Raw genomic sequence first — 144179 nt, 5'->3', positions numbered from 1 at the left:
GCATGGATGACTGTCAATGTGAAACCACCTTGAGTGGCAACCTGTTGAACACAGACAGCAGTCATTTGAACACGACCATGATTTCACATTTACAAATCATTAACACCGCATCGATGTTTACATATGGGAGCCACCATATCCTGTATGCTGTTATTCTCTAATGGCATATTAAAAATCATGGCCAGGTTTAAAATTGTTGGGTTTGCTGTACTTTGGCCAATCCGCTATACACATGGACATGAGTCAGTTACACGCGTGCGGCTTATTCTCTCCATACCCGGAGTTGGTGGAATTAATCCTTGGGATTATGCATGACCTCCAAAGGATTTTGTGAGATGATCATGCCCAATACAGGAAGCAGTTTTTATCTTCGTGGCAATGTTAAATAGAAACTATTTAACATCAGTACTGAGTCCAAAAGCTCGATCCGGTAGTTGAAATTTGGTGTGAGCCACTGATGTGCCATAGCTTGTAAGATGAAAATAACAGAAATAACAGCCAGCAACCACTACAAAGTCACGGATGATCGCAATCCAGAGGAACTCTCCACCGCATGCACGTGAGTTCACCTCCGAAGGTAGCAAGGCAACATCCAGGTGAGAGAAAAGCTTGTGTCATGATTATACCTTCCAAACTATATGAATAATTGATCTTGAATCGCAAAAAAAAAAAGTTGAGAGAGAGAGAGAGAGAGAGAGAGAGAGAGAGAGAGAGAGAGAGAGAGAGAGAGAGAGAGAGAGAGAGAGAGAGAGAGAGAGAGAAAATAAATAAGTAAATAAATAAATAAATTACATGGTGGCAGGTGGACAAGATGGATACAGAAGGGACAAAATAGAGATTTGGAAGGAGGAGGGGTTGGGATGATGGGAGGGCGGGGGGGGGGTGTTGTATGGTGGGAGAGGGGTGTTATAGAGGGTACAGAAGATCATGGTTTTTGATTTGGGACCATCTGACATGGTGATGACACAGCTGTCTTGAATATCTGGGGAGAATAATGGGATTGAGGAGAATATGGAAGTTGTCTTCTCAGATGGGAGAAAAGAGGAGCCAATGAGTGGAGGTGAGCAGTGATCCTGGATTTGGTAGTTTCATCAGAAACGGTTTCACCATGTACGCCCTGCAGAAACCTGGAGGATTGCTTTGTTGAAAATTACGCAATTCCCAATGAAATATCTTGCTTTTCATGCAACATTTATTTTCGTTTTTAATTTTCTCCCCAAAATTGATGAAAAGATATCCCTTTAATCCCTTATAAGCAGGTTCTTTTTAAAAAGAAAGATTATTGTAACCGATATTTGTTTGGTGTATTTATGAACCAGAATAGAGATAGCAATTGTCAGTCTTAAAAATTTCATTTTTCTTTTCCTTTAAAGCAACAGGTATTCACTATACTAGTCATCCTATCACTCTCGATCCATCCTACAAATGAAGAAATTGGAACCAAACCCGGAATTCATTTTTCCTTTTCGGAATATTTGTTCGATCAATCCTGTTTAATATTATTGCAATGACTTGTATGTTTCATCACAGATCCACTGGCCTACCCTTGCACCTCTTCCTGCTTTTCAGTGCTCACGCACATGTGGCGGGGGTACCCAGGAGCGTGAGGTACGCTGCCTCGATGATGCGGCACAGCCCAGTGATGGTTGTACAGTTCAAAGACAACCTGAAAAACAACAGCCATGCAACACACAAGCCTGTGCTTTGCGCATTGGTATGATTATTGTCTTTACAAAAGCCTGCACGAAGGATCGAACAATTGCCATTTGACTTCTGACCTCTCTTTCTTTGTTATGTACCTTAACCTCGATCACGGGAGGTAGTCAAATACATGTATAATTATTTGACTGCAGTATTGTGTTTATGTGTAGATTTTTCAACAATTTGTACAAAGGAAAAAAACAATTATGGGCAATTGCTAACGACTGAGTTGCAATGATGGGAGAAGCATGTTGCTTTTAATCTGGTTGGCTTGCTCTATGTGATTAGAAAGACTAAGAATTTTAATTGGTCATACATTTATTTATTTGTTTAATTAAGAGTCTCGTGACCAAAAAGATAGATGAAAAGTAAAGCAGGATATTAACTGAAAGCAAAATCAATAGTGGGGTATAGGTAAAATTGCAAGGCTGTGTTTGGATTGACGGAGTTTAATGTAAATTTTACAGGTTTCGTAGAGAAAGCTGCTTATGGAAGAGCATTTATAATTATACTGAGAAGAAATCATCTGACTATTGACATATTAGAGGTGCATAAACATGATTGGAGTGGAACAATCATAACAATAAGATTGAAGAGATCGGCGGCAGAAACTAAAAATTTCAATGTTTGGACTGAAGATCATTTTAAAGTGGGATCTATCTACCACTTAAAGGAGAAGTGTGTGTGTGTGTGTGTGTGTGTGTGTGTGTGTGTGTGTGTGTGTGTGTGTGTGTGTGTGTGTGTGTGTCGTTGATTGGTCTCTCCATATGTGGGTTTCAAAAAGTGAAATGGAGCCCTCCCAGGTCTCAAAGTATTTGTGTGTGTGTGTGTGTGTGTGTGTGTGTGTGTGTGTGTGTGTGTGTGTGTGTGTGCGTGAGCGCGTGCATGCGTGTGTACGTGCAAGTAACTGTTCCTGCTATCTCCACATGTGGGTGGGTTTCAGGAGCTGAAATCAAGACCTGCCAGGTGTGTGTGTGTGTGTGTGTGTGGGTGTGTGTGTGTGTGTGTGTGTGTGTGTGTGTGTGTGTCGTTGATTGGTATCTCCATATGTGGGTTTCAAAAAGTGAAATGGAGCCCTCCCAGGTCTCAAAGTATTTGTGTGTTTGTGTGTGTGTGCGTGCGTGAGTGCGTACATGCGTGTGTACGTGCAAGTAACTGTTCCTGCTATCTCCACATGTGGGTGGGTTTCAGGAGCTGAAATCAAGACCTACCAGGTGTGTGTGTGTGTGTGTGTGTGTGTGTGTGTGTGTGTGTGTGTGTGTGTGTGTGTGTGTGTATCGTTGATTGGTATCTTCATATGCGAGTTTCAGAATGTGGAATGGAGTTCTCCCATGGTGGGCTCAAAGTATCCACCTTCATTTCGGTAAGGGGTCACGATTCATGGACCAAGCTGTGAAGTTTTCTGTTCTCAAAGTTGTGTGCCGAGGGCTTTCTTCAGGATCGTTACTGAACCCCAGACAGCTTCCAACTGTAGTTTGTTTGTAATAATATTCCCAGGGATGGTTTTTATATCTCTGTGAGGTTCTTTGTCATCATTCACATCGCTCAAACTATCACTGATACATCTTTGGCATTCTTCAGTTTCCAGAATCTTTTCACTTCATTCTTGAGGTCTTGGTATTTGGGAATTTTCTTGATTTCTGCATCGTTTAATCCAAAATCACTGGTATTAACACCTCAATTAGCAATGCCTTCTTCTCTCTTTTTTGTACCTCAGTATGATATCTGCTGGCAACGCTTTGTTTTCGATGTTCACACTCGATGGGAACATTAAGTCGTACGTGAGCGGTAAATCCATGTTTTCAGTCCATACTTTTGGTTAATGTTCCCACAAATTTTCTAGAACTAGAATAGCAAAGTTTTTGCAGATTTGCCTGTGGTTAACATTACAAACTCTGTTGTGTCGTTGTGTGTACAGCTATTCTGACATGAGATTTTGTTTTTTTTATTTGTGTTCGGTCATTAAGCATCACATATCATTCTCTTTGCCAATGCCACCTCCACCTCTCACCTCTCTTTTTTTTTCCTCCTCCCTCCCCCCCTCCCACTCTCACTGTCTGTCCCCTCCTCACCCCCTCCCCCTTCGAATAAAATGCAGCACTCTCCTCCCACACCTCTGTCTCTGTCTCTGTCTGTCTGTCTGTCTGTCTGTCTCTCTCTCTCTCTCTCTCTCTCTCTCTCTCTCTCTGTCTCTCTCTCTCTCTCTTTCTCTCTCTCTCTCTCTCTCTCTCTCTCTCACCCTCCCTCCCGCAGTGTATAGCAACATTTCATGAGGCGTTGCTCTCCCCATCTCCACCCCCTTCCTTGCTCTTCTCCCTTCCGAGCTTCCCCTTCTTCACCCACTCCTCGCTTCCCCTCCCTCCTCTCCCCACACTCCCTCTTCTCCCCACCCCTCCCTTTCCTCCGTCCTCTCTGGCCCCCCCCCCCCCCTCCCATTCACACCACCGTCAGCAAAGCAACGGGTTGTATTTGCATATATATATATATATATATATATATATATATATATATATATATATATATATATATATATATATATATATGTATGTATATACAGTGCCTGTAGAAACCAAGATATTCTATTTTTTTATTTTTAATTAATTTTCTGGAATTCGTAGAATTTGTTTTTCACTTGGAACTTGTATGTTACGATCTATAAATAAAGGTGGAAGAAGTTTGATTTAATGCAATTTAATTCCAGGTTATAAGACAACAAAAGGTGAAAAATTTTGAAAGGGGGTTTAGACTTTCTACAGGCACTGTACGTATGTATAATTCTCAAAGCAATATCAAAATATATGGCCGTGCATGGAAGGAGCACACAAATAACAACACAGCCATAATGTCAGCAGCAGCAGCAACAACAACAACAACAACTACGTGTTCAAAAATATCCTTTTTTCACATTTCACTTCATTTTACATCCTCATTCAGACTTACAAATAGACATAGAATTTGTTTATGAAGCGCAACATGCTGTCTCTTAAATCTGTCAGCTAAGCGATGGGTCGGCACTTGTACTGTATAGAAAAGGACAGAGCACAGAGATAACGTTCTCGCTAAAGTTTGCAGGCAAAAACAAATTTAGAGAAGTTGAGGATAATAGTGCCTGCAATTTTTGTTACATTTCACTGACATGATCACCAAGTGAAGACCCTGCTCGGCCATTCATCAAGGCAATGTCCAATTAGATGTTGTTAATTATATCTTTTTCTAGACCCAATATTTGTTTTTGTTTTGCATTTTTTCTTAAAATTTTTTTAAATCATGTTAGTCAACGTTCTCACCGAAATTTTTGTCCCCTGTGAGTGCACAGGTCCTGATTGTGTGGACAAATTCCCCAACTGTCCTACGGTGGCACGGGCACAGCTCTGCCTTTACCCATACTACCGCTCGGCTTGCTGTGCATCGTGCAGTCTGCCACCACGCCCCCTTCACCTGATCCACCGGCATCGCAACCGGCACCATCTATCATAAACCCTCTCGACCTCATTGTTATCTCTCTCTCTTTTTACTCATTGTTTTTTAATCCCTTAAAGTAGTTTTTCCAAATGTGTATATAAAAACATTTTTCCTGTGCTTTTAAAATTTTCATTACACTTATTACCTCCGCCACCGAAGATGTTATATTTTCACCTGTCTGTTTACGTCTGTCTGTCTGTCTGTTTGTCTGACTGTGAGCAGGATATCTCAAAACGTTATGGACAGATTTGGAAGAAATTTGATGGACAGCTTAGTTGTGTGACAAGGACAAATTGTTTAGATTTTGATGCAGATCCGGATCCAGATCCTCAAATTTTTCAAATGACTCTTCACCATTGAGTGATAGGGCCAAAAACGATATATTGCACGATGTCTGAAAATATTGTGGACAGATTATGACAAACTTGGTGGATGAGTTGGTTAAGTGACAAGAACAAGCCGATTCGATTTTAATTAAGGTCCGGATCCAGATCCGGCCTCTCAGTGGGATACAGAAAGGAAACTGTTCAGCATGACGGAGGTATGCACTGAACCGAGTGACGTTCTGGTTTACATGTGTGTTGGTACATAATTTTTTTAATTACGCTCGGTTTGTATATCTGTTTTTTACGTTCATCGTGTCTCTTCTGTTCTTATTTCCTCCTTCAACCCATATTTCTTCTCCCCCATCCATTGCTGACCTCAAATGCCATCCTTCCTTTTTGCCATTGTTTGACAGTTTGCTTTTTATTCCCTATCTCTACCTCGAGCAAAGAGCTTGATGGACCAGAGCACAGACATTGTTCCTAATGCTTCCTTGTACAAGGAAGTGATGTATGGTTTAGGAAGTGATGGCGAGGAGGTAAATTTAACATTGGGGGGCTTTCAACAGCATCTGTTCAAAGCAATGTAAAATGGATATGTGGAACTTTTCATGAAAAACACCAGTGGACGAAAATAAGATATTTGAAGAAGAAACTTTTCATTTCCGGGTCATCCCGGGCCTGTGAATCTACACTTGAACTTTGACTTTTTACTGGATATATACCAAGACCATCTCACATTTTGTGAATTTTGTGTCATTCTCAGCATTTTGCCACCATTTATGACTTGGAAGTTTTATGCATTTACCTATTTATTTCCCTGCCCTATGAAATGGTGGAACATTAAGAATTTACCATGCATTAACCTTACACAAACTTATACAAATCATTTATGATTTATCTGAAATCTACACATTACTTTTCACTCAGCAATATTATTCTCAAGCCACATTATCATCAGTGGAGCATTAAAAGTGTATAATTTTAAAGGCTGGGCTTTCTAGTCGGTAAAGCTGACGTTTCGGGGAGAAACCACTCACCTTAATCACAGCAGATGTTAAAGTGAAGAAGGAGCTTGAGCATCGCCACATGACCTCGGCCGTTGGTAAAGTGAGTTGGTCTGTCGACCAATCCGGGAATCATGTGATGATTGCAGATGGCATGGATGAGATGTAACGGCTTTGTCCCACATACGTGACGGAGTGGCTTTTTGAGATGTTCTGCTCTGTCAACTTTAACATCTGCCGTGATGGTGTGTGGTTCTTGCCGAAACATCAGCGTTACCAACTAGTAAGTCCAGCTTTTAAAATTATAGACCTTTACTGTTTTAATTTGACTGGATGAATAATAACAATCTCTATCGATTTATAGGTGTAGCATTGTTTACTATGCAGTTTCCCAAACAGGAGTTTGAGAATGCGCAAGTTTATGGCCATGCGAAACTGGGTCAAAGGCGATGCTTCGAGCATCACCATGATGCTCCGATAAAGGGTAATGCCTGAAACTTCAGCTTCATCTTGTTTCTCATGGCATTGAACTTCCCCTCTTCTCCAACGACCCAGCTCGTTACTCAGTCTTACCAAGACTAACTTATTACCATTGTGTACTACTGCGCTACATAATAAAAATGTACTGTATAGTTTTATTTTACACCAGTCATACCACACATCATGTTTGTCACATTGAAACTGGATTTGGCATATGGCACAATCAAGGGGCATTTTTGTCACTTTCATCAAAGCATTGATGGAATATTTATGCAGACAATATCAAACGGGTAATAAGAACATAGGTATTACATGTGTGAGCATTCAGAGTTGCATTGAGAGTAGTAAGGCAGACGACAGCCTAAAAAATGATCGACCACCACCTTTTTGTGTCTGAATATCGAACCTTTTTAACGTTTGCCTGTATGAGCCTAAACACTTCACTAAGGTAATTGCTGCCTTGCAGGACAGGTGGTCAGTTGAAGATGTGGGAACTTCTTTTATTAAATTTATTATTATTATTATTATTATTATTATTATTATTATTGCATCACAAATGGTGCTGTTGTGTAAAGATGTTATTAACGAAGTCTGAATCAGTTGTTTGAACAAAACACTTTAGACTTGACCGATCCTCGGGCAAAACCGGATGTAGAATTGTCCTTGCTACGCATGGTTATCTCGTATAAACAAGCTGTTTGATCCATTTTTATATTCGACTTCAGGTCACTCCTTTACCCATAAACATTATTGCCTGACAACATTGTTACATGATTATGCACCACTCTCTTGAGAAGAATTTCTGCCAATTGTAAAATTGGGGGTTCAAGTCGGAGAGGCGGTCAATCAAAGCAACAGTTTGTTTTTATCAATCCAAGAATCCACGTTTGAATTTTCTGACAAAATCGATTGACTTTTGCAGTATAAAAGTACTATTTTATAAACGGTCATGAAATGCAACATTAAATATTAGATTTGTAGCAATATAACACTGAGTGAATTTATGAATATGCATAGTATTAGGAGCCATATTTGCCGTGAATATATCATGAATCGATAGAATTTGCCATAGCAAAAACAAATAGCAAGAAGAAGATTTAAAATCACTTGCTTTCCTCCCCACCTACAGGAAAGAAAAGAAAATACAACATTTGCATCATGTAACAATACCTGCTGCAAAGCTTTCATTCTCAATGAGATTTTACAAACGACGTATTAAACTCTGCAAACTTATCACCTTGTCAGAAACTTTCTGCATGAGTCTATTTTATACAAGTCATAAAAAAAGACATTTTAAAAACCGTAAAAGGTTGTAAGGATGGTATGCAAAAAGTATGTAAACAAGGTATCTGCTATTTTGTTCTTGTTCCGTATCAACCGCTTTGCAAGTCTCTCGCCTTGCCGCTCGACAAATTGAGCAAGCAAAAACTATACGCCAACCAATGAAAGGTTCAGAATACTCCTGTTATGTATACTCATACCCATAGGGTGTGTTCAGTTACTAAGCTTGTAGAACACTCACCAAGTTGCTTAAGCACTTCATTCAAAACCGTTGATAAAGAACGGCTGGCTTTGCAAGCGCAAGCTAACTGGTAATTGAACACACCCCAGGCTTTACCAGCCAATTTCATTCAAATTAATACCTGGCTCATTCATTTAAAAGTGAAAATGAATGCACCTTTATATTGTTGCGGGCCAGGTATCGGCTGCGAGCACGACCGCTTGGTGGAGCAGTAGGGTCGACTCTACCGAACACCCGGAATCTAGATCGTACCTTTCGGAAAACTCTGACAGGTACGGGTCCGTTACAGGACCGTGAATCGTCAATAAATCAACCACGTCGGACAGGGTAATTTGCCAAACCTTCAAAATACCACGTGGTGAGCTACTGAGTATTCATACCCTCGACGGGACGAGTCGTTTCCGTGTTCGACCCGAGCGGGTGGTTACCGAGGTCCCGTCAGTCCAAATTCACACTTTGCCGCTTCCAAAATTTCCCAACATGCACTGCGTTAAACCAATAAAAGAAAAACAAAAACGAGCTGATACATTTAACAGGGGATTTATTTATAATGGGGGGGGGGGAGGGAACACACAAAGAGCAGAGTTAAACTGACTATAAAGAATGCAAGTATGTACAGCAAAGAGCACTTAAACAATTCCTACTTATAGACGCGCCCACAGACAGACATACACAAAAAGAAAATAGACCCGATGGGTCTTCAGTCGGTAGAACCGGCCGGGGTACCTGCCCCACCTCGTGCAGTTTGGCCGAGGCAAGCGAACCAGACCAGCGTCGAGATGCGACCAGACGACCCAGGTGCCAGAGAGATGTGAGCAGACGAACCAGGCGCCGGCGAGATGCGAGCAGACAGGGCGCGAATTCTTCCTCCCCATGCTCGAACAGATCTGCCGCAATTATTTTCTCTCTCTTTCCTTCGTCGTTCAGCGAGGGGCTTCTCTTCCCAACGACTTGCCTCCCGATTGGACGAGGGGTCCTCACACAACTCGTGGTGGCCTCCCAATTGGACAAGGGTGCGCGTGTGGTGCTCGCATTCCGCTCATTGGCTGGAGCTTCGAGCCGAAGCGATGGAGGCTCCGCCGACGTCCTCACCTCTGGCCACTTGCCTAATGGCGATCATGCTGAGTCGGAAACGGGGTGGGTGAGACGCCCGCTCCTTGCCGATTGGCTAAGGAGGGAAGCCATGCTTATGTTAGGCTCCACCCACGCGCTCGCTTGCTGGCGAGCGTGCGAAGGATGCCGCGAGTAGGGCGTTGTCGTGTGAATGTGAAGATGGCGTTGTTGTCGTTGTTATACGTGTAAAAATCCTATCTATAAAAATAACTCAGCGCATGTACATTTAATTACCCATTAAACAAGGGAAAGGGAGCTATCTATCCACATTTATTTATCGAAATAACTGAGCTATGGGGACCTGAATGTCTGTGTGCACAAGGCTTCCAAATTTGTAACAATATAATCATACAATTCATAAAACAGTTCATTCAATTTCATTGATTGCGCATTCTTTGACTTTTGACCTCATATGGCTACAAAATAGGTACAATCTAATAGAAGTTGTCAGTAAGTTCATTCAATTTCGCCACAACTAGTGGAAAGAGTTTCTTCAAGAATTCAACTTCATCAATGACCATGCATTTGTCACATTTTTGCATTCAATTTTCTGCATTCTGATGCGTTTTCAAATGAAAATTATGATTGGCCTATAACAGATATGACTGTTCCAAAGATACTTCATTTTTAGACTCGTTCTTGGTCAAGGTCCACGTCTCTCTCAAACCAATTTTTAAAAATAAAGATGGCTGCCCATGGCCATGACAGAGAGTATCTAACATCGTTAGGGAGAGGCTAATTGAAGCTTTTGAAAACAACAACACTGACTATCTAGAATTGGCCTATACTCCAGGGCCGAGGCATCAAGCGATCCACTGTAAAGTAAATTGTGGCAACATACACTTATGAGCCAAAACATTATGACCACTGACAGGTGAAGTGAATAACATTGATAATCTTGTTACAATGGCACCTGTCAAGGGGTGGGATATACAGTATTAGGCAGCAAGGGAACAGTCAGTTCTTGAACTTGATGTGTTGGATGCAGGAGTAAAAACCTGAGCTACTTTGACATGGGCCAAATTGTTATGGCCAGACGACTGGGTCAGAACATCTCTGAAACGGAAAGGCTTGTGGGGTGTTCCCAGTCAGCAGTGGTGAGTACCTACCGACAGTGGGCCGAGGAGGGACAAACCACAAACCGGCGACAGGATGTTGGGCACCCAAGGCTCATCGATGTGCGAGGGCAACGAAGGCTGTCCCATCTGGTCCGAACCGACAGAAGGTCTACTGTGGCACAAGTCACAGAAAATTTTAATTGTGGTCATGGGTGGAATATGTCACAATCCACAGTGCATCGCACCCTGCTGCGTTTGGGGCTGTGTAGCCGCAGACCGGTCAGAGTGCCCATGATGACCCTTGTCCACCGTCAAAAGCACCTACAATGGGCACACAAGCATCGGAACTGGACCTTGGAGCAGTGGAAGAAGGTTGCTTGGTCTGATGAGTCCTGTTTTCTTTTAGATCACGTGGATGGCCGTGTACGAGTGTGCCGTTTACTTGGGGAAATGATGGCACCAAGACGCACTGTGGGAAGACAACAAGCCGGTGGAGGGAGTGTGATGCTCTGGGAAATGTTCTGCTGGGAAACCCTGAGTCCGGTCATTCATGAGGACGTCAATTTGACATGTGTCACCAACCTAAACATCGTTGCAGACCAGGTACACCCCTTCATGGGAATGGTATTCCCTGATGGCAGTGGCCTCTTTCAGCAGGATAATGCACCATGCCACACTGCACAGATTGTTTGGGAATGGTTTGAGGAACATGATGAAGTGTTCACGGTGTTTCCCTGGCCTCTAAATTCTCCAGATCTCAATCCGATTGAGCATCTGTGAGATGTGCTGGACTGACAAGTCCAATCCATGGCAGCTCCACCTTGCAACTTACAGGACTTGAAGGATCTGCTGCTAATGTTTTGGTGCCAGATACTCCAGGCCACCTTCAGGGGTCTTGTGGAGTCCATGCCTCGGCGGTTCAACACTGTTTTGGCGGCACACCGAGGACCAACAGCATATTAGGCAAGTGGTCATAATGTTTTGGATCACCGGCGTATTTGCACACCGGTCATCATGAAAAGTTAACGACAGGAGGAGCACAAAACACCAAAGTTGATCAAGAGATGCAAGATGAGCTACAGCGAACACTGGATTATCAACCCTCTGCTGACTCTTAAAAAGATGAATATGACCTTCAAGATGCCCTGCCAGACAAACAAAATGTGTCTCCCAGCACCATTGCTGGAACCCTGAATGGCATGCTGATGATAATTAAACTGGCAGAGGATGTGCCTGATTGCTGAAACTCTCCTCATGTACTGGGCATGCACATGAGGTATGCTCAGTTTGTCTTAGAGCCTGAAACTGGTGCCCACTGCATCTACATTGATGAAGCAGGCTATAACATTTGGATGAGGCTTTCCTTTGGGAGCACTCCTTGCAAATGTCCCAGTGAGACGTGTTGTACATGGGCAACGCTGACGTAACTGCAATGTAACCTTTGCTGTGTCTGGGGAGATTGTGCTCGTACATCACCGCTTAGCTTTTGAGACCATTGCGAGAGAGAGATTTTGAGGCGTTTCCTACGTTTCCTTTGAGTGTAAAAATATGTTCCCTGCAGATGCAAGACCCCACATGCCCACCCACTTTCCACCAGGTAGCAATCAGCAGATCCAAATGAAGTTGCTACTACCCTCAGTACTCACCCTTCCTTAACCCAACAGAAATGGGCCATTTTGTCTTCAAGGCTGACAGGAAGAGAGACCTGGCCCTCCAAGAACGGCAGCTCCAAGTGGGGAAGCAGCACGTGACGTAGGCATGAATCTTCAACAGTGGAGGAGTGATCACCTGCAAGAGTTACCCTCTTCCTTTTACTCTGAAGCTGCTGCTAATGCAATAAATTCGTTTGCGGAAGTTATCACAAGAGGATTATTAGAGTAAGACTGAAAACGATGGCCTGGACAGCATTTGTTTGAGTACCACTATAGTAATGTTTACATCGAGACCACCATGGTGTTAAGCAGTGCTGCGAGCTCCTTTCCATTGCAGTGCTTGCTTAAGTGCTTTGAATCTTGCTCATGGGACACACCACTGCAAAAAGGTATATATATATATATATATATATATATATATATATATATATATATAATAAAAGCTAATACCTTCACATCAAATGTCTCCATGGAAATGTGTGTGCCATGCATACGAGGTTGCTTGGACTCACATTATTGACTGCCCTCGTAACAAATATCCCGTAACAAAGAAACGTCCAGCGGAGCTTCTGCAGGAAAACGGAAAGAAAGGGAATCGACAATGCTGACACACGGCGAGAAGTTTCATGCTTTTCGACATTGACATACACTGCAGACGTGATGAGGAAATCCAACTTCATTGGGTCGTGATGTCGTAAGAAAAGTCAGTCGGGTGGGATTTCCATCAGGTGGTTAGTACCATATCGGTATTGCAAAAGGTTGATGAAAGGGCAGATGAGCTGCTTGTGAGCCAACGGCCATCGATATCTGGTGCCCAACTGTATCTGCAGATGTCCTCCTGCAGTTGGGTTACCATTTTCGAAGAGGTTGGTGGCAAGATTTGTACTCCGGTCATCATAAAACACTTCATTCTACAAAACAAAAAAAAAGCAAAGAAAATTGAAAACCCACTCCGTGGGAGGACCTCCTGTGCAGCAGCACTTTACAGGGCAGCTCCCGGATAATGGGATTGGGGCAAAGACTTCGGGCCCCAGATTCTTTGATGACAGGAGGAAAATCACAAGGTAACCTTCCTGGGTCGGATTGCAGTGGTGTTGAGGTGTTGTCCACCAGAGAGCAGTCTCCTCGGGTTAACCTGAGCTGTCGTGCTATAAATGTGTTATAAATACAATGGGCCGGTGTGCTATAAATGCAACCCTTCACGTGGTTGCCTCGAATTTCCTATCCCGAAGAGAGGACGATCACCTCTCTCTGCTATTAACTGAGCTCGAGCATTTGAACATCGGTATTTCAGCACGCTCTGAGGTTCAGAGACCAGATAGTGGCGAGGTCATGGTGGCTGGTTACACCTATTATTGATCTGGTCGCTCTGATGGTTACCGTACCCGAGGAGTTGAAGTAGCTGTGTCCAACAAGCTGATTCCCATGATAATTGAGGTAATACTGGTCAAACAGCATATTATGAGACTGAGAATTCATCACTCTTGGGTGTCATTTCCCTGGGCTCTGTGTAGATGCTCCAACTGAGGCGAGTGATCTCACTGTGAAAGAGAAATTCTATGCTGTGCTCGGGTCTGTGGTTGATCAATGCCCCAGGCGAGATACTTTTCTAGTCATGGAGGATTTCATTGCATCGACTGATAATGACAGTGAAGGTTATGAGACATGTGTTGGTCCACATGGGTCTGGAACTGTGAACCAGAATAGCACTAAGTTCCTTCACTTTGCAAGAATTTGTGGACTTACGATAGCTGGTTCATGGTTTCAGCACCCACAGGCTCATCGCTCGATTTGGTATTCCAATGCTGATGGTGTCGCAAAGGAGATTAGCCATGTGCTCGTTGATGGGTGCTGGACGATAACTCAGAACTGCAGGGTCTGCTGGAGAGCTCAGTTCATCAATACCGACCACAGGCTTGTTGAAGCAACTCTGAAGTTACAGCGTAAATCCAGGAGAATGGTACCATCCAAGCCAAGGTTGGATATTGGCATACTCAAAGATGAGGGGGTAGCCGAGGAGTTTACGAATATGATGAGTGGGGATTTGGGGGGCCCTGGTGTTTTGAGGAATCCTGAAGAGTTGTGGAGTGTCTTCAAGACTACCATCCTTGATATTGTCATTGGATGTCTTGGGACCCATCATCAGGCGAAGAAGAAAAATGTCTCCTAAGGGACACTGGATACCATTGACCAGAGTTGAGGGCCAGGCTTAATGGGAAAGCTGAGCTGTTCAGGGAGTTGAGGCGTAAAACTGTACATGTGCTGATGGCGGACAAGGAGGCCTCAGTGTGAGGAATCTGCGAAGGGGTAGAGTATTACCTGTAGTCACGTGATTCTCGTCCTGCTTACCGGGGAATTCGTGCATTGCGTTCCTCCAAACCCATCTCTCAGTGTACTGTAGTTAAAGCAGAGGGTGGTGGGCTATTGACAGAGGAGTCCAAAGTGAAGACCCGCTGGGCTGGTCACTTTGAGTGGCTGTACCTGGCTGACCCACCAGCCGTCGAGTTGGACATCAGGAGTGTAACTATCCCTATTGTTGACTCTCCAATCAATTGTGAACCACCTTCGTTTGTGGAAACACAGGCTATGGTGAACCAGTTGAAAGGAGATGAAGCTCCTGGGATTTGTGGCATCCATGATGAACATCTCAAGGCTGGTGGAAATGCTGTACTCATGTCATTACATGCAGTTCTGTGCTCTGCCTGGAACAGAGGCATCATCCCAACTGACTGGAAGAGGGGCCTTGTTGGCCCTCTCGGGAAATGGAAGGGTGATCGCCAGGGTGCTGGAATAAGATTTATTGATTAATCAATTCCTAACGCTTTATTTATTTGGCATGAGTGGGGGGGGGGAGGGGGTGGGGGGGGTGTACTTTGAATGTTCTGCAGATTGTTGCACACCGCTCCTTCCCAATTCCATATCCAGGTGATGCATGACTTAACCTGGTGTTGGCTTATCAGTTAGGGTGGTGGCTTGGGATCCTAGGGTCCTGAGTTCAAGCCCTGTTGTCCGCTGAATTAACACTCCTCACCAGGAGTTCTTCCTCAACCAAACCAACCATAGGCTTTTCACCAAAGAGGTCAACGATTGACCGTATCCTTACTCTTCTGGTCCTCACCGAACACAAATGAGAGTTTCGGCAGGGGCTGCTTGCAGCCGATGTTGATTTCCTTAAAGCATTTGATTCAGTGAATCTGGATGCCCTCTGGGGATTCTCGATCTTCGTGGGGTGTCACCAAAACTGATCGATCTGATTTCTTAACTCTACTCTGATACTGAGAGTGCTGTGAGATGTGGTGATACCATCTCCGACTTATTTCCACTTGCTACTGGAGTTCTGCAGGGGTGTGTACTGGCCCCCACACTTTTCAGCACTTGTGTCATGTCTTGCATTTATTTATTTGGCACGAGGGGGGGGGATACTTTGAATGTACTGCAGCTTGTTGTACACCGCTCCTTCCCAATTCCATATCCAGGCGATGCATGACTTAACCTGGTGTTGGCTTATCAGTTAGGGTGGTGGCTTGGGATCCTAAGGTCCTGAGTTCAAGCCCTGTTGTGTCGCTGAATTAACACCAGGGGGTTGACTCAGCCTGTCATCCTTCTGAGGTCGGCAAATTGAGTACCAGTGTAGCAGCCAAAAGGCTGCACATGAAGGGAAGGGGTATTAACAGATTTATGAAATCTGGTATTGGTGTGGCGTAGGCACGAATGGCTGAATGGCCTCATCCTGTGCCATGAATCCTTTCTTGTTTGTTTGTCCGGGCGATATCTCAGCCATCCTTTGATCTCGGAAGCTGAAATTTGGGGACAAAAGTGAAGATGTGCTTCAATTTTTTTTTGTTTTTTTGATTAATCAATTAATTGATTGATTACTTTATTATCGATTTCTTATTTCCTTATTTATTTTCTCATCCTGGCACTATTTCAAGCATATTTTGAGCTCGGAAGCCGATATTTGGACGTGACAGTGCCCAAGTGATTTGGCTATAAAGGGTATTTTTGATTTATTGATAAATCAATCGATTAACTATTCGTTTTTCGATTACTTACTTAATTTTCAAAAAGCTACAGATTCGGATGAAACAGTGATGGTTTAGGTATGCTATTTGGCAATTGATTAAGAAATTAATTATTTTACGATTGTTATTTATTTATTTTAATTATGCAATTAGTCAATCAATCAATTATTGTACACCGCTCCCTCCCAATGCCGACTCCATGTGCTGCAAGGCGGCATCATCGGGTGCCGAAGGCACCCCAGTGAAGTCGTGCGCTGGAGGATTTGTTATTTATTTATTTGGCACGGGGGCGGTGTACTTTGAATGTACTGGTACTTGTTGATTTATTGATTAATCAATGAATTATTCATTTTTCGATGAATTACTTAATTTTCAAAAAGTTACAGATTCGGATGAAACAGTGGTGGTGTAGGTATGCCAAGAGCCAATCGATTAAGAAATTAATTATTTTACGATTATTATTTATTTATTTTAATTATGCAATTATCAATTAATCATTGTACACCGCTCCCTCCCAATTCCGACTCCACGTGCTGCGTGGTGGCATCGCTGGGCGCCGAAGGCACCCCGGCAATGTCGTGCGCTGGAGGATTTGTTATTTATTTATTTGGCATGAGGGCGGTGTAGTTTGTATGTACCTCTACTTGTTACTGAAATGAGAGCGAGAGATGAACCTTCAGAGTTTAGGCTTTATTCCATTTGATTGGAGCCGCTTCTGTGGGCACACCGGGGAATACAGGTTCAGCTAGGAGTACATAAGCAGTAACGTATACATGTGCAGTTAACCATTGCAGACAATCCGCGTAAGCACGGAGTTCGATATAATCTCCATTCTCACCAGTCAATGAGCACCTTCAGTTAACGAGCATCAAGTGGACAGCCGATGTCAATAGCAATGCCCCGGGGACAATCACTCGTGCCGCAGAGACCTCCCCTTATACGCGAGACGCACAACATGTGATCCCGCGTCATGTCCCTCAATTCACGTTAATTCACCACATTCTCCCCACCTTTAAAATGTAACTAGGGGCCCATCTTACACACCATGATTGCTTTAGCACTATAGGAGTATACATTTCAAGCAACGCGGACTAATAGATCTACAGAAGCATACATGCCAAGCAGTGATTATTTTGAGTTGTAGGAGCATGGAAATGAGCATCGATATATGATATAATGGGCATATAGGAGCATGAGCAGCGAGAATGCCGATAATCCCCTTTACAGATTGAGTCGTCGAGGGGGCCTTATTCGTCGACCTCTCCGGGAGTAAACGGCAGTTTCACTTGAGGGAGACTCCCGATCCTCTTGGTGAGCCTCGACTTGTGCCGGGATGACTCCTCGATCGCTCTCGGGTGGAACGCGGCAGCCCCGTCGCCTGGCGGAGTTCCTGGGGGAAATGTCAGAAGGAGGAGTGCCAGAAGGTGGTGTACCGGCGGGAGGAGTACCTGAGGGAGCCAGATGGCGAACCGACACAGTGGTCTCCCTGCCATCCGGGAGCCTGACATGAGCATACTCTGGATTAGTGTCAATGAGTTCGACCCCCTCCACCAGCGGTTCATACTTGCTTTGTCGTACCGGGCGTTTCATGAACACTGTACCGGGGTGGGTCAGCCAGTTGGGCACCGTTTGACCGTCAACATAACGTCGTTGGTGAGTAAACATACGTTCGTGAGGAGTGGCATTTGTGGACGTGCAGAGCAAAGAGCGTATGGAATTCAGAGCGTCAGGAAGAGTAACCTCCCATCGCTCGGGGCCCAGTCCTCTCGATTTCAGCGCCAGAGTTACGGCTTTCCAAATTACTCCATTATACCGTTCCACCTGCCCGTTTCCCTGTGGGTTGTAACCCGTCGTTCGACTAGTTGCTATGCCGTGCTCTAATAGGAATTGTTTTAGCCCGGCCGACATGAAACACGGCCCTCTGTCTGAATGTATGTACGAAGGTCTCCCAAACATAGCGAAGAGGTCAGAGAGACATTTTACGACAGTGCCCGAGGTCATATCCGAGCACGGAAACGCGAAAGGGAACCTTGAATATTCATCAACAACGGTGAATATGTATCTGTTGTCTGTTTCGGTCGGTAGGGGCCCTTTGAAGTCGATGTTTAGTCTCTCGAAGGGGGAAGTAGCCTTGATCAGTCTGCCAGATGCCGCGCCATAGAATCTGGGTTTTAGTTCAGCACAAACAGGGCATGAAGCATTCATTTGTTTAATATCTTCAACAGAATAGGGAAGATTTTGTCTGCGTACGAAATGTGCCATCCTGGTTACCCCTGGGTGGCACAGAGACACATGGAGGTCTTGCAAAGCCTGACTGATTGTTGCCGAACTGTAGACCCGGGAGAAGGTATCTGCAGCAGGGTTTTCTTTCCCGGGCCGGTAAACAATGTCGTATCTGTAGCAAGCTAGGTCTATCCGCCATCTCATAATTTTTTCATTCTTAATTTTCCCGTTATTTTTCCCATCAAACATGAAAGCCACGGATCGTTGGTCCGTAACGAGCGTGAAGTGGTTTCCCAGTAAATAATGTCTCCATTTCCGCAGCGCTTCAACGATGGCGTACGCTTCCTTCTCTATCGCTGAGTGTCTCTGCTCGCTTCTAGAGAGAGTTCTCGAGAAGAACGCGACCGGCCGCCCAGACTGATTAAGTGTAGCAGCTATGGCGTGATTTGAAGCGTCGGTCTCCACCACGAAGGGCACCGAGCTGTCGATCGATAAAACCACGGACTTACTGATATCATCCTTGAGATTGTGGAAAGCTCTTACGACAGCGGCATCTGGTGGAAAGTTTTTGCAATGCACTAGGGGATGTATTTTCTCGGAGTATTGCGAAATCCATCTTGCATAGTAAGCGAACATCCCGATCACCCGGCGCATTGTTTGCAAGTCCTGAGGTGGTGGAAGCTCACGGAGCGGGCGCAATCGCTCAGGATCAGGCTTAATTGTGCCGTCGGCTATTGTGTAGCCGAGAAGGTCAATTGACCTTGCCGAGAATACGCATTTCTCGTAGTTGAGAGTCAGATTATATTTTCTAGCAATGCTCAAGAATCTGTCCAGATTCCTATCATGTTCCCTCTGATCCCTACCGCACACTGTGACATTATCCACGTAAACAAAAGTGTCTTCGAGGTTTTCATCTGAGATGATGTCGTCCATAACCCGTTGGAAGCAAGCTACTCCATTCGTGACACCGAATGGTATCCTTCTGAACTGGTAGAGGCGCCGCCCTGCCTGGAATGCAGTGTAAGGTTTGTCTTCCTCTCGGATGGGAATTTGATGATAGGCGCTTCGCAAGTCGATGGTACTGAATACCTTATAATTGGCCACGCGTTCGACCATCTCATCTATGCGCGGCAGGGGGTAGGCGTCGAGTTGGGTGAAGCGATTGACCGTTTGGGAATAATCGACAACCATCCGTTTCTTATGGTTCTGACTGCTGGTTACTAACACCTGTGCGCGCCATGGCGAATCGCTCGGTTCTATAATTCCCTCCTCCAGTAATCGCTTGGTTTCCGAAGTGATGAAATTCATGTCAGCAGTGGTATATCGCCGCGATTTGATCGCTATCGGTTTGCAGACCGGCGACAAGTTAGCGAACAGCTGTGGGGACGTCACCTCCGCGGTGGTCAACGCATTTAAAATTAGACGAGGCTTGCTTCCTCCAAAGGGTATTTCGACGCTCGTGTGCTGCTTGAGGACATTATGACCCAGAATTACGTCTGCGCACAAATCACGAAGCACCAGCACCTTTACATCCCGATGCGTGTACCCTTTTACGTCCAATTCAACATTGCAGTACCCTCGTACGCGGGATTGTAGTGAGGTGGCGGCCATGCATACCGTATTGTCAGTCGGGTGGATTACCCATTTCCTGCCCTTCACTAGCGAGCTGTTGACGAAACTTTCAGAGCTACCAGTATCAATCAGTGCCTCAGCCATATGCCCGTTAATTCGTACGTTGATGATAGCCTTGGATAGATTCCCCGGGGAGGCTGCAGTCAATTTATTTTGCGAGTAGAGAGCCGCAGAAGTGGGTTTATTTCTCCTTAGAGTAGATTTACATACCCTGGCATAATGCCCTTTCTTGTCGCAATTCATGCATGTGGCATCTCTGGCGGGACATTTTTGACGAGGATGCCTTTTGTACCCACAAAAGAAGCATTTACCAACCGGAGCAGTTGCTGAGGAGTTTGACGAGGCCTGGGTATCCGGCTCCTCGGGTGTTTCTCCATCCCCTATGTCTGGCTGTGTCTGTGCCAGTGGGGTTCCTTGGGTTCCCATCGTAGCAGCGTTCATGAGCAGCATCGGTGTCCCAAATGACTCAGATTGCTGCTGAGCCGTATCCATCGCTCGAGCCTGATCGACTACCTTGTCAAGAGTGGGTTGCGCTTTCTCTAGTAAGCGTTGCCGTATGTGGGCTGATCTGAGTCCTTGGATGAATGCCTCCCGGGTCGCTTCCTTTCGGTGTTCCTCGGCGCTTACCGCCCGGAAGCTGCCGTCTTTTCCCAGCTGATTCAGAGCTTGCAGGAACTGATCGATTGTCTCCCCGGCTGCTTGCTTGCGTGTGTTGAGAAGATGTCGTATGTATACCTCGTTCTTGGGCTTCACGTAGAGCGCCTGCAGCACCTCGATCGCTGCTTCGTAAGTGTCGCACCCCGAGAAGAGCCTGTACACGCTGGGCGAGACATGATTCACGAGAGCGGCAAATTTGTCAGCTCCCTCCGCGATGATGGTCAGATAGTGTGAGAAGGAACAGAACCAATGTGACCATTTCATTTCTGCGTCAGTCGCGTTCGGGTCTGCGTCGAACCTCTCTGGTTTGTAGATCTTGTCCATCTTTGGTTGAGAGAGCCGAGAAAATTAAATGGAATAAATTGAAATGAGAGCGAGAGATGAACCTTCAGAGTTTAGGCTTTATTCCATTTGATTGGAGCCGCTTCTGTGGGCACACCGGGGAATACAGGTTCAGCTAGGAGTACATAAGCAGTAACGTATACATGTGCAGTTAACCATTGCAGACAATCCGCGTAAGCACGGAGTTCGATATAATCTCCATTCTCACCAGTCAATGAGCACCTTCAGTTAACGAGCATCAAGTGGACAGCCGATGTCAATAGCAATGCCCCGGGGACAATCACTCGTGCCGCAGAGACCTCCCCTTATACGCGAGACGCACAACATGTGATCCCGCGTCATGTCCCTCAATTCACGTTAATTCACCACAGTTACCTTTCCACAATAGATATATTGCCTGGAAATGTGGAAATATCACAGCTTGAGCATCTTTCCACCTTATTGTGGCATTTCTCCAAGGCCACTTCAAATGACAAAAATAATAACAAGAATAATGATAAAGTGGTCCTACCACCAAAATTTCATCAAAATCGGACAACTGCAAGGGGTCAAAAACCCTTGACAAACACACACACACGGACAGACCGACACCACGACCAACAAATAAGGGTAGATAAAAAAAAACATTTTTTTTCGACTCGATCGACTACCCAATAATTGATAATAGCATATTCATAATAATATTAACATTACAGGATTGCAAAATAATAATATTGATGATAACTAACAATAATAGTACAATCATTGGCAGTCAAAACAAAGAATAACGTCATCCCCTGTGGCTGCTCCCACAAATAAATTTCTAATTATTTTATGCGATTATAATAATGGTAACCCCTTAAAGTCAACGCCAACCATAAACACAAACTCACGCAAAAATCTGATCCAGGGGTGTGTTCCATTACCAATCAGCTTGCTATCACTTCCGAGCTAGCAGGGCTGTGTTCAGTTTCCACGTTCCTTGTAGAGCACTTGCCAATTGGCTCAACGCACTCAAGCAAGCACTCCATTCAAAACCGTTGATAAGGAATAGCTGTTTGGTAACTGAACACACCCCACATGCCACGCAGTGTTCAAGTATAATACTTCGATATTAATAAAATAATGATTTTAAAGATAGTTTTTAAAAATCCGAAAGTTTAGCACTACTGAGGCAGTCTTACATACTTCACCCTTAAGGGCGTCGATTGGTGGGGGACGTGGGGGACGTGGGGGACGTGGGGGACGTGGGGGACGTGGGGGACGTGGGGGGGACAACAACCACTGGTCTCTATAATTCTAGCAATCTCTGTGTGCATGTTTGTCTGTGTGCATGTTTGTCTGTGTGCATGTTTGTCTGTGGGCATGTTTGTCTGTGTGCATGTTTGTCTGTGTGCATGTTTGTCTGTGGGCATGTTTGTCTGTGTGCATGTTTGTCTGTGGGCATGTTTGTCTGCGACCGCTGTTTCTCGACAACCACCGGTCCGATCTACTTGAAACTTGCCAGTATATTGCTGGGGACCCGAGGATGTGCCTTTTCAAGGTTTGAAATTAATCGGACAAGTGGTTCCCAAGTTATGGTCTCCGTACTCGGAAGCCGTTCGCGTCGACTTTGTCTTTGGGAGTTGGACCAAACCATTTCACGTAAATAGAGGGGGGGTTGCCCAATACAGAGCCGCTCTGGATCTTTTTGCCAAAAGAAAAAGAACCGTTAGTTTTATTGGTCTATTATAGTTCTATTAAAGATCATAGGTTAACAATTCAACATTGAGAATCCGTGCTTCCCAAGCCATGGTCTCCCACCGGCCAAGCGTCCATAGCGACGTCGCTTTTTGATCTTTCGATGTCGGCTCTTCCAATCATTGCGAAGCAGAATTTGCCAAGCGTTGGATTGTTCACCCACGAACAGGGAACGTGACCTGGACATTTTGAGGTATGTTGGGACGTTTTCGGATTTTGCATCGTCATTTTATGAGTGTTTAAATTAATCGGGGCTTCATGGCCCGGAGCGCTACGCCTCGGATAGCGTTAGGCCGCAACGGCTCGGGGCCCCTTTAGTGACCAAAATAGTTTATTTCACCTTTCTAACTTGTATCGCCGGATGCCTGATGTTATGACCTGCACGATGATGTGTGTGTTTAATTTTCGTGACTTTGCACCGTCGAGTTAAAGCCAATAAAACATTTCGCAGCCTGGTATGCTGATTGAGATGGTGGAGCGTCTGCAGGATGACGCGGTTTCAATCTCCCGGCTCGCACGAACCAACGGAAAGATATTTTGTTATTCTGTTTTCATATTTCGCAGTCGATAACAGTGGCCTAAATCCCAACGTTGAAAACCGGGTGAAAATCGAAGGAAAGTGGGTATTTTGGCGACTAAATTAGCTTTGAATACTTGGGAAACATAAAATAAAATGCGCTGATTCACTCGCTTTTGCGGCGGTTAATGTTAATAATTTTTTTCATTGGTACTTGGACTTAGGGGAGGTATAGACCTACAAAATGAGAGGTATCATTCGGTCGTCGGACTTATGAGGATTAAATTAGATTTTAAAAGGTAGCTGTTGAAAAATATGCAAAATTCACCTATTAAAGCGGTTCGGACAAACGAACGGAAAATTATTTTTGAATTTTGTTCTCGGATTATACAGTATCTATAGGGTAGTAATGAGATTACCTCGATAATCCGATTAAAAAAGGCTTAGGCTTTGTAGCTTAGCCGCGACTTGCAATTTTTACTCAGAAAAATAACGTTCCGGAAGGAATTTCTCTTCCGCCATCATCCGAATAATTTCCCGTTTTCACGAGGACGAAGACGAAGGATAGACCGACAGAATAAGGTGTCTCATTAAACTGTGTGATTTAGAATGATTAAATTAGAGATTTTAAATGTAGCGTTGAAAATAAAATAAAGAGGATTGTCAGCTTCTTCTTCACCATGTCGATCCCGCAACGGTCCTGGGCTCCTTCAGCGACCAAAATGGTTAATTTCACCTTTCTAACTTATATCGTACTATACTTAAACAAAACGTACGGGCACGCACTATACTTAAACAAAACGTACGGGCACGCACGATACTTAAACAAAACGTACGGGCACGCACGATACTTAAACAAAACGTACGGGCACGCACGATACTTAAACAAAACGTACGGGCACGCACTGTACTTAAACAAAACGTACGGGCACGCACGATACTTAAACAAAACGTACGGGCACGCACGATACTTAAACAAAACGTACGGGCACGCACGATACTTAAACAAAACGTACGGGCACGCACGATACTTAAACAAAACGTACGGGCACGCACTGTACTTAAACAAAACGTACGGGCACGCACGATACTTAAACAAAACGTACGGGCATGCACGGAACTTAAACAAAACGTATGGGCACGCACTGTACTTAAACAAAACGTACGGGCACGCACTATACTTAAACAAAACGTACGGGCACGCACGATACTTAAAACGTACGGACACGCACGATACTTAAAACGTACGGGCACGCACGATACTTAAACAAAACGTACGGGCACGCACTATACTTAAACAAAACGTACGGGCACGCACGATACTTAAACAAAACGTACGGGCACGCACGATACTTAAACAATACGTACGGGCACGCACGATACTTAAACAAAATGTACGGGCACGCACGATACTTAAACAAAACGTACGGGCACGCACGATACTTAAACAAAACGTACGGGCACGCACGATACTTAAACAAAACGTACGGGCACGCACGATACTTAAACAAAACGTACGGGCACGCACGATACTTAAACAAAACGTACGGGCACGCACGATACTTAAACAAAACGTACGGGCACGCACTGTACTTAAACAAAACGTACGGGCATGCACGGAACTTAAACAAAACGTATGGGCACGCACTGTACTTAAACAAAACGTACGGGCACGCACTATACTTAAACAAAACGTACGGGCACGCACGATACTTAAAACGTACGGACACGCACGATACTTAAAACGTACGCGCACGCACGATACTTAAACAAAACGTACGGGCACGCACTATACTTAAACAAAACGTACGGGCACGCACGATACTTAAACAAAACGTACGGGCACGCACGATACTTAAACAATACGTACGGGCACGCACGATACTTAAACAAAATGTACGGGCACGCACGATACTTAAACAAAACGTACGGGCACGCACGATACTTAAACAAAACGTACGGGCACGCACGATACTTAAACAAAACGTACGGGCACGCACGATACTTAAACAAAACGTACGGGCACGCACGATACTTAAACAAAACGTACGGGCACGCACGATACTTAAACAAAACGTACGGGCACGCACTGTACTTAAACAAAACGTACGGGCACGCACTATACTTAAACAAAACGTACGGGCACGCACGATACTTAAAACGTACGGACACGCACGATACTTAAAACGTACGGACACGCACGATACTTAAAACGTACGGGCATGCACGATACTTAAACAAAACGTACGGGCACGCACGATACTTAAACAAAACGTACGGGCACGCACGATACTTAAACAAAACGTACGGGCACGCACGATACTTAAACAAAACGTACGGGCACGCACTGTACTTAAACAAAACGTACGGGCACGCACTATACTTAAACAAAACGTACGGGCACGCACGATACTTAAAACGTACGGACACGCACGATACTTAAAACGTACGGACACGCACGATACTTAAAACGTACGGGCACGCACGATACTTAAACAAAACGTACGGGCACGCACTATACTTAAACAAAACGTGCGGGCACGCACTATACTTAAACAAAACGTAGGGGCACGCACTATACTTAAACAAAACGTGCGGGCACGCACTATACTTAAACAAAACGTACGAGCACGCACTATACTTAAACAAAGGCACGCGGTTTCAAAGTTTTTTTTTTTTTTTTTGCATGTACGGGCTCGCACGTACGGGCACGCACTAGTGGAAATGATGAACGTATTTACAAATCAACAAACTATGTACAATAATTGGAAAGAAGAGAGTGCACATCCGGATGGCAACAGATCTTAATCCCTCGTCTCCTGGTCTCGTGGTTTGTGAGAGGTAAAGAATTACATAAATGTTCACATTACAACTGATTTTAGCTCATTCCTTTGGTGAACCCTTTTGATGGCATGCAAATCAAGAACACAATCTTGTATGACGATGCCAACTATGAACCAATAATATCATAATCATCTCACTCAACTTTAGCTCATTGGTTAATTAAATAAAATGATGAATATTAATAATCCCAGCTAATAAAATACCAGGGTATTTGACCCTAACCAAAAGTAATAAAAGTAATAAGTGCGTAGCCGGGAACTAAGCGAGTAATGGAATGCTAAATTGGGAGCTCAGATGATTAATTAAGAACTGAACTCGTATCAGCGCTCTTTTAGTAATACATGTGCTACGCAAAGCTTATCACATGTCAACATTGTGCCTGGAGGTATAGTGACCTAGCCAAAAGTATGTTGACCTTAAAAATGCCCTGTTACGCAAAAATAACCCTTATAATTCAAATGTCAAAATTTATTCAACTGAAATGTAATTGCCTTCTCGTTTCATAGAGAATATGGATATCAGAAAGTTTTTCGCGACAGCATCAAGTAGCACATCCCTGACCACTCTCCTGGAGCAATCAAGTTCCCAGCTAAAGAGGTGGACGATTCAAAGGAGAAGATAGCAGAAAAGGGTGCATGTGCGAGTACTCGGCCTAATTTCCCAGATCAGCCTTTTCAACCTCATGATGTCAGTTGTATCCCAGTCCAAATACTGCCAAACCAAAAGTTGAAGTTTCAACAACAGTGGTTCAAAGATTTTCCGTGGCTTCATTTTGATCAGAGCATCGGCGGTATACTCTGTCACACCTGTACGGACGCTTCTCGTGAAAAACTTACCGAACTTGCCCGCTGTGCAGAAGACGCATTTATCTCAAAGGGCTTTCGGAACTGGAAAAAGGCTACAGGAAAATTCAGACAACACGAACGATCAAACACACAAAGGCTTGCCTCTGAAAATCTGAAATGTCACAGAAGTCAACCTGGTGTCCATGTGCAGCTGAGCAGCAAACTGCTAGAAGAGCAAAGATCTGCACGGTCAGCACTTCTGAAGATTATCACCTCACTGCAATATTTAGCCCGACAAGGTTTTGCAATTCGTGGAAAGGATGCCTCTGAAGGGAATTTCAAAATGCTCTTACAGTTGCGGGCCGAGGATGATGTAAACCTCAAGACGTGGCTGTCAAGGAAGACGACGTTCACAAGTGGAGAAATTCAGAATGAAATTCTACAGTTGATGAGTCATGCCATCCTCAGAAATATCTGCAGTCATGTGAATGAAATGTCCACTCAGTTCGGACTCATAACTGATGGAACGCAAGATATTCAGGGTAATGAGCAGGAGTCGGTGTGTGTGTGCGCTATGTGACGGATTCCTTTGATGTTCAAGAAGATCTCATCAGCCTCTACCAAGTATCGTCAACAACAGGAGTATCACTTTGTAAGATGCTTCAGGATGTCCTAATTCGGTGTCAACTCCCTATTGAACATCTTAGAGCGCAGACTTACAATGGGGCAAGCAACATGTCCGGACAGTACAAGGGCTGTAGAGCACAGCTAAAAAAAACTCCAACCGCTGGCCAATTATGTTCACTGTGGCGCTCATGTCACCCAACTCATTACATCCAAAGCCCTACAAACTGCACCGTTCATATGAGACGCCCTTGATTATGTCCAGGTACTCGGCAACATCGACAACAACTCTGGAAAATTCAAGCATCTGTACTTGAATATCCACGCTGACGATGCTGACACTCCTTGCCCTACACGCCTGAGGCCAATTCACCCGACGCGTTGGTTAACTCGTTCTCCTGCCGTGAAATCGATATTGGATAACTATGAAGCGGTACTGGATGCCCTTCAACAAGGAAGTGATGACTTTGGTACGAACACGGCATCGCGAGCCAACGGTATTCGAAGCTGTCTTTCATCAGGAAAGTGTGTTCTCTGTCTGTTTGCATCATTGCCCGTTCTCCAATCCCTTGAATACCTCAATAAGGCACTTCAGGGTTCACAAGTTACTGTCTCTGGTATGCTTACTGCTGCAAAGGTAACCACACAGAATCTCCAATCTCTCCTTACCGACCAGACGTTTAAGGAGGTTTTCGAAGCAGCACAACAGAAGCTCCAGCAGTGCCAACTCGATCCAGTGACCCTCCCTTGTAAGCGCAAGCTTCCGAAGAGACTTGATGGAGGCACGCAGGAATACACTGCCAATTCTGCAAAGGAGGTATACAGAGTTGAATTTTTCAAAATCATCGACAGCGCATCCGAGAACTTGAACGAATACTTCACATCAACCGAACTCATGGCGTATAGGGACTTGGGTGAAATGCTCCTGTCTGGGTCATTCAAACCACAAATAGTCTGCAAATATCCCGAACTGTCGGATTCCCGAGAGCAAGAACTTGGCTTCTTTCGTAACCAGTTCAGTGGTTCATCTGTTGAGGATTACCATAAAATATTTGTAGACATGGTGCCGGAAGTCCGTCGAATGTTCCCACAGGTAGAACGTTTGCTTAGGCTTCTATTGGTTTCCCCAGCGAGTTCATGTGAAGCTGAATGGTCATTCAGCGCACTCAGACATATGAAGACTTGGTTACGTTCCACAATGACCCAACAACGCCTCAACCATCTCATGATCTGTCATGTTCACCGAGATCGTCTGACTGCACTTGACCCCTAAGACATTGCTACAAAGTTTTTAACTGGATCGGCAGACAAGATGGCTCATATTTTTGCCAAGTTTTATGGTAAGTTGACCGTACTCGTGTAATATCAATTTGTATGTCGGTCTCGTTTTCAGTTTATGTTTAGTGAATCAGTTCAAGGGTCGTGAGAAGCAGGCTTGATAAACAATTCTTTATATATGTATTTATTTGATGACACTTGAAACTTTGAAATGTGTATGATTAATGTTTAATTAATTTCGCTCCGTCTGCTTACATTTGATAAAAAGATGGTCGATAGATGGTCAGATTAATTTAAGGGATTTGTGTGATCAGAAGGCAGCATGTCAACGAGCATATAAAATCAAGAATTTGCAAGGGGAGACTTGCTGTGTCCACGCCGGCACGAAGTGGGCTTCGTGGTCTGGACATGCAATGTCCCCCCCCACTTTTCAAAAGCAATCGACGTCCATGCTCACCCTTATTCGGAACACTGTAATAACACGACGTTGAGTCGTAGTTTATGGGATGAAGGTTTTATTGATCACTGTTGATCGAACACAGCGTCAACTAGAGGGGGAGCATTCGGTAGAGTGCAAAACCTCCGCCGCCAATACTGCAAGGTCACTCAAGTGAACCTGATATCCTATTCATTCAATTTGACGTCAACAGTGCTCACAGAGTTATAGTTTGCAACTTTCCCTTTTACTTTTAACTTTTACATACTCTCCATTCCATTCATTCGTCATAACTAGATTCTTTGAGACAGAAATTGATTTTACGTGGGTATATCCACCTGAAGTTCCAAAATCAGCCGCAATTATAATTTTGGCATGTTTTTTGTTGGAAATCACTTATAACATGTAGAAATGCAAAAAAAAAAATTCAAATATTTTTTTCAAATTGGCCGCCATAGCGGCCATATTGGACTTTGGACCAAGTCCAAAATCTAATGGCATGATCCTTGGACCATACCTAATCCCCCCACCAAGTTTCGTCGAAATCCATCAAGGAGTTTTTCCGTTATTCTGTTCACAAACAAACAAACAAACAAACAAACAGACGGGTGAAAACAGTAACCTCCGTCGATCTTCGATGGCGGAGGTTAACTAGAATGGCACTCAGTGGAGCACATACCTTGGCCACGCTGAACAGTTTAAGTTTTGTATCCCACTGATAGGTAATCGGCTGGATATGGATCCGGACCTGAACCAAAATCTAGTCGGCTTGTTCTTGTCACCGACCCGACTGTTCCACCAAGTTTTATGATAACTCATCCACAGAATTTTGAAATATCATGCTCTCTATCGTTTTTTGCCCCATTTTTCAATGGTGAAGAATCACTTTAAATTTTTTTTTTAATTCTAGTAGTCGGATCCGGATCCAGACCTTCACCAAAATCGAATCAGTTCGTCCTTCTCACACCCCCAACCTGTCCTGTCCACTAAATTTCATCCGAATTCGTCCACAACTTTTTGAGATATCCTGCTCACAGGCAAACAGACAAAAACAAACGGACTGACGGATGAAAACATAACCACGGTGGTGGAGGTAATCGGCATATTTCCACCTCGACCCTCTCATGCTATATATTGATATGTAGCAAGGTTTTGGATGTATTATGAAGGCGATTTGTGTTCTACAGTCTTCGAGTGTATAAATCAATTTGGATATTTTTTTTTTGTATACCTTGTCGAGGCTTGTGTGAGAGCGAACACACAGCACAGAAAGGGGGGGCATGAGACAAGAGGGGAGGGAGTGGGAAGGACAAAACAGTGGGGAACAGACACATTAGGAGATCTGTGGAAGGGAGAGGGATGGGGTGGGGAACATGGGGAATACAAGAAAGACATTACAAGGACTTTCAGGAAGGAAAGCAGGGAATTTGAAGGAGATGGGCTTGGGTGGATTATCGGGGTAGAAAAGGTCGAGGATTTGGATGGGGGATGATAAGAGGTGGTGGTGAACAGCTGTTTTGAAGGCCTGGAGGGAAGAATGGGATTGAAGAGAGTGAGGGAGTTTATTCCAAAGGCGGGAAAAAAGAGGAATGAAAGAGTGAAGGTGAGCAGTGATTCGTGATTTTGGTAGTTTTACCAGGTGGGGGTTGTTGGGGGACCTTGAGCGCCCTGCGGAAATGTGGTGGGGACAATTCGCAGAGAGAGCGGGGGGGGGAGGTGAGGCTGGAGAGGGGATTGTAGAAGACAGAAAGACCACCGACCAGCTTGCGGTGAGAAAATGAGAGGCCCAAAGACTCAGCCTCATTGCGGGAGATGCCAATGATCCCAAATACCTTGGTTTCCACAGCGTGAAGCCGAGAAAGGTGGGAGGCAGGAGCACCAACCCAGAGGGGAGAGCAGTTCTCCATCAGGCTGCGGACGAAAGTTTTGTAAGTGCTCAGGTGGGCTGAGGAAGGACATTGCACGACGGAGGATTCCCAGTCGGTGACTGGCTTTGGAGGTGAGGTTTGAAATGTGGCTTTCCCAGGAAAGGTCACGGCAGATAGTGAGACCTAGAAGCTTGAAAGAAAGGAGGTTTTAAGGTTTAAAGGTGTGTAAATAAATTAATTCCCCCCTGTGTCTATAACAATACCCTATCTAACACGTTACATTAGTTCTTCGTGCCTGTTGTTTGTGTCCCTTAGGTTGTTCCTAAAAACAGTAAGTTTCCTGTTTGGAATGATTTTCAATTTTGTTTGACTGCCAGACAGAGTAAAGAGATTATCTCGCTCCTCTCTGCGCATGCGCGATCCCGATGAATTCAAAACCAAAGTACCGTGCGTTAAAACGGCAAACTTCCGATTCATGTTCCGATTCGTGTTCACATTATAACATTCGATTTAAATAATCTGTTCCTCGATTATAAACTGATATTGGACGGACATGAACCAATTGCTGAACCACACTTTTCGGTTTGCGTGTGTGGGGGTAATAAATTTGAAGTGCAAAGCGGGCGTCCATATTCCAAAATGGCTGCCGGAAAGGGATATTTTTTCTTATTTTTGTCTGTATTTAGTTCTGTGCTATGTTAAAATGACCCCACGTATGTTTTCACGGCTGGCGAATGTTTACATTCATCGACCATGCCCTATAGAATAATCCCGAACTTTATATCAATGGCAACCATATTTATTTCACGAAGCTTTGCCAGAAGTTTAGTGTCATGGATCAAAGCTGCACTCATCTGTCCAGCTGAAATCTTGATGCTTCAGCTCTTCCTGCATCAGCTCTTCCATCATTGGCAAGTCAGTAATTTGTGATCTGAGTGGTCTCTGATTGGCTCCCTCCAGCTTTACCGAGTTAAACTGGCTTTGGATGTTGAGGATAGTTGTAAAGTGTCACTTCCACCTTTGATGTTTTGCTGCTTTTTTTGTGCATAAGTTACCATCTTCGTCCTTAACTTTGGTTGTCCGTGTAGGAACCAGCCCACTTCGTCCTCTCGCAAGTCCAATTAATTGCCAGTCCTTCCCTCCGAACCAAACCTTCTGCACCTCCTCCTCTGCCTTGCCCTTAAGCCAGGCATCCTTTGCAGCCCTTATTGCTTGCTGGGTGAGTGTATGTGCCTTGGCAACTCTCTTCTTTGCGTCCCATACTCAACCACCTGGAATAAAGTTGGTTTATTCAGTGAAATAGAGGTTCAAGGGATTCAGAGCTCTCTTTGAACCAGAATGGATGGTTTTGTCATTCTATGCCAAGTTCAGAATCGGTTATCTCAGTCAGTGCTGACCACAACACAGACCACTTCTCCTATATAGAGCTGCTATCCCAGGGAATCTAGGCTTCAGTGGCTTTTGCTATCATTGTCGCCTGAAAGAGAGTGTTGGATATGTCGTCATCACTGTTGCATCCACTATTCTCATAGGGCTTCGTCACATCATATTTTGCAAATCTCTTCTTTCTAACCCCAAACCATTTTCTGTCCATCTTCATTTTGATTTGGAGTAGTTGGTGATCTGTCAGACATTCAGCGCCTCGCTTCATTACAACATCAGTGCATCGCCTCCTGTCCTATTGCATTACTGCAATGTCAATGAGGTGCCCTTTTATGGATTTCAGATTGTTGCTATGTCTGTTTGTGAATACTCTTCTTGCAAAAGCAGGTGTTGCAGATGGTTGCTTCGTTCAATGATAGAAAGTTCATGAACTCTTTTCCAGCATGATTTACTGCACCAAGAACATGTGGACTGCTCACTTTTTCCCAGGCATTATCTTCCTCAGAGGAAGATCCAACATGAGCATTAAAGTCTCCCAACATTACGTATGGGCCTTAGGATGGTATCTCATCAATTCACCTTCTCCTTTCTGCTTGTTTTTCTGTGCTTGTTTGGGAGGTGGGGGGGGGGCAGTGAGAGTGGGTCATCCAGCCATTACTACCACACTCTTGCCCACACGGTATATGGGATTTCAAAACCATTTTTGTTTCTTGGAGGGCATCAACTGAGAAGTTATACCTTTCCAGTTCTCTAACCACTGGGTATATTCACCGAAGAGCGAGCTGATGGTATTCTCTATTCGACGGTCTTCAGCGAGTTGATGGCATTCTGGTCGTTGTAGTGCAGTCTCGACTTGCCCTTCATTGTCTAGCAGAGACTTAACATTTCATGTGCCAAAATGCCATGAATGACCGGTATGGGTCTTGCTCCTCTCTGTGCAATAGATACCACCTGGGAGTTTCACAAATTATTTGCAGTGTGACCCCCAATGTGTGAACAAAGTGGCACCAACAATCAATGTCCTGTGCTTTGGTACACACACACACACACACACACACACACACACACACACACACACACACACACACACACACACACACACACACACACACACACACACACACACACACACACACACACACACACACACACACACACACACACACACACTCTTTTCATATTCAGCTTCTTCACTCGCCTCTTTACAGATGTAATATCCCTCCTACAATCACGCATTGTTCCAATTTTCCCATTTTACACCTTCGCATTTAAAAATTTCTCACCATACTTCGGGTGCGCTGCTTACAATGCCTTTCCTCGTGGGTGACGACGATAAACGTCATAATACAACAGATTATTACGCATAAGGTAGGAAGGAGGAAGAGTTTGCGAAAAGGAATGTGCCGAATAAATGGAAGGATGGGGGAGTCGGGTGATGATCGATGGATGTGGGGATGGGAGGGGACGGTAGCGATGAAAGCAGAGAGGAGGAGGAGGGGAGGAGAGGGACGGGACGGGACGTGCTGTGCGGATGGAGACACCGTGTTGTGACTGAATGACAATCCTCCGCTCGTGGTTTATGTCCCGGCCTCGTGCCACTCCATGGCTCGCTGGCTCAAGGAACATCTTGGGGGTTTGGGGCTCGGACCCCGGCGCGGGAACCCCCCACAACCTCCGCAGCCTGACTACTCGGCCAGGTGGGTTTAAAATAATGAACATGGAGAAGGTGAACGGATGGTGGAGCTTGACGATGGAGCTATCGGGTAATTTTCCCCATTGGTTATTGACCAAATCTCCAGATAATTGCTCATCAGGCCTTTAAGACAGTAGCAGGTTCATAGCTCCAGCTCAGTGGGTTTTACACCAACGGAGCTCCCATTCGGTGTAGATCTATATTCATGGATTGGTTACATATGTATTATATGCAAGCATCAAGCATGCCCCACTGGTATATATAGTTATTAGTGTGTGTGTGTGTGTGTGTGTGTGTGTGTGTGTGTGTGTGTGTGTGTGTGTGTGTGTGTGTGTGTGTGTGTGTGTGTGTGTGTGTGTGTGTGTGTGTATGTATGTATATATATTGTGTGTGTGTGTGATCAGGGGTGTTTTGCAACGCATTCTACTCGCACCGTCCAGTGCAGGGTGCTCCTTGGGGAATGACATCATGACTTTTTTGTATTTCGCTCTGCAGCAACAACGGAAACAAAATGATGATTGTACAAATGATCCAAGTACAGTACAGGTGTTGATATAAATCTGAACCATATGAGTCGTCCGTCTGTCTGTCGGTCTGTGTCACCTTTTTTCTCAGAAATGGCCAAAGGGATCTTCGTCAAACTTTCAGAGGTTCATCAGTGAGAGCTGCGGAGTGTTTGAGCCCCCCCCCAAAAACTTTAAAAATAAAAGTTGCATTTTTTTTTTTACTCTCTCTAGTGTCTTTGGCTTTGTAGCTCCGTAAAAGGTAACATTAATTGAAAGGAATTAAATGATTCCCGACCCCATTGCTTAGTTGCTTAGTGGGTGTAGGGAAGTGTTTTAGCCCCCCTCCAACCCCTCCCAAATTGATTTCTTCAAAATGCCAACAGGATTATAACATCACTGGACAACGCCGAGTACCTGTTCAGACGCACAATGTACGGTCCAGTTCGTGGTGACCGACTCGTCGCTGCGTGCCATGCACGTGAAACAAACAGCACGAATTGCAGCAACTCCTGATAGAAGTTGAATCGTTTTGCCTCAACAACTGTTGCAAAATGATCACAAAGTGTGACTTAAATTGTCTGCTCTCTAAACCGCCGCCATCCTTGCGTTCTAATCAATGGAGAGCACAATGAATTGCTACAGAGGGTTCAAGAGGCCAACTCAAAGCGAGTGCAGCCTCAGTATTCGTCTTTGGGACTGACAGGAGAGTTCAAGGTTGGCGAACTGGCTTGTGTGTTGCCTCATCTGATTTTGAACGGGTTGGAATAGGTTCAAAAAAACCAAAAAAAACCAAAAAAACTCTACCCAATGTATTTTCTGCCCAAGGAAGCTGTTTTAAATCAGCCTTTATCGTTGCCTATAAATGTGATGTATGTATGTATGTTTGTATGTATACGTATATTTTCACGTGTATTCTTACGAAAATGACAAGGGGTAATGATGGGTTAATTATTCAGAAGTTATTAAGGCAATGTACTGCTCGTAACAAGGGCTGGATGGACAGCTTTGTTTTAATTTATCCTTGATCATCAAGGCATCTCAGTCTTCAAAGACCTAAGTGCACACAGAAGCGGTCCCGGCTTGGAGGTGATGTGTTGGAATAATTAACGTGTATGACGTCAGTGTCACACGTCTTGGGTCAGTGTGCTCCTTTCGTTTAATTTACTTTTCCTGACTGTCTCTGCTCTGCTGATCACCAGTTAGGTTTGCAATGTGTTTGTGTCGCACACGAGACATTTGTTCCCACCAGGCCATGCAGCAAGTGCTGTGATGGTAAACGAGCTGTGCCCTGCTGCCTCGTCAAGTTAAGGGGCTATATATGTATATGTATGTATATTATAAAGCAGAAGTGTCTGTCTTTCTTTCTGTCTCTGTCTGTCTGTCTCTGTCTGTCTGTCTGTCTGTGTCTGTCCCTGTCCGTCCGTCCCCGAACTACTACCTCAGTTTTGGGACTAACCCCTCCAAACCTTTTGTGGAACGTTTTAGGGTCTGAGCCGGTGTCCTAAGGTGGGTGGGACGTTTTATAAATTCCGAAATACAATTATGATTTTGAGTTTTGATCTGTATGAAACTGCTCCCAATCTGGATATAACGTCAGAATGGCGTTTATCTTCGTTTACCCCATGAATGTTTTAAATATTGTATTTTGTTATATTAATGGTACTAGAAGAACCCGCTCCCTTACGGGAGCCATCAAGGGGGTCATGTTATTATGTTTTATGCCTATTTTACTCCAAGGGGTCCCAGGATTACACACCCAAAAAATGGTTGCGATCGGTTCAGCCGTTTTTGCAGTACCTGGGAACAGACAGACGGACGGATGATGAATTAATATTACAGATGGTGAATAGTAAGATAATATTAATTGCCCTCGCTGGAGGAGAGGGTATTGTATTTGGGTCCGTTTGTTTGTTTGTTTGTTTGTCCGTTTGTTACTTGGCGAAATCTTCGATTTTGTCAAGTATGTTGGTCTGTTCCGTTTGTTGGTTTGTTTGTTTGTCCGGTCGTCTACAGCCCAAACCGTTGGACCAGTCGTTCTTAAATTTTTACACCTGATAGGCAATCCACCTGAGACGGTCCGCGTCCAAACCCCGTCTTAATCGGACTAAACGTCACGACGTGATGTCACACAACGTGAAAACACATTTTTGCACATAACTCGGTGACCGGAAGTCGTAGTGACTTCTGGTTGATGCCAAATTAAACTTCATTCAAATATCTAAATGATTATTAAATGCATCTTATTACACATAGTTTTCGCAAGCGTATGACGTCAAAGTTTGCCTATTGACGTCATTTTGAAAAAAATATTTACGCTCGTGTGCAGCCGAAACTACTGAAGCAATCGTTCTCAAATTTTAACACGTGATAGCCAATCTTGCTGAAATAGTCTGGGATCAAATCACGTCATAATCGCACTTAAAGTCACGACGTTACGTCAAAAAAAGGTGAAAACAAGCTTTTAAACATAACTCAGTAACCGGAAGTCCTAGTGACTTCCTGTTGATGCCAAAACAAACTTCATTAGAATATCTAAACGTTTTAAAATGCATGTTAGTACAAATTATGCACGGTTTTCGCAAGCGTACGACGTCAAAGTTTTGCCTCGTGATGTCATTTTAAAAAATATATTTACACTCGTGTGCAGCCGAAACTACTGAAGCAATCGTTCTCAAATTTTTAACACGTGATAGCCAACCTTGCTGAAATAGTCTGGGATCAAATCACGTCATAATCACACTTAACGTCATGACGTTACGTCAAAAAAAGGTGAAAACAAGCTTTTGAACATAACTCAGTAACTGGAAGTCGTAGCGACTTCCTGTTGATGCCGAAACAAACTTCAATGGAATATCTAAATGTTTTAAAATGTATGTTAGTACCAATTATGCACAGTTTTCGTAAGCGTAAGACGTCAAAGTTTTTAGCTATTGGCGCAATTTAAAAAAAATTCTATTCGTTCTGCAGGTCACAATTCTTAACCGATTTGGATGAAATTTTAACAGCTGAGAGAAATCCACAGTGCAAAAAGATATGTGACTTTTGGTGATGTGCAAGATCAGGATCTGGATTCTGCATCACTTTATATTATCACCCATTATAAACCAATGGGTAATTTTGTGAATTACACATGGCTATTTCTCAAACAGTTTTGCACTTATTATATTGAAACTTATACTGTCTATTTATGCATGTAATATTAACATGTGTACAAAGTTTGATCGAAATTGACCCAAGGTCAAGGTCAGGGTCACCCAAAGCATGAAAAACACATAAAAAAATACATATTTTTGTTTTCCAACATATTTCAAATCTGATAACGGGATCGTAAAGCTGGTTGAAAAGCAATGTTCCTAGCTATTTTCAAATATTTTCTATGATCAGAATGAAGGCAACAAGCACCGATGATAAGTTGTTGAATGTCACATGGTGGCTTTAAATGAGTTGTGAAAATTTTCAATCTGCTGCCGTTACCATGACAACGCGCGCTTGATAATTGTTATTTGTGACGTCACGTCATTTCATTAATGTACGAACAAATAAACAGCACACATTCCATGACATTACAGCTTGGACCACCACACGGAAAAGTCAACTAATTCGCCAAGTGTCGTGCTAAGCACGATTTTTCATTTGTTTGTTTGTTTGTCTGCACAGAACTTTAGTGTTTTACTGCTCTGTCGGATTGAGACAAAATTTTCACCATCGGAGCAACGACTCATGTAGAATGTTTTAATGATAATTATGACGACGTAGGCCACGTGCTGTGGCAGCCATGTTGGAAAAAAGGAAAAACTCTTGGACCTCTGTATTTCTGAAACCGCACCAAGGATGAAAATTGAAACTTGGCACATAGCAAGTAGTCCTCATGGGGAATATGGTTGATTTTTATTTTTATTTTTAATGTCATAAGTGTCTTTGCTATGACATCATTATTGCATATGTAGAATGCTACATCTGATCAGGATGAAAATTTTTGAGGGTCATCTAGGGATAAAATGGTCCACCGAAAAAAATTTGATGATGTCATCGGTTACGCGATTAGGCAGCCATATTATGATTATTTTTTTAAACCTGCAAAAATCTTCTTCTCTGAAGTAGATGAACAGATCGAGGTGAAAATTTACACATATGACCAACTACCCATGTGGAACAAATGGTTCACACATATGACATCATAGGTCACATGGTGTGGCAGCCATATTGGATTTACCCTAAAACCGACCAAAATTCGGTTCTCCAGAACGGCTGGACAAATCGAGGCGAAACTTCACACAAAAGTTCCCCAAGCCTTGGTTGTACAAATTAGTTAAGGATTGATTGATTGGTCACATGCTTTGGCAGCCATATTGGAATGAATAAAAACATTAAATAATGTTTTCTCTGGAACTGCTTAACCAATCAATGTGAAATTTCACAATTATGATCTAGTAGTGATGTAGAATACATGTTTTAAATTTCAACTTGATCGGACGCATGGTCTGGCAGCCAGAATTTTTTTTTTGATCTGGGCTCTTTTTTATTTATTTTTGAATATGGCTCACTTGGCTGTGCCTGAATGGGTTTGAGTGTAGAGGAGTCGCAGCTGAAATGTGAATCCTATCCAGGTTCCTCCTGATGACTTCATCTTTGGTTTTTGCTTGTTCAGGTTCCTTCTGATGACTCCAATGCAGGACTGTACCTATTTGGTCTTCCATTTGATTTGAATTAAATTAATTTTATATCCCATTCTAAATTCAATTGAATAAAGAATAATGCTTTTTTAAAACTTCATCAAAGTGGGATGCCTTGGTACCTGGTTCTCACTGCCAGCAGTTATAAAATGGCAGTACCAGTTATGTCTCTTATTTATCATGTAACACACCAGCACACAAATTCCACACAAAATATACCACACAAAAGAAGTCCTGGTGAGGGTCTGCAATCTCTGATCGCTCTTTTTCTTGTTTGTGATTGGAATGAAAATACAGAGAGATTGAGTTTAAAGGAGAATCACGAAATAATGTGAGGGTTTCCACCCGTGACATTCACAGATTCAGTATTTGCAGATTCGCCATGACGTCATTGAAATTCAGAACTTCGTTTACCCCACGAGTGTTTGTAATATTGTATTTTGTTAAACTAATGGTGTAGTATTAACTTGTGATCGGAATGATGCTGTTTGATGAAAATATAGAGAGGTTGAGTTTAAATCAGAATGAGGAAGTCATGTGAAATCATGTGAAATCGCCCATGACATGCGTGGATTCAGCATTTGTAGTTTTGTCATTTTTTTACCGAAGTCCTTCACGAACCAGCTGTCCAGTGGCTATCCAGCCCCTCCCATGTATAGCATGGGTACATCGCTTGTCTAATATATAAAGGTATTTCTAACTACTGACTGACTGATATAAATGTTCGGTACCTTCTGGGTGATGAAGAAAGCTGAAATTTCACATGCCGACGGAAATTGAAGTTGATACACCGAGAAAAATCACCGAACCATCAGAAAACATCTGTAAATGAAAATATAAATGAATGAAAATCTATAGTGTGTGTGTGTGTATCTCCTCCATAACTCCAAAACCATGAAACCCAGCAGCCTTAAACTTTGCGTGCACACAAAGAAAACTCCAAAGAAGTGCAAGAGAGAACATTGGGCATATGGGTTCATTTAAACACCCCTTTTGAAGATAATTAACGGCCTTATTAAATTATATCCTTTATCAGGCACATCCTCACTCACCACTCTGAATGGCACCTGAAGGCATATCCTAGGTAACCTCGCTGGGGTCTGAAGCCACCATGTTGTTTTTGACCTGCTCAACCATACCTTGACTTGGAACAGGCCACAATGATTTCTTCATGACACAGTTCTTTTTTCTTTGTTTGTTTTTTCCATTTTCCTCACTTATATTATCGAATGCCTGTTCATCATAGCTTCGAATCGCTAGGTATATTGCAATGCATATAAACACCAGGAGACACCAGCAATCATGGCTTTATTTCATTTCTGCACATGTGATAACCTCGAGTATCTCATACTAAGAATAATTTGAAAAATTAAGCTCCAGAATCGAACTTATGAGCAGTTATGATTCCAAGAAAAGCATTAATTTGTCCAATTCAGACATATTTGATATTTGAGGCATCTCCGGGCAGTATATGTTTATTATGACAGTTTGGTGATTGCTAATCACGTGCCAAGTGAGTCGCTTCTTTTAACCATTTTGTTGGGGTGCTTAAGCCTCTTGGTGAGCGCTCAACAATATTTGCACTGTCACTGAATATGTATATGCATCAACTTGAACAAAGTTCAGGGCGACTCACCTGTGTTGGCCACGTGTTGTTCTGTGGTGCAACAGGCAGGTGTGTGTGTGTGTGTGTGTGTGTGTGTGTGTGTGTGTGTGTGTGTGTGTGTGTGTGTGTGTGTGTGTGTGTCTGTTGTTGATTGGTATCTACATATTCGGGTTTCGGAATGCGAAATGGAGTCTTCACATGGCCGGCTCAAAGTATCTACCTTCATTTCAGTAAGGGTCACAATTCATGGACCAAGCTGTGAAGGTTCTTGTTCTCAAAGTTTTGTGCCAAGGGCTCTCTTCACGATCGTCACTGAGCCCCAGACAGCTTCCAAATATAGTTAGTTTGTAATAATATTCCCAGGGATGTTTTTAGCTCACCTTGGATGTAGTTCCGGGGAGCTTATGGGCTGGCATCTCATCAGTCCGTCTGCCCGTCCACAAATACTTGTAACTTCTTCTCTGAAACTACACATGATTTCAATAAAACTTGACCACAACCTTCATCACCCGTGATGTACCAAAGTTTGTTCACGGCATAAAAAATAATCCATAGGCATTTACTTTCTACTCTGTTACATATTTTGTGGGTCATTCATGCCTACCAGTGGTTCCCTGGTTATCTTATCCAGCCGCTACCAGGTAAGGGGTTATTGCCCCTATGTTTAATATCTCTTTGACGTTCTTCGTCGTCATTCCTGCAGCTCCAGCTATCACTAGTACAAATTTGGCATTCTTCAGCTTCCAGGATTTTTCACTTCATTCTTGAGGTCTTGGGGTTTGGTCATTTTCTTGATTTCTGCATCATTATTCCATAATCACTGGTATTAACACCTCAATCAGCAATGCCTTCGTCTCTTTTTTTTTTGGACCAAAGTATGGTATAACATGCAATTATATATAATATACCAAAGTATGGTATATAACAATACAAAGCATTGTAACCAGATGGATCTCATGATAACAAGCGAGTCAATCTGGTTACAATGCTTTGTTTTCGATGTTCACGTTCAATGGGACCATGAGGTCGTACATGAGAGGTACTTCCATGTTTTCAGTGATTGCATTTGATTTATGTACCCACAAATTTTCTGGAACTGGGATATCAAAGTTTTTGCAGATGTGCCAGCGGATTACTTTACAAACTCTGTTTTGTCATCGTGTGTACAGCTGTTCTGACATGAGTTTTGTGTGTGTGTGTGTGTGTGTGTGTGTGTGTGTGTGTGTGTGTGTGTGTGTGTGTGTGTGTGTGTGTGTGTGTGTGTGTGTGTGTGTGTTTGGTCATAAACCATAATGTCGTTTGGTTGACATCTTTATTCCTATATGTATATATATATATATATATATATATATATATATATATATATATATATATATATATATATATATATATATGTATATGTATATATTTCCTTTGATATTCCCTTACTTTTTCCATGATCCAACTCAGATTTGCGATTTGATTTGTCGTATCTCTTCCTCTTCTGAAATCTGCTTGTTGAACAGGCATTTCTCACTTGATGAAGTCAAGATCTATGCTGTGTGCAATGATCTTTAGTAATATCTTTCTAACATGTGAAATCGAGGCAATGGTCTTCATTATTTTAACATTCCCTCACAGCCCCTTTCTTTAACAATGACACCCAGACTGACTGCTTGCACCTTTTTTGGCCATACAATCCTTCTCCAGATCTGTGTACAAATAGCTGTTAAAATTTTTTGGATTGCCTCCTCCCCAGATACCTCAAGCTATTTCAAGGTTGCACTTACCTCGCATTCTATCACTATTGGTCCTTGCTCATTTTTCCCTCTTTCTTCGAAGGTTGTCATCATATTGCTATCTTGTTTGTATAGCCTTTTGATATAGTCCTTCTACCTTTAACTTCCACCATCGAAGATGGATGGAGGTTACTGTTTTCAGCCCTTTCTGTTTGTTTGTTTGTTTGTGAACAGTATGGCGGTCAATTTTAAAAAATATTTGAATTTTTTTTTTTTGCATTTCTATATGTTTTAAGTGATTTCCAACCCCCCCCCCCCAAAAAAAAAAATTTAGAGAAAAAAAAATTTAGCAAATTTTTTTTCAACAAAATTTCGTTTTTTTTTTTGCATTTCTACATGTTATAAGTGATTTCCAACAAAAACACATGCCAAAATTATAATTGCGGCTGATTTTGGAACTTCAGGTGGATATACCCACGTAAAATCAATTTCTGTCTCAAGGAATCTAGTTATGACGAAAGAATTGAGTATGTAAAAGTTAAAAGTAAAAGGGAAAGTTGCAAACTATAACTCTGTGAGCACTGTTGACGTCAAATTGAATGAATAGGATATCAGGTTCACTTGAGTGACCTAGCGGTATTGGCGGCGGAGGTTTTGCACTCTACCTAGTGCTCCCCCTCTAGTTCTTTCACTTGTCTTTATTCTGTCACATGTTTTTCTCTTCTTCTCTTAAGGACCCCAATACGAGACCTTAACGTTCCTGTGATCTCTCTGACCTTTTAAAAAATCTATCTTCCTTTGTTGTCCCTTTCTTTCAAAATGCACGTCTTTTTGAAATATTTATTTTTGTCCTTCCTAGTTTGTCGTTGGAAGTCGACATTTAACCGCTTGATGTTCTCTTTTGATGTGCCTTTGTTTTCCATCTCTCTTCTCTCTGCAATATTTGTTGCCTCTTCTGACATCCATTTAGCCAATGTCTTTCTGCTTACTTTTGAGATATTGTTTTTGGTCTGTTCTCTTATAATATCTTCAACCTTTTACGACAATTCGTCTGGCATTTTGTCAACCAAGTTCATCTCGGCAAAATCGTTTTCTCCCTTAATTGCATGTTGTTTGGATGCATTTTCAAGGTCATATCTAATCAGCGTTTTTGATTATTTTCACCTTTCTCAATTTGACTCATATTTTTGCCACAAGGAATTCATGATCTGTTCCATCCTAAGCAAAAACTCCTTCCTTTACAACAGTTAAAACTAGGCTTTTAACTCTAGTTTTAAGTAGTTATTCTCTGTAGAACTGTAATCATTTCAGTTACCGGCAATCCTCACTGCAGGACAGTACATAAACCACAATATCACAACCTATAGGAATTCGAAACTTATCCTAAACTGCTAGGAAGGATATGAGAGAACAATTTCAGTTCCAACTGTACCATTTTTTCCTGGGATAGTCTGCATCTGGCAGAATATTGGTAATTTTTAGCCATGATCAGCCATGATCTCTCTTGGGAAAACCCCATTTCAAAGTTGGCCTCCAAAGTCAGACACCGATCTGGCATCCTCTGACTGAGCATCCACAGCTTGATGGAGTACTGCCCTCACCTCTGGGATGGTCCCCTTCCTCACATCTTGCTCAGCTTGATGTCGTGGAAACTAAGGCTTTTCATCTCATTGGAATCTCTTGCGATGAAGCTGAGTCTCTGGGCCTATAACTTCACCATCGCTGACAGGTCTGTGGTCTCTCTGTCTTCTTCTGCCTTATTTCTTTCTGGTTTTCTACCCTTTATCCCCTCCGTGCATTGTCCCCCCTCCCCCCAAGTTATCTATAGGACGCACACAGTCTACCAGCATTCCCCTCTGAGTGAAACTGCCAAAATCCAGAACCACTGCTCATCTCCACTCATTTATTGCTCTTTTCCCGCCTGTAGAACCGCCTTCCACACTCTTCAATCTCATTCTTCCCTCCAGATATTCAAGACAGCTGTTCACCCCTATCCAAAACCATGATTTTTCTACACCTGTTAAACCACCCCCCACCCACCACTCCCAAAATTTTGCTTGTGTATCCATCTTGTCCACCCTTTGCACGCTCCCGTACTGCTCATCGTTACCTGCATCCCTTGTTTGTCCGGCTCCGTCTGCCTTTTCCCTCAGCCCTGCTGTTGGCGTTTCCACTTTTTCTTGCTGTTCTCTTTGTTATGTTGTGTCCTGTTCTGTTCTTTATCATCACTCTTCCATGAGCCTTGACCATGTATTGAATAAAAACAAACAATAAATTGTGCAGCACTTTTACATCTTCTATTGATTAGAATGTAGTCGATCTGAATTCTATGTTGCCCATTAGATAAAGTCCATGTGTACAGTCCATGCTTGGGTTGTTTGAACCATGTGTTTGTATTTAACTCATTCTCCACACAAAATTCCAGAATCTATACCCTTGGCTCATTTAGGATCCTAAGTCCATATGTTCTGCAATCCCCGGTGTGTGTGTGTGTGTGTGTGTGTGTGTGTGTGTGTGTGTGTGTGTGTGTGTGTGTGTGTGTGTGTGTGTGTGTGTGTGTGTGTGTGTGTGTGTGTGTGTGTGTGTGTGTGTGTGTGTGTGTGTGTGTGTGTGTATATATATATATATATATATATATATATATATATATATATATATATATATATATATATATATATATATATATATATATATATATATATATATATATATATATATATATATATATATATATCTGAAGGTATCTCTCAAGTAAGGAAGGGGTTAATTAAATTTACAACCCCTCGTTAGGCCAGGTCAGATTAGATCTGTCACTTGTGAGAGGTACCATGTAAACTTGCACGAACCTGTTCCATGGTTGGGTTGTCGGTGACGAACCCGTCTCCCCCACCAAGTTTCTTGGTGAGGAGGGTATATGGACACCCAGCAGGATGAAGAACAAAAACCTGTCAAAGGGCGGAGGAGCTCCTTGTGAGTCAACGGCCATCCATATCTACTGCCCAACTGTGTCTGCAGACGTCCTCCCACAGTTGGGTTAATTTTCATAAGGAGGTTAGTGGCAGGATTTGCACTCTGGCCACCATAAAACTATTCATTCCGCAAAACATTCCAAAATCATAAAAAAGCTAAAAACCCACTCTGTGGGAGTACGTTTTGGGCAGCTTCCCTTCGCAGGGCAGCTCACCGGATCGTGGGATTGGGGGCGAAGCCTTCGGGACCCCCATTCTTTGATGATGAAAGGGAAACCACAGGGTAACCTTCCCGGGTCAGATTGCGGTAGTGTGTTTCGGGGTGCTGCTGAGGTGTCATCCACCAGATGGCGGTCTCGTTGGGTTAACCTGAGGTGGTCCCTTCGGGTGGGTGCCTGGAATATCGTATCCCTAAGAAAGGATGATCACCTGTCTCTGTTATCATCTGAGCTCAAGGGTTTGGACATCGGCATTGCAGCTCTTTCTGAGGTTCGGAGACCGGATTGCCGCGAGATCATGGTGGGTGGTTACACCTACTATTGGTCTGGTTATCTGATGGTTACCATACCCAGGGAGTTGTTGTAGCTGTGTCCACTAAGCTGACCCCAATGACAATTGAGGTAACACCCGTTAACGAGCGTATTATGAGACGAAGGATTCATCACTCCTTGGGTGTCATTTCCCTGGACTCTGTTTATGCTCCGACTGAGGCGAGTGATCTTACCGTGAAGGACGCATTCTATGCGACACTCGATTCTGTGGTTGATCAGTGCCCTAGGCAGGCAAGGTATTCTTCGAGTCATGGGGGATTTCACTGCATTGACTGGAACTGATTGGGATGGTTATGAGACATGTGTTGATCCCCATGTGTATGGAACTGTGAACCAGAATAGCACGAAGTTTCTTGACTTTGCAAGAAGTCATGGACTTAGGGTGGCTGGTTCATGGTTTCAGCGCCCACAAGCTCATCATTGGACATGGTATTACAACGCTGGTGGTGTGGCAAAGGAGATTGAACATGTCCTCGTTGATGGTCAGTGGAGGATGATCCAGAACTGCAGGATCGACCGGAGTTCTCAGTTCCTCAACACTGACCACAGGCTTGTTGTCGTAACTCTGAAGTTGCAGCTTAGATCCAGGAGAATGGTACCATCCACGTCGAGGCTGGATGTTGGCAAGCTCAAGGATGAGAGGGTAGCTGAGGAGTTTTAGAACAGGTCAAGTGGAGATTTTGGGGGTCTAGGTGCTTTGGGGGATCCTGAAGAGTTGTGGAGTGCCTTCAAGACCACCGTCCATCATGTTTCCGGTGGATGTCTTGGAACTCACCTGAGGGCGAAGAAGAATTTTGTCTCCTAAGGGACACTGGAATCCATTGACGAGAGTCGCAGGGCCAGGCTGAATGGCAGAGCTGAGCTGTACAGGGAGCTGCTGAAGCATAAAACTGTACCTGCCTTCAGAGTGGACAAGGAGGCCCATGTGCGAGGAATCTGTGAGGGGGTAGAGCATCACCTGTGGTCAAATGATTCTCGTCCTGCTTACAGGGGAATTTGCGCATTGCATTCCTCCAAGCTTATCCCTCGATGGACTGTAGTTAGAGCAGAAGGTGGTGGGCTCTTGACAGAGAAGTCCGAAGTGAAGGACGCTGGGCCGGTTACTGAGCGGTTGTACCAGGCTGATTCACCAGATGTCGAGTTGGATGTCAGCGGTGTTACAATCCCTACTGCTGACCCTCCAATCAACTGTGGTCCACCTTCGTTTGTGGAAACGTAGGGTGTGGTGAACCGGTTGAAATGGGGTGAAGCTCCTGGGATCTGCAGCATCCATGCTGAACTTCTCAAGACTGGTGGAAATGCTGTACTTGTGTCATTGCATGCAGTTCTGCGCTCTGCCTGGAACACAGGCATCATCCCAACTGATTGGAAGAGGGGCCTTGTTTGTTGTCCCTCTCTGGAAAGGGAAGGGTGATCGCCAGGACTGCAACAACTACCGAGGGGTGACGCTGCTCTCAGTGTCGGGCAAGGTCTTTGCTCGGATAATTCTTGATGGGGTTCGCCACCATTTGCTTGAGCACCAGCATCCAGAGCAGTCAGGATTTACACCAAAGAGGTCAACGATTGACCGTATCCTTGCTCTTCGGGTCCTCACCGAACACAGGCGACTGTTTCGGCAGGGGCTGCTTGCAGCCTATGTTGATCTCTGTAAAACGTTTGGTTCAGTGAATCGGGATGCCCTCTGGAGGATTCTTGGTCTTCGTGAGGTGCCACCAATACTGATCAATCTGATGTCTGAACTATACTCTGGTACTGAGAGTGCTGCAAGATGTAGTGATACCATCTCTGACTTATTTCCAGTTATTACTGGAGTTCGTCAGGGGTCTGTACTGGCTCCCACACTTTTCAGCACTTGCATGGACTAGATTCTGGGGAGGATGTCAGAGAGATCAAGCTGCGTTGCATCATTTGGGAATGTCAAGATCTCTGACCTTGATTTCGCAGATGATGCAGTCATCTTTGCAAAGACTCTCGATATCCTTTTGGCGCCCTTCAGTTGCTGAATGAGGAGTTGGAGCCACTGGAATTTCAGGTTTCTTGGGTCAAAACTAGGATCCAGGTTTTCAATGACATCTTGGATGCTGCTATCCGATCTGTATCTGTTTGTTGTGAGGATGTTGAGGTCACGGAGAGATTCACTTACCTTGGCAGTGACATTCATGTCTCTGCTGGCCCTGAGCGAGAGGTCAACAGATGTCTGGGTCAGGCCTGCGGAGTCATGGATTGACTGGATCACAGGGTGTTGTGCTGTCGGTACCTGTGCGGGAGGACGAAAGTCCGAGTTTTCAAGTTCTTGGTGCTCCCAGTCTTGCTCTATGGATGTGAGACTTGGACTCTGACCAGGGATCTGAGACAAAGACAATTCCTTTGGTGCCAGGTCCCTTCGGAGAATCCTTGGCTCTCGCTGGTTGGACTTTCTGTCCAGCAAGCGGTTGCTGAGAGAGACTCGGATGAGATTTGTCACCTGCATAGTCCGTGAGCGTCAGTTGCGGCTGTATGGACATGTGGCTTCCTTTCCTGATGCTGATCCTGCTCACCAGATTCTCTCAGCGAGGGAGCCTCGTGAGTGGAGGAGGCCAATGGGCCGACCACGTGCCTCATGGTTGCAGCAGGTTGATCAGCATGTCAAGGAGATGGGGATGGGCCAGGCATCTGCCTGGGCGATGGCCAGATGGAGGCCCCTGGAGTAACGGCGGAAAGTGGACGCAGCGATTCGCTGTGCCGGCACACGCTCTCATACCTGACCTGACCTGTTAGCAAACCTTCATTTTGCGGCAACTTTTTTTCGATTATATATTATGGGCAAATTACACTTCGTTTCCCAACCGTTATGTTTTGGTCTCAATGCAAAGCCATATGTTTGGTATAATGATGGTTTAGTTGCAAGTGACATTATAATATTAATATTGTTGTAGTTCTCCGAACCGCATGCATACAACAGATAGGTGTTCCAAGACAGTTATTCTTTTATTATACGTGTAGATAGTCCTCTTCCTTTTGTCTAGCGGGATAACAAGGGAGTGCGTTGCGATGATCTAACAGCTCGGAGTTGTATAGTTATGGAGAAAACGCACTGACACCAGTGTGACCACTCCTTGGCTTTTTTTCACAAGATCTTGGCTATTCGTCGTTCACCTTGGCATCTTGGTTTTCTATAGGTTTTCTTGGCGTATAGGATTTCTATTATCATCGCTTTTCCGAAACCTTGTGAATTCTTGGCTTTTTTCATTGGCTCACCTTGGAATTTATGAAAATGAGTGGTCATACTGACTGATACACTGACATACCGACATACCGACGCACTGACACACTGACGCACCGACACACACATTGCCATTTATTAGTGCAGATTTTCTGCTTTTGACGTTTGCACGTGGTACATGCACGTTTGCACGTGGAGCCTCATTGGTATGCATTGCTGTCTGCGCAATCGCTGATGATTCGCCAATAAGTGATGAAACGGGTCTGGTAGCTGAGGGGGTGTGTGGCATTGGGATTCTCATGTGTGTACTATGTATAAACGTCTTTATAGTTGTGGAGGAACTCTGGGAAGGGTTTGAAACAGCAAAAGTGCTATCTTGTGTAGGCCTTCTTGGGTTGTTTTATGCAGCTTCTTCGGCTGGAGGAGTGTGGGAGGTGTCAAATATATATATATATATATATATATATATATATATATATATATATATATATATATATATATATATATATATATATATATATATATATATATATATATATATATATTTGACCGCCGGCGTGCGGATGGCCACGTAACTCGAATCGCGGCACGTCGCCCACCGGACGGACAATCCAGTCGTGACCCTCTCGGACTAACGCCGGGAACCGGTCACGGGTGGACCTTTCGGTCTCACCGCGATCGAGCCAATCGGCCCCCGCGTGGGATAGGGTTGCTCGCCAAATTCGACCTACCTAAGTACCCACACGGAGGGTAGACCGGGCGATCGCACCTCGCCGCAGGTCGACTTCGGACACGGGCCACTTAAGCGACCCGTTCCGTACTATCGGGATAACCGAGCGGTGTTATTCATCGGCCTCGACGGTTCGATTAATTATCGGGCGTCTTTGCCCACGACCAACCCTTTACGTGAAGCAAGATGGGGATTCAATGAAAGAAATGACGAAGCGAAGCGGGAAAACAGTTCAATAATAAGCACATTTATTTCGCGATGAACGGAAAGCACACATATACAATTCCACCAAAAGCACATGGAAAAGAAGAAGACAAAAAGCAAATGCAACAATGCAGATCTATCCGACTACCGGGCACTCGGCAACACTTATACAATTTTACTTCACAGACGGCGCCGACAACACACATTCCCAAAGCAAAAGAAAAGAGAACCACCCTCCAGGATGAGGGGGTAGGCGGGCCTGGGGCCGAGACCGTGTCGGGCCTACCCGTCTGATGATGAGACGCGGAGCGGCGGTGGTGCCTCAACTCCGCGGGCCTCGCGGACAGTGTCTGGTAGGGGGTGGGAAGGGGGCCCCCTTTCGTCGCACTATCTCAGCGCGGGGGGGAAACAGGAGGGGGTTGCTGATGCTCGGGGAAAGGAGGATTTCACAAAATCGCGGTTCCCGCGACGAGCGTCTCCACCACGACCTCGGTCGCGCTGCCGGCCTTTCTCTCCGCAGTTTCCCGAATCCGACGCGAGCACCCCCTCGTCCGCCTTCGCCGCCGCCGCCTCTCCACAGCTCCGTCCTCTTCACTCCGACTCCGCGAACTCCCAACTGCACTCAACTCTTCCTCCGCTTCCAACTCAACTCTTCCTCCTGCGAACTGAACTGCTTCGACTGACGAACGCGGCCCCTTATATCCCCCGTGGCCTCGCTCCTTCATCTTTGACCCTCTGCCTCCGACCTTTCACCTCTCTTGCTGGCTCCCCATTGGCCCGAGGAAAAGTGGGCGTGAATGCTTTTTGATCCATGAATTTGCATATAGCGACCGCCCTCCAACGCCCTGGAGGCGGGGCCAAATCGCCCCTCGCTCACCGATTGGACGGAACAAAAGTGGGCGTGAGTCGTTTTTGATCCGTTTTTCTGCGGAAAGTCCGCGATGCTTTTGAACACGCTGCTCGGTGCGCGCTCTACACGAGTCCAGCATCGGTGCCCACGAGTGGCGCGAGATGACGGTGATGCGATGGTGGCGAGTTGTGACGGTAAAGGTCGTGGCGGTTGTGGTGAAGCGGCGTTGTGGTTGGTGGTTGTTGTGATGGCTGTTGAGACGTGGTTGGTGGTGGTAATAATGGCGGTTGGTCCAAAATAAAGATAGTAAAAGAAAAACGGCTATCCTGAAGAGTCGCAGCCCTCATGAATGACATTTATACCCTCTAGACAACGGGTTTGGGCCTAACTACACATATAGTTACCGAGATATCTCACCTAAGGGACCTGAATGGTGGTTTGCGAATTTGGTCAACCACAACACAACCCCCTCCCCTTTTTACAGACTCGTCCCGAGTCGTCAAATTTTCGTGTGCCATCATGTGTAGTTTTCCCCTAGTACATTTTACCTACGGATCCCTGAGTGCGACATTCATGGTATTCGTGTCCCCAAAATAAATAACCTAAGGGCTGAGTAACTACCTAAACAAACTCACTCACACGGACGACTTAAATAAAATTGCCGGCGCTAAGACAGACATGCCGGGGGCGCACTCATATTTACAGTACATCTTAACCTTAACTTACAAATTTTACACTAAACCATGGCCCAGGATCAATGAACTCTGCAAAAGAAAAGCAGTTAGCAGGGAGCCAGGCTGCTCGCATGCAGTCTCTGGCTCAAAACAATGCAGGTGACAGGGAACGTGGCTGGCTGCTCACACGCAGTCCAAGGCCTTCCCTTTTGAACTGAACGCAGTGAACCACAACGGTGCATGGGCTGCACAACGCAGTCTCCGTGCCAGCTCAAGTGGCACACGCAATGAGCACAACGAATGGATGGATGAATGGTTTGAACTGAACGCAGTGAACCACAACGGTGCATGGGCTGCACAAATGCAGTCTCCGTGCCAGCTCAAGTGGCACACGCAATGAACACAACGAATGGATGGATGAACACAAACACGGTGCACGGGCCGCCACTGCAGGCCCGTGTTGTAGCTGCCAACAGGGCAGTTCTTGCAGCTGGCAAACTGTTGCTTTCTGATCCTGGCGCACATGGAAATGAACAGGGGGGGCAGAGCAAAATTGAACGGGGCTGGTGAACATGGGCAGTGGGCATGGCATGGTAAAGGCAGCAGGCAAACACAGCCCGCAGAAGAAGGCCGCTGCAGGCAAACACAGCCGGCAGACGAACTGGCCGGCACAGGCCTTGCAGCAAAACAGCCAGCAGATGAACTGGCCGGCACAGGCCTTGCAGCACAGCAGCTGCAGACGATCCAGCCGGCACAGGCCTTGCAGCACAGCAGCTGCAGACGATCCAGCCGGCACAGGCCTTGCAGCACAGCAGCTGCAGATGAAGTTGGCCAGCCTTTGCCGTTCCGTGGAGGTTGGTGGAGGGAGTGCGGTGGTGCTGGCCACTTGGAAGGCGGGCTCGGACCTACCTACCTGTCTCCCTCCCACCTATCGCCTTTGCCTGTCACTGTACATACCCACTCCCTTAATTTGTCAAACCCCAATATAGCCCCAACTTAATTTTTTTTTTTTAACTCCCCACTATAAATCGTCCCCTAACCCCCTTTATCGTCCTTGTTCGGCTAACCTATCCTGTCACCTAGCCTACTCCCAACCCCTACGTTCCCTTCCCGGAGGGGAATAAGGGAGAGCTAACGTCCTGTGTCGAGGCCCAACGAAGCCTCAGAATGGCCTCCCCAGAGTTCAGCGATCTATAACCAAAGTGGGTCCAGCGGCCCACAACGACAGCGAGGGGATGGATGGTGCGGAGGGGTACACTTCCTAATCTACCCTATCCATTTAACCGTTGAACTACCCCGGGGCTTTCAACAAGCGCCTCTCGCTTAAACTATTGGTTCTAACAACCCAGATTCCCGTCGCCTGTGTTGGTGTCCTCACAATTTCGGGCCTCGCCCCCCAATTTTCTTCCCGTGCCCTCACACGGTCTCATGGCTGGGACACGTGGCTCCCTTTGGCAGGCACGACCCTCTGCCGATTCTCCGACGATGGCACCCCTGGGCACTACACTGCCTCCGAGCCTACCAGCTCCCTAACACCGGGGAGTGCCCCCCATGGCACCTCCTCTGAAACGCACACGTGGCAGGCTGGCTTCCCAGGCCCCTTTCCGAGGGTCACCCGCGCCCACAACACTGCCCATGCGGTTAATGGCGCCCCGGGCCCCTGCACCAAGAAGGCGCACCCGTGCCCACTACGCTATCCCGGCCCCCCATGGGCCCTTGGCCTAACACGGCCGACTAGACTGGTGCCTGGGGTACCCACTCAGCGATACTCACTTTTCGCAGCCACGCTCCCAGCCCGTCAACAGGGCTCCTGCACCCCTCCAAACGGGTTTCGAGCCTACACTCCCACCAACAACAAAACAACCTCCATTTTTCAATTTGACTAACCCCCTAACTCACTCTACACTGACCCCGGGGTCCCTTGGGCGGGAGTCACTCCTCCCCCCAATCACTCATCGCACCATGCATTCCCCATTCGCTCCACTCACACAGACCCGCTGACCTCACTCACTCATCATGTACTCACCTCGCAACTCTTCAACACACACACCGCTGAACTCTGCCATCCTTCTAACTACATCCCCTAACTAACTCGTGCTCCCACGTCGTCCCTTAAACTATAGCACGTTCCTTTTAACACTACGTAGCTAAGCTACGTCCCCTCTACACATTCATTGTCTGTCACTGTCTCCAAAAAAATCATTTTATTTCCCAACCTAAAGCTCATCTAAATCCCTCTAACTAATCCATTCCACGGACTCCATGAGGACTTACCCCTGCCCCATGAAGTCGGTCTAGCTAAGCTAACCCTTCCCCCTAACTAGTTTCCATCCTGTGCCCAGGTCAAGGGGGTCTTCCACCCCTTGCCCAGGAATCCTGTGCACCCGAAAGTGAGGCTTGCTTCTTTTTTTTTTTTTTTTTTCATGCGCAGCACCAGCGCGGCAACTCGCGCACTTTGCACCTGCCCGTGACGTCATGCAGCTGCACGTGTACCTCGTCCCTCCTTGGACGGTACCATCCGGCAGGGATACCCCTCCTGCCGGATTCCAACCCCACGTGCAGCCATGACGTCACCGTGCGCATAAAAAAAAAAAACACAAGCCCCACGTCTCGAGGGGTTCCCCACGCGAACACATGTGCTTTGCCCGTTGGAGCTTAACACACACGATCGCGTGGAGAACCCGTCCGGTCCAAATCCGTAGTCCTGCCTAAACCTTGTCCGTCCGCGGGATCGGCAAATCCACCGCGTGCGTTTCCGGACCGGGACTTCACTCTCGCAAGCGAGCACGTGGGGGCCTCGTGCGTTGCACAGCACGGACCTCGTGCTCACTGCTGGGTGAACCCGGCACGGTCCCCAAAATAGCTACAGCCGCTACTCGGCTTTCTTTCCTCACATGTCGCCGTCGTCGCCATTCCACACACGCACACCTGCGTGTTACGACGCTCACACTCCATTCCATTACATTCACACCGGGAGACGCGACTGCGTGCTCCCGCATGCCAACCGACATCTCCCTCACATACCGCTCTCACACACACACACACGGTCTCCCTTACATTCGGCCGTTCACTCACGCGTGCCTCACTACTCACACAAACCATACTACTTACACACGCGGGGGCACTCACCCGCGGTGCCTCATCCACACTCCGTGCCTCACTCACACACGCGGGGGCACTCACCCGCGGTGCCTCACTCATACTGGCCGTTTCATCCACACACACGGCCTCTTCCACACACGGTGCCTCATCCACACACGGCGTGCTGGGAAGCACGTACTCCGGCACCATCGCCACCACACCACTCACACACGGGGTCGCTTCCACACACGGGGACGCACTCACACCTTGCACCACACACACAGGGACAACTACACTGGGGATTCGTGTCCCCACAAGGGTCTCCGGGGCCTCTATACCCCCCAAGCTCTCCGTGCACCCGTTCGCAGCACTCGTCCCCTCAACCTCGCAATGCACGACCGAACTCAGCTGGTCGTGACTCACCTCAAGGGGGCATACTCCCTCCCCTCGTTCCTGGAGGAGGCCATCCAGGTGCTCGCACTGGGTCCCCACACGCTCCGCGAGCTCACCCCCATTATCCTCCACTACCTCCGTGTGTGTGTGTGCGTCACTTACCCCGTCTTCATCGTGCAGTCTTCCCTCTATCGTTCCTATCTCCCGTGTCTCTGCCAACTCTTCACCCTTTACCTCCCTTGTCTCCACTATTATTTCCGTTGTCGTCACCTCGTGTCTCGTCTCGCACGTTTTGGTCTCCCCATTTAATTTTTCCCTTTCGGTCGTCGTCACGACCCTCGCCCAACACGCCCCCCCGAATTATTTTTTTACCCGTCTCCACCGCGGGCCTGTCAGCCGTTGCACCCCCTCCCAGCTCGTTCGTTCCTACACGTGGAATCGCCATTTTTATCTCCCTGCTAACGGCCTTCATGCCCGCCTGCAGGCATCGGCCCATGTTCTGCGTCTCACCCCGCAGCTTTTTCATTTCTTTTCTCATTTGCTTTGCGTTTGTATCCATCTTTTGTGTATTCGCATCCATCTTTTCGTTCATGTTCGCATTTATCTTCGCTGTCATTTCCGCATTCATTTGTTGCGCATCCGCATTCATCTTTGCCAGCATGGTGATTAGCTGGGCCATGTCGGGTGCGCTTGGGTGAGCCGTTTCGGCAGGGGTTGGGGAAGGGTTTTGGTGGAGAGGGGGAGGGGAGGTGTCATACACCGCGGCCGCTGCCACACCCATTTCGGGCTCTGGGTTCAGTTGGGCGAGTTCGTTTTCCAGTACAACCAACATTTCCTGCACGGGGATTTCATCCTGAGCCATGGATCCTACACATTCTACATCCATTTCTAATACCCCCGGCTCCCGCTCGCCTTGAGACGCCATCTTGCTTCTCTTAAAGGGTTAATTTAGCTTGCTCGTAATTTGGAGGGAATCGGGGGTCGCTCCTCTCACCCCTGGACCGATTCCCGTGAATTTAGCCGGAGACAGGAGAGCCCGTTTTCCCGTTCTCCGATACCAGTGCCGCGAGGAGGGCGATGAGTTTATATCGCACGACCTGACACCAATGTTGCGGATTCGCGCCCGCCGGCGTGCGGATGGCCACGTAACTCGAATCGCGGCACGTCGCCCACCGGACGGACAATCCAGTCGTGACCCTCTCGGACTAACGCCGGGAACCAGTCACGGGTGGACCTTTTGGTATCACCGCGATCGAGCCAATCGGCCCCCGCGTGGGATAGGGTTGCTCGCCAAATTCGACCTACCTAAGTACCCACACGGAGGGTAGACCGGGCGATCGCACCTCGCCGCAGGTCGACTTCGGACACGGGCCACTTAAGCGACCCGTTCCGTACTATCGGGATAACCGAGCGGTGTTATTCGTCGGCCTCAACGGTTCGATTAATTATCGGGCGTCTTTGCCCACAACCAACCCTTTACGTGAAGCAAGATGGGGATTCAATGAAAGAAATGACGAAGCGAAGCGGGAAAACAGTTCAACAATAAGCACATTTATTTCGCGATGAACGGAAAGCACACATATACAATTCCACCAAAAGCACATGGAAAAGAAGAAGACAAAAAGCAAATGCAACAATGCAGATCTATCCGACTCCCGGGCACTCGGCAACACTTATACAATTTTACTTCACAGACGGCGCCGACAACACACATTCCCAAAGCAAAAGAAAAGAGAACCACCCTCCAGGATGAGGGGGTAGGCGGGCCTGGGGCCGAGACCGTGTCGGGTCTACCCGTCTGATGATGAGACGCGGAGCGGCGGTGGTGCCTCAACTCCGCGGGCCTCGCGGACAGTGTCTGGTAGGGGGTGGGAAGGGGGCCCCCTTTCGTCGCACTATCTCAGCGCGGGGGGAAACAGGAGGGGGTTGCTGATGCTCGGGGAAAGGAGGATTTCACAAAATCGCGGTTCCCGCGACGAGCGTCTCCACCACGACCTCGGTCGCGCCGCCGGCCTTTCTCTCCGCAGTTCCCCGAATCCGACGCGAGCACCCCCTCGTCCGCCTTCGCCGCCGCCGCCTCTCCACAGCTCCGTCCTCTTCACTCCGACTCCGCGAACTCCCAACTGCATTCAACTCTTCCTCCGCTTCCAACTCAACTCTTCCTCCTGCGAACTGAACTGCCTCGACTGACGAACGCGGCCCCTTATATCCCCCGTGGCCTCGCTCCTTCATCTTTGACCCTCTGCCTCCGACCTTTCACCTCTCTTGCTGGCTCCCCATTGGCCCGAGGAAAAGTGGGCGTGAATGCTTTTTGATCCATGAATTTGCATATAGCGACCGCCCTCCAACGCCCTGGAGGCGGGGCCAAATCGCCCCTCGCTCACCGATTGGACGGAACAAAAGTGGGCGTGAGTCATTTTTGATCCGTTTTTCTGCGGAAAGTCCGCCATGCTTTTGAACACGCTGCTCGGTGCGCGCTCTACACGAGTCCAGCATCGGTGCCCACGAGTGGCGCGAGATGACGGTGATGCGATGGTGGCGAGTTGTGACGTTAAAGGTCGTGGCGGTTGTGGTGAAGCGGCGTTGTGGTTGGTGGTTGTTGTGATGGCTGTTGAGACGTGGTTGGTGGTGGTAATAATGGCGGTTGGTCCAAAATAAAGATAGTAAAAGAAAAACGGCTATCCTGAAGAGTCGCAGCCCTCATGAATGACATTTATTCCCTCTAGACAACGGGTTTGGGCCTAACTACACATATACTTACCGAGATATCTCACCTAAGGGACCTGAATGGTGGTTTGCGAATTTGGTCAACCACAACAATATATATATACACACATGTATAATTTTGTTTATTGGTGTGTGTGTGTGTGGGGGGGGGGAGGGTTAGAGCTGGTCTAGCTGCTCAAAGCCTGTCACAAATGGTTGTCTGCTTTATTGGGCTTGTGCATCGGTGTGTGGTCGAGAAGGAGGTGCACAAGTTGTTTTTTGTAATTTTTTTTGGTTAAATCCAAAGTGTTTCTGCTTAATTTTCTGCCACAAGTTTTTTCTTGAGACGGGTATAATATTCTCTTGTGATTGCAGTTTTGTGAGGCATATAGTCAGTCAGCAGAATTCCCGTGGCATCCCATAAAATCGAGGCCATGACCTTGACGGCTGAGAATTGGGTGTGAAATGTCTTGGGTGGCAGTGATTCCTTGTGCTTCCATTGCATGGATTCCAATTTTGTTTCAGGATCCCAGTGGTAAAGATGCATTCTGTCACCAGTTAATAGATGAGCAATAAAGTCAGCTGGATCCACAGTCAACGGTTTGAGAAGCTTGCACTATCTTGCCAGCCATTGCTGCTAGTTGTGAGCGCTGGAGTGTTGGAAACACGTCTTGCTAAAAACTTGGATATGCCCAAGTTTTATCATATGGTGGTTAACCCACTGTCTTGGGAGATTCCATTTTCCTATTGATATCTTGGCAACCTTAACACAACGATCCACCCTGATTAATGTCATAATATAGGTAATCATTTTTGTGTCTGTCGTACCTTCCTGCTGTGCTGACCTGGGTTCATCTTCAAGGGACTCATGTCTATGCTTAATGTTCAAGTGACCCACTCATTCAACTTTTGCAGAATACGAGGGCACACATTCTCCATCATGACATCCATGTGTTCATGGATTTCTTTGGATCTGACATCGTCTTTGCACATAAATTTGAACACACTTTTATATTCAGTATTAGTAAGAGCCACAATTGTATGATATCGCAAACTATTGCATTATACTCTGGAACAACAAACAATGTCAGTTGCATTAAAATTAGCCAATATTACAAGCATCCCTTGGATGTTTATAATGAGGCTAAAACAACCCATAATTGAGAGTGCCAATTAGTACTGATTCTAATAAAAAATTTTTTTAATAATACACTGTGTGTGTGTGTGTGTGTGTGTGTGTGTGTGTGTGTGTGTGTGTGTGTGTGTGTGTGTGTGTGTGTGTGTGTGTGTGTGTGTACATATATATATATATATATATATATATATATATATATATATATATATATATATATCTATATATATATTTTATTTTTTTATATATATATATATATATACATATACACACACATTTATATATATGTATATCTATATTTTTATCTTTATTTTTATTTATACATATATATATATATATATATATATATATATATATATATATATATATATATATATATATATATATTGGGTAGTCGATGATAGTCAAAATTTTTTTTTTTTATCTAACCTTATCACTTTTTCCGTCGATATGTTTGTCTGTATGTTGGGTAGTCGATCTAGTCGAAAAAAATTTTTTTTGAGATTTATTCTACCCTTATTATCAGTATTTAAAATGGCGATTTCAATTAATACAATGGCGATTTCGATGAAACTTGGTTGGTAGGTTCATTAGTTCATACCATGACCTAGTTGTGTGCAAATGAGAACCGTTGCTATGGACACCACCGTTGCCTAGAAACGGGACTTTGAAATTTTTGAAAAAACATAAAAAATTAAATTTTTAAAAAATCGGGCCACGAGTGACTGTGGGCAGTACATTCAGCCATATTGTCAAAAATGTCCAGCCGGATCCTATGAAAACTGTTGGACAAGATGGACTTTGAATGAACCCTGGTCAAAAACAATAAAAAAACGAAGTTCGTTATATCTCAGAGATTATGAGTTAGATATACATGAAACTGGTATGGTACGTTCATAGTATGTCCTAGTTATGTGTGAGAAAGAAACGTTGCTTCGTTGCCTAGCAACGGCCGAAAAACCTCTAAATGTGGGGGTATTTTAACGAAAAAACAATCTGCAGCATTAACCTTGAAGCTAGAATCATGAATTTTCTTGTGCTAAATTCTCAGGTCATTCCCCATCGAACGGGCCCATTGCGTCAGGTTCTATTGAGTAGGCGACTACCCATGTCCGCCTACCGGCTTGTATGTTTGTATGTCTGTCTGTTCGGTCCAATGCTCCGTTAATACAATGGCGATTTCGATGAAACTTGGTGGGTAGGTTCATACCATGACCTAGTTGTGTGCAAATGAGAACCGTTGCTATGGAGACCATTGTTGCCTAGCAATGGGACTGAAATTTTTGAAAAATCATAAAAAAATTATTTTTTAGAAAATCAAAAATCGGGCCATGAGCGACTGTGGGCAGTACATTCAGCCATATTGTCAAAAATTTCCAGCCGAATCCTATGAAAACTGTCGGAGAAGCTGGACTTTGAATGAACCCTGGTCGAAAACAATAAAAAAAAACGAAGTTCGTTATATCTCAGAGACTATGAGTCAGATATACATGAAACTGGTATGTTAGTTTCATGGTATGTCCTAGTTATGTGTGAAAAAGAACCGTTGCTATGGTCCCCTCCGTTGCCTAGCAACAGCCGACTACCCATGTCCGCCTACCGGCTTGTGTATATGTGTATGTATATGTGTATATATATATATATATATATATATATATATATATATATATATATATATATATATATATATATATATATATATATATATACAGGGGTTTCCTTAGAAGCCAGTTACCGGTGACCCGCAGCAGTCTGCTCAGAGAAAAAATGTCAAAGGTTGCTGCCTACTACAACGCCGATTTTTTGGCTTTTTGAAAAAAAATTTTTGTCACCACGAAATCTCTACACCCCCTGTTTTGAAATCCGGGACAAAAACACATTAGTATTTCGATAAAAGCGGGCTTACTTTTACTGTTAGTACTCTCGCCAAGTCTCGCACAACACTGACCTAAAAATAACACAAGCAGCTAAAACACGCCTCCTGCAATGGAAGTTCTCTGCTTTACCCTCGTTTTGGACTGTTGGCCTGATACCCTGAATGACGAAGTATACAGCAATGACCTCAAGAAAATAAACTTTGTAGGCCTTGCAGTTTCGGTGCCGAAACGATGGCATCGAAACGAAAATCCCTTTTGACTTTGGATTTTCGAAGAAGTCCAAAGACATGGGAGGTAAGCTTCTGGCCATCAGTAATGGGTCTAAACTTGCACTCCCGCAAGTGCGACGTTGTTGTTGTTTCACGAAACACGTGTTTCACCTAGTCCATTTTGAGCTTTTGTCAAGTGATGCGGCTCCAAAATACACGGTCACCCATTGTGCCTTTTAAATTTATAAAGAAATTAGTCTATAAGCTTAAAGCAGCTTTTGTACATGTTATTATTCACGGTTATTTGCACTGAAAATCGCCGTTTATTCACTGAAGTGAAGGCCAAGTATGAGCAGCTATGAACTGGCCAACTGAATACTGGTACCGCAGGTACATGCACCATAGACTTGTGAGCTTTTCTTGATGGTATAACAACATGATATTGGTGGATAATGTAAGGTGGAAGTTTAACAAAATTGGGATTGTGACTGATGCAGTATTCACACTTAGACTGTTTGATTGGTTGACCGATTGAAGCTAGCTGACATCAAATAAAGAAATTATCTGAAAACGAGTGAAGTTAAATACATGTTTCTCATTCATTTTCAAACAATAAACTAGTCTAAAGTTATTAGTTTGAGCTGTTTATTGAATCAAAACAATACACAATAAAATAATAATAAACAATATTTAACAAAGTAAAATGAAATCGAGGAGGGAAAATATGCATAAAATGAATGAAAGAAAATTTACAAATATAATACTTAGCTTCCCTATGCTTAAATAGTTCATCAGATATTTAGGGAGTTGTGAAGTTTAGGTGTTGTCATTGTTTGAGGTGGCCCTCAACTTCTGGCTAATGGTAGGCCCTTTTGAAAAGCAGTTTCTCAGTGATGAATGCATTTGGACTATTTTTACTCCATTAGTTACTCCACTGCTTAACATCCAAGCAATTTTCATTACATTTAGTGAGTACATTTCATCACATTACATTACATTACATGATAATATGAGAACTATTTCATGTCAGAAATCATGCTGGAATGCATCTCCAGCCATCTAGGATCTTCCGGCTTCCAGGGCCCTTGGCGGGCCCTCGACCCCGGCCATACAGCTGCGCCCGCTTCGCTCGTGGTGATGGTAACCTGCTACTTTTTAATGGTAGCCTCCAACTCCAAAAAAATGAGGAAACCCCTGTGTGTGTGTGTGTGTGTGTGTGTGTGTGTGTGTGTGTGTGTGTGTGTGTGTGTGTGTGTGTGTGTGTGTGTGTGTGTGTGTGTGTGTGTGTGTGTGTGTGTGTGTGTGTGTGTATATATATATATCTATATGTATATATATATATATGTATATATTTTCTGTATATTTATATTTACATCCATTTATATGTATGTTTATGTTTTTATATATATTTTTATATTTATTTATATACACATATATATATATATATATATATATATATATATATATATATATATATATATTGGGTAGTTGAAAGCCTGGTGTTGGCATAGTTGTTAAGGTAGCAGCTTGGGATCCAAAAGGTCCTGAGTTCAATCCCCGTTGACCGCTTGAATTAATACACACCAGGGGGTTGACAGCCTGTCATCCTTCCGAGGTCGGCGAAGTGAGTACCAGTGTACTGGGCCCGGTGTATGCCCCAGTTAGAATAGGTGTACCATATCCCTGTGTCGTAAGAGGCGACCAGGGTTGCGTCAGGAAGGGCATCCGGCGTAAAACCTGTGCCAAATCACCATGCGGATCATACGAATGATCCGCTGTGGCGACCCCTAACGGGAGTAGCCGAAAGTAGAAGAAGAAGAAGATATTGGGTAGTCGATCTAGTCCAGTGTTTCTCAACCGGGATTCGCTGGAACCCTGGGGTTCCGCAAGAGGTCGCTAGGGGTTCCGCGAGAAACAGTAATAAATAGGCTAATGTATTTTTGAGTAGTTTTTGTTTGATTTAATATTCGTAATTTTACAATACACGTACGGCATATTGTTGGAAACTCCTTGGTTATTATAATCGAGGCTTCAACCTCGTATATCATTTACAATTATAACAACCATAGGGAATGTATTTAACGATGTCTATATGGCGCCAGTGTGAAACCGTCCTCACTGGTTAGTGGACGTCCTGTACGCGACGGATTAGTGTATCATTGAATGACTGACTCAAGTATGGGACGCATGCACGGTGTCCATCTATCTTCTCTGTGCTTCCTCGCGCGAAGTCTCTGTCTCTGTCCCTCTGTCCCTCTGTCCCTCTCTCTCTCTCTAGGTTAGTTCTTCTGTTTAGCTTTATTGCTTCAGCTTTATTTCTTTAAGTTTTGTTTATCAAGTTACATGAGGTGTTTTTTTTAAATTGTCAAACAGACTCAGGGTTTAGAAACACTTTCAAAAATGACGTTTTTAAATTGACCAAGCAGCACAACCCAATTACAAAGCAAGCAGATTGGCCCAATTCAATCAGATTTTTTAGTGGTTTGAAACATGTGTTCGAACAGTGAATCGCGGAAACTTGCGAGAAACGACCTCGTGATGTCATAAATGCAAACAAAACAAGAGTAATAGGAGGTACGACACAGCTGCAATAGTGCATGTCTAATATATATATATATATACATATATATATATATATATACATATACATATACATATATATTTTAATCGAATATTTCAAACCTCGGTGTGAGGTCTCATAAACGAGCAGTATGTTTTTTTTTTTTCATTGCCAATAAATTTGACAAAAAGGGGGTCATTTTTTCCTTAAACCAGGTATCCGAAAAAAAAAATAATTATATTTACCACGTGAACTACGATAAAAATATAAAAGAGCTCGATAGTAATAATGGTATATAATAATTTTTATGCAGGGGTTCCCTGAGACATGAAAACTATTTCAAGGGTTCCACAAAGGTAAAAAGGTTAAACGCTGATGTCGTCGAAAAAATTTTTTTTTCAAAAAAATACAATTTTGAAATTTGTTCTACCCTTATTATCACTTTTTCCGTCGATATGTTTGTCTGTGTTGGGTCGTCGATCCATTCGAAAAAAAAACGTTTTTTTTTTTAATTTTTTTTTTGAAATTTGTGACACATCAGTTTTTCATCGATATGTTTGTTGGGTTGTCGATCGAGTCGAAATTTTTTTTTTTTTTTTGAGATTTGTTCTACCCTTATTATTAGTATTTAAAATGGCGATTTCAGTGAATACAATGGCGATTTCGATGAAACTTGGTTGTTCGGTTCATCCCATGACCTAGTTGTGTGCAAATGAGAACCTTGCTATGGACACCACCGTTGCCTAGCAACGGGACTTTGAAATTTTAGAAAAATCATAAAAAATTTATTTTTTCAAAAATCGGGCCACGAGCGACTGTGGGCAGTACATTCAGCCATATTGTCAAAAATTTCCAGCCGGATCCTATGAAAACTGTCGGAGAAGATAGACTTTGAATGAACCCTGGTCGAAAATAATAAAAAAACGAAGTTCATTATATCTCAGAGACTATGAGTCAGATACACATGAAACTGGTATGGTAGGCTCATGGTATGTCCTAGTTATGTGTGAGAAAGAACCGTCGCTACGGACCCCTCCGTTGCCTAGCAACGTCCAAAAAAACCTCTAAACTTGGGGGTATTTTAACGAAAAAACAATCTGCAGCATTAACCCTTGAAGCTCGAATCATGAATTTTCTTGTGCTTAATCCTCAGGTCATTCTCCATCGAACGGGCCCATCGTGTCAGGTTCTATTGGGTAGGCAACTACCCATGTCCGCCTACCGGCTTGTTTGTCTGTCTGTCCTGTCTGATCGGTCCATTGCTGCGTTAATACAATGGCGATTTCGATGAAACTTGGTTGGTAGGTTAATACCATGACCTAGTTGTGTGCAAATGAGAACCGTTGCTATGGCCACCACCGTTGCGTAGCAATGGTACTTTGAAATTTTTGAAAAATCATAAAAAATTAATTTTTTCGAAAATCAAAAATCGGGCCATGAGCGACTGTGGGTAGGTAGTCCATTGAGCCATATTGTCAAAAATTTCCAGCCGGATCCTATGAAAACTCTCGGAGAAGATAGACTTTGAATGAACCCTGGTCGAAAACAATAAAAAAAACGAAGTTCGTTATATCTCAGAGACTGAGTCAGACATACATGAAACTGGTATGGTAGGTTCATGGTATGTCCGAGATATGTGTGAGAAAGAACCGTCACTACGGACTCCTCCGTTGCCTAGCAACGGCCAAAAAACCTCAATGTGGGGGTATTTTAACGAAAAAACAATCTGCAGCATTAACCCTTGAAGCTAGAATCATTAATTTTCTTGTGCTTAATCCTCAGATCATTCCCCATCGAACGGGCCCATCCCGTCAGGTTCTATTGGGTAGGTGACTACCCATGTCCGCCTACCGGCTTGCATATATATATATATATATATATATATATATATATATATATATATATATTTATATTGTTGTAGATTTCTGCCCGTTCGGTGTGCGGACGACCGCCTTAGCCCAATTGCGGCCGTGCGCGCCCACCGAACGCGCAATCTAGTCGTAGCTTCCAGATCAACGCCGAAACCCAGCTTCGGGTGTTTTTATTACACCATAACCCAGCCAACTATTCTGTCCACACGCTTACAGGGTCAATCGCCGAATTGTCGATATCCCTAACTATTCGCGCGGACAGAAATGCCGGGAGTTTATACCTCGATGGGGCCTGCACGAAAACAAGTCGCTTAAGCAGCTCATTCCGTATGCGATTGCCGAGCGGTTTTATATCGCCAAGTCCCGTCGGACCAGATGTACATTTTATCAGCTTGATAATCAGCCAGCTAATTTCCCAAACGCATCATGGCAGTTAATGGAGAAAGAGACGCAACGAGCGGGTGACATTCAACAATGGGGACATTTATTTGTACAGTAGGCATGCAATCAATGAATGGGGGTAGGGGACAGGACTCGAGCAAAAAGCCTACAGCCAATGTCTATTTATTATGTACATGCACCTACACAATTCACTACTTAAGGACAAGGCGCCACCGACTTTCATGAAAAACCCAAGAAAGAAAGAACAGGCTCGTGAGCCTTAAATGTACTCAAGGCCGGGATGACCGGAACAGGCCCTGAGAGACCGGGCCGGCTACCTGGCCACCCTCGTGGTGACTCGATGGGTCCTTGTTCGGTGACCATCGGTGTCTTTGCCTTGACCCCCGAGCTCCGACCGGCTCCCTTGGTCGTCCAACCTTCACTGTGGCCTAGCTTAGCCGACGACGCGCTGGAGGAGTGAACGGGTCTCGACCCCGGCTTCCTGGTTGCGCCTGCGAACCTTCCAGTGAACCAACTGCCCGCACTCTAACACTCCGAACTCCGAACTCAGCTCCCACCTCCGAACTCTCCAGCTCTCAACAGGGCGTCTCTTCACTCCCAACTCCCACCGACTCCGAACTCCCCACACAAACTCAACTCCGAACTCCCCACACCAACTGCTTTTTCGGCCAGCGAACGCGGCTTTTTATCGCCCCAAAGGGAAGGGCCGCTGTGGGCTTTTTCACCCAAAATCAGCGCCCTCCCCCTTTTCACCTTTGAACCTTTACCCAGGCTGGATCCGCCCCTCCCACCTCAGGCACGCGGGGGGGGGGGGGGATTCCAGGAGTCATCGGGCTCGTATACTTTCTTGGTTGTAATGACCATTGGTGTATTGGTGTTTGTGGAGATGGCGTGGTTGTTGAGATGTCGTGGTTGCTGTGTGGTTGGCGCTGTGGTGGGGATGGCGTGGTTGTTGAGATGCTGTTGTGGTGGTGGTGGTGGAGGTGGCGTGGTTGTCGTAGTGTCTTTGAAGAGATTCGGTTTGTTTGAAATAAAAGATAGAAAAAGAATAACGGCTAACTCAAAGATGCACAGCCCATTATACATCGGTGGGGAATTCTAACCTGGAACTCACCGAAATAACTGACCTCTGGGGAACCTGACTGGTGTTCTGTGAATTTCCACAACCGTAACAATATCTATATTATTTATCTTTTTATATATTTCTACATATATTTATATATTTCTACATATATTTATATATTTCTACATATATTTATACATTGACAATATAAATATATATATATATATATATATATATATATATATATATATATATATATATATATATATATATATATATATATATATATATATATATATACACACACACGAGGTCCGTCTAAAAAGTAATGGGGCTGAGCCTGCTATGTGCTCCACTGACACAACTTGAATGAATGGGTTGTGTCAGTCTTTCACAACATACCAGCAATATATATATATATATATATATATATATATATATATATATATATATATATATATATATATATATATATATATATATATATATATATATATATATATATATATATATATTTATATATATATATATGATTGGTGATGGTTGACTGCGCTCATTGTGTGATTTTTTTTTTTTTACAGGTTGTGCTTTACATGCTGTCTCGTCTGAGTCGTCGTGCTATGAGTCGTGTGCAGAGAGCCAATCTGAAGTTTCTTGCCAAGCTTGTCAAAATACCTTCGGAATCCGTCGCAATGCTGCAGCAAGTCTACGGGGAAGAAACGATGTCATGTACACGTGTATTTGAATGGCACAATAGGTTCAAAGCGGGACGGGAGGAGGTTGAAGACGATCCACAGTCTGGAAGACCTTCAACGAGCAGGATGGCGGACACCAAGTGTGTGAAGCAGATGTTGCACACAGATCATCGACTAATGGTGCAGATGTTTGCTGAAGAACTTTCCATCAACAAGGACACTGTCTGGATCATCATCACTGAAATCTCGAAGTGCGCAAGGATGGCCCCAAGCTTTTGTCTGAGGACCAGAAACAGCAAAGAGTTACTGTCTGTAAAAACATTATTGATTGCTTCGAGGATGATCCAGACCTGCTCGGGGGAGTCATGGCTGGCGATGAATCGTGGATATTCGAATACGACCCCGAGACCAAACAGCAGAATCGTCAGTGGAAAAGTCTGTCATCACCAAGACCAAAGAAAGCAAGGATGTCGAAGTCGAAGGTCAAGGTGATGCTCATCGCGTTTTTTGACATCGAAGGCATCGTCCACTTCGAGTTTCTACTGCAGGGTCAAACAGTGAATCAATATGTGTACAAGGAGATCCTCCGGCGCCTCATGAGATCAGCCCAGGACAAGATGAGGGATCTGTGGGAGAACAACGACTGGGTGCTCCACCATGACAATGCCCCTGCTCACAGTGCCCTGAGCATCTGGCGGAGAGGAACGTGCCAACTCTGGAGCAACCCCTGTATTCGCCAGACTTGGCCCCTTGTGAGTTTTTTCCTATTCCCCAAGCACAAGGGGGTGATCAAGGGGACCCGATTTCCTGATGTGGAGGCCATCAAAAGGGCCATGACGACGGAGCTCCGGGGGATTCCAGAAGAAGGCTTCTGGGGGTTCATCGAAGCGTGGAAGAATGGACAAGTGTGTGAGACTTGAGGGAAACTATTTTGAAGGGGACAAGCTGTGATTTTGATATATTTTTGGGAATAAAATTTCTGTGACGTCAGTCCCCTGACTTTTTAGACGGACCTCATCTACATTTACATATATATATATATATATATATATATATATATATATATATATATATATATATATATATATATATATATATATATATATATATATATATATATATATATATATATCTGTGAGAAGTACAAGAAACTCCACACTATAGGTAGGGTGCCTCATTTGTATAAAATATATAATCAGAAGAAGTTCAATGAATTATGGACATTGCTTCTGGATGGTCTTTATTGGTGACAAGCTTTTGGCCAATAAGGCCTTCTTCTTGGTCTTCTTGAAAGAGAGTGAGCGTGCAGACTTGGATTCATCAGCATCTTCTTCAAACATCCTTTCATTTCGTGATTGGGAGAGGACCTCAGTGTGGGAATCTTTTTCTGCCAAAGTCTGTGATCGCTGGCCTCGACTGTTGTGGTTTTCTTCTCTGGAGTTTTCGTACTTCACTTCCATTATTTTTTACTTTTTGCAATCTTTTGTTTATCGTGAAGACATTTCACGTATTGTGGAATTGCAAGCTTCATGCATAAAACTTAAACTTTTTTTTGAAAAGTTCCTCTCCGTCTTCATTTTTATGGATCATCAAAGCAACCATTGCTTCATTTGAATGCAGTTGTAATTTCTCCTGGGCACAGGAACGAAGAAACGATCAGCAGTGTGTTATCCTGATGAACCTACAACAAGAGCGAAATCTAGATTGACATTTCTGCTTTCGTCTATTCATGACCATCGGCTTTAAATCTCAGTTTGCAAAGGCTTGAGTACAATATGAATGCCTCTTTGCTTGGAGTTGATGTGTTGGGATAATTTCTGTGCATGATGTCAATGTCATATCACATCAAGGGTCAGTGTGCTCCTTTGTTTGAATTTAATATTCCGGGTTGCAAACCACCTGACTCGTGATCAACAGGGCAGAGACGATGTGCTCGCATGGCAGGCGACCCTTGTTGCTGGCAGGTCGTGCAGCAAGCGCTGTGATGGGACTCAATCTGTGCTCTGTTGCCTCATTGATCTGTGCTGAAGTATATGTCCTCGGCTTTGTTGATGGCCCCAATTATTTCAACCTTCTGATGGGTTCGGCAGGGGAAAGCTTTTGGGCTTTCAAGAATTTCACAAACCAGCTGGCCTGACATTCAACTGATTGGCATGGCAGGAATTTGGAGTTGGTTCAGGTTCCCAGCGATAACTCGCATCCACTTGGCCAAAGACACCATGGGATCTTTAATGTCCATCAACAGGCAGTGCTAACAGATGGATCCTCTGGTTGAAGATGCTTTGCTGCTGGATGGCACCCACCTTGATGAATCGTCTTGCTGAGGTCATCATGTGTGATGGTGACTACCTCCAATTTTTTTGTCCTTTATTTTCCTGATTAACTCACCACGATGCTCTTGAGCCTGTGTTGACTCTCCGCATCGAGTAGAAAGATATTGTGCAAAAATTTGGTTCAACAAATCGCTAAAAGGAAACTAAAAATCCTGGTGTCATTCTTTCTGTCTCCAACAAATTGGCCGTGTCTAGCTGTTTCTTCACTATGCTAAGATAATAACTTCTTATTCTACATGTGGTGAGGCTATATATAATTGGTAAAATTTGTGAAATATAGCATTTATGAGACAAAAGTAGTTTATTATCTCATATTCACAACTAACTTGTAATAAAATATTGTTGATACCACAGCAAATAGAAAAGGTATTGGAAAGGATATCCAAGCTTAGATCCAGACCAGTTTAGAACTGATCAATTCTATGGACAGACTGCAGAAGAAAATAAGCAAGTTACACCCATCTCCCACTGCAGTATTATTTGATGTAACTTTCGAAGTAATTATCTTGGTTTTTCAAAACTTAACCCAGCGTTCCCCTTTGAAAATCACAATTCCAAGTACATCTCAAACATGATAAGATCACTGTGATAAGAACAAGAGATTTTTCAACAAACAAAATTAAAAACTAGACTGTATTTCAGTGCGGTGCTTGCAGGAGAGCCAGACATCTTGCAGGCCTACCTGGCCCAGCGAGAACGTGACTTTGAAGATCCTTACAGCAGTTTAGGAGATCTGAGAGGTGAAGGTGGTGATGGAGCAAGGAGCGAAAGAAGCTGCGATGGGGATTGCACTGATTTGAGATATGTGCCTCCCAAGCATCGACTCATCCGAGTTGAAAAGGTGACTCATTTAGATTGGTAAAGAGCACTGTTGTGATGTAAGGAGTGAGAATAGGGTGAAGATGATGATCCACAATGTTATAGGAAGAGCTGTATTTTAGCAGGAATGGTAATGGATGCTAGCGTGTTGCAAACACTGCTAAAATGTGCAAAATTTGGAGATAAGAAAACGACAACTGGGGATATCAAAAGATCATTCCAATGAAGTTGTGATTAGCCAAGAGGACTTCATTTTACTTCTCAGTTCATTTAACAGCTTGTTGGAACAACAAGGTGCAGGTACAACCATACGACTGAGGAGGATCACTTTCGATTATGTCATCAAAAGCTGCTGCTGCCAATCAAATATTCGATTTTCCATGTACAATTCAATTAAAATGACTTGTATATATTTATCGCTAAAGGATAGTTACTGTATGATTCGTCAACCCGCAATTAAGTTCTTTGGTTTTATTTTCTTCATATGACAGTACGTTGGAGCAAGATGCCCCCCCCTCCCCCTACCACAACCATATAACTCCTCGCTACTGGTTATATGTTCATTATCCTCTATTTATGCACCAGAATGCTTTCTTACTGATGACACATAGTGGGCAATTGCAAATGAAAAATGTTCAGTGTACTGAAAAAAAGACAGCTTATACAAAGAGGAGGATCTGTATGTAAATATGGGAGGGTGGGGGATTGGTCCATCCTTGCTGATGGGTGCATGTTGCCTCATCTTACATTGGATAGTACTACATGATTATTAAAATTTCAATTTGGTGATGATGGGAAGGATAATTTGAATATAGATGGGTAGGGGAGGGATTAGTATGCAGAAAGCTTCCACGCTGCATTTTGTTTCCTTTACAACCACCAACATCACTTTCACGCCAGCGGCAAAGTCACTGGGACCTTGCACTCGTCGGCAGCGCTTGCAGAGATGGAACGATGTTGATCCACAGTGCTGTGTTATCTGCCTTGCCTCTCTGCCGTTTATCATTCACTCCTTGTCTATCGAAGCCTTATCCAAGACGATCACCACTGCAATACCTGGAGCATGGCAACAGGTTGTCTTACTCTGCGTGCCATTCCTGATGATTCTTGAAAGGTTAAGTCAGTGGGAATGAATCTTTCATCTCAAAATAAAAAGATTTCATAATAGTTGGTTCTTGTTTCTCTCCCTGAAAAAGCAGAAAAGACGCCACTATACGGACAAGAGGAATGGTATCTTGAGAAGAGGTTTTACACAGCTTGTTCTTTACAGGCAGGGTATTGCATTACAACATCTGATATGTTACAAGTTCGAAAATATACCACACTGGTTGTTTTGGCTGCTGGTGGTCACTTACAAATGTTGAATATCTAGTTGTATCTTTGAAAGGAGTCTACCTTTTGGCAAGTACTTTGTCCAAATCTCAAAATCCTTCATCCAGGTTTGCAGGGTCGGTCATACCTGTTCGATTAGGGCATGAGTAATATTGAGTTAGAGGTTCTGTGGTTGTAATCTGCAGGGTCACTTTGATGCCTTCATTGATAAGGGCCATCCCCTACATCTCAAACTCTATCTTGGGGTCATCCATACTTTTCAATGTGGAATCATAGCCACAAATTTTATATTTAACATCACATCAGCTCTTACTTCATCTTATGATCACAGTAAACCTTGTTTCTGTTAATTTCTACCATTCTCTGTTTGTCCTGTTTGTGATTATGGAGAGATAGAGGAAAAGCAAATGGTGAGAAGGTTAATTTCTTTAGATTTGAAAGAGGTAATGAGGAGAGTTATGAAGACCCCCCCATCCCATTCCCCAGCCTCCTTCCATTCACCCTTCTCTTTTCACCCTCTCCACTTTACATGATCAATCATGCTGCTCTCCCAATTCCCTTCACTTTCAGTGCAATCTGCTTTCCCTACAGGAGCCAATTCACAGGGGAACTGCGATTTGCAAGTTATTAAAACTGCTCACTATGGGCTGCTTTTCCACTTAGACTGATGTTTACCAGGACATGCTGCCGGACAGATTTGGGGGCACGGTGGGTTGGCGGGAATGGTGCAGGGGGTCATTAAAGAAATCTGAACTCTTTTCTTATTTTGAAAGATATAATATTGCAATTCATGGTGGCGGTGTTGATGTGAAAATTTTCATCATTTGTCATGTAGTTGGATGGGGGAGGGAAAAAGATAGATCTTGTGCTTGGGTCATATCATTTCAAGAAGCTAAATGTTTTAAAGTTAATCATGAACAAACAACAAGGCAGACAGTTTATAGCTGGGCCAACGTTTAAACCAAGCAAGACAGCTTAGAAGTGAGAGAACCTACCTTTAAGCTGTCCTGCTACCCCTGAAATGGGTAACTATACATAGAGCTAATTAAAGTTGAATGTTTGTTAACTTCCTGCATATCTTTATTTCACTCCTTTTGACAATTACTGCTTGTACTGTTTAACCAATTTAATAGGATGGTTCTCCTCTCACTTATTCAACATTATCCTGAACTCTCTAGCATTTACCATTGATATTTATCTTCTAGTTTCGCTGCCACAGCATGTTCTGTTTCTCCTTAGCTGACAAGGTTGTTGAACCACGAAAATGTTTTGATTTAGAGTTACGGGAATCGTGCATTCAGAGATGTTTTAATAGTTGTAATGTTTCATCTCTAAGTGTGGTGTATCTGTGTACCTCATCTTATGTAATTTGTGCATTGAGACCTGGCATAACTGCTGCCATTTGCTGAGTCCTTTTATTTGTATCTTGCCCCTCCACCATTCTTATTATGGTACTTTCTACATTTGTATTTCTCCTTTTTCATTGACCAGGTGCCTCCGGCTTACATCCTCATCACACACCTCCTCCATCTACTTATCTCTTTGCTTCTCACCAGTATTCTTGCATCTAGCACTACTCCCCCGATCTTACTTCTTCCACAACTCCTCTTCTTTCCTCTTCTACATTTTCCCTCTCTTGTACCACCCTCCCCACAAACCATCAGCTTCTTCTCTCACCCAGGGATCCTATTGTCTGGGGGGAAACATTTCTCCTTCGAGAGATTCCCATTCCCCTTGTGCATCTCCTCCTCTATCCTCTCTTCTCTTTGAAATGAGTGACTTGCCACCTTGACAGGGGAAAGAGTTGGGGATTTGCCTATTTCTACCAATAACTCACTTCCACATTTTCTGTACTCATCGTTGCCTTGGTCAACATTGTCCATGCTCACATTGAGGAACTTTGCCTTCACATTTTCCTCTGCAACAACCTCCTCTTTTTTTGTTTTCTATCAACATCCCCACTTCCCATTGATGATGACTCCATCCAGAACTCACTTTTTTCTCAACTTAATCTTTTTCATAACACCCCACTCAAACTCTGTTTTATGTGGACATCAGAAAGCCACCATGTTTATTAGGGATGGCTCTTTAACAACTCTTTGGTGCTAATGGCTCTTTTGGAAAACTTTTTTTGTGAAGGGGCCAACTTAACACGATCCTAGTTTTCCAACCGGCATATTTCTCATTGAAACAAAATCATTGCTGGACCTTGTCATCTATCTAATCATTGCTGGACCTTCCATCAAATGTCATGTCATATCATCCTCTGCATATACTGATTCTTCTGAATGGATCATGGTTAAAGCAACTGTGGGTGAAGTTGTGGTTTAGTGATGGTATGCATAACGAGAACAAGTAGTCACTCACATGAATGTCGAACTATGATGAGGCCTGAGAGGCCTCTTCAGAGCATGGTAGTCTTTTTCGGTCAGTCATCCTTCATGCAAAATGTCACTCAGGTGGTTTGACTGCTGTATCACCCACCAAAGTTAAGGCTGCTCTCAAAAGAGTCCAAATAAGTCATGTAATTGATGAGCCAGGATCAAAGTTGGCACTTGTGTCGATTGATAAAGATCCAAGATCCATCCATTGGGACCATACTCTGTGCAGAGTGTTGGTGCTGCCAAAGCAGTCTCCTTGGCTATTGGGCACAATCCTGGATGGGTTGCCACTCCGACACAGGTGGTGCTGATAAATTCATGGATGTTGGCGCTACAATCCACTCCTGAAAAAAAGTGCATCGCTATGCGAATCGGGAAGTAATTCTGGTGTGTTTATGCCCAAATAACTAAATCAGTGCCTTGAAAGTGAGGACTCAAATTGCTGTTTTCTGTCAGAGGTGATAATGGATAGGCAACTAAACACAGCTATCCTTCTGGAAATGAAGCTTTAGCTAGTCTCTGCTGCTACTGTATGTCTGGTATCAGGATAGCTTCTTGCCACCCCGTTAAATTGTCAACACACTCGAGCAGATATGTGTTACCGCCGGATGGGGGAAAAGGACCGACTAAATCAATATACACATGGTCAAAAAGTGCAATAGGAGATGAAAAGACATCTAAAGGTGTCACAGTTTGATGATGTACTTTTGCTCATTTACACCAGAAACAAGTTTTGGACTAGTTCTTCACATCCTGGTTCACTCCACACCAGACAAAATGCTAAGCACAAGGTGCTGTGTTGCTCTGATGCCAAGATGAGATGTATCGTGTCAGGGGTCAAGCATAGCATGTCTGAATTTGACAGAAACGTAAGGATGAGGGGTACCAGTGTAGAGATCACAAACAAGCATACCGTCAGAAGTAGGAAGAGGCATCTTGATGAACCGAAGTGATTTGGTGTTGGCTCTGAGCTGCCATAGTTCCTCATCTCCCTGCTGTGCCATAGATACTCTAGATACTCTATCAAAACCGATGGAGGGTGTTGTGTTGAGAGTGTTGATATCAATCTGTGAGAGCATCAGCTACGGTGTTTTCCTTAGCACTCATATGGCGCATATCAGTGGTAAATTATAACACATAGTCATGGTGTTGGACTTCTCTTGGTGAATAGCAATCAGGCTTTGCCTGGAATACATGTGAGCATGGCTTGTTATCAGTGTGAACAGAAAACTGCCTACCGTCAAGTGTGTGATGAAAATTGGGGATTGCCAGGTAAACCGCCAGCAACTCACAGCTAAAAGTGCTGTATATTGACTCTGTTGGTTGCTACCTTTTGGAAAAGAAAAAGATTGGTTCACAGGTGCTTTCCACTTGCTATTGAAGTACCCCATCCACTGCTACATCTGATATGTCCACCGTGATATAATTGCGCCTCGTTTTCTACGGCAATAAAATACTCTGATCAACTTTTAATGGGTACCATCTATCTTACCAAAAGTCACTAGACAAACTTGTGTTTGCATAATAACCATTCATATGCAATCATTGATTATCCTGTCAGATCGTTATGTGCCACAATCACAGCCTGGATCCTTACTCCATCATCTGAATAGTTTTTAATTGGTTGGAGTTGGTGATTCTCTGCCATTGCTCGCATTGTCTGTCCCCTAATTCTTAAAGATTTAGTGATTGTTGTTGAACCCATATTGGTGTTCTAATCATTATTCCACATTTTGTATTATTGGAGGACATATTGTATGCATCACACCATGGGATGCTATTCAATCTGAAATTATTGGATGCATTAGCTCTTCGTTGTTATTTTCTGGAACACAAGCCTCAACAAACTGCAATGGTGCTTGCCTTACATCACTGAACAGCTTCTCAAACTTTTTTGTCACATCATGAACGTCTCATGTCATGAAAGAATTCTGTTTTTGTGCCATCTAACAATGTGTCAAGGGCTTTTTCTTTCTTGAGCTCATTTTATACAATCTAGCACAGTGACAGTCAAGATCGATGTTGTAGTCTTACATGTTATGGTAACGCTCCTTACAGTTGATTTTGATGATGGGTATGGTGGTGGAAATCATCCAAATTGATGTACTCAGTTACTGATAGCCGATTCTCATACCTCATTGGAACTCTATTAAATTCCTTTCTTTGGGACATGAGGCTTTGAAACAGAGCAGTGAAACCATTTCCTGACTGTTTAGATAATACCTATTGATGAAGTATTATTAGGCAATTCTCATAACTGAAAAGGGTGTCCCATGAATTTTGGAAGGAGAATTTATTTGTCCATAGATAAGGCAGATAAGATAACAGGCAGATACAACAAACATTTCCAGATCCAATGTAATTTCAGTGCTCACAGATAGCCTATGACCTGACCCTCATGGCATCCTTAGCCATAGTAACCACATTTCCACACAATACATATGTCCGTCATTGTGCTAACTGCATTCATGGTATTTGTGGCTCCTGCTACTATGGCAACCATCAGGTGCTGGCAGTGGAAGAGTGCGATAGCAACGTGCGAGTCGATGAAGAGGTTGAGGCTAATGCTATCCACAGCAACGTGAAGCCGTTTGATGATGCAGCTTCTGCATCAGAGGCCGGTAAGCAAAAAACTTTTGATCATTGAGGAACAAATTTAATTGTTGGATAATTATTTCTTCCTCATATAACAATTGCTAATATATTTGGTACTTGTAATCATGTGGAATTATAGGTTTTCTACTTCTCTAGATATTCGTCATTGGATCACCAAAACACATACAGATTGCTGTTGAACTTCAGCATCCTTCTGACTTTTGGCCCAAATAAAAGAGAGACATGAATTTCGAGCCTTTATCAAAGACAGCCTCTTGGTTTGTTGTTGCCAAATTCCCTCTTTTACATGTACATCTTTTCCATGCAGTGGTGATTAGATCGGAAAAGTACAGTCAAGATGAGGGTCGACTACATCTTTATAAATGACGACATACTTAGACCATCCTTTTCCAGATAAATCCTAAAAATAATGCTCAATTACTGCTGATCTGTGCTCGATTTGCTGGGTTTTAGCAATTTCGTTATCACGAGCAATTTCATTATCACGACCTCGGCCACTTAATCCTTGTGCATAAGGAACTGAAAAATCTCGATACGTATGTTGAGGAGGATTGTGGAAAAATTATTTGAGAGATAATGGATGGTAAACAGTCAACAAATGAGGTGGTTGGAAATACATGGGCATATTAATATAGAGGAGAGCAGGAGATTGGGACCATACTCTGTGCAGAGTGTTGGTGCTGCTTAAGCAATCTCCTTGGCTATTGGACACAATCCTGGATGGGTCGCCACTCCAACACAGCATACTAGCATGCTGGCACTCATTTTGCCAACCACAGAAGGATGACAGGTGGAGTTAGCCCCACCTGGTATGAATTCATCAGTTGGGTGGGATTTGAACTCAGGACCCAAGGATCCAAAGCTCACCACCATAACCATTAAGTCAACACCAGGCATATTAATATAGAACACAGAAAGAACAAATCAGATAATTTGTATGGGGTTAATACTGCATGTAATGGTCCCATCATATTTGCAGTTAAACTAGTTACATTTTTTAACTTGAAAATTCTCTGCTAACCAGCACTATTTGCTTGCTATTCTGAAGATACTTTTCCATGCAATTTCTTCCTTCCAACTGCTTTCACACGTAAGTTCAAACATGGCACAGTGTCAAACTTTCAATGACAACTTATGAAAATTTCAAGATTTTACAAAAGTTTGAATCCAATCCAATGCTATGTCCATTTATTTTCAGAAGATTGCCTGACTATGATGATCAGTGCTGCTTAAGGTCTTATGGCAAGGAATATATTGAATGGTTTGCCATTGACTTCCCAGTGGTAATCAGGGCAGGAATTTGGCATTTTAGATAGGTTGCCAGCATCCACTGGCCTAACTCTTGCTAGAGATATTGTGAGATGTTTAACATCCAGCAGCAAGTGCGAGCATATGGGATGCTCAGATCAACGTCCCTACAGAAGGATAACACACTCAATGAGGCAACGTCCTTGGTGCAGAGTACCTCGGGACAGTTTATAGTCGGGTGAATTATAGTCAGACCCAGACGAGACGGCTCAAAGATGAGTGCACTCACTACCTCTGAACTATTCTGTCAGAAAAATTCCCAATACAGTACACAACATCAACAACCCATCCCTGCCATCATCAAGCAAATCCATTCATTCCTCTAAAAAGTTAATGGAGTTTTAAGAACTGTATTTTTCCTTGTGATGTTCTGTGTTTGATATTGCAATGCAGTTTGGTCCAGCACATTTGTCGTGCACATTATCAACAATAAAGTTGACATTAAACTTGCGCAAGTTATTATAAGTTCACAGTAATCATCCCAAATTGTTCTCCAATTTCAGGAATATTTTATTAGGTGTGACTTCATCATATTAGATATTCATTAGTTTTTCTGCTGAGTTTTCTAATTTTAATATAACTATCCAGTGAGTAAAAACATTGTGTCAATGCAACAAACATGGCAAGCACAGGGGCTGGGAAGTTGACTGCTTGGTTCTTCACGATGCTACGTTACGGTGCCCCTCATGGGTCATGAGGTTCAAGCCAACACGATGAGCACGATGCGTAAAACATGAGCATAATGAAGCGTGCACGGAATCGAAATCAGCAATGTTTGTGCAACGCTTGACTCTTCCCAGTCCCAGTCCAGCCTTAGTCCCCTCTCGGAAAATCTCTGTTTTCAATTTAAATGTCGTTTTTATGCCAACACAGCTGTACAGCTCACTACGTTGTTTGTTTTCACTGTTGGCATTTTGCTTTAGTTTCTGCATCAGCGGTAATGATTTTCAGTCCTTAGTTTAAATACGTTACAATCATGATCATTGTTTCTTTTTCGTGCATTATTCATTGCTGGCCTCATGAGGCCCATGTCTTGGTCAGTATGGTAATCTACATTGAACACATAGGGGGCAGAATGTATTTAAATTGAGAAAAAAGCGCCAAGTTTCAGTGGGGTCGACAGTGGCATGCCACTGTTCTCAGGACAACAAACACAACTATCCCTTACCCCTTTCCCAAAACTTCCATACCCCTCGCTTTTTCTACTCCCCTTGGGGCCCAACACTAATCTATAAAATTTGGTCACTATCGATTAAAGCAGTTAAATAGATTACCCTTACTAACTGACCTTAACTAACATACCTTACCTCACTTGCCTTACAACTAACTTCTCAACCTTACCAATTCCAGCACCCTCTCCCAGCCACCAACCTCGCCATCAAAGCCGATAAATGGGGAGTGGGGGGGATCAGACAACTGTCAGAAAACATCCATCAATGAAAATATAAATGGATGAAAATAAATAAATGAAAAAAAATAAATGCGGGTGAGCGACTCGAGACAATGGGGAAGTATGGTAATTTTGCATGCCAATGGACATCAAAGCCAATACGCCAGGAAAAATCACAGAACCATCGGAAAGCATCCGTAAATGAAAATATAAACAAATGAAAAAAAATGATAATAAATGAAAAATCAAATGCAGGTGAGCGACCCGAGACAATGGGGAAGCATGGTCCGTATGCTCTCACAATGTGTAAGCATAACCCGCACATATATCTATATACACAAAATAAACATTTAAAAAATATGTAAAAAACATAGAGAGATGGTATCTCAAAAAACATCCAAACAACATAGGAATGACACCGCATTATCATGTCACAATACAACACCACAATCCTCATGGATTACCATCATGACATATTTTGACATTTTGCTTTTGTTGTGGGATTGTGCTGGATGAAGAAGAAGAAGAATAACCACAAAGAATGACACCACATTACGATGTCACAATACAGCACCACAATCCTCTTATGGTTTCGCATCACGATATATTTTGATGTTGCTCCATCCACAATCCAACAACAAAGATAAAATGTCAAAAAGAAAAAGAAAAGATGCACGACAGTGCGTTCTCATTGGTGCGCTCACCAGCCAAAGCTTCCTTTTGCTGTCAATCTTCCCCGAGTGGAAGTCCTCCTCGGAGTCGTCTGCTTTTTTCTTTTTTATCTTGCCAAAACGAAGTTTTGCAAGATATGTTAGTCAGCTTGTGTTTTTTTTTATTATTATTATTTTTTTTGACTGTAATCACGTATTAAAAATTCTGCAGAGCACAGTTGTCATTGGAAATTTTTGTAACTTCGCATATCAGAGGCCTATAGAGGTCCCTTTCAGCACATAAAATTTTGAAGGTCAAGGTCAAGGTCACTGTCGCAAATCAGGGGAGTCGACGAAACCCTTATTTTTTGAGTAATTTTGATCGGATCTTCTTCAAACTTCATGGGAATATAGTTCATGGTCTGGCGCTCAGCTGATTAATTTTTGGTGGCGATTGACCTTGACCTTCATGGTTAGCGCCTAAGGTCAAACATATTTGACCCAAGGTCAAATTTTCAAGTTTTAGGAACCATATCGTGTAGTACCTAAAATTGAACACCTCGATGAGTGCTTTCTAGATATGTCAAGCTTGAGACATTATGACGTCATTGGGTGACGTTATGAGGCAAACGCATATTTTTCATGGTTACTCTGTAGAACGATTCTCATCGGAATCTCTCGTAGGCAGATATTCCTCAAGGAGTCGCTCCTGGTGGATAGCAGCTCTGTTCACCTCAGTCTGACCTTAAAGAGGTCACACGTGGTCACCTTTTGGCAAGATACGGGTCACCCTGCGGGTGACATTGGTTTATTTTATTTGTTTGTTTGTTTGTAGGCACGATAACTCGAGAACGGAAGAAGCTACCAATGTCAAATTACACCATGTGATTCAGAAGGGTGATGGCTAGTGCTGATTAGATTTTGGTCAAAATCGGTCAAAGGTCAAGGTCACAGTGAGGTCAAACATCCAAAAAATTATAACTCGAGAACGGAAGAAGCTACCAATGTCAAATTACACGACGTGATTCAGGAGGGTGATGGCTTGTGCTGATTAGATTTTGGTCAAAATCGGTCAAAGGTCAAGGTCACATTGAGGTCAAATATCCAAAACATTCGATTTTTGATGGTTTGGTACAGAATCATCGTAGAAACTTCTGTTTTGTGTCGCTACCTTCTCTAGAGACAGCTTTTATTAGACAAGGTCAGAGGTCAAGTTGACGATTTCGTAAGTACCAGTCTATGACTGCTTGTTATCTTGCCAAAACAAAGTTTTTGCAAGATATGTTCGTCAGCTTGTATGTTTTTTATTTTTATTTTTGTTTGTCTGTAATCACGTATAAAAAATTCTGCAGAGCACAGTTATCATTGGAAATTTTTGTAACTTCGCATATCAGAGGCCTATAGAGGTCCCTTTCAGCGCATAAAATTTTGAATGTCAAGGTCAAAGGTCAAGGTCACTTTGTCGCATATCAGTGGAGTCGACGAAACCCTTATTTTTTGAGTTATTTTGATCGGATCGTCTTCAAACTTCATGGGAATATAGTTCATGGTCTGGCGCTCAGCTGATTAATTTATGGTGGCGATTGGCCTTGACCTTCATGGTTAGCGCCTAAGGTCAAACATATTTGACCTCAAGTTCAAATTTTCAAGTTTTAGGAACCATATCGTGTAGTACCTCAAATTGAACACCTCGATGAGTGCTTTCTAGTTTTTCTTTTGTTTTTCTTTTTTTTTGTATACATTGCCGAGGCTCGTATGAGTGCTAACACAATGCACAGCTCAGGGGGGCATGAGACAAGAGGGGCAGGAGAGGGAAGGACAAAACAGTGGGGGACAGAGACATGAGGAGATCTGTGGAAGGGAGAAGGATGGGGTGGGGAACATGGGGTATACAAGATGAACACCACAGGGACTTTCAGGAAGGAAAGCAGGGAATTTGAAGGAGGTGGGTTTGGGGTCGATTAACGAGGGTAGAAAAGATCGAGGATTTGGATGGGGGAAGATAAGAAAGAGGTGGTGGTGAACGGCTGTTTTGAAGGCCTGGAGGGAAGAATGGGATTGAAGAGAGTGAGGGAGTTTATTCCAAAGGTGGGAAAAAGAGGAATGAAAGAGTGAAGGTGATCAGTGATTCTTGATTTTGATAGTTTTACCATAAGGGGGTTGTTGGCGGACCTTGAGCGCCCTCTGGAAATTTGGAGGGGACACATCGCAGAGAGAGCGGGGGGGGGGGGTGAGACCAGAGAGGAGACGGTAGAAGACAGAAAGACCACCGACCTGCCTGCGGTGAGAGAGTGAGAGGCTCAAAGACTCGGCCTCACCGCGGGAGATACCAATGATCCGAAATGCCTTGGTTTCCACAGTGTGAAGCCGAGAAAGGTCAGAGGCAGGTGCACCAGCCCAAGGGGAGAGCAGGACTCCATCAGGCTGCAGATGGTAGCTTTGTATGTGGTCAGGAGCTCAGGTGGGCCGAGGAAGGAGTTCGCATGATGGAAGATTCCCAGTCGGTGAGTGGCTTTGGAGGCCAGGTTGGAAATGTGGCTTTCCCAGGAAAGATCTGAACAGGTTTTCCAACCTGGCGTGTTTGAAAAGGCAGGGATGTTGTTATCTCCTTCATCATCTGAATTGTGGTTGTTTGTGGTGCTGTGTTTCAGAATGTGGTTGTGAGTGATGCTGTATGAGAGGGTTAATAAAAGAAAGAAAGGGAATTTACGAATAGTAGGTTGTACCCAACATATACTTCGGTGTCATGTGCAGCCTGTGGCTGCTGGTTGCATCATTTTTTTTCTGGGGGCACAGCTGTGCTACTGATGCAGTGCCCTCTATTACCAGTACACTGATACACATTTCACCAACCTCAGAAGTGTGACAAGCTGAGTCAACCCCTACCCACCTGATGTTGCTGCATCAGGTCAATAGGGGCTCGGTGGCCAATAGGGAAAGACCCCAACCCACGATAGTTTGCAGTTGACTGCTGGGGCAATGGTCCCGATCATAGGACATGGTTTTGTAACCCTCAAGTTGTGGCAGTTTAAATGTAGATTAGAGGTATGGGTGTACGAGGTGTGCAACCCATGTCTAATAGGGCTATATTTATTGACCGCTGGTAGGTGGGAAATTTACCTGGGCCATTCTCCGGTTCAGAGTTGATGAGCTGCCATTAGTGAGCATGAGCATGGAAGAGATGGGGTGGAAGATTGATATCCAAGGATCCTGAGTTCAAATCCTGCTCAGAAGTTGAATTAATACCAGGTGGGATTGACTAATGTCATCATTCCGAGATCGGCAAATGAGTGCCAGATTGCTGGTATACTGTGTCGGAGTGGTGACCTGTCCAAGATTGTGCCCAATAGCCCAGGAGATTGCTTAGGCAGCACCAATGCTCTGCTCCGAGTATGGTCCTAATGGATGGATGTTAGCTCCTAATCCCGTGACCATCCCCCGGGTGCTGACGCAATAGTACCGGCATAATGGCAGGCTCACCTGATCTGGCAGGAGCCCTGTGGCCTTGTCAAGCCACTCGGGGACCAAGCCATTCTGGATTTGGTCGTGGGCCATGCCCTCACAGACACCAAGAGCCCCATTGTGGTGCTAAGAATAATTAACCTAAGTACAGAACCACACACTATAGGATGCAGCATGGAGGTAACCGGCTGCACCCCAGTTGTAAACATTGTGAAGGTGAGAGACGAAAACATTCAGCTGGACCGACCTCAGAGGGAATCTCCATAAACTTGCAGGAATTGACCCGGTCCCATTTGTGAGATGGTAAGTCGGAGTAGCGTACATTTAGAGGAGGCCTTACACATTAACTGTCATTTAGACATCTTCTCTTTGTTTTCTGAGGACATTGGGCATATGGGCCTGGTGAAGCATCAGATCCACACTGGTGAGGCCCAATGTATTTGTCAGCCTGCCCGACAGTTCCCCTGGAGCAAGAGGGAGGAAGTTGATGAGCAGGTAGAAAAGATGTTTGAAGCAGGTGTTATTGAGTCTTCAGGAAGTCCTTGGATGCCACCAGTTGTGTTTGTGAAAAAGAAGGATGGGACCACACATTTCTGCGTGGACTCTTGCTTGCTTAACAATGTGACATTCAAAGACTCCTATCCCCTGCTTAGAATTGACGATACCGTCCATGCTGTTACAGGCTCAAATTTTTTTTTTGTTTGAATACCTTGTCGAGGCTAGTATGAGAGCTAACACACAATGCACAGCAAGGAGGGCATGAGACAAGAGGGGTGGGAGTGGGAAGGAAAAAACAGTGGGGAACAGAGACATTAGGAGATCTGTGGAAGGGAGAGTGGGTTTGGGGTGGATTGACGGGGGTATAAACGATCGAGGTTTTGGATGGGGGATGATAAGAGGTGGTGGTGAACAGCCGTTTTGAAGGCTTGTAGGGAAGAATGGGATTGAACAGAGTGAGGGAGTTTATTCCAAAGGCGGGAAAAAAGAGGAATGAAAGAGTGAAGGTGAGCAGTGATTTGTGATTTTGGTAGTTTTACCAGAAGGGGGTTGTTGGCAGACGTTGAGTGCCCTGTGGAAATATGGTGGGGAAACCGCACACAGAGCGGGGGGGGGGTGGCGAAATGGGCGAGAAGATGGTACAAGACAGAAAGCCCACCGACCTGTCTGCGGTGAGAGATTGAGAGGCCCAAAGATCCAGCCTCATCGCAGGAGATGCCGATGATCCGAAATGCCTTGGTTTCCAAAACGTGAAGCCGAGAAAGGTGGGAGGCAGGAGCACCAGCCCAGAGGGGAGAGCAGTACTCCATCAGGTTGCGAACGAAAGCTTTGTATGTGGTCAGGAGCTCAGGTGGGCCGAGGAAGGACTTTGCACGACGGAGGATTCCCAGTCGGCAACGAGCTTTGGAGGCCAGGTTGGAAATGTAGCTTTCCCAGTAAAGATCATGGCAGATCGTGAGACCCAGAAGCTTGAAAGAAAGGACCTCTTCCAGAGGATTGTTGAGAAAGTAGATGGGGGGGAGGGGGGGTTACCAAATGGTCCTTTTGGAGAGACATAGTGAGAGTGTGAGATTTGTCCGGATTGAAAGACTTGTTCCATGTGTTGGACCAGTTTGTGATTCAACCCAGATCTGTAGTGAGTGAAGTAGTTGTTCCTTGCCGGTCTGAGTGATGACAGGTGGTATGGCAGATAGTGGAGCCATCAGCAAAGAGATGAAGAGGATTTTCCAGAGTTGGAGAGATCATTGATGAAAACCAGAAAAAGAACAGGGCCCAGAACGCTGCCTTGAGGAACTCCAGCCTGGACAGGAAGAGGGGATGAAAGAACTCCATTTAGGGCCACCCGTTGACTGCGACAGGAGAGAAAGTCTGCGAGCCAGAGTGGAGATGGCCTTGGATTTGTTGAGGAAGAGAGTCTCCAGGAAGAGAGTTTGTTGAGCAGGGCAGGGTGCCAGACTGTGTCAAAAGCATGTGATATGTCTCGGGAAATGGCTCTGATTTCATGTTCGGCATTCCGGACCTCCATCCATTGTTGGGAGAGCAGAAGCAGCATATCCACGGTGGAGTGATCTGGTGTGAAACCAAATTGATGATCAGAAATCAAGCCATTGGAGAAGAGGAAGGATTTAATGTCTGAAGCGATGATGGATTCCATAACCTTGCTGATGATTGGGAGAAGGCTGATTGGTCTGTCGTTACAGGGATCTGTTTTTGCACCTTCATTATGCAGGGCAGTGATGTTTGATTTCCAAGCAGATGGCAGATGACCTTGAGCAAATGAGAGGGTGAATAGAACAGAGTGAGGGTGAGCAAGATCAGAGGAGTAGGTTTTTAGGACACGTGGGCCGATGCCGTCTGGACCGGTTGCAGAATCTGAGTCGAGGTTTGACAGCACGCTCTCCACTTTGTCACAGGAAAAGGACATAGAGTCCAGGGACAGTTGGTTGTGACTGGGAAAGGTGGGTGCAGACAGCGATGGGTTGCGGACACAAGATTTCGATGCAAACACTGAGTTTCAGCATTCAGCCTTTTCACGTGTGGTATCAGCAGTGTGGCCATTTGAGGTAAGGGAGGGGATGGAGGGGGAAAATGCACCAGAAACAGATTTGATTAGATGCCACCAGGATTAGAGGAGGGAGACAGGTTTGAGAGTTCAGACTTCAGCTTGGAAATATATCGTTTTCTGGCTCTCCTGAGGGTAGATACACACTTGTTCCGAGCTTTATGGAAGGATCTGAGATTACCCTCAGTTGGGTTTGCTTTCCATGAGGCAAAGGTAAGTTGTTTCAGGTAAACTGCCTCACCACAAGCTTCAGTGAACCATGGGTGGGAGGAAGGGTAGGACAACTGAAGTCAAGGGGGGATAAGTCTGTGCATGAGAGATAGAGCAAGTTTCTTTGAAAGAATTCCCAGGATGAGTTGATGTTGGAGAAAGTAGCGATGGGAGACCAGTCAAGAAGTTTGATGGCTGCTTGGAGACCCTGCCAGTCGACTTGAGTGAAATACCAGACTCGATGGCGGTGAGGTGGTTCTCTGATAACAGCCAGAGAGATGTCCACTTTGACAAGGACGTGGTCAGAAGAACCGATTGGAGCGGAAGAAGAACAGCAGATATTTTCAAGGAAATTTGTCAAAATCAGATCCAGAAGAGATAGAGTACTGTTGGTTGAGATCCGGGTGGGGAAGTTGACTGATTGAGTCAGTCCCAATGAGTCAAAGAAAGCTTTTTCTGAAGTGCCATGACAGGTGAGATAGGTATCCACACCCAGCCCACTGGCATGATGACAAATTAAGTCACCACATATGAGGAAGAGAGAGTTTGGATGAGAAGATAGAAGTGGGTCCATATTTTTGGCTAGTGAGGTGTAGATGGAGTCATCACTGTTAGGTGGACGGTACAGTACACATATAAACATGAGGTGGGAGTGGAGGGGAAGCCGTAGCCAGAGGTATTCCTGGGGTGTGGGGGAGTGAGGGGAGTGCATGGAGAGTGAGGAATGGAGTCTGTGATGAAGAGTGCAACTCCTCCACTAGGAGGAGGCTCAGGTCTGTCATACTGGAAGAGGTAGTAACCAAAGAGAGATACTTGGGAGTCAGAGATGTCTTGAGGGAGGAGAGTTTCTGTTGGGCAGATTATGTCTGGTTTGTCAGTGGCAACCTGTATGGAAAGATCTGTAAGGTTAATGAAGATGGAGCGGAGGAGGCTTTGGGTGCAGGGGGTGGGAGGTGAGGGGAGGGTAGGACAAGGGAGGAGGGTTGGGGGGGGATGTAAGGAGAGTTGTTGAAGGAGTGTGGGGGATTGCAGAATAGCTTGGGGAGGGCGCTGGATGATGAGGAGAAAAGGCTCTGTGGTGCTGGGGGAGAGGTGGGGGGAGAGAGGGGGCAGAAGGCAGTTGAGGATTTGAGGAGGTGGAGTGATGAGATGGAGGTGAGAGAGCAGGGGAAGGAGGCAGCTTTGTGGCTGTGAGGGGGGGGGCAACTTTGAGAAGGGAGAGTTGAGGGAGAAAGGTGACGGAAGTTTTTGAGAAAGGTGAGAGGAAAGTTTGGAGGGAGAATAGTGTGATGATTGCTTTCAGAGGGAGGGGTGAGTGGGGTGAGTTGGCACTGAAGTTGGAAAAAAAAGAATGGTTTATGGAAAGCGAACATTCACAGCAAATTGTTTTTATTTTTAGGTCAGAGATGCGATTAAATACATTTCTTGATGGATGCTGTGCTGTGTCACGTGGTTGGGTTTTCGTATATCATGCCTCGCCCGCCAGGGGTGGCAGGAGTGTACTTCTGGTCGCGCAATAAAGCGGAGTTGATGCTGGCGCGCGTGCTTCTCGTGTCCCACTGCACCTCGTACACTCTAGTTGGCTGACGAGGATGGTTGAATACGGACTTGTGCCCGTTTTCATCGGAGACGACTTCGAATTGTTTTCGGAGCAATTGGAATGCTATTTCCACGCGAACGATGTGGTCGACGAGAGCAAACAAAAGTCGATCCTGCTCGCTTCGCTTTCGGCGGAGCATTATCGACTACTGAGTGATTTGGTGGCTCCGAACAGGCCCCGGGATGACGAGCTGTCGTTTCGGGACATTGTGGAGAAAATGAAAGCACACATGGCGCCGGAGAAGTCATTACAGCTCGCTCGATTCCAGTTCGATCGCCTCTCGAAAGGAGCAGAGGAACGCGTCGCTGATTTCGTGGCGCGGATTAAGCATTCTTCCGTGGCCTGCAAGTTCACGGCGGGGGAGCGTCCAGCTCGGCTCAGAGATCGTTTTATTGCTGGTTTACGAGATGCGAAGATGGTTTCAGCGGTTTTACGGCTGAAGGGTGAAGCCATTACATTCGACTTGGCAGTCAGCACGGCTACAGCGGTCGAGCAGACTCGCGGAGATGTTCGGGCCATCACCGGCATCGCGGGGTCGCGAGCACCCCGGGACGCGCGCACGACCATCGATGCGGGTCGGACGTAGCTGCGCGTGTGGCGGGGTGACCCTGCGGACATGCTTGGGATGTGGAGGTCGACACCTGCGCCGTGCATGCCCGTATAAAGGCAACGTGTGTTTGAATTGTCACAAGGTGGGTCATTTGGCGCGTGTGTGCCGTGGGGCGCCGGCCGCCGTTAAGGTCATGGACGGCGATGTGCGAGGCGACTCGGGGCGGAACCAGCGGCCGGTGATGGACCTGTTTTCAATTGGCCCGGCGGTGGCGCGCCCGATGACGGTGGAAGTCGAAGTGAACAAAACGCCGATCACGTTCCAGGTCGATACGGGAGCAGCGGTGTCGCTCATCGGCGAGCAGACCGCGCGTAGACTCAACGGCCTGAAGCTTATCAGGTCAAACCTCACGCTGTTCACGTACATCCACGAGAAGATAACGCCAGTCGGGATGGCAGACGTGTCTGTGCGGTACCAAGGCCAGGTCGCCACGCTTCGGGTGTATGTCGTGCGGGGGAGGGGGCCGTCTCTCCTCGGCCGAGATTGGCTGGCCGCATCAGGCTAGACTGGGCCGCAGTTCACCTTGTGCAACCCATGCCGAGCCAGTGGGAGGATCAGTTGGAGGAGATTCTTCAAAGACATCAAGGGTTGTTTAGCAACGACCTTGGGAAACTCGAGGGCATGGAGGCAAAGCTCTTCTTGAAGGAGGGGGTGGTTCCTCGGTTTTGTAAACCGCGTCCAGTGCCGTATGCCCTGCGGGACAAGGTCAAGGGTGAACTGGATAGGCTGGAGGCCTGTGGAGTGATCGAACGGGTGTCGTGCTCAGATTGGGCCACCCCGGTTGTCATGGTGCTGAAACGGAATGGAGACATCCGATTGTGCGGGGACTTCAAATCCACGGTTAACCCGGGGCTCAGCGTGGAGCAATATCCACTGCCGTCAATCGATGAAATATATGCGCGATTGGCGGGGAGTCAATACTTCACGAAGCTAGACCTGCGTGATGCATATTTTCACCTGCCGATGGATCCTGGGAGTAGCGAGCTTTTGACAATCAACACGTGTCAAGGACTCTATCGATATACCCGACTCTGTTTTGGGATTGCTTCGGCCCCAGCTTTGTGGCAGAAAGCCATGGATCAGGTTTGCATTGGCCTGCCCGCTCAGACCTACCTGGACGATGTGCTCATTGCGGGGAAAACGGCGGACGAGCATCTTGCGAACATTGCCCAAGTGCTGACGAAGCTCGAAGCGTGCGGCCTGCGCTTGAGCAGGGACAAGTGCACGTTCTTCAAGCAGCGCTTGGAATACCTCTGGCACATCATCACGCCGGAGGGGCTGTTAAAAGGTCCTCGGAAGGTGGAGGCAATTCAGCACATGCCACCGCCTCGCGACAAGACGCAGCTGCGCTCGTTCATTGGTATGGCCCAGTATTACCAAAGGTTCGTGCGAGGGCTCAGCTCACAACTTGTGCCGTTAACACGGTTGCTCAGGAAGGACGAGCGCTGGGCTTGGGGGGCCTGCACACGAGGCGTCGTTCGACCGCGTCAAGCGGCGGCTTACAGAGGATACGGTCCTCGTGCACTACGAGCCTGCGCGTCCGCTCCTATTAGCATGCGACAGCTCTGCATATGGCATCGGGGCAGTGCTCTCCCACAGGATGGACGATGGTTCCGAGCGGCCTGTTTGTTTTGCATCCCGGAACCTGTCCACAGCAGAGCGCGGATATGCCCAGATTGAGCGTGAGGCTCTCAGCCTCGTCTGGGGTGTGCGGAGGTTTCATCAATACCTGCTGGGGCGGCATTTCACTTTGCAGACGGATCACAAACCGCTTCAATTCATCCTGAGACCCGAGCGCGGGGTGCCGGTGGTAGCGGCCGCGCGAATACAGCGGTGGTGTCTGTTTCTGGGTGCTTACGATTATGATATTCAGTTCCGAAGCACTGAGAAGCATGCTAACTGCGACGGGCTCTCACGCTTGCCGTGTGCGGAGGGTCCAGCTGCGTCTGAGTTGGCCAACCGGGTCGATGTGTTCGTGCTGGGCCAGGTCCAAAGCGGGCCGGTCACGGCCAGGCAGGTCGCGGTGGAATCGGCTCGTGATCCGGTGCTTGCCCGTGTCGTCCAGGCGATTTCTACAGGGAATTGGAGCGATCTGCCTTCGACACCGGCATTTCAACCTTTCACGTCACGCGCATCGGAGCTGTCGTTGGTCCAACGGTGCGTAATGTGGGGAATGACGGTGATTCCACCGAGGTTCAGGCAGCGGTGTTTGGAAGAACTGCATGTCAGTCACCTTGGCATCGTGAAGACCAAGAGTCTTGCTCGTAGCCTGTTGTGGTGGCCGGGGTTGGACAAAGACATTGAGCAGTTGGTTAAGCGTTGCGCCACGTGCCAGACAGATGCTGATAACCCGCGTCGAGCCTCGGGTCTATGGCCTGCACCAGACCGAGCTTGGCAGAGGGTCCATGTCGATTTTGCGGGACCGGTTAATGGCAAAATGTTTTTGATTGTGATCGATGCATTCTCTAAATGGCCGGAGGTTGTAGTAATGCAGCATACATCAGCAAACATTACAGTAGGAAAACTGCGGACGATCTTTGCTAATAAAGGATTACCTGAGATTCTGGTCTCTGATAACGGTCCGCAGTTCATGGCGGGTGTATTTGATGAGTTTATGCGTCAAAATGGTATTCGACATCTAAGGTCCGCACCGTATCATCCTGAGATGAATGGCCAAGCTGAGTCGTTTGTCAAGATGTTGAAGTGGGCTTTGCGCAGGGGGGGTGTTGCACCTGTGCAGACGGTGGTCGATGTCTTTTTGCTCCATTACAGGAACGCAGTTCATCCTGTCACGGGTGATTCGCCTGCCATTCGTCTCTATGGACGGGCATTGCGATCCAGACTGGATTTGCTGCGACCTGGAGGGTCGGGGAGTGGGGCGATGTCGCATCCGACGTGGCTGCGCGGCTTTGATGTGGGACAACGGGTAATGTTGTGCGATTATTTCCACGGTTCCAAATGGGTGCCGGTGGTGGTCTCTGTGGTGCTGGGGCCGGCGAATTGCATGGTGCGGACTGATGGTGGGGATGTGTGGAAGCGGCACGTGGACCAGATGCATGATCGCTATTCAGCGTCACCCCCCCCACACCTCCCCGAGCCGAACGATGCGGGACCCCCACCGGTGATGTCGCCGGCACCTGACGTTGTATCGCCGGGGCTGGTTGGGCCGACGCCCAAGGGGTCTTCGCCTGATGCCGTCCTACCCGGGGACGTCGGGCAGGCTGGGCGGTCGGGGGTGGTTGGGGTGGCGGAAGGTGCGAGTCCGGCGAGGGTGTCACCTCGACCGAGCCGGGAGGCGTCTGAGCCTGGACTGTCTGGCGGCGCTGCCCGTCCGAGGTGGGTCAGGGTGCGGCCGCGGTACTTGGAGGATTATGAGTGTTGATGGGTTTCAGGTGGTCATGTTGTGATTGTCCTTTCATCGTGTGACGGGTCATTTTTACGAGGGGAGGAGTGTGCTGTGTCACGTGGTTGGGTTTTCGTATATCATGCCTCGCCCGCTAGGGGTGGCAGGAGTGTACTTCTGGTCGCCCAATAAAGTGGAGTTGATGCTGGCGCGCGTGCTTCTTGCGTCCCACTGCACCTAGTACACTCTCGATGCAACAAAGTGAATTCAGAGAATGGAGAGAAGAAACGCTGTAACAGTTGGATTTGTTAGGCAAGGTATGAAGGAAAGGTCGAATTGAGAGAAGTCTGTTTAAATAGTCAAAGAGTAGTGCATTATGATGCATTAAAGAGTACCACACGTGTGATAGAGGAAGATGAAGCATTATAAGAGATCGTTTTAATTATTATTATTATTATTAAATTTTGAGAGAGTTTTCATCGAAAATGGAAAGTTTGGAGAAAAAATTGTGAGGTGAATGGGGAATTTGGGTCGGTAAACACAGGGGGTGGAAACAGATCATGTGGTTACAGGGGAAGCAGGTGGCTATGGGAGGTGTATAGTCAAAAGTGAATTAATTTATTTTAAATAAGGATTGCGTAACATTCGGAAAAGGGAAGGTTTAAGTAAAATCGTGGAGGTGTATGGTGAATTTGGAACGGTAAACGCAGAGTGAGGCTGATGGGTCGATGAAAAGTATCAGGAAGAGGATAGAGAGAGACACGTGGTTACAGGAGGGTTTTGATAGAAAGGATACAAGAAAAATTATTATTTTTTTGATGGATTTTTGAGGATTAGGTAAGATTCGGGAATGGAAGGTTGTAGGAAGAAATCGTGAAGGTAATGGCGAGAGTGGGTCATCTCAAGTAGAATAAAGATGGTGTGCCACCTGAAAGAGGATGAAGAAGAAGGATCGGGAGGAAGAAAAAGAAGGATCGGGACTCGGGGGGTATGCAGGGAGAAAAGTAGTTTTTTTTTCTTTTGAATTTTAGACAAGAAACAGTGTTTCGTTGGGAGGGTGGGGGTGTTGGGAAAGTGGGGAAAATAGGAATTTAAGGTAATAGGGAGAGAATACAAATAAAAACGATCGTACACCTAGAGGGGAAGGATGGGTTGGCCTCAAGGAACCCGCGAAGACAATGTCAACGAAAACTCACAAAATAGCACGATTTTTTTGAAACGAAACCGAACTCAGAACACACAGTAACATGTAGGTGAGAAAATAAACAGTTAAAACGGGACAAAAATCTACCGGAAACTTAGCTTTGAGAAAGTCGGCAGAGACCCCTGAGAGAAACCTGCCGTTGCTGCAAAACCAGAACCGGAAGACCAATTTTGACCATTGGTTCTCAACTTTGGACCTCAATAGTTAGTATTGGCTGGTGGAAATGGAGGATAAGGTAGGGAAGGAGAAAATGGCATTTTCCATAGGTGAGGGACTGTATCAGTTCACTGTAATGCCGTTTGATTTGTGTATCACCCCTGCCACATTTGAGAGATTGATGGAGCGTGTAATAAGTGGCATGCCATGGTAGTCATGCCTGGTGTACTTGGATGATGTCTTGGTGCATGCTAAAACATTTGACCAAACTATAACCAATTTGGACCAGGTGTTTGGGCACCTTAGACAGGCAGGTTTGAAATAGAGTCTGGAAAAATGCATTTTGTTCGCAAAAGAGGTGGTCTATCTCAGTCATGGGTTTTGAGGGGGTGAAAACGGACTCAGGTTAAATCATGGTGGTATAGGAGTGGCGGCACCTCAAAACATTGGAGGTGCAGGGTTTTTTGGGACATTGCTTATATTATTGGCATTTTGTGGCAAAATTTGTGGAGCTAGCCAGGCCCCTTCACTGGCTTATAGAGAAGGGGGCAAGGTTCAATTGGACACGGGAGTGCAACAATGCCTTCCTCAAAATTAAAGGGGTGTTTGACATCCGCACCTGTTTTAGCTTACCCCACCAATAATGTGACCTTTACTCTGGACACCGATGCAAGCCAGGAAGGATTGGGTGCAGTCTTGTCTCAGACACAGGGGGCATGGGAAGAGTGATCGTGTATTACATTCGAGCCATGAGTAGGCCTGAGCGAAATTATTGCATTACTTGCAAAGAATTATTGGCCATGCTGTCTGCTCCAAGTCATTTCCAACCTGTACTTGTATGGGTGGAAATGTTTGGTGAGAACAGACCATTCCTCCTTGCAATGACTCTTATGGTTCAAGGAACCTGAGGGCCAGATTGCAGGGTGGTTGGAGACATTGCAGCAGTATGATTTTTAATGTGGCCCATAGAGCCGGGAAGGGTCATGGGAATGCAGACGCACTTGCTTTGATGCCCTTGTCTGGGAAAACTGTAAATTCTCTGCGAGGCATGAGGACAGGGACAAATTGGCAGACCCCATCCATAAGAACCTAGTCTGTGCAGCCCGGGTGATATAGCCAGTTTTGCTACTAACTGCGGATGAGGAATGTGGAACGTTGGCATGGAGGAACCGGTGTTTTCTTTGTCCATATGTTGCTCAATGCTCCGAGATGGACAGTGAGGGCTACAATCCCGCACTGGGACTGGTGTACGAGTGGGTCCGGGCAGGTAAAAGACCCAGTGGGGAGAAAGTCACCTCCCACGGAATGTGAACAAAGACAAACTGGGTTCAGTGGAAGACCTTTTAATTGAAAGACACCATCTTGTATCGCAAGTGCATGGAAATTCCCTCTGAGAGAACTTCCTGGCTGGTAATAGTCCCAGACAAATTCAAAATGACAATTTTACAACAGGTGCCCAGTACCTGCCTTGGTGAACATTTGGGCAGGACAAAGACTTCATCTCGGGTTCGCTGGCTGTTCTATTGGGTTAATATGGGGCATGATATACAGGACTGGTGTCGAACATACGAAACATGTACTGCTTAAAAGAGATGGGCACGGAGGATGAGGGCCCTCCCTGAGCAGGTGGCTGTGGACATTATATGAACGCTACTGCACACCTGCCAATGTACCAAACACATCCTTGTGGTCATGGACTATTTTACTAAATAGCCGGAGGCCGATAAGCTCCCCAACCAAGGAGTTGGGGTTGTAGCACAGGTCTTCCTGGAAGGATTTGTATGTCAGCATGGGATTCTGGAAGAGGTGCACACAGACCAGCGATGAAATTTTGAAAGCTAATTGCTAAAACAAGTGTGCAGTCTGAGACCACTCTGTCTCAGCCCATGCAAATGCTGGGTACCTACACGACTTTATCTATAATTCGTTATGCCTGAACTCTTGCTTCATATTTTGCTTGTGTTCTTGTTACCCAACATATGTTTTATTGACACTTCTTATAGAGTAAGTACTCATACTGATCAATTTGGGGTGACTGTTACCTCATGTAAACCTCCTCCATGTGTCGTCTGTTTGAAGGGAAGGGAAGGGGAGATGTTGGAAAATGTAAACACTCCTTGTTATTATGCATGACGTATTATGTAACCATTTCCGTGTCAGTAAAAGAGGAGTCGGTGTGCTCTGTTATGGCCCGCAGCCTCGTGCCTGCATGTTTGGTTATCGTGTTGTTTGCATAAACTTGTATGTTTATTTCTGACTTCTTGAACCTTTAATAGTGTTCAAAATATAACAATCAATCAATCAATCAAAACAACATTTATTTCCTTCAAGAAAAACAACAGGTACGAAAAAGAAAACATTTAAGTACCTGAAGGAGGCTACACTCCAAAAGACAAGCTTGTCATGGGAAAGTCCTTACAAATACAGATAAAATTCGGAAAAAAACAAACAATGAAATCATATCAAACTACATTATTGATTATGTGTAATCTTATCAAATGTGTAAATGAACCATGGTATAAATGATTGGGGGGGGGGGGGGAATCATGGACAAACAATTCCACAGGATGAAAGAGTTGATCAATAAATCAATGCAAAGCTCCAGCGTAAAAAATCAATCGATTTCTTAAATAACCTATGGACAATATCGTGAGAGAAAATATTGCTTAAGTTTTAATGAGAAATTGTTCAAAGACGGAGATTTAAAAAATAGAATCCGGCAATTCATTCCATAGTTTATGACCAGAGAAACGAATATTATGTTGAAAAGCAAGGGTTCTATGTTTCGGAAAATGTATAGCAGTGGCAAATCTGGTATCACACTTTTGAGTTTAATATTTAAATTAAAAAAACCACAAAATTTAGAAGGAAGTAGTCTTAATGCATTTATACATGAAAATATTTTGCTGATGGGATGTGACATCGCACAATTTCAGAAAATGTAAATGATGAAATAATGGTTTTGTACGAGTTCTTTAATGTTTGGTAGCTATGATTCAAACGCTATTTTTTTTGCAATTTTACCAATTTATGTAGATGTGATTGAAATGTATTTTCCAATACTAGATTACAATATAACAGATATGGAAGTACAAGTGAACAATAAAGCAATCTAAGTATTGTATTTGGGAGCAAATGATTCAATCTATAGATTATAACAATATTTTTTGCGACTTTATTTGTAATTTCCTGACTACAATATTTCCAAGAAAGTTTAGAATCGATGTATAACCCAAGAAACTAGGTCTTTTCAACTCTCAAAACTGAATGGGAATTAATATGGATATTAGCAGCAGCAGATATTAGCAATTAATATGGATATTAATCAGGACATAATTAATTTTTTTATTTATAAGAAAGACAATATAATTACATTTGTTTGAGTTAACAGACAACTGATTAGTTTTAAACCATGCACATACTTTGAAGAGGTTCTCATTTACAACATTAAATAAAGAAACAAAATTTTTGTCACAATACAGAATATTTGTCATCAGCATAGAAGAGAAAAGAAAGTAATTCAGTACATTTATGAATTTTGTTAACATACAAAATGAAAACTCACTCAATGACACTTGGTGAAACGGAACGGCACTCGGAAGAGCGCATACCTCCACCAGGCTGAACAGTTTAAATTTAGTATCCCATTGATGGGTCGGATCTGAATCCGGACCTTAACCAAAATCTAATTAGCTTGTTCTTGTGGCCTAACCAACTCTTCAACCTCGCTTTGTCACAAGTCGCCCACAACTTTTAGAGATATCATGCTTTACCTAGTTTTTGTCCCCATCTCTCAATGGTGAAGAATCACTTAAAAAAATTCTCGTATCTAGATCCGGATTCAAATCTTCACCCAAATTGAATCATTTAGTCCTTTTCACACACCTAACCTGTCCACAAAGTTTCTGCGGAATCCATCCATAACCTTTTGAGATATTGTGCTAGATATCGTTTTGACCCTATTTCTCAATGTTGGTTTATCGTCAATGGTTTAGCGCCTCTTTCAACAGTGACGAATCAGTTAAAAATTAAATAATTCTCGTATCCAGATACGGATGTGGATCTTCACCAAAATTAAATGTTGCTGTGCTTGACCAGTCACAAACACACAAAAAAAATTCATAATGATTTCTTGAAAATTGTGGACAAAAATCCGCTACAGACCAACATACTTGGCAAAAAAAATTTTCCCCGCCAAGTAACAAACAATAATCGACCAAGTAAAGATGCTTGGGGAACACCATAGGTCTTCTTCTTCTTCTTCTTTCGGCTGCTCCCGTTCGGGGTCGCCACAGCGGATCATCCGTATGATCCGCATAGTGATTTGCCACATGTTTTACGCCGGATGCCCTTCCTGACACAACCCTGGTCGCCTCTTACGACACAGGGATATGGTACACCTATTTAACCGTGGTATACACCGGCCCAGTACACTGGTACTCATTTCGCTGACCTCGGAAGGATGACAGGCTGAGTCAACCCCCTGGTGTATTAATTCAGTGGCCCAACGGGGCTTGAACTCAGGACCTTTTGGATCCCAAGCCGCTGCCCTAACCACTGCGCCAACACCAGGTGTGGGGAACACCATAGGTAACTTGCTTAAATTCTGATAAAGAGTATTTTTGCTGGTACACTGAGAATGATTGCTAAGGTTACGAGAAATCTAGTTATGTGCAACACCCCTGATTCCATAACAATATAACTTGGATCACAATATTTGATGGTTAATCATGTCAAAAGCTTTAGATAAGTCAAAAAAATACCTACGCATGAGAATTATTTTGAAATGCATCAGTTATGCTGTTGGTAAGATCAATTGATGCCAAAGATGTTGAGTAACCTTTACAAAATCCATATCGTGACTGGGAAATAATATTATGTTTGTCGAGACATTTGAATAGCTGTCGAGAAACAATTCTCTCCAGCATTTCGGAAAAGATTGGAAGAACTGAAATGGGCCTGTAATTTGACAGTTCTCCTTTGTCTCCACTTTTGAAAACCAGTGTAACCTTGGCAAGTTTAAATTTGCCAGGGAAAATGCCTTTATTTAAAGATAAGTTGAAAATATGACATAAATGCTTGCTAATATGCATGATAACTGATTTAATTACTTTTGGACTAAGCTCATCCAAACCAGGGGCCTTTCTATTTTTGAATAAACAAACAATATTACAGATTTTCACTTCAGTTGTGGGGTAAAATATAGAGTATTCAAGTAAGGGTCATTCAAATAACAGTGAAAATCAACTTGACTTTGTGTAATTGAGCTATCTAGTGCAGGACTTACTTCACTAAATCTCATTGAAGGCACCAGAATTTTTTTCACTATTGGTTGTCTTTTCTCCATTACAATTCATTATGATATTCGAATCTTCATGTTTCTTTTGGTTAATTAATTAAAGACCAGGTTCCTTTAATATTTGAATTGTAATGAGACAACTTGTCTTTATAGTAATTTTATTTTACTTGTCTAATCAACAGATTAAACTTGTTTCAAAATTGTTTGAATTTGGATTCTTTATCAATTTAAGGTTTATGAAGGAATTTTTTTTATACAACCTCATCTTGGACTTGATCAATTTTAACAACCCCTCAGTCATCCAGGGTTTTAGTTTAACAGTTTTGTTTTTAGAATTACAACTTGGGAAACATTTGTCATACAAGTCTCATAATCTTAATTCAAATGTCTTTTAAGTTACATTAGAATCCTCAAGTGACAGAATATGCTCGCAATTTGTTTCTACTAACTCCTTCTTAAATAGATCAGAATTTGTGGAGTTAATGAGTCTATATGACGCGAAAGTGTTGGTGTCCACACCTATAAGATGGCTGGTATAAGTTCAAACACAGGTAAATGATCAGTTATATCACAATAAAACACATCGCTGGTTATTGGTAACTCATATTGATTAGTTAATATATTATCAATTACTGTAGCTGAGGATCTCGTGAGACAAGTTGGTCTATTAATTAAGGGTAGACGAAAGTTACTAAGAAGTGAATTGATAAAGTATTGAGTTGAGTTATGATGAAATCTTGTCTCGAAATTGATTCAAATTAAATCGTTTTTCCTCCATCATAAACTGATGTTTTTGGATGGACAGGTAGGCAAGTGAACCAATTTCTTAACCGCACTTTTCACACTGGTTAATGATGATAAAGACAGAATGCAATGGCCCTTGATATAATTATATATATATATATATATATATATATATATATATATATATATATATATATATATATATATATATATATATATATATATATATATATATATATATATACCAATCTGTCCTTTATTCCATCATATTGAACTGTAAAATGTTTCAGGTGTAATTAATGAAACAACTACTCGAGCTTGACCTAATTTTAATGGTCATTAAATTACAAATGTGAATAAATATCAATTACTTAACCTTTAATTGTGTGAGTGAAGTTTTGATGAAAAACCTCCAGTCATCTGAGCTTGGAGTTGTGAAATTTATGCCTTTGCAGGAAGCCATGCCACAGTAACCACATAATAAATGACTTGCTGTGTTCAAAGGCTGGTCTGCTTCCCATCGCTGCCCACTCATAACTCTCAAGTCATATCAAATGATTAGATGGCCTGCTACGAGCTTTATAACTGAAGTGTGTTCTTATATTTTCGTATCACCTCACTGGAGAAAAGAAAAGTAACCATCATTTTCATTTATTGGATTCAAATCATGAATTTTCTGAATTGATTGGGTGCTGGTTTGGTTGCATTGCATAATAAAGATTTGTTATAATGAGCAACCAAACTCTTTGGCGTATAGAGCATCTGTTCTGAGTCTGGGAGGTCATTGGTTCAATATCTGGCTGAGTCATAGAAAATACTTTAAAAATGGTAAGTGCTGCTTCCTTGATTAATGTTCAGCATAGCATGAACAAACAATGCTGGAAAGGCAAATGCAATTACCACCCAGTGTAATCATTAATCAAGAAATTTCTTCGGCAGCACTAACGCTCTGTAAAATGTTTGGTACATCAAAATCACATCAAATTATGTGGAGCAATTAAGCTGACTGCTTGGTAAAACAATATTGTTCAATGACTTCAGTTCGGAAGAACCATGCGCAATAATGAAGGCACCAGCAACTTGTATAGCATGCTCTTCAGCCGGGTTTGTGGAGGCATCATGCCCGAGGCATTAACTATCCATCAGTCTACCCATCCGTCTCCTCAATAACTCCAAAACCATGAAACCTTGCGGCACCAAACTTTACATGCACACTAAGGGAACTCCAAAGTGGTTCATTAATGAAAATTGGGTGTTTGGGTTAATTTAAACACACTTTCTGAAGATAATTGAGGGGGTGCTCATCACTAAAAACCAAAATAAGCCTTACCAAGATGGTTCGCCACCATCTGTCTGCTCGCAAGAGTTTTAAGCCACCATTTCTTTTGGCTTGCTCAACAATGCCTTGGCATGGACAGGCCGCAATGATATCTTAACAATAAAGTTTTTTTTTCACTTTCCTCACATATCATTGAATGCCTGATCATCACACCCATGAATTGCAGGATCCTTTGCAATGCTTACAAATGCCTGGAGACACCAGTGTTCGTGGCTTTATTTAATTTCCGCACATGCCGTAAGTTCGAGAATCTTTTAATGTGACCTGAATTTCAAGATTTAACCTTTGTGTATATATACTTACACACACACACCCGCACACATGCACGCACATACACACACACACACACACACACACACACACACACACACACACACACACACACACACACACACACACACACACACACACACACACACACACACACACACACACACACACACACACACACACACACACGTAACAAACAAAAAAAACTAGCCTTTTTACAGCCATTTTTCCATGCTGAGCAGGGGTTAGCTTTTTTGCGGCTCCATTCAATCATGGTTCCCTTCTTGAAGCAATGTTTTTTTTTTTTTTTTTTGTTTTTTTTTTGGCTAGATGCCCTTCCTGATGCCATCCCTGGTCGCCTCTTATGACACACAGGGATATGGTACACCTATTCCAACTGGGGCATACACCGGGACCAGTACACTGGTACTCATTTCATCGACCTCGGAAGGCTGACAGGCTGAGTCAACCCCCTGGTGTTAATTCAGTGGAAACGGGGCTTGAACTCAGGACCCTCGGATCCCAATATATATATATATATATATATATATATATATATATATATATATATATATATATATATATATATATATATATATATATATATATATATATATATATATTGTTATGGGCCGGGGTCCGGTGGCGAGAGCGACCGCTAGGTGGAGGAAGTTATGTTATCTCCCACCAGACTCCCGGAATTGTAGGCCGTCGCTCACGGATAATTCCGTGAGATGATCATAACGGATGATCCGTGGTGAAGTGTTGAGTCATCAGTCAAGGACTAGGCAGGGTTGTTAGTAGCTGTGAGGAGGTCATTGATGAAATAAATAGGAGGGGCAAGGTGAAAGAACCTTGAGGGACACCAGAAATAATTTGATGTGGGGTGGGGGGTCAAAGACAGCACCATCAATCCAGGTATTCATCACCATCAGAGATAGATCACCCAGCGAGGAAGCTGGAAAACCAGGAGATTATCTGAGTCTCACTACTATACATTAGGAGCTTTGCTAGGAGTACTTTGTGCCAGACTGTCATATGCTTTGCTGATATTCAGCACACCAACTCGACTCTCTCTCTCTGAAATGCTCAAGAGCTGAATAATTTCTCTCAGCGCTCAAGAGATGGCAAAGTAGGCCAGGTTTCCATCAGTGGACCTGGCTTTGCAGAAGCCATGTTGGTGGTCATTGAGGAAAGAACAGGATTTGAGGTGAGTTAAAAGTTGTTTCTTGATGAGAGACTTCTTGACTTTGGAGATGTTGGAGGTCAAGGCAATTGGATGGTAATTGGAGGGATCAGACATGTAGCCTTTCTTCGGGACATGGTATGCATTAGAGTACTTTCAGGAATTTGAATAAATACTGGTAAAGTAGGAGAGGTTGAAAAGCTTGGATAAAATTGGAGCAAGAAAGGGAGTGCAGCATTTAAGGATAACAGCAGGAATGCCATCTGCACCAACGGATTTGTTGGTGACAAGGGAGAGTTGGATCTAGTGAACTTTGCGAGTGGAATATTTGATGACAGTTGCATTTAGGAATAGCAGTTATATTGGAGTCATCCAGAATATAGTTGGCTGCAAACTGAGGCAAAGGTGTATACTTAGGATTTAGGAGAGCTGGTGAGAGAGCCATCAGGGTTGTTCAGAGTAAGAAAATATAACTCACAGCAGTTGGTGAAGATGCATTTGGCCAAATGGACGAGAAGGCATGACTGCTGCTGGAGAGATAGGGGAGCCTTTTCGAGGTCTGCTGGATAAATGTGGCTTTGGCTGTGGAAATGGTAGTGTGGTGTGTGAGGAGATAGGAATAACGGAATTGGAAGCGTCAAACTCTCTGCTCTTTTTGCATCTGACATATACATATGGCCTCACTATACAATTAAATCTGAGTGAAATTAAGTTTCGTATGATAGGTCAATGGTAGTGCGTGTGTTTGTCATGCTCATTTATTATGGGCTTGATTCTCAACATGAGAGGATTCAAATCTAAACTGTCATCTTGATGCTTTATCAGCACACAGTGTGCCACATTCTGGATTGGCAATTAGGCTGGTTGCTTGCACTCATAAATAAGTTAAATATCATCTGGTATATTTTACAAGAGCAAGAGCTTGTTACATTTGCTCAAATAAAGGTTGAGTGCTCCTTTCCCTGGATATGTTGCGATTGACTTGGAAGTTATGAAATCCATGACGTTGAGGATTCTTGATGTACCAAAGTGTTAATGCTTGCATGAAACCTCGTTGTTGAATTGGTAAGGTTGTAATTGTGATCTCCAATTCCGATTTTATCATCTAACATTTTATTGCATTATTTATTGGGTTAAATTGTAAATATATAATCACTTTGATATTGATATCTTGTAATGCAGAGCCAGAGCCCGTGCACCTATATGACACTCCGTATGAGTCAGGGATCGGTGCATTTGGTGGCGTTGGTGCAACAGCTATCTCCCAGCCAGAAGGACGGCCAACTTCAGCTCTCCAAGTGGAAACCCCAACCACAGGTATTTTTCCTGAAGGTGGAAACCTGCTGGCTCATCAAGCTCGGCTGCCAGGTGAAGATCCACGTCCTCCAGAGGAATACGATCAGCCATGGGAGTGGAAAAGTGGACGTATCTCACAGGCCTTTCATGGTATTTTGCTTTTATATTCTTCCTTTTGATAGTCTTGTGTGTCTCCTATTTTGATTTTACTCATCTTATTCTACTTCTTGGTTTCTATTTTTTTTTCCTTCAAGGTCTCAATTTTGATGCATTGCAAATGTTTTATCTTCATTTAATTGTGTGAAATAGCCGACAGGCATTGGGAATCGATAGGTCAATGGTAGTGCATGTAGTTTGGTGAGCAAACCCAAGGAAGCAAACTAATTTACTTGATGCCCTTTCATCTGATTTTCTCTTTCATCTGTGTAGAAGGCAGTGGATGCATCAATTTTTAATGCTACTTCCATTTGCTAGATCTTTCATATTAAATACATTTACCTTTCATCATTTCTACCACCTTATTTTATTTTGCTTTCTTCTTTATTCCTCACCCCCACCCCCAGCACCCACCATCAAAATTCACATTAGTGATTATTTCAAAGTTGATCAAATATCTGTTGTACCTTTTGTATTCCATTAACTCATTCCACTTCCTTTCACCCAGCAATTCTGTTTCTATATTCTATCACCTTCAATCTCTTTTATCTTCATATCTTTTATCTCCCACCAAACACCCCCCCCCCCCCATCAGTGGATGTAAAATCCATCACAAACTTGCCGTGGCCTCCTCCAGTTGGCCAGCTTCATGAACGAGGTGAAGCTCCAATAGCAACTGAGAATGAGGCCGGGGAAGGTAAGTCATTAGAATTAGAAACAGTGGCTCAGGAAACAAGTGCTTCAAATAATGTAGGTAAAACATTGAAGGTGATGACACGTGGATGTCATGGAATTGCTGTTATTGGGGATTGAGAGGTCAATACATTCATAATGGTTCAGACAGAGAAAGATAACTTCAGATTCAGATTCAAACATTGACCTCAATGGGTTCAGAATGGCAAATCATCCAGTGTGTTCATTGTCATGGATCATTGCATCAGTGGCATAGTCACACCCACATGATGATGCAACTTGCAGAATGTCTCCATATGCTGGATTGAATGATAGAATAAGAGAAAGAAAGGTTGGACAAGAGGTGGATAAGCAAGGGTCATATGAGAAAAGAGGGTGAAAAGGAACAAGATAAGCAGACTAATGGAAAATGAAAGTGGAATAAAATTCATTTGTTGATAAAGATTTTTGGGGTTGGGGGTATGGAGTTTTTGAGTATAGATTTATAAATCAAGTCCTGAGTGAGCGTGGAGGATGAGCAATAGTAAGAGTTGGCAGTAGGTCACACCTGATCGGTTCCCCAAGGGCAAATCAGATCCATATGGGTGTACTTAACAGTGGAATATTATGAAGGTTGTGTGTCTATAAAGTACATACTATGAAATACTCTTGGCAAAATATTTTAGAACCAAAAATTACTGTTTCGTCAATTTAGTCACTAAATTAGCTTCAGCAACGATTGCACTCCACTTCAAATTCTCCTTGTATACCCATATCATTTTCCTCTAAAAATGAGGTGGGAAGGGGAGAGGGAGGTGGAGGGGACTGCTCATGGTTAATACAACACAAATCCAAAGAGTAAAAAAAAAAAAAATTCTGTGCAATAACAAGTAAGTTCTCCAGCATGTAAACACATTTCTATAAAAGTAAAGAAACAAGGAATACAAACATTTTTTTAAAATGAAAAGGATATAGGAATGTTCTTCCAAAAAGTATGTAAACAAGGTAGGGATGGTCACATGAAATGGTCTTGTGAAACCATCCCTACATCTTTCTTTGAATAGTGGTTGCCCCAAGAAAGACACTGTGTGTGTGTGTGTGTGTGTGTGTGTGTGTGTGTGTGTGTGTGTGTGTGTGTGTGTGTGTGTGTGTGTGTGTGTGTGTGTGTGTGTGTGTGTGTGTGTGTGTGTGTGTGTGTGTGTGTGTGTGTGTGTGTGTGTTTTCGTGTGTTCGATATAACTTTGTCATTTCTAGGGACAAAGTTTCTTTAGTCCTTATAGAAATGTGTTTAAAAGTTGGAGAATGTATTATTATCGCATGGAATTCTTTTTTGTTCTTCGGATTTGTGTTGTATTAATTTGTTGTTTTTTTCTGACCATTTGTCTCATGATTTTATGATTCCAGGTTTAAATCACATAAACAATGCCGATTTGTACCTGGTAATTCATACAAAATTGCACTGATGTCTGCTTTTGTCATTTTCTGTCTGTCTCTTATTAGACATTGTAGAAATATCAGGGACAGAAATTTAATGATAAATTGAATAACATACAAGCTGGAAGGACATTGAAAGTGTGAGAAATTACGGAGAACAAATCCGAATAAACTTATTTCAAACTCTCCACATTGCCCCTTCCTTTTCTCCCACAGAAAAGACCAGTTGTCATTCAAACCTTGAAGGTGATGAAAGTCCAAAGTATGCTGGAAAAGACACTTTAGAATGTGGTTCGCACACATCGACTGCAAAGGCATGATGGGAAAATACCTAAGATCCTTAATCTCAACCAACCCAAAGCTCATGTGATGGACATGTGTACCTGGGGCATACCACTCTACCCAATGAGTGGGATGATGAGTCGTTTTAAGGCAGATGTGACTGATGTGTCTAAAGCCTATAAATCATTTATGTCTCTTTTCTTTCTCTGCTCATGTTAGAGAGTGCTGTTCATACAAACAGAAAATGGTGTATTACTGGAATTTGATTGCTGAAGTCAAGCGATTAATCCATTACATCAGAATCATGTAAAATACAATAGTAGCATTATTTTATTGTAGATTAAAATAAAAGGGGGTTGGGGTGGGTTGCTGAAAGATGCAAGAGCAGCTGTCTGTGGTTAGCAAAGTGGGAACCATTATTATCATATTTCATCAATGTGATTTGATGTTACCATGAGATGAAATTATGGACAGGAATACTTTAGGTCAGTGGTCTCACAGATTGTTGCAATCTTTTCTGCAGTCTATCTTGGGCTGGCATTTATGGAGCATAAAATTACATTCTCCATTCAAAGAAGTTTGTGTTTTCTATATACATTCTGACGATTGTATAAGAACGAAACAACAAAGTAAGGATTGTTAATATACTGAAAACAAATTGTGAGGGAATTGGTGGGGCAATAGACTGACAAATAAACAGTTGTTCGGAGTCGTAAAAATTGTCCATTGCTTATGGAGGAAAAGTTGGGAAACATGGGGGAGCAAAGGAAATGGGAAGCTTGGGATGTTCAACCTGGCGATGTTTGTACAAGAGTAGATTTGTCAACAGATATGTCCAGTATGTTCTGGTTTGGAGATAGCAAATATGACTACAGGGTGATCTATTTATTATGTACACAAAATGGTGGAATTTTTGACCTGCTACCCTTTTCTCACAAATCGTATACGTTCCTTTTTCCCTCCCTCCAGTCATTCCTATCTCCTCCCAAAGTTATTTTCCCTTCTCTGCCCACTCCTTCCACACTCCCCAACCATCCTCTCTTTTTCCGATTAATGCTTTTTTATTTTCTTAATTTAGTACATCCATACCCAAGCAAAAATCCATTTACTAGAGTTATTCATTGCAGACAACTGTAATTACAACTTCTAACCAACTATGGTTTTAACTTTAGTTTTAAGGAGTTATTCTCTGCAGAATATTACCTCCACCACCAAAGGTGGGCGAAGGTGAAGCTTTCATCTCTGTCTGTCTGTGAACAGCATATCTCAAAACGTTGTGGAAGGGTTGGGTGTGTGACAATGACAAAATGATTATATTTTCTTTCAAAATGTTGTGGACGAGTTATGACAAAACCAGGTGGACAAGTTTGTTTGGTGACAAGAACAAGCCAATTCGATTTTCGTTTAGGTCCGGATGCAGATCCGGCCTTTTAGTGGGATACAAAACATAAAGTGTTAAACTTGACAGAGGTATGCGCAATAATGAGTTCTGTTCTAGTTAGAACTGTAATAATTTCAGTTACTGGCAATCCTTACAGCAGTATATAAACCACAATAGCGTAACCTATAGTAAATCTGAAGTTAATTTAAACTGCCAGGAAGTATGTGAGAGTACAACTACACTTCTAACTCGAACAGCACTCGGTAGAGCACATACCTCCACCAGGCTGAACAGTTTATGTTTTGTATCCCACTGACAGGCGGAATCTGGATCTGGACCTTAACCAAAATTGAATCGGCTTGTTCTTGTCAAATCGCCAACTCATTCACCTAGTTTTGTCATAACTCGTCCATAACCTTTTCAAACTTCATGCTTCATATCGTTTTTGGCCCCATCTCTCAATGGTGAATAATCACTTTAAAAAATTCTCGTATCCAGATCCAGATTCGGATTTTCACCAAAATTGAATCAGTTCGTCCTTGTCACACACCCAACCTACCACCGAGTTTAGTCCGAATCCATCCTATCTTTTTGAGATATTGTGCTTTGTATCATTTATGGGCCACTCTCTCAATGGTCAACAGTCTATCTATAATTCCAGCAATGTGTGTGTGTGTGTGTGTGTGCGTGTGTGTGTGTGTGTGTGTGTGTGTGTGTGTGTGTGTGTGTGTGTGTGTGTGTGTGTGTGTGTGTGTGTGTGTGTGTGTGTGTGTGTGTGTGTGTGTGTGTGTGTGTGTGTCTGTGACCGCTGTTTCTCGACAACCACTGGTCCGATCTAATTGAAACTTGCCAGATATATTGCTGGGGACCTGAGGATGTGGCTTTTCAAGGTTTTATATTAATCGGACAAGTGCTTCCCAAGTTATGGCCATTTATTTACCAACCAATGACAAGACACGTTGCGTGGGCGTGGCCGATTGGGAAGGGAAGCACAGCCGCGTTCCCCATTACGGGTTACAACGTACGGGCTTCCGGAGAGTGATGACTTCGTGTATTCTAATAATTTCTCCATTTCTTATGCGCATTTATATATAAACACAATGCCCCAAGTTATGATCGTTTTCATATTAGACGGTGCATAAATTTCGGTAACATCAGAGTGCTGGTATGCTCCGAACCAGGAAGTAAATTTTTTTCTCTCTCTTCTCTTCTCTTTTTGTTTTTCCTTGCCACGACATTGTGAAAAGGTAAAATACGTTGGCGCTAATTGAATAATTGGGTATTAAAACTAAATTGTGAATAATTGTAACTGCGAATAATATTCGAACTTCCGGGCCACGCACGTACGGGCACGTGAGAGCGAAGAAACAGCCTGTGTGGTTGTTGTTTGTTGCTCGCGGTTTGAATATTTATTTATTTATTTATTTATTTATTTTTTACGGGCACGTACTAGTCACTTAAAAACTGTAGTGTCTGGATTCGAATCCAGATCTTCATCAAAATCTAATCAATTCGTCCTTGTCACACACCAAACATGTGCACCAAATTTCGTCAAAATCCATCCACAAATGTTTGAGATATCCTGCTAACAGACAAACAAACAAGAATGATGTCATGCATACCACGAAACTTGCAAAAGCCATTTCAGATTTGACCTTAAAAATAATTGGTGGTTGAATTCAATGACCAAATATGCAAATCCTCTTCAAATTTCAAGTCAATCGGATGAAAATTGAAGATTTTAGAAATCTCACCTTGGTTGTTGACCTTTTGCCGCTGTTGACCTTTTGGTCTATATTGACCTCAAAAATAATAGGTGGTTGAATTAAATGACCAAATACGCAACTCCTCTTGCAATTTCAAATCAATCGGATGAAAATTCAGAATTTTAGAAAATGGGCTGATTTGTTGACCTTTGACCTTTTGAAATTTTGACCTCAAAAACAATAGACTTCTTGCTTATGACAAACTCTACAATGTGGTCGTTTGATGAAGGTCGGTTTAAAATTGTGACCTCTAGGTGATTGACATACAAACAAACAAGAAAGATGTCATTCATTGAACGATACTTGCAAAATACAGAAAACAAATTTTACCTCAAAAATAAATATTTGGTGGTTGATTTCAATGACCAAATATACAACTCCTCTTCAAATTTCAAGTCAATCGGATGAAAATTGACAATTTTAGATATTCAACCTATGTTGACATTTTGACCTTTTGACCTCAAACAATAGACTTCTTGCTTATGACGAACTCTACCATGTGGTAAAGTTTCGTGAAGATTGGTTTGAAGTTGTGACCTGTAGATGAGGAACATACAAATGAAAAAAATCACTGTGTGACACTTGATGAAAAGGAACGACACTCGGTGGAACGCATACCTCCACCAGGCTGAACAGTTTTCATTTTGTATCCTACCGATTAATCAGATCTGAATCCAGACCTTAACCAAAATCGAATTGGCTTATTCTTGTCAACTAACCAACTCATCCACTTAGTTTTATCATAACTTGTCTGCAACTTCTTGAGATATGCTATACATAGTTTTTGGTCCCATTTCTCAATGGCGAAGAATCAATTGAAAAATTCTCGTATCCACATCCAGATTAGGATCTTCACCAAAATCGAATCAATTATTCCTTGTCACACACCCACCAAGTTACGTCCGAATCAATTCATGACTTTTTGAGATATTGTGCTACATATCGTTTTCGGCCCAACCTCTCAATGGTCAAGAATTACTTTAAAAATTCTCAGATGTGGATGCAGAATTTGATCTTCACCAAAATTTAGCATTGCTGTCCTTGGCTGGTCATGAACATACACAAAATTTTCAGAATGATTGCTTGAAAACTGTGGCCAAAAATCGTGTGACAAACATACAAACACAGACAAATGCTACAGACCAACATATTTGGCGAAATTTTTTTTTGCCAAGTGATAACACATGCAACCAACCAATATACTTGTGAAAAAATCTTCAATTTTTGCAAGTAACAAACAGACAGATAGACAGACAAAATGAAAAATCACTCGTAGAGTGACGGCAAAACGGAACGGCACTCGGTGGAGCTCATACCTCCACTAGGCTGAATAGTTTACATTCTGTATCCCACCGATAGGTCAGATCTTAATCCAGACCTTAACCAAAATCGAATTTTCTTGTTCTTGTCAACTAACTCATCCACCGAGTTTTGTCATACCTTGTCCACAACTTTTTGAGATAAGCTATCCATAGTTGTTGGTCCCGTTTCTCAAAGGTGAAGAATCTCTTGAAAAATTCTCGGTTCCGTATCCAGATTCGGATTTTCACCAAAATCGAATCAATTAGTCCTCGTCACACACTCAACCTGTCCACCAAGTTTTTTTTTTTTTCAGAATCCGTCCATAACCTTTTGAGATATTGTGATATATATATATATATATATATATATATATATATATATATATATATATATATATATATATATATATATATATATATATATATATATATATATTATATCTATATCGTTTTTGGCTCTCTCTCTCTCTCTCTCAATGGTGAAGGATAACTTCAAAAATTCTCAGATCCAGATCACCAAAATTAAGCTTTGCAGTCATTGATCAGTCACCTACATACACGAAAATTTTCAGAACAATTGCTTGAACACTGTGCCCAAAATTCGTGTGACAAACAGATGCAGACAGACAGACAAACACCACAGACCAACATACTTGGTGAAAAAAAGTTTTCTCCAAGTAATAACACACAAGACCAACCAATACAATTGAAAAATCTTCGATTTTCGCAAGGACCAAACAGACAAACAGAGGTGACTGAAAACATAATCTTCATCCACTTTTGGTGGTGGAGGTAACTATGCCATTTTTGCCTGCATACCCCTCCCTAAATGCAGATGTAGGAGAGATGGGGCCTAAGGAGAGATGGTGGAGTAGGTTTATCAGCCATAGAAAACTGAGAGGCAACCAACCTGTCTGTGTGTAAAATTAACAGATCATCACACATACTGAGGTTTTGGCTGTAGATTCCAATGACCTTCAGAGTATGAGAAGTTAATAACTCCTTGACACTTAGAAAGAGTTCCATTGTACTTTATTGCATCAAAGATTAAAAACATTGTGCACTCTAAGTAGCAGAGGAGTGTGGAGGAAGGATTTGGCTTGATAAAGAATGCCAAACTGGGATCTTGGGATCTGCTTTTCGAGTCCATCTTACCTGCATGGGCAGCCCAAACATCTTGGCTTATTGGAATTAGATAATGAGAAAGGGTTTTTGTTTTATGGTTCTTCATTGCCTGCTTTTCCAGGTCTTGCTTGCAGGCCTTTTTCTTTGTGAAATGAACATTGCTCGCTCAACATCGCAGTAGTCATGTGATGACATGTGGATGTTATTTTCATGCTTTTATTGTCTTGTTACTTACAAACACGGCTAATAAAAATGCACGACTTTTCCCACCTGCATTTCCTAATTTTGCTACTTGCCTTTTTTGACTAAAACCACCCTATTGCGACATTTACTTGTGCGCTATATAATAATGTTTGAAAAGTAGGCTCGGGAATCTTACGGGAAGCCTAACTGGTATGGAGGATAATAACGAACAGTAGCTTCAAGAAAATTGCTGCGATAAAGCAGTTCAGATGAAACGAGACACCGAGATCCTTTAATGCTCGACAGTTTAGTGAAGAAGAGCTAAAAGATGGCGGTACAAGTTTGGCGTTCACATGAGAACCGGAAGAACTCGCTCCTTTCGGAGGAAACGGAATTATGAGAAAAACTAGAACGACATTCGTGGACCCATATGCCTCTGCCAAAATTATATTATCATCACACATACTTGTACCAAGTTTGATTTAAATCATTTCAGATGTTCTCAAGCATCACATTTTTACCTGACATGACCTCTGATTTTTGACCTCTTGATGGCAAAATCTAATCAGTTCATCTTTGCATCATAATGTGTACTTGTATCAAGTTGGGTCAAAAATTCCATCACTGGTTCACAGGTCATAATTTATACCTAACAGGACCTCTGACCTTTGACCTCTTGACCACATAATCTAATCAGTTTATGTATACATCATAATACATACATATACCATTTGACTTTGATCCCTTCAGCTCTTCTTAAGTTATGATGGTACCAAAAACCTATCAGGACTCTGACGTTACACCTTTGACCTTTAATGCCAACATATAATCACTTTGACGTTGCAACGCAATAAATACTTTTACCAAGTTTGGTTAAAATCCCATAACTGGTTCACAAGTTAGCGCGGTTAGGTAAGGTCTTCATGTCCGCCGACAGGATTTTGCAGAAGGTCGACTTTCTGAGTTCAGTCACATCCTTATGATCTGACTGGTTACTGAGGACATTTATCAGGAGGTTGGACCATGAAGGTCAGACCATGCCTCCAACTGTTATTCCGACCAGATAATGCAGAGGTAGGCCTCGAGTAATGTCACAGGATTGTCCCTTATATTGACATAACGCCAATTATGGCTATTGGTGACTGTCTATTTCTGTCACTCGGGTGCCCACAAACACCTTGCAGTGGCAGGAATCAGACTGGTACCAGTTGAGAACTGGTTAAATTACTCCACACAACCACTGGCTGGTCAGTGAAGGTGAGCTCGTCGAGGAGTCGGTGAGCAAGCTAGGCTCCAGTGAGTGCATCAGGTAACTTTAATTGTGGCATAGATGATGTTTTGGTGTGATGTGGGAATCGTATATTTATTTGAAAGCATCGCAGAAGATGTGGAGAGTACAGGTGGAATGAGAAGGATCCATTCCAGGTGGGTCACGTCAGTTGTAGAAAGATGCATCGGAGCAGCACGTCGCTGTGTCCACTTTCTACCGGTACTGCAGGGAGATCCATCTGGCCATCTCCCAGGCAGATGCCTGGCCCATCCCCATCTCCTTGAGATGCTGATAAAACTGCTGCAACCATGAGGCACATGGGTGGCTGATTCGCTGAGAGAATCTTGTGAGCAGGATCAGCATCAGGAAAACGAGCCACATGCCCATACAGCCACAGCTGATACTCACGGACTGTGCAGGTAACAAATCTCATTTGAGTCTCTCAGCAACCGCTTGTTGGACACAAAGTCCGACCAGCGATAGCCAAGGATTCTCCGAAGAGACCTGGTACCAAAGGAATTAAGTCTCCATCTCAGATCCCTGGTTAGAGACCAAGTCTCACATCTGTAGAGCAAGACTGGAAGCATCAAGGACCTGAAGACTCGGACTTTCGTCCTTCTGCACAGGTACCGGCAGAGCCACACCCCATGATCCAGTGAATCCATGACTCCCCATGCCCGACCAAGACGTCTACTGACCTCTGGTTCATAGCCAGCAAAGACATGAATGTCACTGCCAAGGTAAGTGAATCTCTTCTTGACCTCCACATCCTCACCACAAACAGACACAGACAAGATAGCAGCATCCAAGATGTCATTGAAAGCCTGGATCTTAGTTTTGACCCAGGAAACCCATAATCCCAGCAGCTCAGACTCCTCATTCAACACCTCGAGGACCCCCAAAAGCATATCCAGAGTCTCCGCAAAGATGACTGCATCGTCTGTGAAATCAAGGTCAGAGATCTTGACATTCCCAAATGATGCACCACAGCCTGATCTCTCCAGCATCCTCCCCAGAATCCAGTCCATACAAGTGCTGAAAAGTGTGAGGGCCAGTACACACCCCTGACGAACTCCAGTACCAACTGGAAATAAGTAAAAAATGTTACCACCACATCTCACAGCACTCTCAGTGCCAGAGTACAGTTCAGACATAAGATTGATCAGTTTTGGTGGCACCCCACGAAGACCAAGAATCCTCCAGAGATCAAACGCTTTTCAGAGATCAACATAGGCTGCAAGCAGCCCCTGCCGAAACTCTCGCCTGCATTCGGTGAGGACCCGAAAAGCAAGGATAGGGTCAATCGTTGACCTCTTTGGTGTAAATGCCAACTGCTCTGGGCACTGGTGCTCAAGCAGATGGTGGCGAACTCTCTCAAGAATTATCTGAGCAAAGGATGCTTTGATGTGCTGAGATGCTTTGCTTGACGTCACTTCTGGACTTCCGGTTTGGGGATTGGCGCATGTGGATGGTTGGGTGGCGAGCCCTCCTTCCAGTCCTTCTAAAGCTTTTGGCATATTTTGTTATCGTGATTTGTGTCAGGGCCTGTGGAACTGTACTTATTTTTTTAGTGTTCATTACAGTTTTGGAAGGTATTTGAGATAGTTTATTGAAAGAAGCAGGGGGAGGCCTCTTGTTAAGTTCAGCGTTAATTCAGTTGGGTTCTTGGGAGTATGGGGATAGAAAAGGTTATATATAGAGACCGAAGGATAAAGGAAGAGGAGTTCACAAAATGTAATAGTTGCTCAATGTGGGCCACGTCAACAATCGGGGAAGCAGTGGGTTCTTGTTGTTGTCGGACTTGAGGATGTTTATTACTAGGATGAAGGAACGCATCGATAATAATTTGTAGCAAGTAGCAGAATGTGAGAAATTTGTAGATTACAGTTGGTTAGGGTTGTGGAGTGAGGTTGCTGTTTATATTGGAAGTGGTGACGGTGCAGCGGCGGCAGGCAGTGGTAATGGTGCAGCAGAGGCAGGCAGTGGTGACGGTGCAGCAGGGGCAGGCAGTGGTGAAGGTGCAGCAGGGGAAGGATGTGGTGGAGGTGCAGTGGGGGCAGGAGGAGGTAGCATGCAGCAGGGGCAGGTGGTGGTGATGGTGCAGTGGTGGAGGTGCAGGCAGTAGTGGAGGTGCAGGCAGTAGTGGAGGTGCAGGCAGTGGTGTATGTGCAGCGGGTGCAGGCCGTGGTGGAGCTGCAGCGTGTGTGGGCAGTGGTGGAGGTGCAGTGGGTGCAGGCAGTGGTGGAGGTACAGTGGGTGCAGGTAGTGGTGGAGGTGCAGTGTGTGCAGGCCATTGTGGAGGTGCAGTAGGTGCAGGCTGTTGTGGAGGTGCAGTAGGTGCAGGCTGTTGTGGAGGTGCAGTATGTGCAGGCTGTTGTGGAGGTGCAGTGGGTGCAGGCAGTGGTGGAGGTTCAGTGGGTGCAGGCTATGGTGGAGGTGCCGTGGGTGCAGGCTATTGTGGAGGTGCAATGGGTGCAGGCAGTGGTGGAAGTGCAGTGGGTGAGGTGCAGTGTGTGCAGGTAGTGGTGGAAGTGCAGCAGGTACAGGTAGTGGTGGAGGTGTAGCAGGTACAGGCATTGGTGGAGGTGCAGTGGTTTCAGGCTGTGGTGGAGGTGCAGTGGGTGCAGGTCGTGGTGGAGGTACAGCGGGTGCGGACAGTTGTGGAGGTGCACTGGGTGCACGCAATGGTGAAGGTGCAGTGGGTGCAGGCAATGGTGGAGGTGCAGTGGGTGCAGGCAGTGGTGGAGGCGCAGTGGGTGAGGTGCAGTGGGTGCATGTAGTGGTGGAGGTGCATCATGTACAGGCAGTGGTGGAGGTGCAGTTGGTGCAGGCAGTGGGTGAGGTGCAGTGGTGCATGTAGTGGTGGAGGTGCAGCAGGTACAGGCAGTGGTGGAGGTGCAGTGGGTGCAGGCAGTGGTGGAGGTGCAGCAAGTGCAGGCAGTGGTGGAGGTGCACTGGGTGCAGGCAGTGGTGGAGGTACTGAAATAGAAATTGGTAGACATGAGGTATGGGAGACAGCTTTTGTGGTAAATGAGACAATTAAATATGTTGATGCTTTATTCCGCAGGAAGGATTGTAGACACAGAATTCTGTGTAGTTTTGAAGGAGCTGGAGTTAGAGACATTGAAGGAAGGGTTACCGATATTGTATCGGGTCATGGCAGGAACGGGTTGGTTGTGGTCCACCTGGGTGTGAATGATGTAGGGAAAGTTTACTCAGAGGTTTTGAAAAATAGAAACAGGATATTGGGTAAGCAGTTGAAAGCAAAGGGTTGTGAGGTCATGTTTTCTGGGATCCTCCCAAGATTCGGAAACAATATAAAAATTATGAGCCGAGCAATAGATGACAAACAATGCCTGGAAGAATGGTGTTGGGAGGAAGGTTTTACATTTAAGAAGCAGTGGGAATCATTTCAGGGACAAAGGGAGTGTTTCTGGAATGATGGCTGTATGTTAAATAGGAAGGGAGCAGCAAGGTTTGTAGTGGGAATTGAAGGAATTCAGGCTTTTTTTCGGTCAGTGGAGGGTGGAGAAGGTATTGAGGAAGGAGCGGATGATGTAATCGTGATGAGTAAGGCCAGGCAAGAAAACAGAATTTCAGGACGGGAAAAGTTAAATATATTCCTTACCAATGCCAGAAGTTTAAATATTAAGATGAAAGAGCTTGAAGCCAAAGTGGATTGTGAGGAGTACGATATAGTTGCAGTAAGTGAGACATGGTTTAAGGAGGAGAGTAACTGGAGGACAGGATTAGAAGGCTACAAGGTGTATCGGTGTGATAGGAAGGAGAGAAGAGAAGGAGGAGTAGCAATCTGGGTGAAGGACAACATTGTATCAAGAGGAAGGGGTGACATTAAGGAAGGAATAAGTGCTGAGGATTCTGTATGTGTAGAGATTAGAGATTGTAAAAACAGTAAGATACTGGTAGGATGCTTTTATAAGGCTCCAGGTGTGAAGGAAGAGGAGGAAGGAGGAATACATGAAGAATTCAAAAGGGCATGTGGTAAGGGAAGAGTATTGATTATGGGGTATTTTAACTTGCCAGGGATAGATTGGGTCCAGGAACAGGGAAAGGGCAGAGCAGATGAGGATTTCCTCGTTTTAGTCCAGGATTGTTTTTTATCCCAGTTTGTAGATTAGCCCATTAGGGAGAGTGCAGTGTTTGACCTCCTTTTAAGTTATGATCCCAATATGGTAGAGGTGGAGGTAGGGTAGCATTAAGGAACAAGTGACCATAACTTTGTGTGTGCAAAGATTCTGTTAAGGGTTAAAGTTCAGGATGGTCGGGTAAGGCGATTAGATTTCAGGAAGGCAAACTTTGAGGATATGAGGAGAGAACTGGATGATGTAGATTGGGAGATTCTCACAACAGGAGAATCAGCATCAGAGAAATGGGAAACCTTTAAGGACCAAATGTGTGGAGTGCAGAGTAAGTACATTCCAATGAGGTGTAAAACTAGAAGTAGGAAGAGACCAGGGTGGTTGAGCAGTGAGATAGGGAACGCTGTTAAGGAGAAGCAGAAGGCATTTATTAGGTTTAAAAGAACAGGACTGGAGTCAGATTTATATCATTATCGGAGTAAACAGAGGCAAGTTAAGAAAATAACTCGGCAAGCCAAAAGAGAGTATGAGAAGGACATGGCTAACAATATTAAACATAATAGCAAGGCTTTCTTTAAATATATCAGGGGAAAAGAACAGGTTCGGATCAGTGTGGGCCCATTGAGGAATAGCATTGGGAGAGTGGTTCATGATGAAAATGAGATAGTAGACTTATTAAACAGGCATTTTTCTTCAACTTTTACACAAGAACAGTCAGGAGAATTGCCAATAGCTGAGAGTATTTATCAAGGAGGTGAGGAAGGGCTTTTACAGAAGATCCAGGTTGGAGTGAAGGAAGTAAAGGAACAGCTGGATAATCCAAGAGTAGATGAGGCTCCGGGTCCAGATAATATGCACCCGAGCGTATTGATGGAGGTGGCTGAGCAGGTTAGCGAAATGTTAATGGATATTTTCAAGAATTCACGGGAATCAGAACAGGTACCAGAGGATTGGAGAGTAGCAAATGTAATACCAGATAGCAAATCTAAACCTCAGAGAGAGAGAGAGAGCTGCATTACCGATGTTCAAACACTTGAGCTCAGATGATAACAGAGACAGGTGATCATCCTCTCTTTGGGATAGGACTTTCCAGGCACCCACCCGAAGGGATCACCTCTGGTTAACTAAAGGAGACTGCCGTCTGGTGGATGACACTTCAGCAGCACTCTGCCACACAATGCCGCAATCTGACCCGGAAAGGTTACCCTGTGCTTTTCCTCCTATTATCAAGGAATGGGGGTCCTGAAGGCTCTGCCCCAATCCCATCATCCATTGAGTTAATTGAGGTTTCAGTGTGATGTGGGAACCATATATTTATTCGGAAGTGTCGCAGGAGATGTGAAGGGTACAGGTGGAATGAGAAGGATCTGTTCCACGTGGGTGATAGTGTAGAAATGTTTTTTATTTTAAAAAAACATTTGCCTGAACCTTTCGGTAAAAGCATTGAAGAAATTATGCAGTTTAAATAAATAAAGGCCAATGCATTATATTAATTCATGGTGAGATCACTCACCTCAGTCGGAGTGATCTCACCATTTAAAAATCCTGGGTGCTCTTGCAAAATGCATGGCTTGCAAGATAAGTAGATGTTCTCTTCTCCTGTCTGTTTGGGAGGCCATTCCATGGGGCTTTGCTTTCACAATGAAAAATGAAGAGCTTGTAAATTAGAACAGCAATTATTTGACATTAGAAAGTTTTGCATTAAACTTAAATCAGTACAAGTTTACACTTATTGAGGTAGTTTGGTTTATATTAGAAGCGATGTAGAATGTGAGAATATGTTAGGGATTTAATCACAACCTTTTCTGTACTCTTAATTCATTTTCTTAGTGATCTATAAATTGACAATGATTGATCAAATTGACAAGAACTATTTAGTTACATGATTAAAAAGCTTTTATATTCTGGTTTATAATTATAATAAATATAGTTTAGAATAAATATTTTTTTAAATAATTATATTTTAGCTCCTTTAAGTGCCTGTTTTCTGGAGCTAGCTTTGGAAAGTGCTGAAGTGGTCATTACACTGGTCAACAATTTTTTACTTTCTGAATGTTGTCTAGATTTCTACAAGTGAATTAGGGTATTCTGGCACTGCTGAATCAGGGAATGGCATCCGTTTCTCTCCATCAGGTCAGGTTTTTGTGCTAAGTTGATTTGAAAAAATCAGATCTTGTGACAAAATCAATTACATTTTTGTGGCATCATCAGCTGATTTTTGTCAACACATATCATCCTAAACATGTTTTTAAGAAAAAAAAATGTTTTGCCAACAACATTTATTGATTACATGATAGAAACATCGATTACTGTCATCTGAATGGTGGGCATTGATAAAGGTAAGTACAAGTAAATTGCATGTTGCGTCACCACTGTTCAAACTTCAGGGCTTGAACTTCCGTTTCTTCGAACTCCTGGAATGTTCAGCGGCAGGGAGGTCTCTCTTCAGATTCCAACAGTAGTCAGCCATCATGACTGCGTCCCAGCGACCCTGATACCTGGTCTCCATCTCCTTCATGTCCTGATGGAATCTCTCCCCCTGCTCGTCACTCATTGAACCCAGGTTCTCAGGAAACCGGTTCATATGTGAAAATAGGTAGTGCATCTTGATGCTCATGTTGCAGCCCAGGTTTCTGAAAGCAGTCAGCATGTTGTTGACAAGTTCTGCGTAGTTTCTGGCCTTATTGTTGCCAAGAAAGTTCTTCACTACCAAAACAAATGTCTTCCACGCTTCCAGTTCCACTTCGTTCATTGAGTTTTTGAACTCTGGATCTCTGATGAGCTGACGGATCTGAGAACCATCAAAGATGCCAGCTTTCAACTTCTCCATGGTCAATCCTGGAAAAGCCTGGCACAAGTAAGTGAAGCAGTCACCATCTTTGTCCAGAGCCTTGGTGAACTGCTTGATTAAGCCGAGCTTGATGTGCAGCGGTGGGAAGAGTATTCTGTCTCTGTCTACCAGAGGGCCGTTGATGACGTTCCTTTCTTTGCATGGCACCAATTCCTCCCGCACAGGCCAGTCCTTCTTCGTGTAATGCTGAGCACGGTCCCTACTATCCCACATGCACAGAAAACATGGGTACTTGGTGAAGCCAGACTGTTGTCCCAACAAAAAGTTCACCATCTTCAGGTCAACACAAATAAACCACTTATGCTGATCATAACCAATTTTCTCCAGCACGTACTTCACCGCTTCATACTTCTCCTTCAGTGTAGTGGAGTGAGCGAATGGTACAGAGGCAAACTGGTTGCCGTTGTGTAGCAGAACACATTTCAGTGATCGCTTGCTGCTGTCAATGAACAGTCTCCAATCTTTGGGTTCGTACTGTGGCACTCCAAGCTTGAGCAGAAGCGCATGTCATAAATTGGCGCATGTAGGTATTGTACATTCTTCAGAGTTCGTTATTTCAAGAAATACAACTTTTTTGTACCACATTATTACAAAATCTGCCCCATTAACTTTAGTTTTGATCCACAAACTTTATGCTTTGCCTCACCAATTTTTGGAAGATTTTGAGGTTTTATGACTTCAAACTGATCCCTTTTCGACATAATCACCCAGAACTATCGTACCTGAATACTTCTTGTCATTAAAATAATTATTTCCAATCAAAACAATTATTTGACATGACATTTTACCCCCACCAACTTCTTCTAAAATGCTCCACACATGCGTACATGTGAACAAAAATGTAAAAAACGACATGTGGCCATATCTCAAAAACTTGACCTGATTGAACAAAACTAATGTGAGTTTTGGATTCAGCGCATCAGATTCGTCCTAAATCAGCTTAAAAAATGCAGACAACAAATTTGTTGTTGCCAGTGTTATCCACTCGCAAGCAGCTGTGAATTTCATCATTGAATCTTGAGAAATATGTTTGTGCTTTTGAATTTTGCTGAGTTCATCTTCCATAAGCAGTTTTGATCAAATCGTCTCATTGCATGTTTGCTTGTGTGTATAAAAAGGAACACTTGTTGAGGACTTGGTTACATAGGATCCAACCATTGTTGGAGTGCCTCTCTCCATACGTATGTTTCAAGTGAGTCAACTCTGTTTAAATTAAGTATTAAAAGAACCTGTGAGGGAGTTTTCTTCAACAGTTTTGGCATCATTGACAGGATTGCAAACCCTGGAGGAGAGGAGGTTGGAGAGCAGCACCTGGGTGTGCAGTAAACACAAAGCCAGCTAAAACAAGGTAAAGGAAACCTTTTGAAAGTCCCTAATTCTTCTGTGTTTGCTGTCATCACAGGTCATTGGCCCTGTCTCCAGCCGACTGGGTAATGTGATCCGAAAATTTTGTCTGGGTGTTCAGAGTTGAATCACTTATTCGGGACGACTAATGTCATTCTCGTTGATTCCCCGTGTGCCATGGGGAACAGGTTAATCCTGTTGCATTCAGGAATGTTTTCAAAGGGGTGAAAGTCCCCAGAGTAAGACATGGGTTAGAAGTTCCTTGGTTAGATGTCTGATGTTTTGTTAAGATGTGGGTATTCAGGAGGAAAAATCACCCAAAGTGGTATAAAGGGTGAAAGTCCCCTCTGTGCGTATAGTATAACGTCCTGCTGTACCAGAGCCAAAGTTAGAATAATTGATGGCACAGAGAGACGAGTTGATGTCCGGCAAAACTCTTGCACAGGATTGGCATTTCCAGAAGTAGAGAGGATGGGTTGAAAAGCTGTCCCAGTGAGTAAGAGTTCAATTGGTTGGATGTTTTGGAGGTTCGAGATATTTTATGTGTTGATGAAATAGGTTTTGTGTATTATGATCTATTGTTTATGCTGGTATATGGTCAACATTCTGCATGCTTTAAGGAATAATGTGTGTGTGTGTGTGTGTGTGTGTGTGTGTGTGTGTGTGTGTGTGTGTGTGTGTGTGTGTGTGTGTGTGTGTGTGTGTGTGTGTGTGTGTGTGTGTGTGTGTGTGTGTGTGTGTGTGTGTGTGTGTGTCAGAAGTGTATTGTGAATTATGTAAGTTTACTTCCGTTTGATTTGAGAAGGAAACTTGTGCTAAGTATATGGATGATAATTACGGACTTTAATTTTAAGTGGAGTTACAACTCGAATGCTACTGAAAATTTAAAAGAAAGTACAAAGAGCAGTAAAAGTAGAATTTACTCAATTGGTTGCCATCATATGCTCCGGCGAGGGTGAAGTGCACCGTCACCGTCGAAACATCAGATGTAGCCCCATTGGATTCCCCATGCACCACTGTTTCTCAGACGTCAAAACAAGTAACCCAGCAGGAACAGAAAAAGGCTGCAAGCCCTGTAACTGACTACATCGAACACTATGGGCAGTGTTTGGGGGGGGGGAACATTCAGGAATGAAAGATAATTAAATTGAAATGCCTCTGTCTCATGCTTTCATAAATGGCTTGAATATGAAATTGCAGTCAGATGTCCATTCTGTTGATCGTTTTACAAAATTAAATCAACAGATGGTATAAAGGAGCCCTCACACCCACATTGCAAGTAAGTGCAATGGGAAGGAGGGAGGGATAATATTTGGCAAGACAAGGGAAGGTTATGTGTTAAGGTCCATTGCATTTTAAAACCAGCAATGCAAGAGATACATTTGAATCATATATGATTGAAAATGCTTAGGTGTTCTGGGTAAAATAAATTGCAGTTGAGAGAGAAAATGTGAGAAAAGGCACAGACCATAATTTATGGACAGGAACACAGCTTCGTTCTTCTGCCCTGCAAGTCTGTCCACTCACTTTCCAACATGACCACGCATGATTATTTGCTTTGTTTGATAAAATGTGCACCATGGTCATGTCCCCGCCTCAGTGTACACCTCACAGTGAAGCGTTCACATTAAGGGCTGTCTTGGTTGTTGCTCACATTGTTGCATTGGCAAGTCATTCACATTAATATGGTGTACAGTGATATTATTTTGCAGGAGTGTGGAAGAAATATTCTGTCCTTTCTCATCTAATGCAATTCCTTCTGCAATGACTCATCCCGTTTGGCAAGTTATATTCTGGAGCTCTTGTCTTGCACATGTGACCTGCCTAACTCCTTTTGACATTGGCACTCATGTGGATTGGTTTTCTGGGCATTTGGTGTCCAGATTTAAACCTGTCTTTTGAGTCTGAGACGTTGGTGAGATGAAACGAGGAGGTAGGGAATTGAAGGGGATTCCGATGTGAAAAGCGATCGAATGATCAGTAAATATAACGTCATATGCAGCATACTGTATTATTGTTATCATCGATTATTTTGCTTGTTAGATTTTATCCAAACATCAGGATTCTCATCTGGAGTAGGTATGCACTTTCAGGTTCAGTGAGAATGATTTTAACTGCATTCTGAAGTCAGATTTTGCTAAACATGTACCAACTCATCCTGGCAGGCAATGCATCAAAGTGTGTCATTCCTCGGATGGACGTACCATCTGCTAGCATTATTTTGTGGACGTTAAAGATCTCCCGACGTCCATTGAGAGGAGTTGGCAAGTTAGTACCGGCATCATGTAAAAATTTAGGAAGTGCAATTGATGGTTCTTTACTGTCAGGTTATACACATGATAGATGTGACTAAAAGATTGCCTCACAAGCCACAACATCCATAGCAGTGGGGCGAGGGCAGGAGTGGCTCCCATGGTCCAGGTGCTGTCGGAGTGGGGGGATTATTGTTCCCATGTCCAGGCGATGTAAATCTCCAGCATTAAGCGACAAGATGTGAGGGTGTGCACATGCTGTATTAACAAAGAAACATGGAAGGAAAATGTGACCGATAGTCTATTGTAGCACAAAGCTGGACGTGGTTGCTTTGTGGTTTCCACAATGTCTGAGAGCCAAGCAGCTGCCTCTTATGCGGTGTGGGCTGCTGAGACCATTGTCTTGGGGAAACTATTGATACTCGTTGTGTCACATGTCATTATCGCTGTTTTGTTGAGAGTAAAAAAAAAAAAAAAGCAGCATTTGTCAGCCTCACGGGCTACTATGTATGAACTCGTTTTGCTAACCACAACAAATGTTATGATTCAGTGGTGCTCATGCCAGGACTTGAGAGACACCCCATTTCCAAATCCTGATTTGATACTTTGCGTGGACAGATTATAATCATCTAGGGCACCAGTCAGATCATTGATCTCGGGATATGTCACTTGCTATGGTTTTAAAGCGCTGGAAAGTGGGAAATTACCTCCAAATTTCTCAGCACAAACGAGCAGAAGTTTTTGCATTAACCAGAGCTTGCTGTCTTGCAAAGGGACAAATTGAAAGACTGACTCACGCTATGTGTACGGGATTGCGCATGACTTTGGCGCCCTCTGGAGACAACGTGGGTTCTTCACATCTTATGATATTGCTGTAATGAAGTGTGAAGCTCATGTGGAAAGTTTTGATGTTTAATGGTATCTCAATATTTTTCCACAGTACACATACACTCTCTGACCCTTGATGATGTGACTGTACTGCAGGCGGCTGTTGATGAAGGCAAGCGAGATGTGTGGGTCGTGTCTGGATGTACATTTGACAATGATGTTAAGCTTTGGAAGTCACATGATGGCCACGTTGTGGCTCCTCAAGCTTTGGTAACTTGGTTTTCTCATCTGGTGCATAGACATATGAGCTAAGTGGAGAGGGAGGGTATGTGTTCCTCTATCGTGAAGCAATGGATATGTCCTAGGTTTTACCCCAATTGCAGAACAATATTGTAGGATGTGCAAAATTTGTCAAGAACATAATCCTGCAAGGGGACCTCAAATGGTTCCAGTGGCCCAACCTCCATCAATCGTACCATTAATTTGTACATGTTCAAATTGATTTCGTGCAAATACCAAAATGTTGTGAGTATGAGTTTATCCTAGTCGTAGTGGATATGTTTTCTAAATGGGTTGGGGCATACCCATGTAGGCAGATAGATACTAATACAGTGGCTAAAGTGTTAACGAGAGAATTCATATGTAGATTCAGCATACCTTGCAAACTCTCAAGTGATAATGAGACTCAATTTAGGGGTCAAGATGTAAAAGGAATTATGTAAAGCCTTACAGGTAAAACAACATTTCCATTGCACCTGCCATCAAAAAACCTTATTCCTGCAAACACACAATCAGCCAAAGCTGCAGAAAGACAAAATGGGATTCCAAAAAAATTAACTGGGAAAGATTTGTAGACAGACAGGTTTAAAAATGGTCAGATGCCTTACCTGTAGCTTTAAGGCCAGTGAGAATGTCATTTTCAGCTCCATTAACTTTGGAGGGGATGGATGATACCGTGTTTGCATTCTATATTGCTCTAACAAATGCTATCAAAGTTTTATTCCCAGGTAAAGGAAGGTGAAGGAAACATTGCCGGAGCCAGCTGTTGCTGAATGCCACAGTTTCCAGCCTGGAAACTTTGTTTTGATAAAATCTCACAAAAAGGGAGGGGGCACTCTTCAGCCAAGGTGGACGGACTCCACCAGGTTTTGCTGGCCACCCACGCAGCAGTGAAAGGCCGAGCCACATGGATCCACCCTTCCCAATGCAAGAAAGCTCATGACAACGAAGGAAACTCCAATGAAGAGCTACGAACTTGTGGTTTACAGTTGTGACCTATACTTCCTATTGGCTGTGGTACCATGGTCTATCAGCATGATTCCATGTTAATTCTATGCTAACAGGTTTGGGAAAAAATTATTCTTTAAATTAAGAAAAACAAGATGGACACCCACGCTCACATAAGTGTCAATGTAAAAGACAATTAGCTGCTAAGGAAAGAGCACATTCACATCCAGATGGCTGGCACGGAATTAATACACATGGGATTAATACATTCTTAGCCACCTCGCTACAATATGCCAGGAACATGGAACAAAAGTAGTTGCTGGATTTGCATCCATGTCCCACGATCAACACAAAGTAAAGTGATAAAATGGAATGATGAAAGTTAATTGGAAATGTTGGAAGATAGAGATATAGGGGCAATCCCATGGTCAATAGGACCAATGAATGCTACTTGTGCTAATGCTTGCATGTATATGCATCAAGGAAGCGCACATACTTTTTACATTTTTACATACCCGCACCTATTTACAAAGTTATTAATCGCATACATAGAAAGGGAGTTAACATATAAAGAAGAGCTACATAAGAGTAGAAGCAACATGGATTTGGCAGCAAGTATAAAAGCATATTCACATCCATATGGGATACATGGAATTAACACTTACTTGGCTATCTCTCGAAAACATTCAAAGACTGAATAAAATACTTGTTCGGTGAATATACTCACATACCTCATTTAATGAAGAGTGTAATACCACTTTTAGCAGTATCTTTTATATGGAATGAGTGGTGTGGATGTTCCATAAGATAGATGCAATGAGAAAATCAGCATGATAATATCAGCACAGTTAGGAAAACAACTAACGGTACTAAAAACTGTATCCAATGACAAAACTTTAGTAACTGGTACTGGCCTAACTTTAATTTACGTAAGAAGATCCATGGCTTCCAATTAATTGGATGGGTTCTTGTCATTTAAGCTATGGCGGTTGCTCACCCTTTCTTCACTTCAAAACCCAAGCCGGAGTAAAAGAGCCATCACCGCGACTGAATGATTCTTCATGATCACCTTCTCTTTGTATGGCGATTGGAAGGTGGCTCGTGAACGCATTGATATGGAGGCTGCTTTGGAATTGCTTGATATTAATGCTGAAATGGTTGCTATACAGACAGTAGCTATACAGAATTGTATTGCCCTCAATGTTTTTTTATTGGTGGCACAGGGAGGAACTTGTACAATTGTGGGATCTGAATGTTGCATATATCTCCCTGATAACTTATAGCAAATTGAGGATCTAGCTGCCAAAATTAAGGTTTAGGATGAAAAATACCATGACTATAACAAAAGGTGGGAATTTGGGTCTTGGGGAAAAGGAATGTTTGGTGGATGGGGTTTTCACACATTAGCTTGTTCTGACCTCAGTTCTTGTTCCAAATCACTATTCTCATGCAGAAATGTGTGTTTTTAATCAAATAGTGTTTTTTTATAACACATTTTCCACAGGGTTGTGTTTTTTTTTTTTAAGTAAGCAAAATAACAAATTTTCCATAAGAAACCTTATTCATGCAAAAACGTTTCTATTTGCCCAAAACAAGCGTTTTTCACACATTAGCTTTTTCTGACCCTCTTTCTAAAAGCCTTAAAAGTTGGCTTAATGGTTAAGGTGGCTGGCTTTGGATCTCAGGGTCATGAGTCTGAGCGCGTTGGCTGCTGATGTCCGGCTCCAACCATACTTATCAACACATTCCTCTTCACCCAGCTTTGCTACTCCCACATGAGCGTTAAAGTCCTCCACAACGCACAGCATCACATCTAGTTCAACCATTCCCATCAACCTCTCCAGTGTGTCCCTGAATTCCTGCTTCTCCGCCCCAGTTCTTCCCATGTATGGCCCATATACTGACATAACACACACCATTTGCCTCTATCACCCATTCCATAACTATCCATCCCTACCACCTTTTCACTCTTACCATCAGCTTGCTGATCTCTTCTGATCATATTATCGCCAAACCATTACTCCTTCCACCCCACATACGTGCAACAGCTTGTATCCTCCCACCAACCTCCTCAACCTGTCTTCTTTCCATCTGGTCTAGTGCACACACAACACTTTGACATCTTTTCTGCATCATCTCCACAACCTTGACTCCTCTCCCCTCCATTGATCCCACATTCAACCTACCAAGCCAGACCTCACATCTGAACCACTGCCTATACCTGGCAGAGCCAGTTACTTCTTGATCCATTTGGAATGTTCTGGTCATCAATCAGCACTCCTGCCCAGGTTGACCTGCATCGACTTTGGAACCAATCCAATTTCTTTCTTGGAACGCCTCTAACTGTAACAGAATGTATACAGTGTTCCTTATGTGGACCAATAAATGAAGTGTCACTTCCGCTTGAGCCAGAGACATGCGTATGGTCGATGCTGTTACATGGTGTCAGAAGGGGCTGTACGATTCTCCAACTACTTCAAGGCCGCTGAGCTCAAGAAAAAAGACTCTGATGTGCAGGTCAGCATTTTGCTTGAATTGGCGGGACTGGACTCCCTGGCAATTCACAAGACGTTTACCTTTGCTGAGGGTGGCAATGTGAATGATTATGAGTTGGTGCTGCAGAAGTTCGCGGATTACTGCAGACCAAGGAAAAACGTTGTGTACGAGAGGTATCGTTTTTGGAAACGTGACCAGGAAGAGGGTGAGACGATGGAACAATGGCTCATTGAACTCAGAATACAAGCAGCCACGTGCGAGTTCGGACCTCAAGAAGAACTCATGATTCGAGATAAGATTGTGTTTGGTGTGCGAGACGAGAGATCTCAGGAGAGACTACTTTGGGAAGGTGAGGTCACACTGCAGAGAGCTTTGGACATATGTCATGCCACCGATTCAAGCAGGCAGCAGCTCGACGGCATGTCTATGCAGTGGATAAAGAGAGGCAACAACAGCACACCACCTTTCCCAAGCAAGCCAAGGCCAAGCCTGCAGCCAGAGCCATGACAGCAGCTACCAAAAGGTGATGGGAAAGCCTTACTCAGCCTGTGTGTGAGTACTGTGGCAAGAACTGCAGTCCTGGGCAGTGCAGGTGTCCGGCATTTGGCAAAACGTGTGCCAAGTGTGGAGGCAAGAATCACTGGACTGCTGTATGCAAGGGTGCTGGCACAAGAAGGGTACATCTTCTGGATGCAGATCCCGAGCAAGGTACTGAAGTTTCTGGTCATAGATTCAGTGCTCATCGGTAACCTGGATGATGACATCACCCGGCCTGTGGGCAGGCGGCAAGAAGAGCTTACAGTTGGCCAGAGTGTGGTGAACATCAAGCTCGATACAGGTGCCCAGACAAACGTAATCTCGCTTGCTACCTTGACTATTGCAATGCCTGAGCACTCCATAACACCCACCAACGTCATCTCATTGCTTTTGGTGATGGCAGGATTCAGCCATTGGGTGCAACAGTGATTCCCTGCAAGCACAAAGGGCAGGACTGGAGAATCAAATTCTATGTAACTGAGTAAATCACTGTTCCCATACAAGGGCAAAAGGCATGTGCGAAGCTGGGCCTTATCAAGCGTATAGATTCACTGCATGCTCCACTGACCAAGGAGAGGATGCTCGAGCAATACACAGAGGTGTTCATAGGCACTGGTCAGTAGAAGCAGGAGTACGAAATTGAGCTGTATCCAGATGTCACGCCGACTGTTCAGCCAGCCAGACGTATTCCCGATGCAAAGTATGAGAAGCTGAAAGACACGTTGGAGCAGCTGGAGAAACGTGGTAAAGTGACCAAGGTCTACAAGCCCACCGACTGGGTTAGTAACCTCATAATCACTGAAAAAAAGATGGCCGCATGAGAATCTGGCTAGACCCAAAGCCGCTGAACCGTGCAATCAAGCGAGAGAGATACACAATGTCTACACCAAGTGATGTGCAGAGAAAACTGAGCAACAACAAGGTGTTCACAGTGATTGACATGGCAGATGGGTACTGGCATGTGAAGCTGACAGAGAAGTCCTCCTACCTGTGCACATTTAATACACCCTGGGGAAGGATGAGATTCTGCCACATGCCTCTTGGCATACTGTCAGCAAGTGAAATCATGCACAAGAGAAACCAGGAAGCCTTCAGCAACATTGTGGGTGCGCAGGTTATTGCTGACGACATGATCATTGCCCACCGAAACCATGGAAGAACATGACTAAATATTGCAGAAGGTTATGCAGAGCTCGCCAACAACAGGTGAAGTTCAACAGGACCAAGGTACAGTTCCGAGTGCCCAAAGTGCTGCACATGGTCAACATCATCACTCCAGAGGGACTGACACCAGACAAGTCCAAGATCCGAGCAGTTGCTGACATGCCGACACCAGAAGACAAGCCAGCACTTCAGCGCATGTTGGGCATGATCAAATACCTAACACAATATATATGCCGAACGAGTCGGAGACCATGGCACTGATCCGTGCACTGCTCAAGGAAGATGCAGCCTGGAGCTGAGAAGTGGAACACACACAAAGTCTCAACAAGGTCAAAGCAGCATTGGCAACAGAACCCGTTCTGAGATACTACGATGTCTCCAAGCCAGTGACAATCCAAGCAGATGCTAATCAGAGTGGGCTTGGTTGTTGTCTGCTCCAGGAGGGTCGGCCAGTTCACTAAACATGAAGGTCCATGACAGATACTAAAAAGAACTATGCACAGATTGAAAAGGAACTGTTGGCAATCTGCGACGCACGTCACAAATTCCACCAGTATGTGTACGGAACGCCAGTGAATGTGCAGACGGAACACCGCCCTCCAGAGGCAATTTTCAAGAAACACCTGGGCAACACGACTCCGCGACTGCAGATAATGCTTTTGAGATTATAGTGATATGAACGAGATGTGAGGTATGTCCTGGGTAAGTACATGTAGCTGACACACTGAGTTGTGCAAACTTACTTGGTGACTGATCAGACAACCAGATGGAGGATGACATCGAAGTCATGGTTCACTGCCTGGTGCGTGACATGCTGGTGAGTGCCATGAGACAAGAACAGGTCCGAGCTGCAGCTGCTGAGGACCCTGATCTACAGATGGTAAGGCAGGCAGCTATCATGGTGTAGATGCATTTTTAGCACAATGAATTTGAGGGTGTCAGGTCAGGTCAGGTATGGGAGCATGTGCCAGAACAGTGCGTTGCTGCGTCCACTTTCCACCGGTACTCCAGGGGCCTCCGTCTGGCCATCCCCCAGGCAGATGCCAGGCACATCCCCATCTCCTTGAGATGCCGGTCAACCTGCTGCAACCATGAGGCACATGGTCAGCCCATTGGACTCCTCCACTCACGAGACTCCCTCAGTGAGAGAATCTGGTTAGTCGGATCAGCGTCAGGAAAAGGAGCCACATGTCCATACAGCCGCAACTGACGCTCACGGACTATGCAGGTAACAAATCTCATCCGAGTCTCTCTCAGCAACCGCTCGTGGACACAAAATCCGACCAGCGATAGCCAAGGATTCTCTGAAGAGACCTGGTACCAAAGGAATTAAGTCTCCGTCTCAGATCCTTGGTCAGAGTCCAAGTCTCGCACCCAAAGAGCAAGACTGGAAGTACCAAGGACCTGAAGACTCGGACGTTCGTCCTCCCGCACAGGTACCGGCAGCGCCACACCCCATGATCCAGTGAATCCATGACTCCCCAGGCCCGACCCAGACATCTATTGATCTCTGACTCACAGCCAGCAGAGACATGAATATCACTGCCAAGGTAAGTGAATCTCTCCATGACCTCAACAGACTCACCACAAACAGACACAGATAGGACAGCAGCATCCAAGATATCATTGAAACCCTGGATCTTAGTTTTGACCCAAGAAACAAGTAATCCCAGCGGCACCAACTCCTCTTTCAGCACCTCGAGGGCCCCCAAAAGGATATCTAAAGTCTCCGCAAAGATGACTGCATCATCTGCCAAATCAAGGTCCGAGATCTTGACATTCCCAAACGATGCACCGCAGCTTGACCTCTCCAACATCCTCCCTAGAATCCAGTCCATACAAGTGCTGAAAAGTGTGGGGGCCAGTACACACCCCTGATGAACTCCAGTAACAAATGGAAATAAGTCGGAGATGGTACCACCACATTTCACAGCACTCTCCGTACCAGAGTAGAGTTCAGACATCAGATCGATCAGTTTTGGTGCCACCCCACAAAGACCAAGAATCCTACAGAGGGCATCCCGATTCACTGAATCGAATGCTTTACAGAGATCAACATAGGCAGCAAGCAGCCCCTGCCAAAACTCTCGTCTGCATTTGGTGAGGACCCGAAGAGCAAGGATACGGTCAATCGTTGACCTCTTTGGTGTAAAGCCTGACTGCTCTGGATGCTGGTGCTCAAGCAGATGGTGGCGAACCCTATCAAGAATTATCCGCGCAAAGACCTTGCCCGGCACTGAGAGCAGCGTCACACTTCGGTAGTTGTTGCAGTCTTGGCAATCACCCTTCCCTTTCCAGAGAGGGACAACAAGGCCCCTCTTCCAATCAGTTGGGATGATGCCTGTGTTCCAGGCAGGCACAAAACTGCATGCAACGACACAAGTGCAGCATTTCCACCAGCCTTGAGAAGTTCAGCATGGATGCCACAGATCCCTGGAGCTTTACCCCATTTCAACCGGTTCACCGGAGCCTGTGTTTCCACAAGCGAAGGTGGACCACAGTTGATTGGAGGGTGAGCAACAGGGATTGTAACACCCTTGACGTCCAACTCGACAGCTGGTGGATCAGCCTGGTACAACCGCTCAGTAACCGGCCCAGCGTCCTTCACTTCAGACTCATCTGTCAAGAGCCTACCACTCTCTGCATTAACTGCAGTGCTCCGAGGGATGGGCTTGGATGAACGCTTTGCGTGAATTCCCCTGTAATCGGGCGAGAATCACCTGTCCACAGGTGATGCTCTACCCCCTCACAGATTCCTCGCACATCGGCCTCCTTGTCCACCCTTAGTGCACGTACAGTTTTACGCCTCAGCTCTCTGAACAGAAAACAACTAAAAAACGAAGTTCGTTATATCTCAGAGACTATGAGTCAGATATACATAAAACTGGTATGGTATGTTCTAGTTATGTGTGAGAAAGAACCGCTGCTATGGACCTCTCCGTTCCCTAGCAACGGCCGAAAAACCTCTAAATGTGGGGGTATTTTAACGAAAAAACAAACTGCAGCATTCACCCTTGAAGCGAGAATCATGAATTTTCTTGTGCTTAACCCTCAGGTCATTCCCCATCGAAAGGGCCCATCGCGTCAGGTTCTATTGGGTAGTCGACGACCCATGTCCGCCTCCTGGCTTGTCTGTTGGATAGTCAATCTCGTCCAAAAAAAAAAATTGAGATTCTTTTTTCTACCCTTATTATCAGTATTTCCGTCAATGTTTGTTGGGTAGTCGATGTCGTCGAAATTTTTTTTTTTGAGATTTTTCTACTCTTATCAGTATTTCCGTCGATATGTTTGTCTGTTGGGAAGTCGATCTCATCGAAAAAAAAAAATGTCGATATTTTTTTTTCTACCCTAATTATCAGTATTTCCGTCAAGATGTTGGGTAGTCGATCGTCCAAAAAAAATTTTTTTGAGATTTTTTTTCTCCCCTTATCAGTATTTCCGTCGATATGTTTTTCTGTCTGTCTTTGCTTGTCTCTATGTGTCTGTTCGGTCCAGTGCTCCGTTAATACAATGGCGATTTCGATGAAACTCGGAAATGGTATGAACCGACCAACTGAGTTGTGTGCAAATGAGAACCGTTGCTATGGACAACACCGTTGCCGAGCAATGGGACTTTGAAATATTTTAAAAATCATAAAAAATTTATTTTTTCAAAAATCGGGCCATGAGCGACTGGGCAGTACATTCAGCCATATTGTCAAAATTTTCCAGCCGGATTCCATGAAAACTGTCGGAAAAGATTGACTTTGAATGAACCCTGGTCGAAAACAATAAAACAATAAAAGTTGAGATTTGTTCTCCCTTTATCAGTATTTCCGTCGATATGTTTGTCTGTCTGTCTGTGCTTGTCTGTATGTGTCTGTTCGGTCCAGTGCTCCGTTAATACAATGGCGATTTCGATTAAACTTGGTTGGTAGGTTCATACCATTACCGAGTTGTGTGCAAATGAGAACCGTTGCTATGGACACCACCGTTGCCTCGCGACTGGACTTTTAATTTGAATTAAAAAAAAAAAATCATAAAAAATTAATTTTTTCGAAAATCAAAAACCGGGCCACGAGCCACTGTGGGCAGTACATTCAGCCAGATTGTCAAAAATTTTCAGCCGGATCCTATGAAAACTGTCAGAGAAGATAGACTTTGAATGAACCCTGGTCGAAAAGAATAAACTAAGTTCGTTATATCTCAGAGACTATGAGTCAGAAACCATGAAACTGGTATGGTAGGTTCATGATATGTCCTCGTTATCTGTGAGAAAGAACCGCTGCTATGCACCCCTCCATTGCCAAGCAACGGCCGAAAAACCTCTTCATGTTGGGGTATTTTAACGAAAAAACAAAGTGCAGCATTAGTCCTTGAAGCTGGAATCAATGAATTTTCTTGTGCGTTATCCTCAGGTCATTCACCATCGAACGGGCCCATCGCGTCAGGTTCTATTGGGTAGTCGACAACCCATGTCCGCCTCCCGGCTTGTCTGTTGGGTAGTCAATCTCCAAAAAAAAATTTGAGATTTTTTTTTCTACTCTTATCAGTATTTCCGTCGATGTTTGTTGGGTAGTCGATCGAGTCGAAAATTTTTTTTTGAGATTTTTCTACCCTTATCAGTATTTCCGTCGATATGTTTGTCTGTTGGGTCGTCGATCCAGTCGAAAAAAAAATGTCGAGATCATTTTTTCTACCCTAATTATCAGTATTTCAGTCGATATGTCGGGAAGTCGATCGTCAAAAAAAAAATTTTTTTTGAGATATTTTTTTCTCCCCTTCCCAGTATTTCCGTCCATATGTTTGTCTGTCTGTCTGTGCTTGTCTGTTCGGTCCAGTGCTCCCTTAATACAATGGCGATTTCGATGAAACTTGGTTGGTAGGTTCATACCACTACCGAGTTGTGTGCAAATGAGAACCGTTGCTGTGGACAACACAGTTGCCAAGCATTGGGACTTTGAAATATTTGAAAAATCATAAAATTTATTTTTTCGAAAATCCAAAATCGGGCCACGAGCGACTGTGGGCAGTACATTCAGCCATATTGTCAAAAATTTCCAGCCGGATCCTATGAAAACTCTCGGAGAAGATAGACTTTGAATGAACCCTGGTCGAAAACAATAAAAAAACGAAGTTCGTTATATCTCAGAAACTATGAGTCAGATATACATGAAACGGGTATGGTCGGTTCATGGTATTTCCTAGTTATGTGTGAGAAAAAAACGTTGCTACGGACCACTCCGTTGCCGAGCAACGGCCGAAAAACCTCCAAATGTGGGGGAATTTTATCGAAAAAACAATCTGCAGCATTAACCCTTGAAGCTCGAATCATGAATTTTCTTGTGCTTTATCCTCAGGTCATTCCCCATCGAAAGGGCCCATCACGTCAGGTTCTATTGGGTAGTGGACTTTCCATGTCCACCCACCGGCTTGTCTGTTGGGTGGTCCATCCAGTCGGAAATAAAAAAATTGAGATTTTTTTTTCTACCCTTATCAGTATTTCCGTTGATATGTTTGTCTGTTGGGTCGTTGATCTCGTCGAAAAAAAAAATATTGAGATTTTTTTTATGCCCTTATCAGTATTTCCGTCGATATGTTTTTCTGTCTGTCTGTGCTTGTCTGTTTGTGTCTGTTCGGTCCAGTTCTCCGTTAATACAATGGCGATTTCGATGAAACTTGGTTGGTAGGTTCATACCATTACCGAGTTGTGTGCAAATGAGAACCGTTGCTATGGACACCACCGTTGCCTCGCAACTGGACTTTTAATTTGAATTAAAAAAAAAATCATAAAAAATTTATTTTTTCGAAAATCAAAAATCGGGCAATGAGTGACTATGGGCAGTACATTCAGCCATATTGTCAAACATTTGCAGCCGGATCCTATGAAAACTGTCGGAGAAGATACACTTTGAATGAACCCTGGTCGAAAACAACAAAAAAAAACGAAGTTCGTTATATCTCAGAGACTATGAGTCAGATATAGATGAAACTGGTATGGTTGGTTCATGGTATGTCCTAGTTATGTGTGAGAAAGAAGTGCTGCTATGGACCCCTCCCTTGCCTAGCAACGGCCAAAAAACCTCTAAATGTGGGTGTATTTTAACGAAAAAACAAACTGCAGCATTCACCCTTGAAGCGAGAATCATGAATTTTCTTGTGCTTAATCCTCAGGTCATTCCCCATCGAACGGGCCCATCGCGTCAGGTTCTATTGGGTAGTCAACTTCCCATGTCCGCCCACCAGCTTGTCTGTTGGGTAGTGGATCCAGTCGGAAAAAAAAAAAATTGAGATTTTTTTCTTCCCTTATTATCAGTATTTCCGTCGATATGTTTGTTGGGTTGTCGATGTTATCGAAAAAAATTTTTTGAGATTTTTCTACCTTATTATCAATATTTCCGTCGATATGTTTGTCTGTTGGGTCGTCGATCTCGTCGAAAAAAAAATATTGAGATTTTTTTTCTGCCCTTCTCAGTATTTCTGTCGATATGTGTTTCTGTCTGTCTGTGCTTGTCTGTATGTGTCTGTTCGGTCCAGTGCTCCGTTAATACAATGGCGATTTCGATGAAACTTGGTTGGTAGGTTCATACCATGATGTAGTTGTGTGCAAATGAGAACCGTTGCTCTGGACAGCACCGTTGCCGAGCAACGGGACTGAAATTTTTTAAAAAATCATAAAAAAATTATTTTTTCGAAAATCAAAAATCGGGCAACGAGTGACTATGGGCAGTACATTCAGCCATATTGTTAAAAATTTGCAGCCGGATCCTATGAAAACCGTCGGAGAAGATAGACTTTGAATGAACCCTGGTCGAAAACAATAAAAAAACGAAGTTCGTTATCTCTCAGAGACTATATGAGTCAGATATACATGAAACTGGTATGGTTGGTTCATGGTATGTCTTAGTTATGTGTGAGAAAGAACCGTTGCTATGGACCCCTCCGTTGCCTAGCAACGGCCGAAAAACCTCAATGTGGGGGGTATTTTAACGAAAAAACAATCTGCAGCATTAACCCTTGAAGCGAGAATCATGAATTTTCTTGTGCTTAATCCTCAGGTCATTCCCCTTGAACGGGCTAATCGCATCAGGTTCTATTGGGTAGTCGACTACCCAAGTCTGCCTACCGGCTTGTCTGTGTGTCTGTCTGTCCAGAGCATCACTCCGTGGACTTTGATCCGATCTTGATGAAACTTGGTTATGTGTTCGCTATCAATGTCGATTTGTGTTTTTCTGGAAGAGGGCGTGCTACGCCCATTGTGGGCGGAGCCAAGCCCCAAAAATAGCCCAAGCTATTTGTAGGGGGTAGTCGGATTAAAAATCTTTCTTTTCCTGGGGAATTGACTGAATGGAATGGGTTCTTCAGTATTTAAATATCAAAATGAATTGTCTGAAATTTGTCGTTGTCCGATTTTTCATTTTCCTCCCAAGGTCAAGTTCAAAAACTTAGAAAATTGTGAATTTTGACATAAAAATCATACGACCGCCCAAACTTTGAGAGCTCGGATGACAATATTTTTTATGCATAATCTTGAGGTCATTCCCCACCAAAAGTCTTGAAAACATTTTGCTCTATCTCGAACACCTTGCCCCGTGGCCCCTCCTTCAATTTGTTTTTACGCTGATTTCATCAAAGTATGGATAATCTGAGGAGTGCAAAATGCCATCTAGCCGATATGACATTAAATTGTTCCTGGAATGTTCCAGAGGAAGTTTTGCACCAAAGGTCATAATCCTTGACCTTTGACCTTGAAAGGCCACAAAGGTCAAATTTTCAAAGTTGTGGGAATCAACCCGGGTTTTCGACCTTCTTCGACGAACTAACTCCAATAAGCTAGAGCATGTATCCTGTTTCCTTATTTTAATGTCCACAACATTGCTTTCTGACCTTTAAAGGTTATGCAAAGGTCAAATTTTGAAAGTTGCTGAACGAAACCGGGTTTTCGACATTTTGCAGCGAAAAACCTGTCACCCGTACCACATCATGTTGATCATTTTTCAAGCTTGGTCAAAAATTATCACATTGTCTCATCCTTGACTTCTGAAACAATCTACATCGTCAAATACCGCTCGTGAACCATTGTCGTCTTCAGACTTGTCCTGGTTATTTCTTCAACAAGAATTATTTGATATTTCTCACATTCTTATTTTTTCCATTTAAATATCAAGGCTGATTACATCTCCACTCTTTGGTTTGGTTCTTGCTTGGTTCTATCATTTATAAATCAGTGAAAAGATGGCGGAAGCCTGTTAAAATTCCCAACCCAATATCTTAACACTTACACTTACACTTAACACATAAGGTAGACTACTGATTCCATTCTCTAAAATATATCTTTTATCATCAAAAGCTCCTCATGCTTTCTTATTTATCTCTTCTGTATATAATTGATGTTTATAACTTCTTGTTGTATTCATTTTTCTGGACTCTTCCTTCTTTAAGGTTAAACAGTTGCAATAATGTTTAAAGTTTATTGTTTCCTTGATTATATTTTTCTTTATTCCCTTTAGCTTCTTATCACACCTTTCAATGTTATTATTATCAATATACGTAAAAGCATAAGACTTTGATCTCAATCCTATAAATTCACTCATGACCTTCCCACCCAATTCATCTTTAAACTTATCAATAACCTTTTTATTCTTTGATGAAAACAATACATCACCTGACTTATAATTACTTGTATCATATATATCAATATTATCAATCATATCCTCATATACATCACTTGTCTTAATTTATAATATAAAACTATCTGTATCCATATCATAACAATGACACATTATCCTTATACTTTGATTTTAAATTATTATAGTAATAGTCATACATTAACGACTTTGACAAGTCAAGAATTTATGTTCCTGTATAAATCGGTTTATCGATTTCAATACTCTCTTTTTTCAAATGAATGGCACAAAAGTTCTCTGAAAACACCTCCGTTTGCTCAAAACTTGGTCAATTAATTAACTTTGAAACCTGCTTCCAAGATGTAGTAAGTCTTATATTTTGTCGATTCCTAACATTTTCCAGAGTCTTTCCAAATTCAGCATCATTCATTAATTTAGAAAAGTCCCTCTCAAAATCTGTTTTTGCTTCTGTTCTCCTTTTTGTATTAAAATCAATACACTTCTTTAACCAATGACTATGTTTAAATTTCAAAATCCAATGAATTTTCCTCACTCTCAACCCAGCAGATAAATATTGTCTCAAGTTCCTTTGATGCAAAACGTAACTTTCTTTATCATTTAATGTAGCGAGTAGTTTTTCTGGAGATTTACCTTTTATATTGAATGACTGTTGGTAATCACATAACCATTCTTTTCTTGGACTTTCTTTATCAGGGGCATAAGGTAGGTCTTTATGTTTTTGATGAAGTTCTTCTGGATATTGTAAATCAACCTCAAAATAATATCCAACTTCAGCTTCATCCAATTCTTTTTGAGAGCAGACAACAATGTCTTGTAAAACTTTTTCATAATGATTTTCTTTAACCCATTTAAGTTTTCCATAAGGTAAAGATTGAGACATAGCTCACCCATACAAATTGTTAGCATCATAATACATCAGGGAAGAGTTGTCCTCATTCTTATTATCATCAGGAAGATATTTGTTATTTGCTTTAGCATATCTCTTGGAACATACTTGAGATTCTTCCTCTTTTAGCCTTCTCTATAATTAAAAGTATATCTATGTCACTGATTAATTCCAAATTCTGTTTTGTCATTTTTAACATTGCACTCCAAGCCAAACCCAGGGCTGTGTAATAGTGAATAGGGTCTTATCCATAAGAATTTTTTTTATTATGACAGAGTGTTCTAAAAGTTTGAAACGCATCAGCCAATAACAATACATCAGTTTTAAGTTACAAATCATGATATTCTCCAAGATTCTTTATATTAAACTTCTCCAAACCTTTTTAGCTTGTGTGTAATCTCTATCGGAAATATGAGTTTTATTTAACTTACCATAGAAACTTTCCCTTGAAGGAAGCTGTGTTTCTTTAAACTTCCCAAATGAATCCATAAAGTCATATGGATATATTCCCTTTTGTGATAAGAGGTCAATCTCTTCTTGATTTGAGAAATGTGATTTACGCTTCGGTAAGTTTTAAATATTTGATGGTAAGTTAGATAATGGACTTGCCATAAACTTGTATGTGTCAAGGAATCTGGTATGGGTTATGGGGGATGTATGAATTGTTTTTGTGAATGAGATGTATTTTTGATCTGTGTTGGGTATTGCAGAAATATCTCCAGATGTCTTTGAAAGTTCATTTATAAATAGATGTGTGTCAATGAGCATTGTTGTGAAGAAAGGCAGGCATAAAGTTTGGGGGCTTGTAATTAAGATTAGAATGGGAATGAGCTGGACCTCTATATTTACCAGTAAGATGACAGTGATCCCTAACCTTGACCTCTCCCTCAATTTTCTCCTCACAAATATGACAGATACTGTTCTTTCTAAATTCCCTTTTCTCTCACTTTGTTAATGACATGGGTTTAAAGGTTTTCACCATTATTTCTCTTCGTCTTACACAGTCTTTTCCAATCGTCTTACAAACTCCTCTGAGGCATTTTCTCCTCTATAAAGTTTTAACATGTTGTGTTCATCACCAACAGATGATTTGAGATAATAAGAGAAACCACAAGGAGTATGTTTTTGATATTTATTTGTGTATGATTTATTTGGATTTGGAGAAACAGTATCTATCTTTTCAAAGATACTTTCAAAATCAGCATATATCACAAACGGATGTTTTATAGATTTGTTAAAATCTTTGAATGATATGTTTGAACCTGCTTTTGGAAAATTGATTACGGTTGATTTATGATTCCTACAATATGTCGAATGTTGATTTAATCGTTCTTTTGTATGGAAGGAGTTGAGACATCTCTTGCAAGGATACGTTTTACATTTTCTCTTGTATAATTGTGATTTGGTTAATCTTGAGAAATTTTTGATGAAAGCATCAGGCGATTTTTCCTTTGAAGTAAAGTAGAGAAGGTCAATGTGTGTTTCATCATTTTTATAGTTGTTTGAAATTTTTAATATCTGAACTTTGTTTGTATCCGTTAATCCCTAGACATTAACAGATAGATTATCCAATTTCTCAAATTTAGGAATATCTCTCAATGACATTGGAAACTTGAAATCTTTAATATTTAATGTATTCTCCTATTTCCTATAATGTTCAACCCTTTCAGAATTCCATTGTGGAGGATGTAAGTGAGCAAGAACAGACCATAGAAAACATTTCTTATCTTTGTTTTGAATAATAACAGCCGCTTTCTTAAGTTTTATCTATTTTGGTAAATCAATATAAGAAGAAGCTTGAAGAGGATCTGATTTTAAGATGTGTATATCAAAAAAGATTATTTTTGTAATGGCAAATCCACTACCTACGACAATGTTATCAACATCTTCTCTGGAGTTCAACTCATCTCTGGAGTTCATCGTAAACATCACATCTTACAAAATCTTGAAATGATGAGATAAAGTGAGGGTTTGTCCTCATATAGGGAGTAGTTTCATCACCTTCTCTTACCATATTCAATTTTACTCCCATATAAAACTTAAAAGTTTTCATTTCACTTAATGTGTTTTTAATTATCATTTCAATACTTTGTTTAACCATATCAACAGCTTCAATGATTGAAGATGGTCCAGGATCTTGAAAGCGAAACAATCTTATTTTTATATGTCCTTTAAATTCCCCATCAGTGTTTTCAATGAAGAATTGAGTGGCACCTTCCCTTTCTTCATTGTTCTTGTGTTTGCATGATTGATGGTGTTTATTAGAAAAAAAATTAAAACAATATCATTATCACATCTATCACAATGTTTTGTTTCTTGGTCAAGTGGAGATATTTGTCTGAAAAGATTGAATGTGTGTTTGTTGGTTTGAAGGTGATTTTTATAACATTTATATTCATGATTACAAACATTGCAGTACGTTGTATTCACCATATCTGTATGACAAAACTTTGCTTAAAATAAAAATTTCTTGATGAAAATTCCATTTAATCTATAGGTGAATCTGTGCTTGAAACCATTTTATCCTCAAACTTTTTTCACTTAATAAATACAATGTATCAAGACACAAAAGACACGTTTCAATCAATCTCTTCATTTGTAAAAGATACTGAGAAATATGTCGAGGATGTAAAATTGAACAAAGATAAATATAACAACGATTGAATAAAAACAATTATGGTGAATAATAAGATTTCTTCAATTTCCTTCAGCAGAAGGACTTTTAGTATATCTGGAGTTACATCAATTAAAGTAGCTCTAACAAAAGTTTTCCTCTCCTTCTGGCAATATATTCAAAACTAGAAAAAGCAATGAAACAAGAAAAAAGTATCAAAAAAGAAAAACCTGATGGATGAAGCTTGAGAAAGAAAAGATAAGACCATCTGCAATATGCAAGGATAAATTTGCATTTTTTTCAACAACCCTAAATATGTAAATCCTGATGAAATAAAGGATATTAATATATCAGGTGAAATGACATTTTGTTCAATAGTAGTTAAGGATCATTTGAAAATTACTTTTAATATAAAAAAATGTTGTAGTTGAATCTGTCAATGAAAAAAAGTATATAGATATAGATGGTAATGTTTTTTCTACTAATTAAATACGAGTTATTATTCAACTGAAGATTTTGAAGATTATGAGAGTGATGATAGTATCTCTGTTGGAACAGAAGACAGCTATGAGACTGAGAGTTTGTGTTCAAATGATAGTTATGAAAGTAGTTTTATAGATGATTGTGAAAGCACCAATGAAAGTACCGAAGATGAATATTATTTGAAGTAAAGTTTTACTTTATAAATATGAATAGTATACTAGATCTTCAGCCCCTTGAATCCCTGATTTTCCATCTGAAAAATTTGAGAATTGTCCTGCGTGTGAAAGATGGGGATTAAACACAGAGTCAAAAGCCTATAAACAATGTATATTCTGTGATTATCTTCCAAAAAATGATAATAAAAATATAAAAAGGAATATAATTCTTTTCAAATTACACCAAAAATGAATTACTTTACAAGATTGATAAGAGAAATGAATGTAAAGTATGAGGGTGATAACACACCTTTCCTGACAATGGAAGAAACTGAAGTATTAGAGAAATGTTCAAAGGATTCTCTTCTTCTTCTTTCGGCTGCTCCCGTTAGGGGTCGCCACAGCGGATCATCCGTATGATCCGCATAGTGATTTGGCACATGTTTTACGCCGGATGCCCTTCCTGACGCAACCCTGGTCGCCTCTTACGACACAGGGATATGGTACACCTATTCTAACCAGGGTATACACCGGCCCAGTACACTGGTACTCACTTTGCCGACCTCGGAAGGATGACAGGCTGAGTCAACCCCCTGGTGTATTAATTCAGTGGCCCAATGGGGCTTGAACTCAGGACCTTTTGGATCCCAAGCCGCTGCCCTAACCACTATGCCAACACTAGGCTAAATGTTCAAAGGATTGTTGTTATATATTATTCACGATTGCCATTTTCAGGGAAATATCAACACAAGATATTGTATAAATAAAATAATGGATTATCTTGAAATTAAACCAGAACTTCGGATAAAATATAGTTTCTTTAAAAGCCAAAAATAAATTAAATAACCTATTTTCCAAATATATAAATGAATGATTTTTTACCCATTTGGGAAAATAAGATAAAATTTAACAACCATAAAAAAT

The 144179-nt window shown here is 43.4% G+C and overlaps 3 protein-coding genes across 9 annotated transcripts in view; all 3 read left to right on the top strand.

The window, feature by feature from the left end:
- Nucleotides 1-8206, top strand: part of LOC147016773 (thrombospondin type-1 domain-containing protein 4-like) — a 174729-nt gene extending 166523 nt beyond the window's left edge. For all 3 annotated transcript variants that reach the window (XM_085845751.1, XM_085845752.1, XM_085845753.1), the window contains 2 exons: nucleotides 1570-1714; nucleotides 5018-8206. In XM_085845751.1, coding sequence (XP_085701877.1) covers nucleotides 1570-1714; nucleotides 5018-5178 — 306 coding nt within the window. In that variant the 3' untranslated portion in view covers nucleotides 5179-8206. The remainder of the gene's footprint in view (nucleotides 1-1569; nucleotides 1715-5017) is intronic.
- A 25927-nt stretch (nucleotides 8207-34133) lies between these two features.
- LOC147016772 (SH2 domain-containing adapter protein D-like) lies at nucleotides 34134-111453 on the top strand. Of its 2 annotated transcripts, none has more exons than XM_085845750.1 (6): nucleotides 34134-34345; nucleotides 70989-71187; nucleotides 77385-77499; nucleotides 104008-104271; nucleotides 104873-104974; nucleotides 106600-111453. In XM_085845750.1, the coding sequence occupies exons 1-6, from the start codon at nucleotides 34251-34253 to the stop codon at nucleotides 106701-106703; spliced, it is 879 nt and encodes a 292-aa protein (XP_085701876.1). In that variant the 5' UTR covers nucleotides 34134-34250; the 3' UTR covers nucleotides 106704-111453. The 2 variants fall into 2 exon arrangements, with proteins under 2 accessions (XP_085701876.1, XP_085701875.1); XM_085845749.1 differs by having other exon boundaries at nucleotides 34192-34345; nucleotides 71003-71187.
- An 8367-nt stretch (nucleotides 111454-119820) lies between these two features.
- LOC147016771 (uncharacterized) lies at nucleotides 119821-142298 on the top strand. Of its 4 annotated transcripts, none has more exons than XM_085845745.1 (2): nucleotides 119821-121957; nucleotides 122045-142298. In XM_085845745.1, the coding sequence occupies exon 2, from the start codon at nucleotides 128679-128681 to the stop codon at nucleotides 129294-129296; it is 618 nt and encodes a 205-aa protein (XP_085701871.1). In that variant the 5' UTR covers nucleotides 119821-121957; nucleotides 122045-128678; the 3' UTR covers nucleotides 129297-142298. The 4 variants fall into 4 exon arrangements, with proteins under 4 accessions (XP_085701871.1, XP_085701872.1, XP_085701873.1 ...); XM_085845746.1 differs by having other exon boundaries at nucleotides 119821-123919; nucleotides 125223-142298; XM_085845747.1 differs by having other exon boundaries at nucleotides 121797-121834; nucleotides 123699-142298.
- Nucleotides 142299-144179: the final 1881 nt, after the last annotated feature.

Source organism: Eptatretus burgeri, chromosome 11, assembly GCF_056783735.1.
Source record: "Eptatretus burgeri isolate ZD-2024b chromosome 11, Ebu_testis_v1, whole genome shotgun sequence".
NCBI classification, from domain to species: domain Eukaryota; kingdom Metazoa; phylum Chordata; class Myxini; order Myxiniformes; family Myxinidae; genus Eptatretus; species Eptatretus burgeri.
Note: the sequence above shows the minus strand (reverse complement) of the source record. Positions and strands in the feature narration are given on the sequence as shown.

Coding starts and splice junctions, on each gene's coding strand:
- LOC147016771 (XM_085845745.1), top strand. CDS start 128,679: ATGAAGTGTCACTTCCGCTTGAGCCAGAGACATGCGTATGGTCGATGC.
- LOC147016772 (XM_085845749.1), top strand. CDS start 34,204: ATGACAATCCTCCGCTCGTGGTTTATGTCCCGGCCTCGTGCCACTCCA. Junction 34,346..71,002: donor CAGCCTGACTACTCGGCCAG/GTGGGTTTAAAA, acceptor CGGTGCTTGCAG/GAGAGCCAGACATCTTGCAG. Junction 71,188..77,384: donor GACTCATCCGAGTTGAAAAG/GTGACTCATTTA, acceptor GGCAACCATCAG/GTGCTGGCAGTGGAAGAGTG.